The sequence below is a fragment of the Cibotium barometz genome, chromosome 57, assembly GCF_041138505.1.
Source record: "Cibotium barometz isolate CiBa-2024 chromosome 57, ASM4113850v1, whole genome shotgun sequence".
NCBI lineage: Eukaryota > Viridiplantae > Streptophyta > Polypodiopsida > Cyatheales > Cibotiaceae > Cibotium > Cibotium barometz.
Window position 1 is genome coordinate 29,350,329 of NC_141102.1, and position 144,179 is coordinate 29,494,507.

The 144,179-nt window shown below is 43.2% G+C and overlaps 2 protein-coding genes and 1 pseudogene across 2 annotated transcripts; 1 reads left to right on the top strand and 2 right to left on the bottom strand.

The window, feature by feature from the left end:
• Nucleotides 1-4,097: 4,097 nt before the first annotated feature.
• On the bottom strand, nt 4,098-4,891 carry LOC147606640 (uncharacterized; annotated as a pseudogene).
• A 14,690-nt stretch (nt 4,892-19,581) lies between these two features.
• POK (Vps52 / Sac2 family) lies at nt 19,582-84,124 on the bottom strand. The gene is made up of 20 exons (XM_086791666.1): nt 83,758-84,124; nt 82,979-83,073; nt 82,089-82,146; nt 81,897-81,992; nt 63,605-63,706; nt 42,726-42,809; nt 42,221-42,301; nt 41,879-42,022; nt 41,516-41,607; nt 23,240-23,321; nt 22,898-23,083; nt 22,704-22,819; nt 22,517-22,575; nt 21,499-21,599; nt 21,293-21,343; nt 21,024-21,203; nt 20,644-20,778; nt 20,291-20,365; nt 20,087-20,144; nt 19,582-19,999 (listed from the first exon to the last, which is right to left on the bottom strand). The coding sequence occupies exons 1-20, from the start codon at nt 83,992-83,994 to the stop codon at nt 19,695-19,697; spliced, it is 2,337 nt and encodes a 778-aa protein (XP_086647792.1). The 5' UTR covers nt 83,995-84,124; the 3' UTR covers nt 19,582-19,694.
• A 27,659-nt stretch (nt 84,125-111,783) lies between these two features.
• LOC147606642 (pentatricopeptide repeat-containing protein At2g39620-like) lies at nt 111,784-115,392 on the top strand. Its single transcript, XM_086792044.1, has one exon. It carries the CDS (start codon nt 112,176-112,178, stop codon nt 114,783-114,785), a length of 2,610 nt encoding a protein of 869 aa, XP_086648170.1. The 5' UTR covers nt 111,784-112,175; the 3' UTR covers nt 114,786-115,392.
• The last annotated feature ends 28,787 nt before the right edge of the window (nt 115,393-144,179 follow it).

Below are 144,179 nucleotides of genomic sequence, written 5' to 3' on the forward strand. Positions count from 1 at the left end.
TCTGTATGCCCATAAAGCCCTATCCAAATATAAGTCCCAATCATTCAGGTGGTCCTCCACCAATTTGAACAACAATTTTTTTAGGACGCCATTAAAACTTTCCACAAGCCCATTGCAGTAGAAAACCTATGATTTATATCCAACCTTTTGGAAAGATATTTTCCCACATTAGATCTAAGTTCTCTTCCTTGGTCTCACTAATAAGCTCCAAAGTAACACTAAAACGACAACAAATCATTTCAGAAATGAACTTACAAACCTGTTGTGTTGTGGCATTGCTTGTTGCTCTAGCTTATGGCCACCTAGTTAGGTAGTCTATTGCACTGATAATATAATGTTTCTTGCTTTGAGTTCCTGGAAGAGGCACAATAACATCTATTCCCCATTTATCAAAGGCTCCGTAGCTCAAAATATGATGCATAGGCTCTGGAACTAGTATTCTTTTTTGAAGGGCTTGGCACTCATGTGACAACTCTTGCACCAGTGATGATTGATATCCCTGTTCATGCTTGGCCACATAAGCTTTGATGTTAAGATTTTCCTTTTTGTGATGTCAGTTCCATAGTGACCTCCACATCCTTCTTAATGGCAAGTTCTCAAGAAATCTTGGATCTCATCTTGACACAAAACATTCCTCATAACACCATTAGTCCCTTTGTGATAAAGGAGATTGCCAATTAACATGTACCTCATGGCTTTCCTGACAATTTCTTTCCTCTTTGAGAAATCCAAATCTTTTCTTGTGAAACATGTAAGAAAAACATGCTCCCCCTCATCATAAAGAGACTCTCTACCTTGATACAAAGGTTTCTAAACTACCATAGCATGCACATCTTTGGTAAAAACTTCTTTTGCCAATTCATGTGCCCTTTTGTTGTCATCCCTGAAAAGCTTGAAAATACTTGAGAAGTTTTCTTACCTTAAAAAACTAGCCTTTCATTTCATCCTTATTGACCTTCCAAGTTCCTTGTACCTGTCTTATGATAAGCATACAATCACCTTTTATAATCAATGTCTTAACTTTTCTTTGTTTGCCCTCTTCAAGACCCAAACATAGGCTAAAATACTCATCCTCATTATTGCTTTTAACCTATATCTCTTGACTACCAAACCACAATTCTTGTCCCTATTTGTTAATAAAAACAAACCCAGCACCTCCTTTGCCAACACTTCTTTTAAAAGCTCCATCAAAAAACAAAGTTCCATCTATATCTTGCAACTCCTCATGCATGCTAGGATTAGGAACAATTTGCTTTTCAATGCCTTTAATGAGTTTGGGTTTAACTTTGACCTCCTTATAGGTGAGCATATCTGGAGCATATCTGCCATGTGAGCTCTCACAATATCCTCTGATGAAACTCATATCAAATTCTTGCAAATTCATAATCCACTTCCGCACCTTTGGGTTATCTCTTGGATATCTCATTATATGAGCTAACACATTACAAGAGGTAAGTACCACAAAAGATTTATAAATCAAATAAAATTTTAATCTCTTAGTGGCATACACAAGTGTCCATACTAGTAACTCAACCTCTCCAATGGCACTAAAATAGGATTACAACATGTCATACTATTCTTGGACAACATGGCCAAGCCATACTACCTCTAAAAACAAAATGCCATGAGGTGATCTCACAACCTCAATACCCAAGAAATACCATAGCTCATCCAAATCCTTCATCTCACCCATTGTCTTGCACTAATATCAGAGACAGGCCTCATGTATAATTATTTTGTACCTTTTTGCATAAGTATTGCTCCTACTGCATGCTTTCCAATGCTAAGGCTCAAATAGAATGGCTGGATCCAATCTGGGAGCATCATAATTGGAAGAGTAGAAAGCATATCTTTGAGATATTCAAAGGCATTCTCGTCCATTTGACTCCACATAAATGGATCTCATTGACTAGCCTTTTGCAAAGGATAAATACGTTCTGCAAGCATGCAAAAATACCTACACAAATACCTAAGCTTTTGAACAAAACTCATAAGCTCCTTGATTGATCTTGGGCTCTCCATTTGTAGTAAGCTTTCCACTTTTGGAGGATCTAGGGCTATGCTATTTTCACTTACTTCATGACCCAAGAGTACTACTCGAGCTCTTTCTATCTTACATTTAGCTGGATTGAGCTAGGCTCCATCTTCATTAAAGCATTTAAACATTGAGTCAAGCCTCTCCACATGTATCCACCTGTCATCACTGTAAACACAAAAGTCATCCATAAAAGTTCTAACAAAGGATTCAAGGTAAGGAGCAAGGATTTTGTCTACCCAGCTTTGAAAACTGGCATATGCATTGAGAAGCCCAAAAGGCATAATTCTATAACAAAATACTCCCCATGCAGTGATAAAATTGGTCTTTTTTGATCTTCTGGGGCTATTCTAATTTGAAAATAGCCATTAAACACATCACAGATTATCTCTCATGCCTTGCCACCTGGTCCAATATTTCATCTTGAAAAGGAACGACAAGGTATATGAAACCAACCTGCAATAACAAATTAGTGACTTCTGTCTCTAAGACTTGTTTTTGAATAGTTCTCAATTTCTGGGCTACTAGCTTTGCTCCCTCCTTCAATTTAATCTCATGAACCATACTAGAAGTACCTCTCATCTGAATGTAATCTTTGGAAAAACGTTTAGGTAAACGTTTAGGTAGCTGTCAAGCAACACTCCATATTGCTCTCTTTCCTCACTAGATAGATCACTAACAAGCATCTCCATTAGTTCAGCTTTTGAATGTTGGGCTTCTCACCTTGAGCAATGGCTTGTCCAGTTGTGTGACTAGCCATTTGCTTTCCACATATATCTGCTTCAAGTTCCAAAAGACTCTGATTCATTCGTGAATCTTCATCAATTCCATCTGAGGATCCTATAGAATGAGCATGATAACTATCAAAAGAGGTTGAATCAGCTTCCATTTCTGACTCCAGCTTATCTCCAACTTCTAGAATCTTGCTAGTCTTCAAATCATATCGTATCCTCTTTTCTTTAGGCTTGTCAACAAAAAAAACAATGTAGCCTCTATACCAATCCTGCCTAGATTTCATAGCAATTAGCCAGGGCCTTCCCAAAATGATGGGGTATGCCCCAACCCCTACTAGCATGATATACATATCAATGACCACTTTTTGTCCAAGAACATTTAACTCCATGCCTTCAATCACACCAAGACATTTCACGTTTGAACTGTTAGCCATCTTTACACTGAAGATAGACTTGCCTGTTACTTTGAACCCAAGACCATGTACAGCTTCTTCAATCATGACACATACCTGAGCTCCACCATCTACATAAACTTTACTCACTTTCCTGCCATGAATCCAAACATCAACGATAGGCAAAATGTCAGAAACCCTACTTAACTCGACCACATTAGCCTCAGGCATTTTAAACTTAACTCGTCTAACACTTGCAAGTTTGTGCCATTGTCTTCTTATACTGGAGTTCAATTGTAAAATATGCCCATGGGTGATATCATCCTTTTTGTGCTTCACATATGTCAAGAGACTATAAGAGGACTCCTCCTCACCCAACTAAAAATCATCCTTGCCAATTTTTCTTCTTCTAGCTCTAGCCTTTCCCTGCTTGTTGTTTTGCTAGATTCTGACCATATGTGATATCAGCCTTTATGTGCTTCACATTTGTCAAGAGACTATAAAGGGACTATCCCTCACCCAACTAAAAATCATCCATGCCAATTTTTCTTCTTCTAGCTCTAGCCTTTGCTAGATTCTGGTTGCTCCATGGTTGCCTTTCCCTTCTCTCTCTTTTTCTTGGCTCTTTCTTCTTTACTACTTGCATCTTCATATTCGGACTTCTGCACTCTTGTTCTCTTATTGGCTAACATATCAGCCATGTCCTCTTCTTCCTCAATGGTTTCGAGTACATGCCATTACCCAAATAACCTTGAGGTTGTGCTTTTCCTTGCATTGGTACATGGCTCCCATTACCTATATCTCTATTGCCAACACCTCTATTAGCTTCAAGCCTTTGATAATAGGATACACACCTCCTCGCTCTCTTCTTGGTTGAGGACATTGAGGAGCTATATGGCTCCTCTCTCCACAATTGTAACATTAGAAGTGCTCCATTCAATTCCTATGTGGCCTCTCTCCCTGTGGTCTCCTCACTTGGTTTCGAATAACCTGCATAGCAAGATTAAGATTTCCAATTTGCTCAATTAATCTTTGAATTTCTTGATGCAGACAATCTTGTCCTCTATTTGGCTCTACAATCCTTGGAGACTCCACACGATGCTCCCTTTCTACATGCATGTCCATAGGCAAAGTTTCTACCACATGCCCACATGTTCCATGATCGTATTTAACTTGCATTCTTGTTTCTCTTTCCTTTCAAGCTAGCTCTTGTTTTCTCACCTTTTTCCTCCATTGTTCTGTGGCCAACCTGACTGCTTCTGCATAAGTTTCAGGATCCTTAAGCTCCACCTTTTCCTTAATAACACCATGTAGCAGTCCTACAAATGTGTCTTTTTCAAGAAGTCTGGTGGTACTTGATTTTCTCCCAAAACCCCCTCAAAATTCTTCTCTATGCCCCTTCAAATCTACTTACAAAGGCTAAAATCTCTTCCTCTTCCCATTGATACAACCTACTAAGATCCCTCCAAAGGTCTTCTAGATTATTAGCCTTCCCATATTTCCTTCTCAAAGCATTTCTCAATGGCTCCCAATTACCCTTGTCCTCTTCTGCTAACACATCCTCATACCACTCCCTAGCTTCTCCTTACAAGAGTAACCCTACCATTCTTAACTTGTAGGCATCATCATCCCTATTGTTGCCTAAGAGTTGCTAACTCTCTCCTTCTTAGAAATCTATCCACATTCTCCCCTTTCTCTCCTTTGAACAACTCATACCCTGAACCAGCCATAGGTCTTGAGTTGACTTGTAAGTGGGTTCCAATTAGCTGATCAAAGATCTAGCATAAAGCTTCTTTTTCCTCAGTGGTGGGGACACCAAAACATGTGAGACTTGACCTTTAAACCAGAATGCCTCTATAGTTGGCCACGTTACGACATAAATCTTAAGTGAAATCACACTAAATAACCATCAACACACACCAGCACAAGTTCTCTCTCCTCAAACTGAAAAAACTTCCTTGGACACTAATTGATAAGTGAAACCTTGAGGTGATGAAAAGTAACAAGAAAGATTTCATTTACATTGAGTTCAACATTGACCACAAACTAGCTAAGCAGAGGTGACATTATTCATAGTGACACTAACTGACAAACCAAACTTGTGATTTACAACTTGGATCAGTTGAGATCTTCTTCTTCACAAACTTCAGCATGCGGGATCTCCTAGGGAAGATGTAGGGATAGGTGAAGGTTTCTCATCCATTCGACAAGTCTTAGAAGTAAAAACCATTCGTATTCCATTCTCAAAGAGCCAAGCACCTCCACAGTGAATCCAATACAAATGATATTTCTAACATGTGGCTTACGAACTAAAGATAAAATCATGGTTGTTGCAGACTTGATCTCCAGCACTAGGAACAAGATAAGTATGTGGTGTTTGTGGCGTATTTTGACGAACCCAAACCAAACAATCAAAGTAGAACTTTTTGAAATCACTCAAACTTGGGGGAACACAACAAACTTACACTCCCCTTGACTCGCTTACTCACAAGGGTATAAAGGTTTTACAAAGTGTTCAAAGGTTATACAACGATTATTATATATGGATTCTATACCTCACACATTCTCTCAAAGGAAACTCTGATGACAAGACAGTACCACAAAACATCCACAGCACAAGGATAACTAACATAAGTTTATGATCGGACTTGCTGGTTTGACCTTGTCAAGATTAGTAGACAACTTTCCTTCTAACCTGTCTTGGGTTCTATGAAGTGGTGGATTATAAACCAAAAAAGAAACCCCTCTCACATATAAGATGAAAAAGTTAAAGCCTTAGATCATTTCACCTTCCTTTGGAATTCCGAGCCTTTTTGAAGGAGATTTTAAACCTTTGGATATCTTGCCTTGAAAAAAAACTAAGGCATGAGTTTCAACCACCTTTACTATATTGAAGCTTGGGCACCATGAGCAGCACACCATCTTTACAAGATACTTCTCAGAGCCTCTCATCCTCTCCGTTTGCTTCTTGTAGATGCACAGGCGAGCTTCCTTCTTCTTTTTTCTGCTCTCACCTTCTCTTTCTTCCCTTTGCTCGATCGCTTCTCCTCCTTATATAGATTTTCCGGCCAGAGCCTTCTACACAGCTCGATTCCGTCTTCTTCAGCATTGCCTTCCCTGGCTCTGCATCCTGATGATTCTAGCGATGGCCACCTTCTCACCATCTCCCTTCCTTCCATCTTTAGACGGGTGCCACAGAGAATGCCGCTATGAGAGCCACACCAACAATCTCCTGGTGAATACATGATCAAAGCTTACATTCATGGGCTTCATCATCACCAACGTCGTCTAGTTTCCTGGGCCACAGAGGCTGTCGGTGCTTCCATGCCAATCCACCTATCGTGTATTGCCTTGACTCCCTCGAACTTATAAGAAGGTCTCAACCTTTAAGATTTTTTGTCAACTTAAGATGTTGTTCCCACGCTTGGGGTTTTGCCACCATAAAAGTATACCCTATGCCATAGGCTTAGCGAGACAAGCCAACATCTTTTGAACTTAGCGAGAGTACATGCATAAGGGCTTCGCCCACATCCATCATTTTTTACACACATTGTACAAGAGCCATTTCATAAACGATCAACTTCCTATATTTATCTCCACGGGGTTCACATGCCTCATTATTGGACTCGTTTCTATGCATCGAAAGACACCCAGTATTTGCCCAGTTCCCAAAGCTCCCACAACACATTATCAAGATGTTATTATGAACCTATCACAAGTGCCCATTAGCACGGCAAGTGCATCAACTGTTATTTTCATATTGCATCTTTGTGGGGTTGTACCTTCTTAACTCCGACTATTGTTACTTCCAAATAGCCAATCCAAGCAAGAGAAAAGAGATGAACTTTGTGTCATCATTCCCTGAGCTCACATCAATAGATTCAAACCATGACTAGCATACTCAAAATTATGCTGTATTTGTACATTGATATACAACAATAAAAAATGCAAATCCCTATCTCAAGTTAACAAAGCTACACCACACAACTCAATATGCAAGCACAACTCAATATGCAAGCACAACTCAAACTACATTAGATCACCTCTAGACTTTCACATATGCATTCCTATATTTTTTGTGTTGTCGAGAGATCACTTCTATGGAGCACAAAAAAATCTATCACATATTTCCCCAACCCCATTGTGAAACACTTTCAAGTGTTTCATCTTCTGTTGTCTGCCCTACATAATCCTCATGTGGTATGGCTTCAATCTTAAGCCATTGACTCTTCTTGAATGTAACTGACCCTCAAGATCCTGCAAGTGATACGTTCCATTAGAAAACATTTCATGCACAATGAAAGGGCCTTCCCACCTTAACTTGGTCTGCAATGTGGTGTCAAGAGCATTATTATATCATAACACAAGCATACCCTTCTTTAAGCCTTTATTACCTAGCTTCTCATTAAATACCTTGATTCTTTTTTGACTAGTCTCTTCATACGATTTGATGGCTTCTTCTCGATCCAAAAGAAGAGACTGTAGATTAGACCATCTCCTTTTTTCTTGTTCTTCCTGTGTCACATTATGCTGGAAAAGAAAAAAGGCCAAGTGAAGGAAGCATAATGTTTGCTGGCAACACACACTCTTTACCAAGTGATGAGGAGTAAATACTCTGTATGCCCATAAAGTCCTGTCCAAATATAAGTCCCAATCATTCAAGTGGTCCTCCACCAATTTGAACAACAATTTTTGTAGGACGCCATTAAAACTTTCTACAAGCCCATTACACTGGTGGGGGTGATAATACGGAGTGGCAAACCTATGCTTTATATCCAACTTTTTGGCAAGATATTTTACCACATTAGCTCTAAGTTCTCTTCCTTGGTCGCTAATAAACTCCAAAGTAACACCAAAACGACAACAAATCATTTCATAAATGAACTTACAAACCTATTGTGTTGTGGCATTGCTTGTTGCTCTAGCTTCTGGCCACCTAGTTAGGTAGTCTATTGCACTGATAATATAATGTTTCTTGCTTTGAGTTCCTGGAAGAGGTCCAATAACATCTATTCCCCATTATTAAAAGGCTCCAGAGCTCAAAATATGATGCATAGGCTTTGGACCTAGTATTCTTTTTTGAAAGGCTTGGCACTCATTACAACTCTTGCACCAGTGATTGATATCCCTGTTCATGCTTGGCCACATAAGCTTTGATGGTAAGATATTCCTTTTCGTGATGTCAATTCCATAGTGACCTCCACATCCTTCTTCATGGCAAGTTCTCAAGAAATCTTGGATCTCATCTTGACACAAAGCGTTCCTCATAACACCATTAGTCCCTTTGTGATAAAGGAGATTGCCAATTAACATGTACCTCATGGCTTTTCTGACAACTGCTTTCCTCTTTGAAGAATCCAAATCTTTTCTTGTGAAACCTATAAGAAAAACATGCTCCTCCTCATCATACTTTAGAGACTCTCTACCGCCGTGATACAAAAGTTTATGGACTACCACATCATCCATATCTTTGGTAATAACTTGTTCTTCCAATTCATGTCTCTTTTGTAGTTATCCTTGGATACATGCCAAACCTGAAAAGCTTGAAAACACTTGAGAAGTTTTCTTACCTTAAAAAACTAGCCTTTCATTTCATCCTTATTGACCTTCCAAGTGCCCTGTACCTGTCTTATGATAACCATACAATCACCTTTTATAATCAGTCTCTTAACTTTTCTCTGTTTGCACTCCTCAAGACCCAAACAGAGACTAAATAATCATCCTCATTATTGATTTTAACCTATATCTCTTGACTACTAAACCACAATTCTTGTCCCTATTTGTTAATAAAAACAAACCTAGCACCTCCTTTGCCAACACTTCTTTTAAAAGCTCCATCAAAAAACAAAGCTCCATCTATATCTTGCAATTCCTCATGCATGCTAGGATTAGGAACAATTTGCTTTTCAATGCCTTTAATGAGTTTAGGTTTAACTTTGACCTCCTTATAGGTGAGCATATCTGCCATGTCAGCTGTCATAGTATCCTCTTTGATGAAAATCATGTCAAATTCTTGCAAAGTCATAATCCACTTCCGCACCTTTGGGTTATCTCTTGGATATCTCATTATATGAGCTAACACATCACAAGAGGTAAGTACCACAAAAGATTTATAAATCAAATAAAATTTTAATCTCTTAGTGGCATACACGTGTCCATACTAGTAACTCAACCTCATGCCATGACTTCTCCATGTCACCCATTGTCTTTCTAATATGAGAGACAAGGCTCATGTACGATTGTTTTGTACCTTTCTGCATAAGCATTGCTCCTACTGCATGCTTTCCAATGCTAAAGCTCAAATAGAAGGGCTGGCTCGAAGAGCAGAAAGCATATCTTTGAGATTTTGAAAGGCATTGTCTTCCACTTGATTCCACATAAATGGATCTCGTTCACTAGCCTTTTACAAAGGATAAGCATTTTTTGCAAACATGCCAAAAAGACCCAAGATCAACCAGAATCTTTCCAATCTTCAAATCATATCTTATCCTCTTCTCTTTAGGCCTGTCAACAAACAAATCAATGCAAACAAAATCTTGCCAGTCTTAAAATCATATCTTATCCTCTTCTCTTTAGGCCAGTCTTCAAATCATTTCTTACCGTCTTTAGTCTTGTCAACAAAGAAATCAATCAACCATTGTACCAATCCTGTCGAGATTTCATAGCAAGGGGCTTCCCAAAATGATACGGTATGCCCCAACCCCTACTGTCATGACGCTTATCAACGACCACTTTTTGTCAAAGAGAATTTAACTCCATGCCCTTAATCACACCAAGACATTTCACCTTTGAACTATTGACCATCTTTACACTGAAGTTGGACCTACGTGTTATTTTTAACCCAAGATCATGTATAGCTTCTTCAGTCATGACACATACCTGAGCTCCACCATCTATGTAAACTTTACTCACTTTCCTGCCATGAATCCAAACATCAAAAATAGGCAAAATGTTAAAAACCCTACTTAACTGGACCACAGTAGCCTGTGGCATTTTAAACTTAACTCGTCTAACACTTGCAAGTTTGTGCCATTGTCTTCTTATACTAGAGTTCAATTGTAAAATCTGGCCATAGGTGTTATCAACCTTTTTGTGCTTCACATCTGTCAAGAGACTATAAGGGGACTCCCCTTCACCCAACTAAAAATCATCCATGCCAATTTTTCTTCTTCTAGCTCTAGCCTTTCCCTGCTTGCTAGATTTTGGTTGCTACATGGTTCCCTTTCCCTTCTCTCTCTTTTTTGTTGTGTTAGCATATTCATCCCCATATTCTACCCATGTATTGTGCCCATATTTGATCCCTTTTATGGCCCTTGGTTGTGGGTTGGCCACCCTTTTCTTCTGTTTTTTTCCCATTTTTCTGGTATTTTTCCAGTCGACCGTATTATTTTGTCCAGTGCCCACGTCTGTTGCTCCAGTCGGCCAGCTCCATATGACCTATATATAGGTGGGCTGGCCTCTCCCCTTTTCATTCATTCATTACTTGAGGTGTGGTTCATGTGTTGACACACTCTCACCTTTTGTACCGTTCACTTATGAGACTATATTATCTCTGGCTCGGGATTGCTTCTTTCATTGTAGTATATTCAGCTTATTAGCTTCATATCTCTCTCTCTCTTGCACATCTCAGATCAATACACTCTAGTGCTCATCTTGCTTCCGCTCTATGCACTCTTTCATGGTATCATCGCTCTAGGTTCAGAGTTCTCTGCTACCCCAGATTTTGCCCTATCTAGAGCCCTTTCACCTGTATGTTTTTCAGAATCACAGCCCTCTGGATTGTTGTGTTTTCTAGATGATTACTAATGATTGCTCTACCTTCTTCTAGGCTTCATCGTTTACAGCCTACAGGTATTTTCTTATCAGTGTTTTTCTCTACAAAAGTGTGGAGCTTGTTGGCCTGTATTTATAGTTGGAAAGATATGTTAGAAACTGTTAATATCTGAACAAAATAAAATTATTTAATAAGTTCAAAGGCATAGCATGAAATAGACATCAGTAGAGGGAACGACTTTCTACCTCTAAATCTATTGGCTCTATTGAATCCAAAAGATTGACATTAGGAGGACAGTGATCCAATGCATCTAGAAGCCTTCTAATACAACTGCAATACATATAATTCAGTTAGTGTGCATTAAATCCAAATAATGAAGTTTAAAGTTAAAAATAGCACACAAACCACTTACAATTTCACCTCTCTGTGTGTGTTTCTAAGAGAGTTGAATAAAAAGCATTGCTTCTGCTGGATGTCAATAGAAGCAAAGCTCCAGTGGTCACTGCATAAGGAAAAAAGCATTAAGAAATCAAAGACTACAAGAGTTCTCAATCTTGAAGAAAAATCCCAAAAGAAGCAGTCACCCACATACTTGTTATGGTATGGAAGTAGCAAAATATCGACATGATCAAAATCACAGTGTCTGAACCAATTGGAAATATCCATGGGAGTTTCCTTTGGATCTCTTAACTTGAAGGAAATTGCAAGATCAATAATATGAACTGTATGCTGTACAGCATGGTTCAGCCAGCTTCTCATTATGCTACATTGGACAAAACAATAATTAGGGTAAGGTGTAAAGGAGGAGGTACAATAAGGATTGTTTTGCAAGCAAATGTAAAATAAAAGACACTTACTAGAGCATTGCAAGAATGATAGTATCTGAGCAATACTCATTCTTATGAGCCAATGCTGCCAAGCATGGTTTTGTCAAGTCAAAATTATTCTCTGAGGTTTCATCTTCAATATGGACAACTATGTTAGGGCCCAGCTCCTGCAACCTTCTCTGTATCTGCAGCTCCATCTGTACAGTCTCCACATCTATAGCAGATTTGGATTCTTCTATTTGCTGCTTCAGTGACTCCTCATAAGCAGCTTTCCCTCTGGTGCTCTTTGAGTGGGTTACTTCAACAACCTTCACCTTATCTACCTTCAATTTCCTTGTAGGTGGAATTCATAATATGTCTCTCATTTTTATGTCCTGCCATTCCACAGGATGGACCAGCTTGTCATACCTCCATCTCACTCTGGACAAAGTGTTGAAGTCTTTGGCCATCAGAGTTACCCTATGAGCATGGGCTGCTACAAGCATTGCATCTTCAAAGTATTTCTCCAAGTAATCCTCTGCCATTTCCTGTAAGGAAAGAATGGCAGTCCTATTCCACCTGAAACCAAGGTGCCAACTATCACATATTTCTCTCACTAGTCTCTGAAAAGGTGCCTTGGGGATTGCAAAGCCTATAGCTTTTTGTTGCTTCCTGGTCTCCTTTAGCACACCTGCAGAATGTTTCAATCTCTTGGACTTTTGCTGGAGCATGCTCATTGGCTTCCCCTTCCTGCCATGTGCAACTCTTCCCTTTGGAGGCACACTGCTGCAAGTCCTGGTCCCTTGCCAGCCCTCCTTGCAGTTGCCTTGGTTCTTGCCATCACTCTGAAAAGCTGCATACAAAGCAATGGAAAAAGATTACAACCATGGAGAATATGGAATGGTACAAGAAGGCAATGACAAGGTGGGTAAAGCAACATTTAATAATTTGTAACAAAACGCGATTTTGATAATTTGAAATTCCAAATAGCTCACCATCACGTTTTCCTGCAAATACTTGAAACAACATGCTATTATATTCCTACAGTGAATTCTCTGTCTTTACAACTACAAACAATATGGATTGAGTTTATGCAAGGATTATACGACCTTGAATAGCCTAGAAAGACACAAAATCACAATGATAGGGGTGGATGAAGCAGCAGTTTCAAATTTGCAACAAAATGCGATTTGGACTGTTTGAGATTTCTAAAGCCCCCTCCTCGCGTTTTACTGCAAATTCTTGAGGCAGCATGCTGGAGCGTGCCTTCAGTCATTTCAGTGTGTTTCCAACTTGGTGCAAGATGGATTGTGTCTATAGAAGGCAAGAAGTGATCAAGCTCTCACTCAACAAGCCCAATTCAAAAGTCTTCCTGCTTCTCCTTACAGTGGAAAAAGCTAAGGAATGCATATAATATTTATCATAATATCTAAGCTACATCACATCAATCAATACCTTACCCTAATATACTATTAAACAAGAAGAAAAGGAAATAGAGTGTCTTACTGACTTGGAAGCTATCTGTAGGTGTGCTGTGCTGGTGATGAGTACCCTGTGCTGTGCTGGGGATGAACCTATGCTGCTGGTCAGGATGCTGATGGTGTAGAGTAGGGAGGTAGAGAGGCAAGAGAGCTGAGTTAGGAGAGATTAAACAGGAGTGAATAGATTATTGCAAAATACAAATAAAGTAGCTAATAAATACCACACGTGTGGAATGTAGTCGTTTTTTCACACGTGTGGGTCCCACCCAAATCTTTTGGAATTTGAAATTTGACACGTGTGAAAGTCACTTTTTGCCTTGGAAATTGTGCCAATCATGATTTCATAATCAGATCCATTAACACTCTTCCCTCCTCCCCGTCTTCCATCCCTGCCAGCACCCTCCCATCATCCTTTTCCTTCCCCCTCTGATCACTTCCTACCCAACACACTCCATCCACTCTGCAACCTGTCTGAAGACTACTACCACTGCCAAATCTCCAGGTTACATAGGCTGTAGCTCAAGTTTGGAAGAGAGCAAGAGAATCACCAGGGCAACTCCAACAGTATGGAAGAGGAAAAGAAAGGTCAGAGATCTATATTTTTTTCAATGTTTTCTGATATATATTTCTTCCATCTATAGAATTCTTGAATCTTACTGCCTAGGAATCTAGTACATCACCCTATGATTTGATTAGAGATGCATATGAATAGGACTTAGAAGTTTGCAACAAAATGCGAGGAGAGTGCTTTACATTTTCCAAATGGTCCAAATCGCGTTTTCCTACAAATTCTTATATTAGTTTTAGTTTTCATTTCTTCCTCTTTGTTTTGCTCTCTTTTGCCCTGGGGAATTCCTCCTAGTATCATTTACTGTCCAGAACATTGTAAGATGTTCCTAGCATTTGATTGGGGATGGATGTCAATAGAAATGGAGAATTTGCAACAAAATGCGAGGAGAGTACTTGACATTTTCCAAATGGCCCTGCATCGCGTTTTCTTGCAAATTCTTGTGTCCCTTTTGGTTTTCATTTCTTCCTCATTGTTTTTCTTTCTATGTCCCTGGGGATTTCTTTCTTGATGATGAGAAAAGTTTTTGCTTTGGAACAGTTGATTCTCAGGCCCCTCCTTTCAAGAGGAAGCTGGACTTTTCTGCTGCTATACTCAGACCACAGCAATCACCAGGTGATTCATGTGTGCTCATGAAGAGAGTTGTTTGGTGATATCCTATACATTCCCTGATTGCATATGTCAGCATCTAGAATTCATGATATATAAATTTTTGTTCAGGCAAAAGCAAGAGACTGGAGCAGAAAGGTGAGTCTTCTCTTTCAAAACAAAGGGAACCAGAAGAGGACAAATCTTCAAATTTGCTCCTATTTATTCACAAGTGTAAGGCTCAGAAGAACTTCCACATATACCACAGTATTTTCAACAGGGAGTTCACTATGAGCTTTGTATTGGAGCATCACAGAGATTTTCTTTCAAACCATTGGGATACCTTCAAACAACTGACAGAGGCAGGAAGAATTGTGGAAGGTGAAAAGGTTTTTGTGCATATAAATCATATTGTCTCCATTGACAGGCTGAGGTACCATGTGAATAGAAGATTTGACAGCCTGCGTGAGGAATATAAATTCAGCTATAACTTGCACACCAGAAAGTGCAGAGTGCTTGAGGAAACCATGGCATTCCTTATGTAGATTGTCTTCCATCAGCAATCTCTAGAAGAGCAAGGGCAGGAGGCTGAAGAAGAAGATATATATGTCTAGGGTTTTAGGTGGACATGATCTTCCATGGCAAAGGAAAAGATCATTTTAATAGAGAGGTTATCCGCCATAGATATATTTGGGGATTATGTGAATAAGCAGGCCTCTAGGGCCTCTTACTTTTTGTCTTACACTTCTTATGCATTAGCATGTGGTGTTAAGGAGCCCAAATGTCTGGAGGGCTATGGAAAACACAAGCTCATAAGGTTTCGAGAGCCACCCATGATTGCATCAGGCCACACAATCCAAGAAGAAGAACACGTGGAGATAGCTAAAGACAAGGATACCCCTCTCAGACAAGCAACAGAGGCAAGCATTGATAAACAGACAGTCGACATCAAGCCAACAAGGAAGAAAGAGAGTCCAATCAAGTTCAAAAAGAGAGTTTCGACTGGCAGGCCTTGGGAGTAATAGGATTTAGTCATCAAATATAGCACAAACATTATGTTGAAGTTGAACTGATTTGTACAAAGTCTTTGATCCTCATCAGTTCCTTGTCCGTACGGACGATCAGTACCCTTTTGCATTTGTCCCATCACCGTACGACACTTCAGTACTCTTCCCACACTCAATAGCTTCTAAAAGCATTTGACACTCAATACCTTATTGGTAAGGATCAATAGTGTGTCTAGCATAATTAAGTAGTATTGATTGAATTTTTTGTGTGTAGCTCATGGATGTATTGATGCTTGTTAATATAGATCACATGTTTCACAAAAGAAATACTTTTGATGGAGTCTCAAAACATATAGGCATAACACCAAGAGTCACTTGTTCCACAGAATAAAAATCTATTGATTGAGTTTGAAAACATGTGGACATAACACCAATAAGTTACAAAGTGCTATTCATGTTTACTTGTCCATTTATGGTTTCTAAATATCTTCGAATCCCTCCATTGTCTATGTCTCTCTGCTGCCATTGAATTGTCCAAAGTTTGTCTTCGTCTTTGCTTTTGGGCTAGAATAAAAGCAAGCTTGACTTTGGAACTAGCAACTTTTCTTTTAGCCTGCAGCCTTTGTAGAATGCCTCGGTAAAACCATTGGAAGACTTCCTTCAGACTATTTGCCTTTTGACTCCCTCCATAGTGTTGTGTGTGTCTGAAAAATGCATTACGTGCCATGTAGTGAGACTTCTCCATGCCTTGGGTAGACCAAATTGCTGGGATCCATACTTTTTGACAAAATAGGGAAGGTGGTTGTAGATGATATGCTGTTTTCACAGACATAAGAATGCATAGTAAGTTATAAAAGAAAAGAGGATCACACTTAAGTAAAAGAAGAAGACATCACTTTACCATGTAGTGAGTTATATTGCAGGCTGTCCACGCGTCTTTCATTGACTTCCCAAAATGTTTAATTGCCTCTTCAAAGTTCTTGTAATCACTCTTTGTCCATATTACATTGTCACAAAACATGAAGAGTTGATCAAGAGACCTCCACACCTCTGCCTTCACATTTCATGCTTCCCCATCTACCTCATGATCTTTCACGGCATTATGGACTTGCTTCCACAATCCATAACTAATCCTTGAAACTGTTCTACCTTGCCTTACTTGCTTACTACTGTGTTTGGGTCGAGACAAGAATCTTCTTGCCTTAACACCACCAATAGAGGGCTTGATTGGTACCTCCTTGCCATTGCTAGACTTTTTAAAATCCTTTGTGATATGAACATCACCTCCATGCAGACCTATATCGGGTAACACTTTTTTCAATGCATGAAGAGCATCCTTTCTATTTCTTTCGGGACGGAGTTTCCAAGCAAATCCAATATACAAAAATACCAATTTCTCAATAATTCGACATAGAGCATGCAATGTACATATGTGAACATTACATAGTGGAATGTCAAGAATGGCCTTGAAGTCAGGGTCAACTTTATCTCTATTAGGTGCTCTCTTCCACCATTTGGAATCCATTACTTGAGCTGATTCTTTGCAGTAAAGACAAGGAGACTTTGAGTTACCTCCTTTACTAACGTTATACATGCACTTAAGTGTTTTAAGATCCCCCGCCATGTGCCACTCTACTTGAAAATCACCTTTTCCTGCAACATGGAGATTCTCTCCTTGCACTTGTCTTTTAATTATTCTTGGTATTTCCGTGTGGTGAAACACCCAATCTAGTGTTTCATGGTCTTCTGTCTTCACCTGTGATTATACAAAACAAAAGTCTTACTATAAAAGATTTGAAAACATTGACTAAAATCAAGTACGAAACAAAAAATGATCATACCTGGAACGAGCCTAACCACTATATGTGTTTCTCCGACTGCACACTAAAATACTTCGAACTCGCTTCAGTCAATGATGTATCAAGTACTCCATTCATCAATGTAATAGTAATCCTTTCCATTTTCTTTTCCTTTACGACCTCACACTCATCCAGTTTGATAACAAATTTCAAAATGCCTTTGCACTCTTCAAATGTTATTCCATAAAACTCGACTATTCTTCTTTGAAGTTGTAGATCTACAAATATATTGTTCCAAGGGTCATACACAGTGGTTCCTTTACCACCATGAAATATTTCTTCAATATGGATATATTGTCCAATAAACTCATCTATACTTTCATTCAAATGACCTCTTATCTTCCACACGGTTGCTGGATTTGGTAGTAAAACTCGTTTAATCCTTTGATCTCTCAAAATTTAGGATATCGCATGGAAAATCGAACTATATCCCTTCCTACTAACTCCACTAACATCAAGAGCCTCTTGGATTGTAGTACCATCAACTTGATTATTGGATATAAAGTCCTCTACAACATTGCGTTTGATTGTTTTGTATTTTTTTTCTTCAATCAAACCTTTTTGCTACACCACAAGAAAGCAATCCTTTCATTTGTTTAACTGGAAGAAGGTTGGGATCCATATTTTCTTTTGCAGGCTCCAATAGTTTCCTATAGTAACAACACAATATGCCTATATTATTCAACACTTCCAATCCTGTTTTGCGTTAATGGACAAAATAGATATAGTCATTTGAGAGCATTTTTTAGTATAAAAAATGAAAAATTACAAACTAGCCTTGCTTCCTGAATTCTTCGCTTGCATCCACCAGTCCCAGCCTTCAAATTTGTAATGTTTTTAATCTTCCTGCTTCGTTGTCTGTCTCCAAGCACGGTTCTCTTCCTTCTTGATCTTGTCAACTCTTTTTTACTCTTTGAATGCTCCTCAATTTCATTCTGCAACTGCTGCTCCAATTTTGCACGAATAGCTCTCTCTTGAATTCTGGCCCCCTTTTCTTGTAGGTACATTGTTTTATATGTTTCTGCAAATGCAGACTGTGCTGAAATATAACCAAGAAGTCCATTTTGTCCATCGCCCGCAAACCTCAGTAGTGTGGTTGGATTGACAAATAGAGGTGTAGAGTTTTTTACTAGACATTTTGGATATATGCTTCCATCACACCATAAGTCAATATGTTGGAGCCCTTCTCTTCTCATATTTTTTCGTTGTTGAGCATTCAGCACCGTATCCTTTCGTCTTTTTTGTGCTGGAGCATATTGTTCTTCTAAGTCGATGTGAAGCTGGTGTAATCGCTTCTTCTGAGATTGTGACTCACTAGTATCGACCATTTTTTGTGTTTCTGAGGTTGCAAAGTTTGCTTGTCAATCTCAGTCTTTTTGTAACATGTATCGTGAAAGTGTGGCGATATCCATACAATCATTAAGTTCAGTGATGGATTCTTTATGAGAGGCCTGCACACGTCGTCAAAAGAGATGCGACATCTTCGGGAAACAAAAAAAAAAAACTAAGGAGATATTCAATGCAAAATCGTGTTTGTTAGACAAAAGATTATCTTATTCTTTTTTGAACTGACAGTTCGGTAGTCCTTACTGACAGTTATGAGCCACGTTTCCATATTTTATTATTTTTGAGATTTTTTAGGAGAGAAATAAATCGAAAAATAGTGAATTTCTTACAGGGCCCCAAAATGAGCTCCCTTTTTCCCTAATGTCTTTCTGGTGTTGTACAGAGATCATTTGTATGGAGCACAAAAAAATCTGTCACGTCTAGCTCTCAAAGGAGATCGTGCATGCTCAGTAGTGACACCGTGTATGGTGGTGCGAGAGGATCTCGTCTGTGAAGGCCATCATGGACATGGCTAAACATCTTTGATCTTCATACTGCATGATCCGTGGGGACTAAACCCATCCCAGAAGAGACCATGAACTCTCCCTCAAATCTCATACCAGGCTGGGCATCAAAACAAATAGTGCTCCTCGCCCTCCACCTCGCCAGTGTTTGGTGTATACTCTTCATATATGAGCATCTCGTGGAATGCCCTCAGCTCAGCCAGACCCGACCCTGAGGCGATGTGAAGATACCCTCAACTAGCCAATCAATTTCTGCATGGCATGCAGCGTGTGCATCTGTGTAAGTGTACCCTAAGCCCTCAATGAACTCACCCTCCAAAAGTCTTTAGAAATGCTCTATAAAACTGAGAGAGAAAACTGAGAGAGAGAGAGAGAGAGAACTGGTCTACATGTGTTTTAACAACACAATCTACATATCATGCAATATGGTTGCTAGGGCTTTTGTTGTCCCTAACCACGAGGCTCCACTCTTATTGGTTGTCATCAGAACAAGAACATTTCACACATATTACCAATTGAAAATTCACATTATTTGCCAAGCTTTACATTTCTCACGTGCATGCTACCAAGATCTTGTAATTGTAGATGCACCATTTCCAATCAGAATGTTCTCGAATAATTCTTTATCTCGTACATGATTGAGGTGATTGACACCAAGTCCTTATTGAGTGTTGCCCCCCCCTCAACTCGTTTGATGCAGTCTGAGAGTCGGGTGTAATACAAGAGCAGCTGAGTCAGTGCAGCCCTAAGGATCTCCATTCCGCACAGAAAGTTACTAAAAGATGTGATGACATCACTATGCATCAACTTGATCGCCCCTTTCCAGCGGTCAGCAAAATCTTTTACCAAGGGCTCAACCTCTTCAACCTTAATGGGTTGCCCACTACTCGAAACAGAGTCCTCACCTACATGTCAAAGAAGAAACCAAGCATACTTGAGAATGTTACAAGTGCACATTGTGTCCATGACCACATATTTGCTCCAGGTTGTACCTGCTCGTGTTTTGACAAATAAGATCAGCTGTTGGAAATGTTCCAAGAGGAGTGCCTCCTGTAGTCAAACAAGCAATGCACTGTTCATGGATAACCATCAATTTTGACTAAGACCACAGGACAAAAGTTGATGAGCCCCGAATGCATGCAGCTCCACCTCATGGAGGGTAGTCAACACATGGGCAAAACAGAAAGTAAGACTACCACAAACACTGTAGAGCTGCTTTTGAGTAACTCCTCAAACTGCTGCTGCGTCTTCCCCCCTTCGATTCCAGCTTCCTGAAATCCGCAAAAAAACAAAATTTAATCAACATATGACAATGGCCGTGCCCGTGCCTGTGGATTTAATCAACATATGACAATGGCCGTGCCCGTGCCTGTGGCTATAATGGCTCCAATACAAAGGGAATGGTCATGGGGAGGGCGAGGGCAATAAAAATGGCAGCCATGAAAACGGCTTGGAGCAAGGAGGGCAAGGGCTTGGGCAAGGGGGGATCACAATCTCACAAACCATAAATGGAAATCCATACAAAGAAAACAAAAAAGACGAGTGCAACCTTGAAGACAGCAAGCACCATATCGTAATTGTTAATCAGAAATATCGTTTGCTGTTTCTGGTGTTTGAAACATCTGGTTAGCTTAACTAGCAAGTCATCTATTGCCACCCGTAATCGTTCCAAGTTCAATTCAAGCTGCATGACAAGACGGGTTTGATTAGGGTGTTCACAAAGAAGGCATTGAATTTATGCCGAAGTACCCAGCAAACATGTACACATGCACAATAAAGAGAGAATCATCTAGCACCCTTGGGTATACCTTGACTGCACACGCATAGATTGTATGCACATGCATGAATGAATGAATGTACATATGTCTAGACCTACATATGTACGGAAAAATGTAGTATGTATGCATACACGTGGGAATAACTTCCAACCTGGCCATCACCATATTCTACATTAAGTTGCAGAAGAGAAGCTGCAAACTCTGCGTATCGCCGCATAACATAATGAGGATGCACATCATCCTCCCATAATGTCCGGACATTTGCTGTGCGAAGGCTAGTCAGATGCATGTCAAACACCATCTTGAACCTTGGCCACAACATGATATTGACCTGTCATCAAGTGCAACATCAGTGTTTGGTGCATGATCACACTTGAAACTTCCAACAGGCAAATCACAGGTACCCATGAACCAGCTCACCTTATCAAGGTAAGAATCCAAACAAGGCACCCGCCTCCTTGACATTATAAGCTGGAAAAACATGCATCATTGTCAGTAGGTATAGTGACTCCACAAGGTGCTGCCAGCATATCAAAAGGCAAAAAGGCCAATCATGTTATGTCACGTAAGGACAAGTTACAAACAAAGTATAGCTGGCATTTTAAAATAGAGAGTTCTTGCCATGCCTGATGTTGATGAGTAAGCCTGATCATGAGCATCAAACCGATCGCATCGAAATTATTCGGCAGAACTGAATTCAAGTGTTCATCTATAACTCCAAACGGCCCTGCAAAATCATATGCCAGCCAATCAGATTGGATCAAAACCAACAACCTTCTGACATATGCTCCCAAGTATCAGTTTTATATCTTGGACTGCTTTGAGTGGTGAACCGTGAACACCTGAATAATGTGGGTGAATGGCCTATAAATAGGGGATATTTCTCCTTGTTTAACTCGTCAGCGTGCTAACTACCAGCTGAAAGCAATTTTAATTGCTTTTTAAATGGCTGGTCATGGCTGAGTTGTGCACCCCATGTGGGTGGGTTTGCAGGCTTTTCTCTTTGAGACGGCTGCATTTGATTGGTTTGGCTGCTCCATTTGTTCTACTGTCATGGGCCAGTCTTTCCCATTTTCTCTCATAGCCAGTTCTCTTCATAAATGGAAACTCATTGGATACTCGTACATTATGTCCTAGTATGACAATTGCATCTATGGTCAAATCATGCAATAAAAAGCACACAAATAGCACTCTAGCACCAGTACTCGAAGTGGCCCAGAACAGCCTGCAAAATGAAGTGAACCTAGCATGTGGGAGGGATACCTAGAGAAACCCAAAGCTGCAATGGAATCTCCCACTCCCACATGCAAAGAGTTGGCCAAATATACAGCCAGGATGACAAGAATCCAGATGGAGGCAAAGGACAACAGGTGCGCTACCACAAGGCACACCGGAAATAGGGGGACAATCAGGAGAAAAACGTCGAGCCCTCGAACCAACAGGAGTGCTGATGGTGGAAGCACTGAAGGAGAAAACCATCCAGCCTCCAACCTACTAGGAACCAGCAACAGTGCTGATGGTGGGCCAGCTTGCATCAATAAGCCCTTTTTCCTGACAAAGGGCATCATCATAACTAGCTCCTCCTTGCACATTGCTTGCCCAGAGATTGCCCAGCGAACTGTGAAATGAAAAGATATTGAGTACCTGCAAAGATCTCATAGAAGATGGCATCCTCAGCAAAGAAGTTATAGCAGAACAAATACCTGCAAATAAACAAAACCACCATGTAATGCATATCTGCTACAACACAACAACTCCATGAAAGAGCCGCACACGAAAAACGTGATCCAATTAAGCAATCCTATGAAAATGAGGTTCAAGAATGAAGTACTCAGAGGTGGCAGTATCCATGAGGAGCTTGTGCAAGCTTCGAAACAAAACTTCATACGGGTATTTGGTTCCACTTGCTTCTACAATGTGTGGTATCAGTGCTGGCTGATCAACATCCTGGTAGAAACGCAAAAGATCAGATCACACTCCCACTGGTGCTATCATTCTGCATGGTCTTGATGACGCTGGACTCACTTGCAAAACTTTTGCTCTATCTCCCAAGGCAAAGACAGCTGAGCGATTCCTTAGAGGCTCCCTTGACCTGGAAAAAAGTCCTATGCTTCTTGTGTCTTCCACACCAATCAAGTCATTCCTTGTTGCTATATCGAGTTGAACTTTTTCCAACGCTTGTATATAGGTGCGGAAGTGTGCACTTAAAACCTGCAAAACACACGTTGCTGCATCAAAGGAACGAAGTGAAAGCAATTGAAGGCTCCACATGTTCTGATTGCATCAGAAAGGTAGGCAAAAAGATCCACAAAAATGATTCCCTTTTCTCCAAAATGCACTGGCATGCCACATGGATTAGAAGGGAACCTTGTTCAGTGTGTCCACATAAGCCATTCGAACTTCTGAGTAAACTTCTTTCCCATGTTCCCGCAAAAATGTGGCAATATACCTATTAGACAAAATTGAGAAACAAGCATAAATATATGTGATCGGTGTTATTGGGTGTTGTGCTCAGTCAGCTGTGATTAGCACACCATTTTTACCTCCCAACCTACTGCCACCCAAACCTACTCCCTTGCATCCAGAATTGGCCAACTTGCCCACATTCAAAACCTCCACTTGTAGTCCTACACCAATGCCCCTGGCAAGGGTTAAATCTACCAACCCATTACCACACAGGGATACAATACGTTGCCTGTGCAGACCAGATGGGAGGGTGGAGTCTGACCCAACTTGCGTCTGTGCCCTCGCCTCGGATCTTCTCACAGAAGATCCAGAGACCCCTCAAAGCGACAAGGCGTGCCAGCATATCTAGAAGCATACTGAGGCCGTTGTCCCCTAGCACTCATCTCCTCCAAGTCCCCCTTTTCCAACTGTAAGCTGAAGCGAGACCTCCCACGTAGCAAATGCCTGAGAGAGGATGGCCTGCCAGTTTTCCTGTTCCAGTGCCATTGGGACCACATAAAGGCCAGCATCTGGGCGGAAATCACAAGGTCATGACTTTAGGGATCTTACCCGAGCACCTAACCAAGGGCCGCATTCACGTGATCCCAAAGTAGGAATCTCCATTTGGCATTGACGATAACCCATCACCTTGCCCAGCACTGCTTATAAAACCCTCACCAAGCCATCAGCCATGTAGCATGCACCTTATGCGGAGGCATTTCAATAATAAGATTATGATGCAATCACGCTTGCTGATAACTGAAAACTGCATGTAAGGTTGAGAGAAGTACACAAAAGACACCAGATTGGGTTCTGATCCACCCTCTCAAGGGCCCCCACCCCTGGTCGGTGTATTTGCTTGAATTAATTGCAAGAAATTGAATGTACTGCTCAGTGTATTTGCTTCTATTTTGCTGCTGGTATGGCTGCCTTGCTGCAGGCTGCAATTAAGGCCTGCTGGATGCCCTGGAGCTGAGTATTAAACTCCTGAATGCGCTCGACATGATGGCTGACCTGGTTGCCCTTCCTTTATATGGTGTGCTTTGCCCCTTGCTTGCCTCTTGCCTCCCTTGCTTGCCTTGACTGAGAGATGGTGTCTCCTCAAGTGTTGGCTATGCCTTTCTTGTCCCAAATCTTCCCTATATATAGACACCTGCTTGGGCTAGGGCTGGCTAGAGTTTATCCCTTTTGATGGCCATGAAAGGGTGTGCCTATGGAACACATATTCATGCACTTTATGGTCCTTTCAGATAGGCGCCCCTTTGAACGGTGCCCACAGAACCCTTGACTAGACACATCCATGGCCCCTTTTTTGGGTTTGCAAACTAGGGTGCCCATAGGCTGTACCATGACCCCACTTAGCCATTGTTAGTGACCACACCACAATGTGGCTTTCACACATGGCAAGACACATTTGCCCGAGACTCAAACGAGCACTTGACCCTAGAGTTGGCTTTCCCTAACAGACCATAGGTCTAATAAGTGTCCACAGTACACTTGTATAACATTATATCTTGCAAAGAGGAATATAAAGAACTTGTGCCCCAGGCATGACCGGACCAAACCCTAATGACCTAGATGGTGCCTAGTGACCTTTCCCTTGGACTAGGGCTCACAACATGCTCAAGGCCAAATCCTGTCCTAGATAAAGGAAAATGTCCATGTAGCACCCTAGGACACATGGTGCACATGACATCCCCTCCTGCTTATCTTGATGACATGGCTCCCATTGATTCCGGGCAAGCCATCAACAATGTCGGATCTTTCTTGTAGAGCTTCCCGTCACCTCTTGGAGCATCTACAGTACTCGGATTTGGAACTGTCGCCTTCATGAACTTGTCCTTGACTTATTGGCAATGAACCCCTTGTCGTTGGCATCCATTGGTAGACGACCGACTCTTTCTTCTTCTTGATCCATTTTAAGGATGGACAAAATCCTGCCTTCCTGTGAGGGACAGACTGCAAAACATCCTAAGAACTCACTCCCATGGTTAGCTAATGGAGCCAGGGAACTAGAAGAAATACTACACTGCCATGACTGAATCAAATGCGTATGAAATGGAGGGAAACAGCTAGCACACTAGTGCAAATCTGCAAGGCAGGATCTTCAATAAATGGATCCTAAACAAAGTTATACACTACCAAAGCCTATTGCCTTTGACACTATTGATGATATGCTAAAGCACGATACAAGAAGGGAGCAGCAAAGCACCAGTATCCTGGTAGAGCCTCGTGGTGTGAACATAGATGCAGAAGCAGTGGAATGGCCACGACAACCGGAGGTAGTGCATCTAACTATGGGAAACTGAGCAATGCATACTAAAAATGAATGGAACCTGCGGGGCACCTGAGATGCCTATGATATAGAGCGCAGCCTCCAGTTAATGCGAGGCTGGTACTCACGAAACCACCTCGTATGCACATGTCACGGATATAACACTGCAATCATGAACGAAAGCCCTCCCTAGCACAGCGTGCTACTCAACTCTACAACGCATATTGGTGCCCAAACCGACTAGGCCCATTCAAACGGAGTCAACTCAGAGTGAGCTTGCTGGGCAACTCGCAAGGAGATAAAATCTTATGTTCTACCGCAATCAAACAAGACTAGGACCTGTTGGCCTTCTATAAGACCATGACACTGAGGAGTTCGGGCGACTCCTCATCTGGGACTGGATCACTAGGAGTTCATATCCTCAGGGATGGCAGGTAATATGGGGGGACCCCTGGCTTAATCAATCATACTACCACATGCTAGCACTTCTTTCTCAGTCAGCTCTCAGAACTACAACAAAATAGGGAATAAACTGATTATGCCATGAATGAACAACATTTCCATCATACTTATTGAACTGTATCTTCCTCAGAAGCGTCGGTGATCTCGATGGTTGAGGTGTCAGTTTAACTATGAGAAGCAAGTCTTCTGTCACGTGCACACCCGTCAGGTGCACACTGACATGGCATCATTCCCAGCATCAGAATCATCATCAAATATTTATCGGATATTTATGTATGATTTATCAGGCATTTTCCAGGCATTAAAAGCATTTAGTTCAGCTTGTACATCAATGTATGGGGCTGGCAAGGCACCTGCAGCAGTGTACACATCATCCACAGCATCTAGTTTATTTTATGCAATTTTCAGGCACATTTCTGGGGCAGCCGACATGCAGATAAAGGCATTTATGGCAGTCGTGGGCATTTGCATCTGGCTGACAGCAGGTAGGCTGGCTGACCAGTAGCCCTCACTCATATATAAACAGGCGCCTCTCCATTCAGCACCTTAGGCCCATTCTCAGCATATTGCTCTTCATCGTTTCTCTTCCCAGAAGCCTTGGGGACTGCAGTTCAGCATCTACATCAGTAATCAGCATATTCAGCCATCTTCCCAACTCCTACATAGAGGGATGCCAGCATACAAGTGGTGGAACTCAGCATTTGGAGTGAGGACAGCCATCCTTCATCATCCTTCAGCATGTCTCCCTCTCTTCCAAGGGTAGACATCATCTAGGACAGCATAGATCCATTTGGATCTCATTGTAACCGCATTCATCATCTAATATAGCTGCATTGCATTGCATTGATACTCATCTCTCGTGTCCATCTCAGTTAATCATCTCTTAAGTAAAGTGTAGCACTAATCCAAGGTTGCTTAACATCGATCAGTCCCCTCATGTCACATTGGTATCAGAGCATAGGGTAGGCAGCCTTAGCAGTCAGTGCATGTTCATTCTCTAAAGTCATTCAGTCATCATGTTTCACATTTCCGCACAGTTAAATCCAGTTCTCAAGATCCCGCAAGCCATCCCTAGGGTTCTTCCCTTAGGCATGCATCAGTAAGCCATCCATCTGCATTTTGCACAGCATATAGGCTTGCACAGGCTTGCATCAGCATTTTAGTCATCCTAGCAGTCATCCCTTGCATCATGCATTCTGCAAGGCTTACAGGTTTCACCCATGAGTTCTCTGGGGAAGAATGACATCCATCATCAAAGGAGTGAATGGAGTTTTGGACTTCAATTGGCAGCAGGGAGTTCTTCCACAGAAGAAGAGGGAAGTTTGCTCCAACATTCGCCTCAGGAGGTTCAGAGGTTCAAGAACGACGGAGATGGTGTGTGAAAGGACTCCACACGCAAGTCAGGGGTGACTCAAGTATTCCAGGTAGATTTGCAGGTTGCAGGTTTAGCAGCATTGTGCCATGAAGTTCCCGCAGTTCAGTAGTCTTTGGCTCAAAAAGGATCTTACTCCAGCATTGACATCAGTCCCGGCAGAAGAAGTCAAAAGGAAAAGGAGTCGGACAGGAGAAAGGTCAGCAGGGAGTCAAAAGGTTTGCCAGGCTACCACCTAGCAGCAAGTTTAGCGGAGGGGAATATCACGTGCACACCCATCAGGTGTACACTCACATGGAATCATTCCCAGCATCAGAATCATCATCAAATATTTATCGGATATTCATGTATGATTTATCAGGCATTTTCCAGGCATTAAAAGCATTTAGTTCAGCTTGTACATCAATGTATGGGGCTGGCAAGGCACCTGCAGCAGTGTACACATCATCCACAACATCTAGTTTATTTTATGCAATTTTTAGGCACATTTATGGGGCAGCCGGCATGCAAATAAAGGCATTTATGCCAGTCGTGGGCATTTGCATCTGGCCAGCAGCAGGTAGGCTGGCCGACCAGCAGCTGTCACCAATTGGCCGACCATTTGGTCCATTCCTAGTTTTTGCGTCTCGTTCACTTGAGGCCAGGCCGGTGTCTCATGTGAAGAGGCCAGTATTTTGCTGACATGGACGGGAGCCAGACTGGTGCCACCCGTGTGTTAGCAGGATGGTGTCGTATGGACGGGAGCCAGACCAGTGCCACCCGTGTATGACCTGGACTGTGTTCGATCCATGGGACTGTCACGCCATGGAAGAGCCAGTATCCGTGCCGTGTTTTACCTATGGGACTGTCACACCTAGGGAAACTCGTGCCTGGAACTGTGTCTTACCTATGGGACTGTCACTCCATAGGAAGACCAGGTTTTTATGTTTTATGTCGTGCCAGTTTTGTGCCGACAGATATTTTGTACATGTTCCATGAACGGGAGATATGTCCATGTTACTATTTGCACATGCACACATATTTTGCATGTTTGAAACTGTTTTCGCATGACATGTATTCGTGTGTTTGCCTGCTTGACGTGTTACTTACTGAGCGGGGACGCCTGCCAGTGAGTCGTGAAGTCTGCCCTGTATTCTGACAAGTTTCAGTGCATGTGAACAGGTGGTAAGTATATGGTACATGTTGTTTAATGTTATTATATTCTAACCCTTTGATTTATAAGGTTAGGGGTTCACACTTATTTAAAAGTGGGCACCCCCTTTGGGCACCCACTTTGGGGCCAAGGGGGGGAGCCCCACTTTTAAGTGAGTGTGGGAGTGGGCATGGTCACCAACCCCCACTAATCCCCCACATGCATGCGTGGGTAGCTCTAAGGTTATCTTCACTTCAATTTTTATTTAATATGGCTCTCCATCAAGCGTAAAGAAGATCGCATCTATCTGGCGTGGAATCATCAACCGGCGACTATCTATCCCTCTGGCGCATTCTCTTCATGAAGGCGATTGCATCAGTATCCTTTGTTGCTGGCTGCGCATACCTCTCTACAGGTGGCTGAGTATTGTTGCGGGTGGCTGCTTTCTCCACGTAACCATCTCCTACAGGCTGCTTCATCTTCCCTCTGTACTGTTGGCTGCGCCTGTTTTATTACAGGCGGCTGTGTTGCCAGCCCAGCACTAACTGCAGGCGGCTACTCTCCCCCACACGACAGTACACCAGCAGGCAGTTACTCCTTCTGGCGACAGTACGTGCAGGTTGTTCTTCTCTTCTGGCTGCGTTGAAAACCTGCAGGGGACTGCCTATGCTGCTGCTCTCCACAGGCGGCTGCCCATCTCTACAGGGTACCATAGGCTGACGGCTGCCCATCTACAGGCGGCTGTGTGTTCTATCTTTAGCCAGGCTACACTGCCTTTCCTTCTGCAGGCGGCTGTTACCTCCAGACTGCTGCGCCACCTTTTCATACTGACGGCTGTGCTCACTAATGCAACCAGTCGTCTTTCTCTTTTACAAGTTGGTGCTACATTAGGCGGCTGTGATTACTGGCGGCTGTCCCCACTTGAAGCAGCCAGGCAAGAGGCGGCTGTGTCCTTTGTGGCGGTACATCATCTCCACGGGTGTTCTACAAGGAAGACTTCGCATCACCTGAGTGGCTTCATCATTCCGCAAGTTTTGGTCTTTTATCAACCTACTACAAGTAAGTGATTTTCAGATTTGAGTAAAGCATTATATGTTTAAATCTGAGAAGGGATTCATCCCTCTACGGCCACACCCGTTCGGTGCCGGGTTGTCCAAGCTGTATTGGCAAACCTCGGTCCAAAGGTGCTGAGATCGGGAGAGCCAGGCGTTAGTACGAGAGCGCCTGTTTGTGCGTGGTCTCGGAACACCAGTGAGGCGCTCTCCGCGGAGTCCAGTGAAAGCACAGGACCGCAGAGATTGGGCCACAATAGTGGTCGTTCTGCTTCGAGTTTTCTTCATCGAAATCCGAGCCTACTTGTTTGGTACTGTTTTCATATGTACATGGACATTATCTGGTTCTCAGAACCCTTGGAGCATTGTATTCTTTAAATACTCCCAATAAATATATCATATATTGAGGGGGGGGTCGGCCCGTTCCGGCCCCAGTGCTGGTGTCCATCTTTCCATTTCTGTTCATTTAAATTCAAGTTGTTTTTAAGTTGTCCATTTCAAATTTGTGGTTTTAAAGTTGTGCTATTAAGCGTGTGGGTGTCCAACGGAGTCTTTCCCACTTGACGGGATCGGTTTCATTGGTATCAGAGCACGGTTGTTTCCCTCTTCCTAGTGGGGAAACGAACCTGTGTACTGGACATCCCGCTTTTAGCAAACTTTGAACACAATGGATAGCCAAGGCAACCCTTTGGAAGTACCAAATTCGAGGGGTCCCTCTAGTGCTTCTCGTGGGTCTGATGCCCTGCGTGGTAGACACAAGCCCCTTGAAAGGGTTCTTGATAGTGAATCCAAGGGTCAACTGTCTCCAGGAAAGACAGTTATGCTTGAACAAGAGCCTGATGCTATGAGGGCTGAAATGGAACATATGAGAAAACTTTTGCAGGCTCAAGAGCAAGAATTGAAGTTTTTGCATGAAGATCCCCATCTACAAAGTGCTATTGAAGCCAGGAAGGCTGATGCTATGGTTGATGTAACCTTTGAATCAATGGCTCGTGAAGTGGGCAAGAAACCAAGGGAGTTGGCACTTGCCTATCTCCTTCGCAAAGGTGATATCAAAGAGGGGGATGACGGAGAGCTAAAATTCAGAAATCCACCTCGTTTGAAGCATGGAGATCCCGCATCCCAGAGGCTGAAATCTTATATGCAAAAGAGCAAACTCTCACTCAAAAGTGGGACAGGCTGGAACAAAAAGACAATGAGAGTGTGCAACAATATGTTAACAAATTTTGGAAAGTGTTGCTGGAAGTGACTCCCTTCATGCTAATCACAGAGGATGAAAGAAAGAGGAAGTTTCGTTCTGGATTGCAACCTGCTTATAGATCGGGTATTGAATTGCACCCAAAACATACGTTGCAACAACTCACAGCTTCTGCCCTTGCTACAGAGCAATTGGTGCTCAAGATCAAGCAAGATCAAGGAGGTTCCAAGGGGAAGGACAAGGCTGTCCCAAATCAGCAAAAGGGTGGACAGCCACCTAAAAAGAACTTCCGGGAGCCTTACAAGGGTGGTAAAGCTGAAAATAACACATCTAAAGAACAGGGCCCAAGGAAAAACAAATTCGGTTTAACTCCGGAGCAAAGAGAGCAATATGCTAAGGATGGAAAATGCTTTTCTTGTGGTAGCAAAGACCACATGTTTCGGCAATGCCCAGATCGCAAACCAAAGCACGAGGACAAGCACACCAAAGCAAATGTTCATGCAGTTCCTGATGTGCAAGGTAATACAGGTCATGATGCAAAAGAGCGTATGGTTTGCAAGGCTTGGGGGCAAATCAAGGATCAGCCCGCACTTTTTATGTTTGATGATTGTGCAACTGACAATTTCATCTCTATGCAAATGGCAGCTGCATTGGGTATTGAGGTTGAAAACATGGGACCTCAGATTGAAGCTGAAGCTGCATTTATTGGCAAAGAGGTGCAGGTTACCCCTTTGATTGGGAAGTTGCGTATTCATATACAGGGCTATCTTGATAATGAGCATTTCTTAGTTGCTCCTCTGAATGGATGTGATGTATTGTTGGGCAAGCCGTGGCATCATAGGCTTGAGCCCCGCAAAGACTACAAATCTAATATGATTTCTTTTATGCATAAAGGCCGCATGCATTTTATTGATGCTGGCAAAGAAGGGGATTCCATCCCAGTTGTATCACACATCCAAATTAATAAAGCAATGAAAAAGAGTCTTTCAGCGTACTTGGTTTTTGTGCGTGATAATCTTGTGCCAAATCATCAAAATGTGGATGCTATGTCTAATGATAGGCTGAATTTTCTTAATGCATTCAACGACTGTTTTGCTGACTCGTTGCCAGGTCAATTACCTCCCCAAAGGCCCGAAGATCATCGTATAGATCTTGTGCCAGGTAGTTCTCCACCTAACAAACCCGCATACCGAGTGAGTGCCGCACAACAAGAAGAAATTATGAAGCAGGTAAACGAGCTTTTAGAGAAAGGTTTGGTTCAGCCCAGTTCCTCACCTTACTGCTCTCCTGTGCTTCTAGTTCAAAAGAAGGACGGATCTTTCCGTATGTGTGTGGACTATAGAGCTTTGAACAAGCTTACCATCAAGAACAGATTTCCTATTCCACGTATTGATGATATCTTGGATAAGCTTGATGGTTCAGCTTGCTTTAGCAGACTTGATTTGAAGAGTGGTTATCACCAGATACGCGTGGTGCCACAAGATGTCCATAAGACTGCATTCAGGACAGCATTCGGATTATATGAATTCTTGGTAATGCCTTTTGGTCTCACCAATGCTCCTGCTACCTTTAATCGTATGATGGATAGGATATTCTGACCCCATCGCAAGTTTACAGGAGTCTTCTTTGATGATATCTTGGTTTTCTCCAAGAATGAGCAGGAACACAGAACTCATTTGGTCACAGTGTTCGAAGAGTTGCGGAAGCATAAACTTTTCGTCAATGCCAAGAAAAGTGAGTTTTTCCTTTCAGAGATTCATTATTTGGGTCATATTGTATCCAAGGATGGAGTTACAATGGATCCTGCAAAGATAGAGACTATTCGAAATTGGCCCGAATTGCAAAACGTACATCAAGTACGTAGTTTTCTGGGATTATGTTCATATTACAGGCGTTTCATAAGGCATTTCGCCATGATTGCCACTCCTCTACATGATCTCACAAAGAAGAAAAGTGCTTTCAAATGGACTTCAAAGGAACAGGATGCTTTCTTGCAGCTCAAGCATGCGATCATATGTGGTCCAGTATTGATTGTTCCTGACTTGCACAAGTCATTCGTGGTTGAATGTGATGCTTGTGGCGATTGCATAGGAGCTGTCCTAAATCAAGAAGGGCATGCAGTTGCATACAAGAGCCGTCATTTGCATGATGCCGAGCTTCATATGGATATCTATGAGAAAGAGCTCTTGGCTGTAATTCACGCCTTAAAGATTTGGAAACACTACCTTCTTGGGGCTGAATTTGTAGTCAAGACAGATCATCAAAGCTTGAGATACTTTCTATCTCAAACCAAGCTTTCAGAAAAGCAGATGAGAATGGCAAATTTTCTTTCCATGTTTCATTTTCAGATTGTGCATACTCCAGGAAAGAAAAATGTGGTGGCCGATGCACTATCTAGGAGGCCTTATGTTGCTGCAGTCTCAGTGGCCTCTCATGGAGATCTATCTGCTATGAGAGATTTGTATCATTTGGATGCTGATTTTTTGCCATATATGGACTGATTTGATGGCTGGTCATTCACATGCCTCTTATGTTATCAACGAGGGTTATCTAATGAAGGATAATTGCCTATGTGTGGTGAAGGATTCGCGTCCAAAGGTTATGGACGAATGTCACGCTCCACCATATGCTGGTCATCGAGGTATTATGCCTACTACTCGCATGATTCAGAGGTATTTCTTTTGGCCAAGCATGCGTAAAGACATTGAGGCTTATGTGCGTGCATGTATCACTTGCCAAAAGGTGAAATTTGATAGGCAAAAGCCTCCAGGTTTGCTTCAGCCATTGCCTATTCCCTCGCAACCTTGGGAAAGTATCACGATGGATTTTATTATGGATTTGCCTAGATCCCAGCATGGGAATGATGCTATTTGGACTATTGTGGACAGGTTTAGCAAGCAAGCTCACTTCTTGCCCGTCAAGAAAACCATTAAAGCTGATCATATGGTAAAGCTTTTTCTTACTAACATTTTCAAGCATCATGGTATGCCTAAATCCATTGTTGGGGATAGAGATCCCAGGACTACAAGCCTATTTTGGAGGGCTTTGTTTGATAATATGGGTACTAAGCTTGAGTTTTCATCAGCTTATCATCCACAAACGGATGGCCAAAGTGAAGCTGCAAATTCAGCTGTGTTGGATTTATTGAAGTGTTATGTGGCAGATCAAAAGAGTGCATGGGAGAAGTATCTTCCACTTGTTGAGTTTGCCTACAACAATACAATCCATGCTTCCACAGGAAAGGCTCCGTTTGAGATTATTTATGGCAGAGTGGTCTTGCCACCCATCCTTCGTACAAAGGATGAAATATTTGCAGCTGATGAATATGTTCGTGACTTGGATGTTGCCTTTGGTCAGGTGCGGACAGCCATTGCAAGATCTCAGGATAAGCATAAAATGGCTGCTGACAAGCATAGAAGGGACATGGAAGTCAAAGAAGGTGATTGGGTATTGCTGAAATTTGAGAAGGCTAGGCTTCGGAAGAGGCTGGGACGAGAAGGCTCATATCCTAAGCTTTCTCCTCGCTATTATGGACCCTTCAAGGTGATTCACAAGATCAATGAAGTGTCCTACAGACTTGCTCTACCTAGTCATTGGAAGATTCACAATGCTTTTCATGTGAGTCTATTTCGGAAATATGTGGGGCCAGATCCTGATGAGCCTGTCACAGAAGATCCGCCAGAGATTGAAGAGCTTGAGGAGATCCTCCAGCCAGAACAGATTGTTTTTCACAAGGAGAGAAAGCTACCTGCAGGAAAGCTTTCCAGGAGATACCTTGTGAAGTTTAAAAATTATTTGCCTATTGATGCCAAATGGGTAAATGAGGATTATTTTGCAGATTATCCGCAATTGTTGCAGGCATATCTTGAGGCTTTTAAGTTGAGGTCAACTCTTTAGAAGCCCGGGGGGATGTCACCAATTGGCCGACCATTTGGTCCATTCCTAGTTTTTGCGTCTCGTTCACTTGAGGCCAGGCCGGTGTCTCATGTGAAGAGGCCAGTATTTTGCTGACATGGACGGGAGCCAGACTGGTGCCACCCGTGTGTTAGCAGGATGGTGTCGTATGGACGGGAGCCAGACCAGTGCCACCCGTGTATGACCTGGACTGTGTTCGATCCATGGGACTGTCACGCCATGGAAGAGCCAGTATTCGTGCCGTGTTTTACCTATGGGACTGTCACACCTAGGGAAACTCGTGCCTGGAACTGTGTCTTACCTATGGGACTGTCACTCCATAGGAAGACCAGGTTTTTATGTTTTATGTCGTGCCAGTTTTGTGCCGACAGATATTTTGTACATGTTCCATGAACGGGAGATATGTCCATGTTACTATTTGCACATGCACACATATTTTGCATGTTTGAAACTGTTTTCGCATGACATGTATTCGTGTGTTTGCCTGCTTGACGTGTTACTTACTGAGCGGGGACGCCTGCCAGTGAGTCGTGAAGTCTGCCCTGTATTCTGACAAGTTTCAGTGCATGTGAACAGGTGGTAAGTATATGGTACATGTTGTTTAATGTTATTATATTCTAACCCTTTGATTTATAAGGTTAGGGGTTCACACTTATTTAAAAGTGGGCACCCCCTTTGGGCACCCACTTTGGGGCCAAGGGGGGGAGCCCCACTTTTAAGTGAGTGTGGGAGTGGGCATGGTCACCAACCCCCACTAATCCCCCACATGCATGCGTGGGTAGCTCTAAGGTTATCTTCACTTCAATTTTTATTTAATATGGCTCTCCATCAAGCGTAAAGAAGATCGCATCTATCTGGCGTGGAATCATCAACCGGCGACTATCTATCCCTCTGGCGCATTCTCTTCATGAAGGCGATTGCATCAGTATCCTTTGTTGCTGGCTGCGCATACCTCTCTACAGGTGGCTGAGTATTGTTGCGGGTGGCTGCTTTCTCCACGTAACCATCTCCTACAGGCTGCTTCATCTTCCCTCTGTACTGTTGGCTGCGCCTGTTTTATTACAGGCGGCTGTGTTGCCAGCCCAGCACTAACTGCAGGCGGCTACTCTCCCCCACACGACAGTACACCAGCAGGCAGTTACTCCTTCTGGCGACAGTACGTGCAGGTTGTTCTTCTCTTCTGGCTGCGTTGAAAACCTGCAGGGGACTGCCTATGCTGCTGCTCTCCCCACAGGCGGCTGCCCATCTCTACAGGGTACCATAGGCTGACGGCTGCCCATCTACAGGCGGCTGTGTGTTCTATCTTTAGCCAGGCTACGCTGCCTTTCCTTCTGCAGGCGGCTGTTACCTCCAGACTGCTACGCCACCTTTTCATACTGACGGCTGTGCTCACTAATGCAACCAGTCGTCTTTCTCTTTTACAAGTTGGTGCTACATTAGGCGGCTGTGATTACTGGCGGCTGTCCCCACTTGAAGCAACCAGGCAAGAGGCGGCTGTGTCCTTTGTGGCGGTACATCATCTCCACGGGTGTTCTACAAGGAAGACTTCGCATCACCTGAGTGGCTTCATCATTCCGCAAGTTTTGGTCTTTTATCAACCTACTACAAGTAAGTGATTTTCAGATTTGAGTAAAGCATTATATGTTTAAATCTGAGAAGGGATTCATCCCTCTACGGCCACACCCGTTCGGTGCCGGGTTGTCCAAGCTGTATTGGCAAACCTCGGTCCAAAGGTGCTGAGATCGGGAGAGCCAGGCGTTAGTACGAGAGCGCCTGTTTGTGCGTGGTCTCGGAACACCAGTGAGGCGCTCTCCGCAGAGTCCAGTGAAAGCACAGGACCGCAGAGATTGGGCCACAATAGTGGTCGTTCTGCTTCGAGTTTTCTTCATCGAAATCCGAGCCTACTTGTTTGGTACTGTTTTCATATGTACATGGACATTATCTGGTTCTCAGAACCCTTGGAGCATTGTATTCTTTAAATACTCCCAATAAATATATCATATATTGAGGGGGGGGTCGGCCCGTTCCGGCCCCAGTGCTGGTGTCCATCTTTCCATTTCTGTTCATTTAAATTCAAGTTGTTTTTAAGTTGTCCATTTCAAATTTGTGGTTTTAAAGTTGTGCTATTAAGCGTGTGGGTGTCCAACGGAGTCTTTCCCACTTGACGGGATCGGTTTCAGCAGCCCTCACTCATATATAAACAGGCGCCTCTCCATTCAACACCTTAGGCCCATTCTCAACATATTGCTCTTCATCGTTTCTCTTCCCAATAGCCTTGGGGACTGCAGTTCAGCATCTACATCAGTAATCAGCATATTCAGCCATCTTCCCAACTCCTACATAGAGGGATGCCAGCATACAAGTGGTGGAACTCAGCATTGGAGTCAGGACAGCCATCCTTCATCATCCTTCAGCATGTCTCCCTCTCTTCCAAGGGTAGACATCATCTAGGACAGCATAGATCCATTTGGATCTCATTGTAACCGCATTCATCATCTAATATAGCTACATTGCATTGCATTGATACTCATCTCTCTTGTGTCCATCTCAGTTAATCATCTCTTAAGTAAAGTGTAGCACTAATCCAAGGTTGCTTAACATCGATCAGTCCCCTCATGTCACATTGGTATCAGAGCATAGGGTAGGCAGCCTTAGCAGTCAGTGCATGTTCATTCTCTAAAGTCATTCAGTCATCATGTTTCACATTTCCGCACAGTTAAATCCAGTTCTCAAGATCCTGCAAGCCATCCCTAGGGTTCTTCCCTTAGGCATGCATCAGTAAGCCATCCATCTGCATTTTGCACAACATATAGGCTTGCACAGGCTTGCATCAGCATTTTAGTCATCCTAGCAGTCATCCCTTGCATCATGCATTCTGCAAGGCTTACAGGTTTCACCCATGAGTTCTCTAGGGAAGAATGACATCCATCATCAAAGGAGTGAATGGAGTTTTGGACTTCAATTGGCAACAAGGAGTTCTTCCACAGAAGAAGAGGGAAGTTTGCTCCAACATTCGCCTCAGGAGGTTCAGAGGTTCAGGAACGACGGAGATGATGTGTGAAAGGACTCCACACGCAAGTCAGGGGTGACTCAGGTATTCCAGGTAGATTTGCAGGTTGCAGGTTTAGCAGCATTGTGCCATGAAGTTCCCGCAGTTCAGTAGTCTTTGGCTCGAAAGGATCTCACTCCAACATTGACATCAGTCCCGACAGAAGAAGTCAAAGGGGGCAGGAGTCGCAGAGGAGGAAGGTCAGCAGGGAGTCAAAAGGTTTGCAAGGCTACCACCTAACAAGAAGTTTAGCAAAGGGGAATGTCACGTGCACACCCATCAGGTGTACACTGACATGGCATCATTCCCAGCATCAGAATCATCATCAAATATTTATCAGATATTTATGTATGATTTATCAGGCATTAAAAGCATTTAGTTCAACTTGTACATCAATGTACGGGGCTGGCAAGGCACCTGCAGCAGTGTACACATCATCCACAGCATCTAGTTTATTTTATGCAATTTTTAGGCACATTTCTGGGGCAGCCAACATGCAAATAAAGGCATTTATGCTAGTCGTGGGCATTTGCATCTGGCCGACAGCAGGTAGGCTGGCCGACCAGCAGCCCTCACTCATATATAAACAGGCGCCTCTCCATTCAGCACCTTAGGCCCATTCTCAGCATATTGCTCTTCATCGTTTCTCTTCCCAGAAGCCTTGGGGACTGCAGTTCAGCATCTACATCAGTAATCAGCATATTCAGCCATCTTCCCAGACCCGGGTTTTAGATGGATTCCTCCTGGCAAAGCAGTGCGGTATCTGGGATGCCAGATTGGACTTGATTTGTCACCTGAGCAGCAGATCGCCCCGCTTCTTCTGAGCATTCGAAAGAAGCTTCTATATTGGAGTACAGCTCGGCTTTCCTTGGCTGGGAGGGTGGTGGTGACAAATCAGGTGCTTTTAGCGACTATGTGGTATATCACGTCTTGCTGGATTTTCTCGAGCTCTTGCATCAGCCAAGTACAGAGGCTGATCGGGAACTTTCTTTGGTCAGGGCGGGATGGTCAGCCGGCCCGAGCAAAGGTTGCTTGGGCAGTTATTACTCTTCCGCTGGCCCAAAGGGGCTTGGGCATTATAGATCCAGCTGATCAGAGTAGAGCCTTGTTGGGGAAGCTTATTGTTTGGGGGCTGCTTCCAGGCGCTGAGCCTTGGAAGGAGCTTCTCTTTCAGCGGCTGCAGGCTAGAGCTCCCCCAACAGGGGGCACTTGGGCACCAGAGATACGGTGGATCTTCATAGAGATGAGGACAGGCCTCAGTAGAGGATGGGAGGACAGATTTGCCTTGAGCATCATGCGAGCTTGGGAGTTGCTGAGACCGGGGCTCTCTCAGAGACCTCCCACTTGTGATGAGGAGCGGGCCAGACAACCGCTCATCTGGAGCCCCGCGGTACGCACAGAGCAGGGTCATATGCTGGGTTCTCGACCTCGTCTAGCCTGGGGACCATTGGCGGCAAGCCCAGCACGCAGTTTTGGAGATTGGCAGGCCTTTTGCAATCTCCCGGAGGAGATCCAGGCGGAGAGGCTGAGTCACTTCAGAGGGGGGCTAATTATGAGGGATGACATTCAGAAGGCACTGACTGAGGAGTGGTTCACGCCTTTCGAGCCAGCGGCCCCACCGTGGATGGGAGCCTTTACACACTTGGAGATCTTGATTGCTGTCAGAGCTTGCACTGAGGATGGTAGATGCCTCTACTATGAGATACAGGATGAGGGCAGACTTCAGAGAGTGGAGGCGGAGTCGCCTTTGGTTGCAGAGTGCATCTTTTAGAGGATACGGGTAGTGGCCGCCGCTTCTCAGAAGTGGCATATTGATCCAGACCCTGCAGATGTGGACTTTGATTGGCGCATATGGGCATATGCTGCGCGCCCCTTGGCCCGGCTCCAGTGGGACCCTGGCGAGTACGAGTGGCATGATCCTTATGCGTCCCCCGAGGCCACAGAGATCACCTTTTTCCAGTACACTGTTCGGTTGGGGAGGCATATTTTGACTGCTGCGATGAGGATGGTCTCTCCAGCTGCATCGGAGCATTGGCGGCTACAGGGACTCTCATAGGAGTTCCTGGAGGATTTTTGGACCAAGCTCTGGGCTGGCAGACAGGCACGCAGGATCTCGGCTTTCCAGTGTGGCTAGTTGCCCACAGGGGCTCTGCAATTGGCACCTCGCTTGTCTACAGTGGCCTTCCGCCGGCCTGCGTCCGATGCGGCCACCCATTGGAGACATAGCGACATTGCCTATGGGACTGTCCACAAGCGCAGCAGATTTGGCTGAGGATTCTGCCCATTTTGGCCCCCCTCTCTCCAGAGGGAATGTATACGTGGGGAGCCGCTGCTTGGTCGACTTCGTCAGGGCTAGTTATGGGATACGAGACGGAGCAGGCCAGCCAGGCCATCAGATTCATTGGGGGCCAGCCTCGCCTTGTTCCTTCACCGGATTTCTCGACAGCCAGCTAGACACAGGAGAGGGATTTACAATGGGAGCTCCTCAGCAACCTCACCATATGGTTCACCTGGAGAGCCCGTTGTTTCAGGGCTTTTGAGGGGAGACTGGAGCCACCAGCAGAGACTGTTCGGGCTATCTGGCAGGAGTTGATTCACACCCTGTGAGGACAGTATGACCACATCCGAGGCGACTCAGATCGAGCGATCTTGCGACGCCAGGCTTTCCACACCACTTGGCGCAGCGGCCCTTTCGATACTCTACACGCAGGTACCCCCGCTCGCACTGCAGGCCACCTGTTTGGATTTTCCCCCCTCCTATTGTATGATATAGCCTCTTAGTTTATTTGTACTTTTTTGCACCTAGGGAGAGTCTCCCTAGCTGCCTTGATTGGTCTCTGCTCTGCCTTCTTATGAGTAGGAGAGAGTTTGTAGTCCATTGGGCTTTTTTATAACTAATGAAAGGATCTTTTCATGGAAAAAAAAAAGTACAACCTACACAGAGAGATCCTACGTCCCCGAGCTGCTCCTATCCCACATGCTCCTCTCCAGACAAAGACCTCTTCTCCCCCTGGTAGCAGGTTAGCAAAACTGCCATGACCTAAAGATCTTAACCACCTTGTATTCCAGCACTATCATAAGATATTTTACCATGTTTCGAGCTGGTATCCCTCGGCCTCACTTGTACATGCTGTACAAGTACTTATCTTTAACACTTTCAAGGATTCAGGCATGGTTCCTCAGTGCCAGAGGAGGGTGTTTCCAAGCACAAGAAAGGCTGGCTGCCAAACCAAAGGAAGGCTGATGTACCTTTGCCTCTGTGAAATCCCATGTTGTGTTGCCACTCAACCCTTACACCAGATCTTTTACCAAACCTTTCAATGACTTGTCCCCAGGCTGACCCCTCACATTAGCTGAGCAAGGAGTTCCATGCTTTGCATATCCAGCAATGTTACCAAAAACATCTCCTATGTTTATCAGCCATAGTCCTTTCACCTGTATTTGGGTACCTGCAGTTGCTGGTCCCCCCGGCACTTTGGTGGACATTGGTTTTTGGGCTCCAATATTGTCTGCTACTTCTCAGTAACTTTGAGGTGCACAGCAAGTTACAATGACATACACAGGTGGACTCAGGAAAACCAAGGAACAGTAAGAAGACGGGAAGAGGGCAGAAGAGGGAGGGGAACAGATTTCCTACAAAAAGAGGAGAGAGAGTTTGGTCTAAGCACTTGCTTGCTATGTTCTTCCACATTCAATCACCTGAAAACCTGCCAGTATAGATTGCATTTAGGCAGATCACTTACTTGTACTTCAGCAAGACGTTCTGTTGTAGAATCTGTATGTTTGTCTTCGGCTTTCTCAGAGCATAAAGTTTCTGCATCATGAATTCACGTCCCTGCAAATTGGGATTGTTATCCAAAAGTCAAGTGGTAAAAGTGTCAACTGTGGACATGGACGACAAATTTAAGGATGTAGCCAACTCTCTATGTCTACCAAGGTTGGGTTAAACAATGCATACAATCATGGACAAAGACACGGACACGGACTCGGACACAGACACAGACAGCACAAATTTAAGGATGTAGCCAAATCTATAAGCCTACCAAGATTAGACTAACTAGCTTAGTGAGATTGCAGTAAATGTAACAAGCATGCAATGAGCTAACCTTATATATAGCCTTCAAACGTAGTTTTTCTACTTCAGGCTCAACATCTTTGTAGGCTGCCGATACTTTAGCCACGGGGTCTTCAGCTAAAAAGCGCAACTTCTTACTCAGCAGCTGAAGGTTTCTCACATACTCTTCAGTAACCTGCAAACAAGTCCAATCCATCACAACATGGCAAGAAATAAAAGTATGTTAAGTGACCACAATTGAATCATAACACATTAGTACCTAAAAAATTATTCCCCTAAACACAGGCTACCAACCAAGCAGCGGGAAAAATTAATATCCTTAAAACCCGCCAGGATAGTGATGTGTTGTTTGATGCCTATGTTCGATGCGTACCTCACCATCAACGATTGTATCTATCATGTTTGGAGGTACAACTATATCCTCCAGGAACCTAGATAGCTTTAGTTCAGCAACCTGAACAACACCACTTGATTCATGTACAACACCTTACATAGAAGGCATGAAGTTCTTAATGAAAGCTAGAAGAAAAAGATAGTCATTCATATCTTGCTTCCAACACCAAAACCCTTCAAAAATAAAAATAAAAATTTACAATTGGACAAAACCACTGGCCAAGAGGGCATACACATACATGGCCATGAGGGCATACACAAGCATAACCGTGAAGGCTTACACATATGTGGCCATCTGGGCATTGCACACATGACCAGGAGGGGCCAGGGATACACATGCATGGCCAAGAGGGCATACACACATGACCATGCAGGCCTATACATGGCCATGAGGGAATACTGAGAAAGAGAAATATACCAATGGAAAGTTCAGATTATTTCCCAAACTTAACAAGAACAAAAATACAATTTTGAAAAATACTTGCCTTTCTATTCTTCAATTTCAAACCCATGCTCATAGACTGCTCCTGAAGGCTCTTTATCTCCGAGCTTATTGACCCAAGATCAGCCTCCATGCATGAAACAAAAAAACAAGAGAATTTTGGAAAAAAGCATACACCAAATCAATCCAACATTATGCTTTATAAAGATTTCAAGTTAGAACAAACTATAACCCAACAAACAGAGGTATAAAGATTTAAGCTACAACACATTATACTGTCAAAGTCTGGCTTCTGTATGCCCCTAATGTGTCTCATACTTCTGTGATTACGTATAATGGGGATGTCTCGTTACGTGCACCTGCTGCACTTGTGTGGCACGTGGACATACCTATACTTTAATTATGTTCTGGAATAATCTTTTGGGCTGGAGATGTGCACAAAGTATTTTTGTGAGATCTAGGCCGAGGACAAGTCGCTAGTCACAATCAGGGTATGCCAGGGTAACATGTAGTTTCCATCCCCGAACTTTAACAAACACGGTTGAGCATGTCCAGAATATGGAAATGATGCATAGCAATGAAAAACCACGAACAACCCAATCCACCATGCCTGCACCACAACAGACCAATGACAAAAAAATGCAGTCCTAGACCCAATCGAGAGTTGCAAGAGCTTTTAGCGAGAGCAGTAAGGCCACCAGAGACCAAACCACGGCTTACGCCTGACAGAAAGGCCAAGCAATGCACGACAAGGGGTTTTCTTGTTTGTGTCCAAAAGGCAAGAAGACAAAGAGGACAAAAGATACCAAAGTCATCTTTCAGAAGCTTATGCCATCCCCTATTTCAGAAGATCAATGATGTCTCCCTGAAGCTCCATCTTCCACCAAGTTGGACAATGCACAACATGTTTCACATCAGTTGGTTGAAACAATTCCTAGAACCGCTTCCTACTACTGTTTCGGGTGACCCCCCAGCCAAAAGTCATCGACAAGCCCAACGTATTGATTCTATAACAAATCGACCTCCACTGCTTAAAGCATGCACTGCGAGCACCAATTTCTCATCAAGTTTCATGGCCAGGATGCATGTGGCTCGACAAGGATTTCCTCCTGGAGCACACATTATTCTTCACAAGCTACTTGGTGGCTATGCAACTCTCCTCAACAAGCTAAGCAAGAGGGTATGCCACATACACCCATTGAACTTGGGTGGCACATGGACATATACGTGAATTAAGTGCAAGTTTTGGGAGAATCTGTTGGGTTGAAGATGCCAGTCGCCATCACGATAGACAAGGATAGGTCATTCGGAGTAAAGTTCCGCACAGTTCTGTAACCCACCTATAATTGAAATTTGAAGTATGCACAATTGTCCAAGCAACTTATTAGACCAAGTGCCAAGTGCCAGACGTGTTTAGACAAGCTGCAGGCAAAACAGGCAGTCGCCAGTCAGGTTTGCACGTGTTGGGCAGGTCAGACAGCTGGTCACGCAAGTCAGGCCGCCAGTCGAGCAACAGCAGCAGGTCGTGCAGGCCAACCAGCATGCAAGGGACAAAAACCCCTATAAAAAGGGCTGCTTCTCTTCCCACATCATTCATCTAGTAATTCTGTATCCATCTGCAAACAAGAACCTGACATCACACGAGCAGCCCAACCAGGAGCCAAGCGTCCTGCAGCCAACCACTCATTGGCAGCCTTGAGTTTTGCTCAAATCCTTGCTTGTGCCACCGCCTGTGTTAGTCTTCCAGATCTCCACAGTTTGAAAGGCAGCTGCTCGTGCACAAATCCTGCTCGAATGTGCAAGTCGCAGCAGTACGAACAGTATCAAGGTCACACATGTGAACATTTAATGCTGAATTTATCAGGTCATGGACATATGAACAGGCCAACAGCCCCTACATCTGGCCAACCAGCACAAATCCTGCTCAAATGTGCAAGTCGCAGCAGTATGAACAGTATCAAGGTCACACATGTGAACATTTAATGCTGAATTTATCAGGTCATGGACATATGAACAGGCCAACAGCCCCTACATCTGGCCAACCAGCTCTAGCCAGGCCTATATAAGCGTTAGGCATCATTTGTAGGAATCATCTATTCCCTCTTTTGGGCTTAGGTCATCATGTAGGTAATAGAAGTGCATCAGCCACGTTTTGGGTGTGTGGGAGGATTAGAATTAGGGTTAGGTTAATTCATGTGGGAGACATACACAGAGAGAACAAGGGGGGGGGAGAGAGAGAGTTGTGGGGATAAGTCAACTCATCATGATATGAGTGTGGACTCCCCTATCACACATGTATATAGCACTAGTACACATAGTGCACTTAGTACATTAAAAGTACTAAGTGTACTATGTACTATAACTTATGGGCTTGTACACACTATAAGGGTGGGCATTATGCCTTTACCCCAACAACCTCCCACTTAAAGGCAAAGTGCCCTTAAGTGAAGGTAAAGAAAAAATCAGCATGTACATGATAATATACAAGGCCATATCAAGGCTGAAACTGGCCTCATCCAATGCCCATCAAGTGTCTGCAATGAGCAAACCGCTCCGAAGGCAAACTCTTTGTCAACAGATCAGCCGGGTTGTCATCCGTATGAATCTTAACAAGCTGAATTTGCTTGTTCTCTATCACCTCTCTGATGAAGTGATACTTCACATCCACATGCTTCGTCTTTGCATGAAAGACAGGGTTCTTTGCCAACTGGATGGCACTCTGACTGTCACAATGCAACAATGGAATATCCCCTGTATAGCCCAAATCAACCATTAACCGAGATAGCCATAATGCCTCCTTGCAAGCCTCTGTGGCTGCAATATACTCGGCCTCTGTAGTAGATAAGGCAGTGCACTTCTGCATCCTGGATATCCATGACACAGCACCTCCTGTGAATGTAAACACATAACCGGTAGTAGACTTCCGGTTATCTGGATGACCGGCATAATCCGAATCCGTGTAACCATGCACTAATGCATCCTGTTTGCCAAAGCAAATGCACATATCCTGTGTGCCCTTCAGGTATCTCATGACACCTTTCACTGCTTCCCAATGCTTCTTGCCAGGGTTGGCCATGTATCTAGAAACCACTCCCACTGCAAATGCAATGTCCGGCCTAGTAGCAACCATGGCATACATAAGACTGCCACAAGCTGAAGCATACGGAACCTTGGCCATATCAGCCCTGTCTCTATCCGACTGTGGGCTGTCCATAGCACTGAGTTTCACATATGGAGGCAAAGGAGTACTAGTCTTCTTCCCCCCGTCCATATTGAACCTCTGCAAAACTTTGCCAATGTATTCCTTCTGAGACAAATACAACACATGCTGATTTCTGTCCCGAAGTATCCGCATACCCAAGATGTGATTTGCATCACCCAAATCCTTCATATCAAAGGTTTGATGCAGCCTCTGCTTCAAGGTATCCATCTCCTTAGGAGATTTCCCGGCAATCAACATATCATCAACATACAAGATGAGGATCAATAGACTGCCATCCAAAGCTTTCTTAGTGTACAAGCAGTGATCTATGTCACTTCTCCTGAATTTCTGAGATTTCATGAATGTATCAAATTTATGATACCATTCTCTTGGTGCCTGTTTGAGCCCATAAAGACTCTTTTTCAGCTTGCATACAAGCTTCTCCTTTCCACTCACTGCATAACCCTCTGGCTGCTGCATATATATCTCCTCATGGAGATCACCGTGAAGAAAAGCAGTCTTCACATCCATCTGAATCAAGTCCACATCATCATGTGCAACCAAAGCTAACACAGCTCTAAGTGTGGTCATTTTGACCACTGGAGAGAAGATTTCCTCAAAGTCCACACCATATTCCTGCTTGAAGCCCTTAGCCACCAACCTGGCTTTGTATCTTGGCTTTGCATCTGGTGCAACTTTGAGCCTGTATACCCACTTGCATGGCAAAACCTTCTTGCCTGCAGGCAAATGCACCAACTTCCATGTTCCATTTTTGTGCAGAGAATCCATCTTTGACTTCATGGCACGCTCCCAAAGAGCCTTGTCTGCCCTCTGTAAAGCCTCCTTATAACATGAGGGCTCCCCACAGTCAGTGAGCATCAAGTAGTCAACCCCTGGAACAAACCTGTCAGGGGCTCTGGAGGGTCTTGTGGACCTCCGTACCCAATGACCATCATTTGCAGGTTGCTGTCCAGCCTGCATATCACCCATTGGTGGCTCCTGTTCCATGCCATAAGGCTGGAAAATCATGCCCGGTATTTCCTCTAACTATGGCATATCCATAGGGATATTTTCTGCCATCTCTGGCTGTCCATTTGGACCATTTTCAGCGCCATTTAAGGGCTGGTTTTGCTGCTGTAATGACTGATTTACAGCCCTTGGTTGTTGTCCATGATGTCCATCATCATCAAAGATGACTCTGCCAGGCTCCTGTTGCCTTGCAGGCTCCTTATACATGCATGTTTCATCAAAAATGACATCATTGCTGCGTATAATCTTTCTATTCACGGGATCCCAAAGTCTATACCCCATTTCACCTCTGTCACCATATCCTAGGAATATGCATTTGTGAGACTTAGGATCAAGTTGGTGCGCATTTCCCTGCGTATGTGCACGTACGCAACGCAACCAAACACTCTCAAGTGCTTGTATGACGGAGGCTTCCCTGTCCATACTTCTTCTGGCACTTTTCCACCAAGCCTCGTGTTAGGTGACCTGTTTATAAGGTGAACGGCTGTCATAACAGCTTCAGCCCAAAAACCATGAGGTAATGCAGCATGTGACAACATAGAACGGACCTTCTCCTGAATGATCCTGTTCATCCTCTCTACTATCCCGTTTTGTGGAGGATCATAAGGAGTAGAGAGCTCCCTCTTGATGCCTTTAGCATCACAAAAGTCCTGAAACTGTTTGGACATGTACTCTCCACCATTGTCGGAACGCAAAGCTTTCAGTGTTTTGCCAGTTTGATTCTCAACAAGAGCAACAAACTTCTCAAACACTGAGAATGTATCACTCTTCAAACGAAGAGGATAAACCCACACTTTGCGTGTGGCATCATCTATAAAAGACACAAAGTATTTTGCCCCTCCCAAAGAAAGCTGAGGCATCTCACATACATCTGTATGCACAAGCTCTAACTCAGCATCTTTCTGTCCAAGAGCTTTCTTGTGGGGGCACTGTAGTACAATGCTCACAAAACTGAAAACTTGAAAACTTTAGAGAAGGCAAGTAACCCAAACGAGACAATTGCTCCATTCCCTTGACACTCATGTGTCCCAACCGGCTATGCCACATAGAAATTTCCGGCAACTCGGTTGCATTTACATTAGCATGGTGACAAACACCTGCATGCATGAAGTAAAGAGTGTCCACCTTAGAGCCTCTGGCAACAACCAGTGAGCCCTTACTAATTTTCCACTTTCCACCACCAAATGTGGTAACATAATCAGCATCATCAAGCTGTCCAGTAGAAAGCAGGTTCTTCTTGATCTCAGGCACATGCCTGACATCATGGAGCATAAGCTGTGAGCCATCTGAAAACACAAGCCTCACATCACCTCTGCCAAGAATCTTGCATGCATGGTTATCACCCAAATAAACCACTCCTTCATTGCCAGCAGTATACCTGACAAACAAGTCTCTGCAACCTGTGACATGAAAGGAGGCACCTGAATCAATGATCCATGAGTGCATACCATGACCACCTGTAAGAAGTGAATGGGCATCAAGTGAAGACGTAAATAGGACCTCATCCTCACTGCCACCTGCATGTGACACATTGATTTCTTCAATCTTGACTCCACTTTTGCCCTTTGGCTTTACATCTTTGGCTTCATCCTTGTCTTTGTCTTTGCCTTTTCCCTTTTCTTTTTGATCATTTTTCCATTTGTAGCATTGCTTTTTAATGTGTCCCTTCTTGCCACAATAATGGCATTCCAAATCCTTTTTGGAGCGAGACTTGCTCCTTCCCCGTTCTTGGTTTTTTCCCCTTTGTTGGGATCTCCCACGTGCATTCATTGCATTGGACTTTCCAACAGAGTTGTTTTTCCTGTTCATCTCTTCTTGAAGAAGAGCACCCTCAACATCGGCATATGACAGCATAGCATGCGAATTGCTAGTGGCTGTCCTGAATGTGTCCCAACTCTCTGGCAAAGTGCATAACAGAAAAGTGGCTTTGAACTCATCGTCCATTGCCAACTTTTGATTAATGACCTGGCTGACAATACCATTAAACTCATTTAGATAGGCTGTCATAGACGCCCCTTCCTTCATCTGAAGACCTATGAGTTTCTTCAACCAATACACTTTGCTTGAGGCACTTTGTTGGGCATACAAGTCCTGCAATCTCTGCCACATTCCCCAAGCTGTCTTCTCTTCACGAATGCTAAAAAGTAATGAGTCTGACACAGACAACATGATAGTAGATCTTGCCAGCTCATCCATATCTTCCCACTCTTCAACAGTAAGAGAAGCGGGCATTACACCCCTTTCTTTGATAGGCTTGTGCTGCTTTTTCTGAAACAACACATTGTAGCACTGGGTTTGCCAAATATCATAATTATGCGAGCCTTCAAGCTTCTTGATGTGAAGCAATGAAGAGCTCTCACCTGTGGTTGCCATAGCAATATGCAACCTGTCAATGCCTGACTCCCTGCAAAATGTGCAAACACTGCATCAAAAGCACACAAAGTGCTCACAGTTTTTCTCCCAAGCTTTATCTCCCACTGCGGAAGCACAAATGCAACTTTTCTCCCACTTTATGTGATGAAATCACCAAAATCTAGTTGCTGCAGATTTTGGACAGCACCTTAAATGTGCTCTGTTGCCCTTCCAAAGTACTGTATAGCAGTACTAAGTGCTCACCAATAATGTACCAAACCTGTACCGGCAAGTACAGCAACTGAAATTGAACCTTTTCCTCACTCAAATCAGTGTACAGCCATGCCAAAACTTGCACAAAGCTATGCCAAATCTGTACCAGCAGGTACAATGGCAATAAAATGCTCTCCTGGCTGTCCAAATGAGTGAAAATCAGACTTTTACGGTCCCGAACACTGCATACAACAGTTCCGAACAGAAATTGGGCAAAAGCCCCTTGACTGCAAGCTGATTTCTGAGAATTCAAGGCATAAATGTCTTGCCTGCTGCTTTGCCAAGCTTAACAAGCATACAAACTTGAAAAGCCCCTTGATTTAAGATCAATTTCTGATCATACATGGTACATTGACGCACATGAAGGCATCCAGAGTGTTCACGATGTTTCCCCCTGGCCACATATGCATCCAATACATGAAAGCCCCTTGATTTACAGGCACATTGAGTGTTTGTAAGGCATCAGCACATTATTTACAGCATCAAATGCGATTGCCTGCATGCAAATCAACCAAATCGGCACAAAAGCCCCTTGATTTGCACTGCAATTTGCTGCAATTTTGCCCAAATGTGCGATTTCTCACATCATACAGCATGTATGAGTGCTTAATTGCACAATTACATCAAAAGCCCCAAATTTTGACATCCAATTTCCTGCAAATTGATCCTGATTGTGACCAATGTCACCCAATTTTGCCAATTTTGCTCAAAAATTGAGCAATTAGGCACCTGTACCTGCTCAATTGATTACTGTACTTGCTCAATTGCAAATCCCACAAAAAAATTGAAGTAGAATACCTTGTAATTTCTGATTTTTTTTCTGATTTGCAGGCGGGTTGATGAATTTGGTGCTGATGCTTCTGCAGTTGCTACTGCAATTGTACGATGCTGCATATTGAGAGAACTGATTACACTACTACAGCTTGTGGATCCATGCTCCAGGGTGTTGGCTCTTCTCTGCTGCTGCGTATTGGGCTGGAAGTGCTCACAGGACTTGATTGGCTGCGCACCAGGTTACGTTGGAGTCTTCGCCTGCTGTGCGCTGGAACTCCCGCTGGAACTCCACGTGCGTATGCTGCCTTCGCTAATGATTCAACGCCCGCTTGGTTTACGCCTTCACCTGTGTTTCCGCCTGCTTCGCCTAGCGCCAGTCTACACCCAGCACTACACGCATGTTCGCCTGGCTGTTGGCTACCTATAGCCCACGTAGGCGTGTCGAGCTTGCCTTCGCTCCACGTCACCCAACTTGAGCGCCGCCCGCCAGAGCTACACGGCTCACCGAAACTAGCGACTACGCTACGGGTCCTCGCTCACGCCCAACTGCCTTGCGTGTGATTCAGCGCAGAAGTGGCTGCCCGCCACCTTCTCCTTCCGCCCACCTGCCTGCGACTGCTATCTAGTGGTTCGCTTCTGGCCTCTTCACACACAGGCTGCTGAATGGGAGAGTCGAGCTGCTGCCTGCCTGCGTCAGAGATTCGAAGGGCACCGGCTCTGATACCAGTTGTGTGGGAGGATTAGAATTAGGGTTAGGTTAATTCATGTGGGAGACATACACAGAGAGAACAAGGGAGAGAGAGAGAGAGAGTTGTGGGGATAAGTCAACTCATCATGATATGAGTGTGTGACTCCCCTATCACACATGTATATAGCACTAGTACACATAGTGCACTTAGTACATTAAAAGTACTAAGTGTACTATGTACTATAACTTATGGGCTTGTACACACTATAAGGGTGGGCATTATGCCTTTACCCCAACATTGGGCAGGCCAAAGGCCTCATGAGGTTGTAAAGTCATACATCTTTTTGTAACATAGTAATATACTGAATACCTACAGCCAGCTCCCTCTCTCTCTTCTCTGTCTAATCATTTCCTTAAGCATCTACAGGTGCTCCATAATCAGGCTTAGGGCTGGATGACAGAAGAAGGCTTCCGTGCATGCAGCACGGGATCACAATGAAACCATCCTCGGACACTCTCAAGAAGTGGTCCCTGTCAAACTAGGTTTTCATGCCAAGCTCGAAGGAAGGAGACACCCATGTTTGATGTATGTAAAGGCGTAGTAGACCCAATCAATGATTCATTGATCTCCTGTCATGAGAGGTCCAAGAATGGAGAGTTCAGACTATACTAAAAAGGGGTAGATGATCCATCTCTAGGCCGTGTGCATCAAACCAAGCGACTACCTCCGAGTACCATGCTGGCAAGGATAATAATGGTGATGGTACTGATGAGGTGGAGGACAGTTCAGCCAACCTAATCCGCTCCCTCTCCCTCTCCTGATGTAACTACATAGATGACTCTAGTGTGTGATCATCGTCTCCTTGCAAAGGGGTTCCACTTCAGTATGGAGTGGTGGTCTAGACCGTTGAGTACCTTCAATGACTTGCATACCTAGCTTTCAAAATTAGGAACAGCCTTGGAAGGCGAACCCTCTCGAGAGAGTATACATGCTGGATGTAGGTGATGATATGAAAGAGGGCATCTATGGTAAGTGGGACCACCTCGAACTCAGCTAGACAACCGTATGTGACACCAACATCTTACTTTTGATCATGCATGACAACATCATAACCTATAGCCTCTCTATGGTCTTCCAAGTAGCCTCTCATAGCCCTAGTCCCCAAAAAGTTGCACCATACATGGCTGCTAGGTGTACCAAAGTGTCAAAAGCCAACATTTCGATGAGGCTCTTGGATGTGGGCCTGGAAACACTGCCTCTAGACGGACTAGGGAGACCTGGCCTCTCACTAGTCGATGGCTAGTCGATCAGTGGCCATGGTCATGCAAAAGCGAGGGCCCGTAAAGGTCACTCCAAGGTATACATACGTCTTGACAATCTCCACAAGGGCATCCCTGTACAAGAAGGATACCCGTAATGCAACATCATAGGATGTGTTAAAGACCATGACTTTGGTCTTGCCAATGATGACAGTAAGGTCTCTCCCCCTGTGAAACCTCCCCAATGCATCCAAGTGTCTCTGGAAAGCCTCAGCTGAATCTGAGATCAAGACAATGTCATCTGCATACAGCAATATGAGCACCACGACATGAGCGAGCAGGGAGCCTCTGCCTGACAAAGGCCTCTACCTCATCAATGCATTAGAGTGTAGGAGAGAGAGGGCAACCCTCGGCTGAATCTGAGATCAAGACAACGTCATCTGCATACAACAATATGGGCACACCACTACACGAGTGAGCAGTGAGCCTCTGACTCCAAAGCTGTCCAGAAAGGCCTCTGTCTCACCAATGCATAGAGTGTAGGAGAGAGAGAGCAATTGTCACGTGCATCCCGCACTTGGATGCAACGTAGACATTTCTGTACAGAAGGTGCAGGACCTGGGATGGTGAACTGGTCGCATGTGAGCCCAGTCCGGGACAAGTCAGCCAGGGATCCATCTCAGTCGTCCGAGGTCAGGTGTGCATTGTCCTGCACATGAGTCCAAGGTCAGGTGTGCACTGTCCTGCACATGAAACAGTGCCAGTCCGCGCTGTGAGTCTCCCTCTGGAATGATGTCAGTTGTTCTGTATGTTTGGTCTACCACCAGATGTCAGACAGCTGTGTAGATGTAGGTATGCATCAGGTTTGGACACGGGGAAGGCTATGGGCCACCCCAAGGGGGCCCGGCAACCCCAGGACTTACCCACCAGCCCAAGGAGGGGCTGGGCAGGCTGTCGGCCAGCCCAAGAGGGCTTGGCCAAGCAGCCGACTTGCTTTTGGGCCAGCCCAGCCAGTTGGCTAGCCCATAGGGCAGCCTGGACTGCAGTCGGCCAGTGCCCAGGTGCTGCCCAGCAGCCTGCGCTGGCCTGGACAGCAGCCCACAGAGGCAGCCAGGACAGTCCAGCAGTCCAGTGTGAACACGTGGGAATTTCCAGCATTAAATGCTATTAAAACAGATCGTGGAGGGAAAGTTAACCAGCCGACTGCTCCTGATGGGGTAGTATAAATAGTGGAGGCCACAATCCCATTCACCATCTCATTATTCACCAAGAGCTCAAGCAAATCAAGGGTTAGACAAGCCAAGGGAATTGCTAAGCAAAGGGGTGGAGAACTGAAGGTCAAGGGCAGGGTATTCCCAGCCAAGAAAAGGTCCAAGATTGTTATCTGATACGGACAAGAAAGGGCAGTTTTTGTTTGGCCTGGACACACAAATCCAATGGGAGGTGCGTATGTTTAGGGCCACCACCTTTGAAGACGCACTCTCGCTTGCGCAGAGTGCAGAAATGAAACACAATGGTGGCAAGCCCAAGACTTCCCAGCCGGCTTCTCCCAAGGCTAACGCCTCGGGGGGCAAAAGCCAGAACCAGATGGGGTCTTCCCCAAGACAGAGCCCGGGAGCCCCTCGCTCCAAGAACTCGAACAATGCGTCTAAGCTTACTCCAGACCAGAAAGCGGAGACAGGCAAGACAAGTGGCAAGTTGAGTGATGAGGAGCTTTCTCAATACAAGGAGGAGGATAGATGTTTCTTTTGTCATACAAAAGGACATACTTCTCGGGATTGTCCGAAGAAGCCTCCAAAGGCCGCCGCCGCCTCCACAGCTTCCGTGGTGAGCTTAGCTCCCACACAGACCCCAGCGGCTAACCCTAGTTCTTCAAACCCCGGTGCTTCAGTTGGAGCAATTATTAGCCGGGAGCTCAAAGATAAGCAGAAGGGCGCCCATGACCAGGAGTGTGAGCGCAACGAATTGCTCAAGTCCTTTGGCTACATAGGTGGCCAGAGAGTCGTTGTCTTGTTTGACAGCGGCAACACGGAGGATGTGGTCACGGAACAGGCCGCTAGGCGTGCCCGTTTCGAGCCGACTTCGGTGGACAAACAGGTTGAGGGTTTTAGCACAGGTATGACAACGAGCGTCAAGTATGAAGCTCTAGGTGCTAAGTTAGTGATTCAGGGCATAGAGTTTGTGCGTGACTTTATGGTTGCCAGCAGACATAATTTTGGGTATTCAGTGGTTTCACAAGTTTCTTCCTGATGTTAAGTGGGACAAGCACACGTTCCAGATCAATCAGAATGTGTCAAACACCCCGGTGACCATTAAGTGTGAGCCAGGAATTCCGAACTTTCCGCTCATAAGCCACTTGCAGGCTAAGCAAGCAGTCAGGAAAGGCGTACAGTGTGCGATGATTTACATCCAGACAGCCCAAACGGTGGCCAGTGCTTCCGAGAAGTACTCGGTTCTCCATGAAAAGTTCCAAAAGATTTTTCTTCGGGACAGCCTCCCTCCCCAGCTCCCCCCGTCCAGACCGGAAGATCACAGGATTGACCTCCTCCCAGGCTCGGAACCCCCGAGCAAGTTTCCGTATCGCCTTTCCAAGGCAATGGAATCGGAGTTGGACTGCCAACTCCAAGAATTGTTGCAAGCTGGCTTCATCCGCCCCAGCGTGTCTCCATTTGCAGCACCGATCTTATTTGTCAAGAAAAAGGATGGGTCTTCCCGTTTGTGTGTTGACTATCGTGCACTCAACAAGCTGACTATCAAGAGCAAATTCCCGATGCCTCGAATTGACTATATTCTCGAGAGGCTGAATGGAGCAAAGGTGTTCTCAAAACTGGATTTAAAGAGTGGGTACCACCAGGTGCGGATTGTGGAAGGGGACATCCCCAAGACAGCCTTACGTACAGAACGGGCCCACTATGAATTTGTGGTCATGCCATTTGGCTTGACGAAAGCCCCAGCTACATTTAACCGCATGATGATGCGTGTTTTCCGGGATTTGATTGGACAGTGTGAGTTCATATTTTTGGATGACATACTGGTATTTTCAGCTACGGTTGAACAGCATGACATTGATGTGGAGAAAGTCCTTAAGTTGCTGGAAAGCAACGAGCTCTACGTCAATGAAAAGAAGTCAAAATTTTATCTGTTCCAAGTGCATTACTTGGGATATATAATTAGTGCTGAAGGCATTCGACTTGATCCGGCTAAAGTGGCTGAGATTGTCAACTGGGAAGTACCTCATACGGCCTATGACATTAGATCATTTGTGGGTATATGCCAGGCATATTCCACCCACATCGACAAGTTTTCTGACCTCTCGGCAGATCTCACCGATCTGCTAAAGGGGGTGAAAACAAGAAGGCAAAAGATTCGAATGACTCTACGAGCGTTGGAGGCATTCCAGAACCTCAAGGTGGCTTTATCAGAAGCACCTTGTTTAGCACTTGCCTCGTGGGACGACCCATTTCAAGTGATCACCGATGCGAGTAACATCGCAATTGGAGGTGTATTGCAACAAAATGGTCATCCAGTAGCTTACATGTCTCGTAAGTTACTGCCTGTCGAGAAGAACTACTCAGTTTATGATCGTGAACTCCTAGCAGTGATACAGGCCTTGAAACATTGGAAACATTTCTTGTATGGCCGTGACTTCAAGGTTCGCACTGACCATCAGGCATTACGCTAGATTCAGACAATGCCAAGTGCACAGTGGAGTGATCGACAACACCGCTGGAGTCAGATATTCCAGCAGTTCGGTGGTATGATTGAGTACCTTCCAAGAAAGGTCAATCCAGTGGCCGATGCTTTGAGCAGGAAGAGACAAGTGTCTACGATTCAGACCACTAGACTTAACCTTGTTGGTACAAGACTAGAGGACATGAAGCACACGTACGCGGATTCCGAGGAATTCGGTACTCAGTGGGAACAAGCATTGGATGCCACAGGACCATGCCATTTTCTGATACGTGATGGTTGGCTTTTCTACAAAGGCCGACTATGTGTCATGATGTCATTCCGGGCAGCTCTTCTCCATGATGCCCATGACACCATTACAGGTGGTCATAGGGGCATGAATTCGACTCTGGAGAAATTGGAACGGCAATACTATTGGCAAAGATGAGGCGTGATGTGTTTACATATGTACAACGCTGTGACATTTGTCAAAAGGTGAAAGCTCCTCATAGAAAGAAGATAGGGTTGTTACAGCCCTTGCCAATTCCTGAGGGTCCTTTCCAAGACATTTCCATGAACTTTGTCACGAATCTACCTCCCAGTCCGAGTAAGCATAATACACAGTGCTTAACTATTGTTGATAGGTTTAGCAAATTTGTTATGCTTATTCCTTGCAGGGCCAATGTGACCGCCGAGGATGTTGCTCAATTGTTCATTCGGCATTGGTACCCAATTGGCGGGATTCCTAGAGCCATAGTGTCAGACCGAGATGCCAAGTTTACCAATCATTTTTGGAGGGCATTGTTTGATAATTTTGGTACTAAGTTGAATATTTCCAGTGCATTCCACCCACAGACAGATGACCAAACAGAGATATACAACCAATTGGCCTTTGATGTGCTGAAGTGTTATGTCCACGATCAGCAAGGTAAGTGGGAATCATATTTGCCTTTAGTTCAAGCTGTTTTGAATGATTCTTTTTCTTCAGCTATTGACAGGACTCCATATGAGGCAACGTTTGGAAGACCTTTCCAGTCGTTAACCAGGACTTCATCTTTAGTACCGAAGGCGAACAGAGTGACGGAGTCTTACCAAAAGATCTTAGAGTCAGTAAAAGACAGATTGGCTAAAGCGCAAGAGGCCTACACTCGACAGGCCAATAAAGACCGAAGGGATATGAAGTTTTCGGAAGGAGATTGGATTTATCTTCGAATAATGAAGCAAAGATTGAAGCAGGTGGGCAAGCGATGCCCAAAGTTGTCTTTCAGGAGCTTCGGACCTTTTCCCATCCGGAAAAAGATTAATGAGGTGTCTATGCAGTTAAAGCTACCTCCGAGTTGGACTATGCACGATGTATTTCATGTCAGTTGGTTAAAGCCATATGCCCCTTCAGAGGTCAAAGATGAAGCGGAACCAGACATTGTTGATGAAGCAGAAGTAATGGTTCCAGAACAGATCCTTCCACACCGTTTCAAGCATGGCTCAGCTGAAGACTACGACAATTCCTCATGAAGTTTTAGGACCGAGGAACCCACGAAGTGGTATAGCTTGACAAAGAGTTTTTCGAAGACTATCCGGCATTATTGACGGATTATTTGGAGGCTATGCAGCTTCCATCAAGTTAAGAAACACACTTTTTATTGGCCAAAGATGAAAGGGTATGTAGAAGATTATGTTCTTAAGTGTCAAGTTTGTCAAGCTAATAAAGCTGAACGCTTTAGACAGGCTGGGTTGTTGAATCCTTTGCAAAACCCAGGTAATAAATGGAAAAGTATTTCCATGGATTTCATTACCGGATTGCCAAGAACACATCAAGGCCACGATTCAATTTGGGTTGTGGTAGATCGCTTGACAAAAATGGCTAGATTTTTACCAACCCAGAAGACTATTACAGCTACGCAATTAGCAAGGCAGTTTATCGAGCAATTGTTTAGACTGTACGGGTTACCGCAGGACATAGTTAGTGATAGGGACTCTAAGTTTACGAGTGATTTTTGAAAACTTGTTTTTGAGAAGTTGGAAACAACTTTGAATTTGAGTTCCTCAGATCATCCTCCAACCAATTAGTTACTCCTCAAGAAATCATAGATGTCGAGGACATGACATTTGTTCCACACAAACCTGAAAAGATTCTTGGATTTCGTGAAAGAAGATTGCAAAATACGCTTATCACGGAACACAAGATCAAGTGAAAGGATCGTGTTGAGGAGGATGCTACATGGGAGACATTGACTACTATTCAGAGAGATTACCTTGGCTTTGTAGTGAGCTCAGGAGTGAGCTCAGGAGTGAGCTCTTAGAGAAAGGGGAGTATGTCATGTGCACAGTGTGTCTCTACCGTGTGCTACACGCACACAAGACTAGCTTCGAGGTTTGGGGAAGCTTGGAGCTAGGCAGGCTGATTGGCGAGCTGAGTTAGGGATAGACTAACGGGCGAGAACCCAAGTATGGACGGGCGGGCGCCCAAGTGTGGACGCCCAATAACCGGCCAAGAGGCTATAAAAGGGTGGCCAAGGTTAGTCATTAGTGATAGAGAGTCTCGTGTGATTTGTGAGAGCTCTATGGTCTGGAGCTTGGATCTAGTGCAAACATGCACCTGCTTCATGTAGCCGAGGCCGGCAACAGTCTCGAGGCCCACGAGGGTAGCTTCGTGGCGGTATGGGACGTCGTGAGGTAGGGATTGGTCGATACGTCCATCTAGTTAGCTCAACTCGTGGCTCGGTGGGGACAGCCAAGTCTATGGGTTTGCCCACGGCTCTCATGGTTGGGAGGTGAGTCAGGCCTGCACCCCCTTGTTTGTTTTGTTTGTTTGCAGGTTTCAAGTCTCGTACCAGGAGCGTTATACGAGGAGATCCTATGGGGATTTGACAATTGCTGTAATATTCGGAAGCTTCGGAGAAGAATCGGTAACTTCAAAACTCAGAATTCAATACTCTTTTCGCAATGGAGATTTTTGTCCAGCAAAAGGGGCGTCGTGACACTCCTTAAGAATCTTGGACCTAATGTCCGAGATCTGTGTGGTACACAAATTTTGTCATTATGGAATAGTAAACCATTCCGAATCATCCACTGGCCTCCTACAGCCTGAATGGTAGGCTGTTCAGTCATCGAGTCTTGGTCAATCAATGAGCTCCCGTCTCGTATCTTCTGCCAAAATGGACCAAAATAACTATCAATCCTGCAAAGCCCTCTCAATGACTAAAATAAGTCAGTAGAAATCTCGGTGAACGACAAAGTATTCACCTCTCTAATTCGACTAAGCGCATCTCCAACACTATTCATGGATCCTTTCCGATAACGAATCTCAAAATCAAAATCTTGCATTTACTCAGGCCAACGAGCTTTCCTTCCTCTCAAATCATCCGCATCACACACATACTTGATTGACTGATGATCAGTCAATACCACAACTTGGAGCCATATAAATAATGTCTCCAAACCTTGAGAGCATGAATCACAGCATAAAGCTCCTTCTCAAGGGTTGGCCAACGAGATTGAGTGTCGTCTAGCTTTTTACTTTCAAAAGCAACAGGTCTACCATCTTGAAATAAAGCAGCCCCGATGGCATAGTCACTGGCATCAGTTTCAAGAACATAAGGCCGACTAGGATCCAGTAATGCCAAGATAGGTGCTTCCTTGACTTTATCTTTCAAAAGTCTGAAGGCCATATCCAAATCGTTATTCCGGCTGATTTGACTTACGTCCACGACCTTTCAACAAGTCGGTCATCGGTAGTGTGAGCTGAGAGTACTCCCGCACAGATTTTTGAAGAAAAACAACAAAACCGAGAAAAGAACGAAGTTGTTTCACTGTTCGCGGTATAGGTCGGTCCAGAACGTTCTGAACTCGGTCATAGTCAATGCTCAACCCATCTCTAGTGATCTTGTGTCCCAAGTAAATGATGTCTGTCATGAAAAACTCACATTTACTTAATTTAGCATATAGTCGATTCTGTCTTAAAATAGTTAAGACAATCGTGAGGTGTGTAACGTGATCCTCAAGAGTACGACTATATATCAAAATATCATCGAGAGTCTGCATTCACAATGGGTGGTCTCTTTGATTCAGAAGAGCCTTCTTCTTATGAAGAAGCACATGAGAATGAGCATTGGTTGCAAGCTATGCAAGCTAAGATTTCTTCTATAATGAAGAACAATACATGGGATCTTGTGGAATTGCCTATCTGATGGTACTATTGACAGGTACAAAGCAAGACTTGTGGCTAAAGGCTACTCCCAGAAAAAGGGAATAGATTATGAAGAGACTTTTGCTCCTACTTCGAGAATGACCACAATAAGATCAGTAATTGCATTGGCTGCCCATAAAGGATGGAAAGTGAATCAACTGGACATCAAAACTGCATTCTTAAATGGGGATTTACAGGAGGAAGTATATGTAAATCAGCCCATTGGTTTTGTAGTTCCTGGTGAGGAACATAAAGTATGCAGGTTGCACAAAGCATTGTATGGGTTAAAGCAAGCTCCAAGAGCTTGGTATGATAAGATACATGCTCATCTAACCAGCCAAGGTTATGAGAATAGTCCAGCTGAAAGCACATTGTATGTGAAGAAAACCGATGCCGATATTCTCATAGTCATCTTGTATGTAGATGACATGCTCATTACAGGTACAAGCAAAGCACAAATTTCAGATTTCAAAGCTGATTTGAAAGCTGAATTTGATATGTCAGATTTGGGGCCTTTACACTACTATCTCGGCATACAGTTTATGCATACACATGATGGCATTGTTATGCAGCAAACTAAGTACATAAAAAGTTTGCTAAAAAGGTTTCACATGGATGAATGTAAGCCCATTCCTACTCCGGTAGAACCAGGTGTACGGCTTACTATGCATGATATTGGAGAGCCTTTTGAGGCCGGCATTTACAGCCAGGCAGTGGGATGCCTCATTTACTTGTGTAACACGAGGCCAGACATATCTTTTGGGGTGTCTTTGTTGAGCAAATTCATGCACAGCCCAGGCACAAAGCATTGGCAAGCAGTCAAACGCATTTTTCGTTATCTTAAGGGTACCCTGGATCTTGGTTTGTTCTATCCCAGGGGAGGCAGCTTGCAGCTTTATGCATATAGTGATTCAGATTGGGCTGGTGATTATGATACCAGGCAATCCACCAGTGGGAATTGTTTTTTTCTTGGCAGTTCATGCATATCTTGGTTGAGTAAAAAGCAACCCACTGTTGCTACATCTACTTGTGAGGCTGAGTAGAGGGCAGTCTTTACAGCTACAGTAGATTGTGTATGGTTGAGGAGACTATTGGCTGATCTTCGTGAGTGTCAGCAGACACCCACCACCATTCTCACTGATAGCCAGAGTGCTATGGCCGTGGTACGAAATCCAGTATTTCATGCACGTACCAAGCACATAGAAATTCATTATCACTATGTCAGAGAGAGGCTACATGCAGGGGAGATCAGTTTATCTTATTGCCCTACACAGGATAATGTTGCAGATCTATTCACAAAGGCTTTACCTCGAGAAAAGTTTGAAGCTTTCCGCAAAGCTTTGGGCTTACTCTCATACAGAGAGTGATCTGCTACCTTGTACAGGTTCACCCTTCCACTACAAGGGGATTTGTAGGCATATGCTCACTTATGGTAGTGCTATGTGTGAACAGGGCTTAACCAAGGGCACTTTTTCCCATGTGGTTTTTCCCCTTGGACATCAAGTGTGAAAGGACACTTAACATATAATATTTTGTACTTCTATATTATATGGATGTGGCACACATGCAAGGGTTGACTTGCATTTTATGGATACCACACTTTTGGCTCTCTCTCTCTCTCTCTCATTTCTGTGTGTGAGCTTCTCTACCCTGCACTAATGTGCAGGTTTGTGTGTGTGAGTGTGTGAGTCCAACACCCAACAATAGGATCTCCTTGTAGAACGCTCCTGGTACGAGACTCAAAACCTGCAAACAAACAAAACAAACAAGAAGGGGGTACAGGCCTGACTCACCTCCCAACCATGACAGCCGTGGGCAAGCCCACAGACTTGGCTGTCCCCACTGAGCCACGAGTTGAGCTAACTAGATGGACGTATCAACCAATCCCTGCCTCGCGATGTCCCATTTTTCCACGAAGCTACCCTCGCAGGCCTCAAGACTGCTGCCAGCCTCGGCTGCATGAAACAAGTGCACGTCTGCACTAGATCCAAGCTCCAAACCATAGAGCTCTCACAAATCACGCGAGACTCTATATCACTAATGACTAACCTTGGCCACCCTTTTATAGGCTCTTGGCCGGTCATCGGGCATCCACACTTGGGCGCCTGCCCGTTAGTCTATCCCTAACTCAGCTCGCCAATCAGCCTGCCTAGCTCCAAGCTTCCCCAAACCTCGAAGCTAGTCTTGTGTGCGTGTAGCACACGGTAGATACACACTATGCACATGACAGCAACCCTGTTTGACTTCAATAGTATTCCATATGTCCCTAGTATTCCATATGTCCCCAGAGAGTCCACCTCATGCAGAAACTCAGCCAATCACTGCCTCATATAGGGCCATCACACCCCGAATTATGTCATGTGGGAGTTGTAGCTCTTGCAAACATCCTAATAGGTACGATCGAGAGAGAAATCAAAAGCTTTCTGAAAATCCACAAAGCAAGCCTGCCTGCCTAAGCTGATGCTTTGTATCCAAGTCTCTCAGCCATAAAGCTAATCTCTACTTGACACTGCTCCATAGATCTTGGCCATTGTGTGGCCAATCATGATAGTCGTGGAGTTATTCAGATCCATGGAGCCTCTTGCTTTGTGGATGGGCGAATGGTGTTTGTGGTCCAGGATAGTGGAAAGCCTTCACAAAGAGCTCTATTGAAGAGATTTGCAAGGATGGGAACAAGCACATGTTGCCCATGGGCAGAGTGTTCTGCACGCAAATCTTCATGATCTTTTGCTCTCCTATTATGCAGCTTTTTTAGTGCTCAAGTGACATTGGTGGCATTGAAGAGAAAAGACGATGTGGGTCACCGGATGTGTGTCATGTGGGGATGGGCTGATCTGGCACATCCTAAATCTGTCATGCATGTGGGGTTTCTTTTTTTCCTCGAGAATGTGCCACGCGTCTAAGCAATCCTCATTCAAGAAGAGCTGGTATAAATCTTGTTCTCGTCTAGCAAGAAACGCTTCTTCCTGCAAGCAAGTCGATGGAAGACTTTTTGCATCATCTCACGTGCTGGGATCAATCCATGTTCTCTCTCGCGTAGGAAGCGAAGCCCTGTGGTTTTGCATTCCTCATCATATCACCCATTTTGAGGCTGAGAACCCATCGGTAAACTGGCAGAGGAGCATGTGGTGTACAAACATCTTCTGTCTAGCGTTTCCCTCAAGGGAGCACTTCAGATGGAGCTTCCCTAGACTTATCTCAGACACAATGATAGTTTCAACAATGTGTCGTTTATGGACAGTTAAATTATATCTAGACTTCTTTTTGAGCAAAGGCCACCAAGTGACAGAATCGTAGCACAAACAAGTCATTACCTAACAACTTGGCCAAGATAATTCATCAAGATTTGAAATCCAACTCATGTATAAAACCTTTAAGCTTGCTGGAGAAGAATGTTAACCACTTCAAAACATGCTTCGTCCTTTTGAAGAGAATGTAGGGAAGAAAGAAAAAGGAGAAAAGGTAAGTTAAAGCATTCAGGCAGTTTACCTGAAACCCACCTAGCAAAGCTTCCATTTTTGTGAGTATTGAATCACAGTCTTGGATCTGGGTGTGAAGGGAAACTAGATTGTCACTTTCTTTGATGTAATCCTGCAGAAAGAAAAAGTTGTGTCATCACATACCCCGGAAATACCTTCAGCTCTCTATCTCTCTCTCTCTCTCTCTCTCTCTCTCTCTCTCATACTTGAGAGAGGTGTGACCTCTACAGGAGGAGGATGTGCCTCTGGTGCTTCATATTCTCAGGCACTCCAGGATGAGATTCTCTTGTACTAATGCTTATATATCCCATGTACTCCCACATGATGATCATTGTATCAGCCTCTACTTTCAGAGAGCTATGTTAGTTGTACTTGTTTTGTTTTCCTTTTCCATCATGAGACATACCATGGATAGCATTGTATCACTTTGGTCTCATAGACCCAATGGGTCTTTAGAAGACGTTTAATAACTTTCTTTTTTCTTTCTTTCTCTCTCTCTGTTTTTTTCCAATTTTACCACTTGGAACTCTAGTACCATTTTTTGTCTCATAGACCCAGCTGATCATCACAAATGGACACCCGGCATGATAGTGTAGGGCCTATGAGACCAAAGATGCCTTGGAAATGGCAATTTGGAATTGTAATGGAACTCTTTGGTCAGATGTAGGGGGCTTTATAGAGAGATACACAAATAGAGATGTAGTCTTTTATTCAGAAACTCACAAAAACCCTGAAAGAGGGCTAGCTGATGTCATAGGATCATATGGGAATCAGCCTTCAAGAAACAAATACGCACCATCACTGGAGGGGTGCTCAGTTCATGGGGGTGACATGCCTCTTTAGACACTATATATGACAAATGCTCAAAGTGGTAAGATGGGATGACGAAGCTTATGGGCTGGAAAGAAGTGAAAGTTAAAGCAAATATTTTAGGGTGGATGAGAGGGTTGAGACAAAGCTTTCAGCTTTGGGGACCAAGAGCAAGTTGATGGTACATAGTGAAGGGCCAAGGCTAGGATAGAGCTCCATAGTGGAGAGTGCAGAAAAAAGAGAAGTAAATGCAATACTCAAATGATTGCACGACTCAATGCTTTAGTTATATAGGCCTTTTGACCTTATTTAATGCATGCTTATCCACTCCCTAAGAGGTGGTTCACACACAACTACACAAACAGTGTCAAACACACTAACAGCCTTTTACGGGGCTGTTCACACATGGTTTACACACATGCAAGCTCCGACTTACCCCCTTCGGAGTGAAGGTGGTGAGACGCGAACGCAAAAGAAAGAGCGGAAAAGTTCAACGAGTGAAGGGCGAAAAAAAGGCCTTCACCGGTAAGAGATGTGGGCGCCCAACTGAAGGGTTTGAGCTATTAGGGTTAGGGTTTGGAAGGCACTTCAACAGGAGGCGTGAGAGTCAGAGAGAGGAACACGACTGCTCATATATTGATTATTATAAAATGAAGTACAATAGCCACATAAAGGATGGACCTAATAGTGTGTTCACATGGTCCGGCCATAAATAGTGCCAGGTGGACCAAATCACTTATAAACCTTTATAAGTGAAACTAAGCTAGAACTGGGGAAAAAAATCTCCACTAGCTGAAGTAAAAAGTGCCCCAGTAACCTACTGATGATCACTAGCACTCCCCTGGGTGCATACACAGCATAAAACCCAACAAACCCCCCTGGAGTGATATGTGATCACTGTACATCATCCACCAAAAGGAAACAAATTCAAAGCAGTGCGGAATGCTTCGAATTTCGGACGTGGTAATGCCTTGGTGAAGATGTCTGCCACATTCTGATCTGTAGGGCAGTAGATCAGACTAATATCACCTGCCTGGAGTCTCTCCCGAACAAAATGATAGTGAATCTCAATGTGTTTCGTGCGAGCATGAAACACAGGATTCCTGGCCACGGCAATGGCACTTTGACTATCAGTATAGATAGGTGTCGGCTCCTCCACTGAAATATCCATATCAGTCATAAGACGACGCAGCCAGACACACTCAACGGTAGTAGTGTAAGCTGCTCTATACTCTGCCTCACAAGACGAAGTGGCCACTGTGGTCTGTTTCTTGCTTAGCCAAGAAATACATGAAGAGCCAAGAAAGAAACAATTTCCACTAGTGGAATGTCTGGTATCAAAATCACCAGCCCAATCTGAATCGCTGTAAGCATATAACTGCATGTCACCCCCCTCAGGATAAAGCAATCCAAGAGACAAGGTACCCTGCAAATACCGAAATACACGCTTCACAACTTGCCAATGTGACAATCGCGGGCTATGCATGAATCTGCTCAACTGAGATACGGCATACTGAATATCTGGCCGTGTAGTACACAAGTAAATAAGGCACCCAACAGCCTGAGCATATGTAGTGGCATCAAATAAAATACTGTCATCCTGTAGTGACAGTTTCATCCCAGGCTCCATAGGAGTGCTAATAGGCTTGCAATCTTGAAATTTAAACTTCTCCAGAAGTTTAGCAACATACCGAGATTGCAACAACCCAATGCCTCTGTTATCCTACACAAACTGTATGCCCAAACAGTAGTGTACGAGCCCCAAATCAGACATGTCAAATGTTTGTTGCAGTATCTATTTAAAAGCTGTAATTTTGTCATCATTTGATCCCATGAGCAAAAGATCATCTACATAAAGACTGATGACCAGCAGATCTTTCTCTTCTTTCTTTACATACAAAGTGGCTTCTGATCGACTGTTCACAAAACCTTGAGTGAGCAGGAAAGCATCTATCTTTGCATACCAAGCTCGTGGAGCTTGTTTCAAACCATACAAGGCCTTTTTCAGCCTGCATACTTTCCCTTCATGACCATGTTCTGCAAAACCTATGGGCTGATGTACATAAACTTCCTCCTCGAGGTCCCCATGTAGGAAAGCAGTCTTGATGTCCAACTGATGAACAACCCAACCACGATGTGCAGCCAATGCAACGACACTCCTAAGTGTCGACATATGGGATGTAGGAGCAAATGTCTCCTCATAATCAATGCCCTTCTTCTGTGCATAGCCCTTTGCAACTAGACGGACTTTGTACCTGTCAATGGATCCATCTGCATGTCTTTTCAACTTATAGACCCACTTAGTACCAATGGCTTTCTTGCCTTTGGGCAGATCAACCAAATCCCATGTTTGATTCTTTTTAATAGAATCAAGTTCATCTTGCATGGCTTTGTTCCAATGCACATTGTCTCGTGCATCCACAAATGAATCAGGCTCATCATCATCCTGTAAACTGGCTGCCATAACCATATTTAAATCCATGATGTGTGCATGCTCATTGGTCCGTGTCTCCCTACGAGTACGGCCAGCAAGAGGAGTCTCTAGATGGCTATCCTGTAATGTCCTCAAATACCATCTAGGTATGTGTCTGACCTATGGAGCCTGTTGCCCCATATTTGGCTCAACTTCTGGCTCAATTTCCTGCTGAATTTCTGCACCACCTTCATGATTAGCTGGCTGTCCTGCACCCTCATGGGTTGGATCACCAACTGTGGAATGAAACTCCATAGGGAGTAGACCTTCAAACACATCATTTTCAGCCTGATTTACATCATAACCAGCCATGGATATTTCTGATTTTTCATCAAAAATCACATCCCGACTAGTGAATATCTTCTTGGACAGTGGGTCATATAACCTTAAACCGATAGCCCTTGCTCTCACGGCTATACCCAACAAAAATACATTTTGTGGCTTTATCATCCAGCTTCCTCCTCAACTCTTTGGGTATGTGTGCATATGCAAGACACCCAAAAGTACGAAAATGTGATACCGAAGGCTTACGGCCATGCCAAGCCTCAAAAGGAGTAATGGAAACCAATGCCTTTGTGGGACATCGATTCAAAATATGACAAGCACACATAACAGCTTCCACCCAAAAGATATGTAGTAGCTTCTTTGCCTTTAACATACATCTGGCCATCTCCATGAGTGACCGATTCTTCCTTTCTGCAACCCCATTTTGCTGTGGAGTATAAGGAGTAGTATACTGATGCTTGATACCTCTACTCTCAAGAAAGGAATTCAACATGTGTGACACATATTCCCCCCTCGGTCAGAACGAAGAGTCTTAACCTTGCATCCTGACTCTGTTTCAGCAAGTGCTACAAACGCCAAAAATGCATCATATACCTGTGATTTCTGTGTCAACGGATAGACCCAGCATATACGAGAGAAGTCATCAATAAATGTAGCAAAATAGAAGCAACCTCCTAATGACTTCGTCTGCATGGGACCACAAAGATCACTGCGCACTCTGCACTCAGTGCATGGTGACAAGATGGCTCATCATCACAAGTGCAACAGTTGTACAGTATTAGAACCCAGTAGGATGATAATTGTCGTACGCCGTGACCCCATTGTACATCCTCAGTCCAGGATAAGTCAGGCACGAGCTACGTAAGTCATTCCTCAGCCTTAGCGGGTCAGTCAATCAGTCAAGTCCCTTAACCCACTTGGAGAGAATCATTCATGCATGTAGAGTCAGTAGAAGCCTTAGGGTTTGCATCAGAAAGCACTCTGCATCCTGCATAATATGCATTCATATGCCTGTGCATCATTTAGAACATCCTAGAAGCCTTAGGGAATTTACTAGGATTTATCTGGTATTTTTTCCATATTTTATAGTATTTATTTAGCATTTATTGTCATTTATAAATATAAACTTTATTAAATGACCAGCCAACTTGACCAACCTCTAGTTAGTACAAATAGGCTTGCATAGGGCTTAGTTTCTCATTCAGTCTTCAGTGTGCTAAGAGCTTTCCTCCTCAACCCTAGGAGTTCCCTTGCCTTCAGCACTAGACTAGTCTCATCCAACCCTTGGAGTACTTGAGTTTGCTTCAGCCAACCTTGGTTCTCCAACGCATGCATCTTCAGCAGCCCTACAGCCATAAGCGCATCAGATCAGCCCCAAATCAGCATAAGATACCTGCATTTTCTGCATGTGAACAATCGCCTGCTTTCAGCATCTATTTAGGCCAGAATTCAGTCTACAGCCCTGCGTTTTCTGTCCAGCATCAGCATTCAGCCTGCGTTTCAGTCCAACATCATCCCTACAGGTCTGCGTTTCAGTCTACAGCAGTTCTCAGCCCTGAATCATCAGTTTACATCAGTATCCAGCCTTCAGTACATCATCCAGTCATACACCAGCCCTCTGGTGAAGGTAACCAAGCATTCATAAGCATTTACAGCATTCTAACATAGCTTAGAATAGTCCACCATCTCCTTTTCTCAACCTCAGGTGTGCAGCCCTTCCTCATGCCCTTGGGAAGAGTGCATAGGCTCGAGATAAGTTCATCGAGGTGTTTCTACAGCCGTGTACAGTTCAGCCAATCTCCGATCCTCCGAGATCTTGCGTTTGGCTTATCTACAGTCCACAGTCATTCTCTCTAAAGAAATAAAGCAAATACTATCTCGTTATCGCGATAGGGGGCCCTTCAGTGGGTAATTCGGGACTCAATCTGGTGTACAGTTCTCATATCTCTCTCTCATAACTCTTTAAAGTTTGAAGTATTGAAATGGATTGCTAAACTCACGAAACTCAGGATACAGAAGACGGTGTAAGCATTTGTGTGACAGGATCTTCCAATACAAAGACTTCCGCTGCATATCACAGGGTGCCCAAGGCTTGGACAAGCCATACCTTGGTCCTTGGGCCCTGGGCACTAGCCAATGCCCAACTTAAAAGAATGTGAATTGCTAAGGTTATAAAGTCTTAGAAAAATAAACAAAGGTTTAAATGAATACTTACCACCCATTCACATGCCACAAACCATGTCAAAATACGAGGCATTCGCACGCACGGTTCACGTTCTTGGATGTTGCATGTACCGAGGTTGATCGTGATAACGCGCAACAGGGCCTTATTTATACCTTTATGTGGTGAGAATATGTAGAAAAACTTTAGAGAATAGGAAGAGAGTAGAGAATGTAGAAGATGACACCGGATTGGGTCCCAATACCCACTGAAGCGACCCCCCCCCCGGCAAGCAAGAGTATTTGCTTATATTATTCTTTGGAGAAATGCTGTACAATGCTGAGTACAAATGATATGAATGCCCAACACAAGGACGAGGAGGCCCAAACGTCGGCAGAGTATCCAACTATCCCAAGCCTCTACTGAAGGCTCTCCTTGGCCATTGATGCAAGTCCAGATGACTAAAGGACTACATATATGCTGGCTGAGATGTAAGGGAATCTTCCTTGTTGCCTGGAGATGAGGTAGAGACTTCGTGAACAGGTCCGCCGCATTGTCCTCTGTTGAACAATAAAGAAGCAAGATGTCACCAGCCAAGATCTTCTCACGAACAAAGTGATATTGTATCTCTATGTGCTTGGTCCGGACATGGAAGACCAGGTTCCTAGCAATAGCTATACAGCTCTGGTTATCACACTGGATGACTATGGGCTCCTTCTATGGAAACCCAATCTCGCCAAGCAACCTCCACAACCACACAACCTCACAAGCAGCACCACAAGCAGCCCGGTACTTTGCCTCTGTCTCGATGATAAGGTAATAGTTGACTGCCTCTTACTGCTCCATGAAACCGCTCTTGAGCCGAGGGAAAAATTGTAGCCTGATGTGGATCTCCTAGTATCTGGATCTCCTCCCTAATCTGAGTCACTCCGACCTTGGAGTCCGACTTCATCCATCAATCCCCCTCCTAAGATCCTTCGTACCTTGCAGATATCACAAGATCCGTAATCCTAGGTACCAATGAGACTTCAACGACGTCTGCACGAATGAGCTCAACAGCCCCACAGAAAAGCTCAAGTCCAATCTAGTGTTCAGCAACCAGATCAATGAACCGACCAGCTTCCAGTACAGAGAGGCATCAACTGGCTCACAAGGATCATTCACTGTCAACTTCGTGTTCGGGTCCATCGGCGACGTAATAGGCTTGCAGTTCGCCATCCCAAAGGCCTCAAGCAACTCATGAACATACTGCTGCTGAGAGACAAAGAACCCCCTTTGGGTCTACCAGATCTCCAATCCCAAGAAGAAGTGGAGGAAGCCTAAGTCGGTCATCTCAAACTTCTTTGACAAGGCAGCCTTTGTCACTCTAATGTGCTCCACATGACTGCCGGTGAGAATGAGATCATCCACATAAAGGATGATTAACGTGACCATGCCGCGTTCTCGAAAGAGATATAAGTTGGGATCTACAACCGATCTCTGAAGTCCAATCCGGAGAAAGAAGGAATCAATCTTCTCATTCCAAGTCCTGGGAACCTGTTTAAGACCATACAAGGCCTTCCTTAACCTGTAAACCATCCCTTCTGATCCTGTAACCACAAAGCCTGGAGGCTGCTCAACATACACCTCCTCCAGCAAGTCACCATTAAGGAACGCAGATTTGACATCCATCTGATACACGGGCCATCGCTGAGAAGAAGCAAGGGCAAAAACGGTCCGAATCGTGGTCATTCTCGTTGTCGGTGCAAAGGTATCCTCATAGTCTTCTCGGAAAAAAAGGTATCCTCATAGTCGATGCCTGGCTGCTAAGCATAACCCTTAGCCACAAGTCTAGCTTTGTGTTTGTCCACCGACCCATCTGACCGAACTTGGTCTTAAAGAACCACTTGACACCAGTGACTAACCGTTTCGACGGCCTCGGTACCAACTCCCAAGTGTTGTTCTTCTCAATGGCATCAAGTTCCACCTACATGGCTTTCCTCCAAGTATCCTGTAAACGGAAGGGGCAACTCAACACGGAAAATCTAATCAATCATGAAATCTGAAAATACACATATGCATACCAGATAAAACAAGATGACAAAGCTGCACAGTACACCACACTAGGGGCAAGAATATGGGCTAACCCCCCCCCCCCCCCCCCCCCCTTTATGGTTAGATTACCAAAAAGATGTCTGCTTCCAATACAACTTTGCCGATGCCCAGGGTTCACCACTGGCTGCACCTATTTCTTCCAATACCCTATGAAAACAAGAAAAACATCACAATATCTGAATTTGCTAACAATTTCAGCACAAGTGAGCATTCCCGGCATCCAGCACATGCAGGACAACTATGGACAGCCCATAGCACTCCCACATCAGCCCAGGACAACTCAACATCATCATCTTCCTCCTGTCTAGCTCATAAAGCAAGTCGACCAGCCCTCAAATGTTGTTTTCAGCAGTCGACCAGCCCTCGGTAGCCACAAAAGAAGGCGACCAGCAGTTGTGCACAAGCCTGCAAACCTCCGGTCGGTAGGAAAACTGTCTAGAAGCCCACGACCAGCTCTTCCTCCCTGTTTTTAACCTCTCTCCAGCCTCTATTCAAGCTGTAAATCCACCGGCCCTCAGTGGAGAACATGCAGAAGGAGTCGGCCAACTTCTCCCATGCATCCGGTGAACTTCAGTCTTGCGATGGATGGCTGTAGAAACTTGCCAACAGGCTGAAAACCAGCCGACCAGCCCTCATGCACTCCTGAAAAGCATGCGCCCCCCTCCAATCTGGAGTTTTGTCAATAATAGAGGCTTCCCCACTGAAAATAGCCCACACGTGTGCTTTTTTGGTCCAGCAAGGGGCGCCCTGAAGGGAGTCCAAATAATGTCCAGTGCCAAAATAAGTCCTGCTCAATGTGTACTCACTTATAAGTTGTCCGGTCACTTATAAGTGAGTGTGAACCTGCATCCATAATTATTAACATGTGAACTCATAAAGCTGTAAATTGAGTTTTTGGGAATACTTACCACCTGCAAAACACATGTAGACCACCTGTCAATCCCAAACAGGTGTGCACATACACGTCCACAGGGTGCCCAGGCGTCCCCGGCCCCATGGACAACACAGGCAGAAATCTCAAGCATTGTCCAAGCAAACAAGACAAGTCATCAAAAGATAAAATCAAAGTCATGCACACACAAGTGCAATTATATTGGAAGAAACACCCATCTACTCACTTGTATCCGATAACATGTCCAAGGCTCATGATCCTGCCGGAACATAGATACACAAGATCTCCAAGATAGCTAGTCCCAGAGACTTTCATCATGTCAGGCTCCATGGCCATACATGTACACCATGTCATACCCCACAAGCCACACATGTACTATCATGTCAGGCTACACCAGCCATACATGTACTGTCATGTCAGGGTCCATATGCCACACAGACACACCATGTCAGGCTACACCAGCCATACATGTATGTCATGTCAGGCTCCACATGCCACACATGAACAGTAGAAAAATAGAAGCTGTAAGGAATTTTGTGACATATCCTGTGCAAGGGCTTCCTTGACGGAAGTGGGCTCTTTGTCCCACATGATACGAGACATCAAAGCATAGTTTACCTGTAAAAGCTCCGCTGAATGACTTTTATCACGGACTCTGTGCGATCTTCGAGGTCGGTCCTCTATGGTCCATTCGGAGGGAAGCTTCGTGACACCTGACTCCCGAAGGATGTCCACTAACCACCTGGGTACTCGAACAAAACACGGAGCCTCCTGCTGCTGCTGCTGCTGCAGGGGCTCACCTCCAGCTGCAGGTTCAACCTCCTAAACTGACTGAGGTTGTCCAGCTGGAACAATAGACTAGGAATCATCATCAGAATCCTCTGGGTCTCCAAGAAGTGGCGGCTCATCAACAGTGGAAACCGGAACATGCTCATCAAAGACCACATCCCTGCTGACAACAACCTCGTTCCTCTCAAGATCATATAACCTGTATCCCTTGGAAAGAGAGTTATATCCCGCAAAGATAAGCTTTTGGGACTTTGAGTCGAGCTTCCCCCTCTGCTTCTTCGGAATGTGAACATACGCATCGCTCCCAAACACACGGAAATGGGAGACATCAAGTTTCCTGCCAAAATATGCCTCAAAGGGAGTCATATTCGGTACTGAAGTCGTCGGAGACCGGTTGAGGATATGGACAGTCGTAGCCACAACCTCTCCCCAAAGTGGACGAGGAAGATCACGATGCTCCAGCATCGTCCTCGCCATCTCCACCACAATCCTGTTCTTTCATTCTACTACTCCATTCTCTGACGGCGAACCTGTATTGGCCAGCTCCCTCTTGATGCCATGTTCCGCACAAAATCTCACGAAAGCATTAGAAGAAAATTCACCTCCTTTGTTAGCCCAAAGAGTCTTCACCTGCAGGCTAGACTCTTTCTCCACCATTACATGCCACTCCTTGGACCAAGCAAAAGCTTGGTCTGTCACGACTGTGACTTAATTACCCTTAAATACTCTTAATCATTGAAAGAACACCAGTGAAGAGTCACACCTTGTCACATGGGTCATCATCAGAGAACACGTCTCTTCAAAGGGACACATCTATTGATTAAAGGACACACCTCTACGTCCAAAAGACATAACTATTCATTCAAGAGTCACACCCGTTCGTCAAGGATATGCCTCTTCATTTGTACCTCTTCGGGCCCTATTTAACAAGGCCTTGTGTCTCAATGCAAACAACTCAGCTTTCCGCTCTCTAATTATCTTAAGTTCTTGTATTCAATTTTAATCATGTCTTAATAGACTAGGAAGTCCTCACAGTGGTATCTGAGCAAACAAGGTCCAACCTGTAGTATGCCCACATCCAAAAAACCCTAACCCTAACCCTAAAAATCAAAAACCCTAAATCAACAAATTAACCTTAGAATTAGGAATATCAAGAGTTGTATGGAAGAACAGGAGAGAATGCCCCATTTAATTTTGTCCAATTTTGCTTGATTAAGCATTTTTTCCCCAATTTCTCTCAAACAAAAAAAAAATGGTGGGAAGCGGAGACTCACACCAAGGTTCCATCCAAATGCTTGAAGGCCACCCTGCACTCTATTGGAGGTCTTGATAGCACTCCCTTCGAGCTCAATCCTTCCACGCAAGGGGCGCCACCCATTCGTTTTCTAAAAGCCACAACCTTTCATGTTTTTTTTTCTTTTATTTTTTATGTGATGTTTCACAATACACAAAGGTTCACCTAGCCTTATGAGTTAAGGCTTAACCCACGTGGCTTTACCCAACAACCTAAGCAACCGGCGGCCAACACATCAACGGCAGCCCGACCTGTGTAAAGACGCCCACAGCAACAACCAGCGCAACGCACAAGAAAGAAATAAAAAGAAGGAAGACGCCCACGACAGCGACCAGCGCTAACTCACCCCCCCAAAAAAAAAAAAACATAAGAGAGAACCCACGGCCAGCAACCAGCGCATTTTTTTTTTTAACAATTCTGTTCGCTCTAGCTCGGTTCATGGTCCTTCATTTGCTGATCATCATGGCCTCTGCAATTCTCAATGGCACTACTCTCCACACAGTTCTCAGGTGTGTCACATGGTCCTTCTGTGAAAGGAAATAGACCCATGTGAATTTGGATCAATCATCAAGCAGCATAAAATACAAAGAACCTCCCAAGGATGCTGTCTACATAGGTCCACACAAGTCACTGTGTACCAACCCCAATGGTTTCGAAGCCCACCTGGAAGCCTGCTTTGGAAAAGATTCCCTGTGCTACTTACCACATATGCAAGAACTGCAGCGTCCTTGCCTGCTACCAACATCTGGCAAGCCAACCACCATCTGGTCCCGGAAAGCTCACCATAGCGCATCCACATTTAAGTGGCCAAACCGAAAGTGCCACAAGTCACCAACCTGAGAACCTGTCAAAGAGGAGAGTGCGGAGAGTTTGTATATATCATTCTCCACGCCGCTTTCCCAAACAACCTGGCCAGTCTCGCGGTCCCGTACAGCAACAGAATGCTCCTCAAACTCCACCCGGAAGACAGTCTTGCATACCTCATGCACTGACAATAGATGAAAACCAAGTGCTAGGACGTAAAGAACACGAGAGGAATGCTTCCCCCCTCTGCCATCGGGAATGATCTCCATCCAGCCCTCACTGAGTATCGGAATTGTGGAATTGTCGCCAATGAAAATGTGACCTGACTGCCGTTTCAGATCCAGAAAGAAGTCACAGGAAGGAGTCATGTGCCTAGAAGCACCACTGTCGAGAATCCATTCCCGAGTATCCTTTGCGGTGAAGCCAACTGCCTCTCCTCGCTCGAAGAAGATGAAGCATCCGTGTCCATCATCTCTAAGTGCACAAGACTGGAGTCTTTGCAGCTGAAGCTGAAGAATCAGCACTCTTCCCAATCCGCTTGGGACACTTCCTCCAAACTGTAACCTGAAGTAGATCTCCTCGTGTCTGGATCTCCTCCCCAATCTGAGTCACTCCAACCTTGGAGTCTGACTCCATCCCCTCATGTGTAAAAGAGTCCTAGATCCTTCGTACTCTGCAGATACCGCAAGATCCGCAATCCTGCGTACCAATGAGATTTCAATGGCGTCTGCATAAAAGAGCTCTACAGTCCCACGGAGAAGCTCAAGTCCAATCTAGTGTTCAGCAACCAGATCAATGAACCAACCAACTTCCTATACTGCGAGGCATCAACTCGCTCACAAGGATCATTAACAGTTAACTTTGTTTTTGGGTCCATCGGCAAAGTAATAGGCTTGCAGTTCTCCATCCCAAAGGCCTCAAGCAACTCATGAAAATACTGCTGCTGAGAGAGAAAAAAACCCCTCTGGGTATGCCAGATCTCCAATCCCAAAAAGAAGTGGAGTAAGCCTAGGTCGGTCATCTCAAACTCCTTTGACAAGGCAGCCTTCGTCACGCCAATGTGCTCCACATGACCGCCGGTGAGAATAAGATCATCCACATAAAGGATGATAATCGTAACCATGCCGCGTTCCCGAAAGAGATACAGGTTGGGATCTGCAACCAATCTCTGAAAACCAATACGAACAAAGAAGGAATCAATCTTCTGATTCCAAGCCCTCGGAGCCTGCTTAAGACCATACAAGGCCTTACGTAACCTATAAATGATCCCTTCAGATCCTGGAACAACAAAGCCTGGAGGCTGCTCAACATACACCTCCTCTTGCAGGTTATCATTAAGGAACGCAGATTTTACATCCATTTGATACACTGGCCACCTCTGAGAAGAAGCAAGGGCAAGAACGGTCCGAATCGTGGTGCAAAGGTATCCTCGTGGTCGATGCCTAGCCGCTGAGCATAACCTTTAGCCACAAGTCTGGCTTTGTGTTTGTCCACCGACCCATCTGACGCATATTTGGTCTTAAAGACCCATTTGACACCAATGACTGACCGTTTTGACGGCCTCGGTACCTTCAACCAATTGGTTTCTAGATAACTCATAGAGTGTGTCGTAGGGTAGGTGATCATAGCGATAGTGCGATGTTTTGTTCTTCTCGATGGCATCAAGTTCCACCTGCATGGCTTTCCTCCAAGTATCTTGTGACAGGGCTTCCTTAACGGAAGTGGGCTCCTTGTCCCGCATAATACGAGACATCAAAGCATAGTTTACTTGAAGAAGCTCCGCTGTATTGCTTTTGTCGCGGACTCTGTGCGATCTAAGAGGGCCGTCCTCTGTGGTCCACTCGGAGGGTAGCTCCGTGACACCTGACTCCCGAAGGGTGTCCAACAACCAGCTGGGTACTCGAACACATCGTGGAGCCTCCTGCCGTTGCAGGGGCTCTACTCCAGCTGCGGGCTCAACCTCCGGTACTGATTGAGGTTGATCAACTGGAACAATGGTCTGGAAATCATCATCAGACTCTTCTAGATCTCCAAGAAGTGGCGGCTCCTCGACAGTGGATACTGGAACATGCTCATCAAAGACCACATCCCGGCTGACAACAATCTCATTCCTCTCTGGATCATACAATCTGTATCCCTTTGAAAGAGAATTATACCCCACAAATATAAGCTTGCGGGATTTGGAGTCAAGCTTCCCCCTCTGCTTCTTCGGAATATGTACATACGCATCACTCCCAAAAACACGGAAGTGCGAGACATTGGGTTCCTGCCAAAGTATGCCTCAAACGGAGTCATATTAGGTACTGAAGTCGTTGGAGACCGGTTGAGGGTATGGACAACCGTTGCCACAGCCTCTCTCCCCAAAGTGGACGAGGAAGACCACGATGCTCCAGCATGGTCCTCGCCATCTCCACCCCACAGTCCTGTTTTTGCGTTCTACAACTCCATTCTCAAAAGGCGATCCTGTATTGGTCAGTTCCCTCTTGATGCCATGATCTGCACAAAATCTGAGAAATACATTCGAGGAGAATTCGCCCCCTTTGTCAGCCCTGAGAGTCTTTACTTGCAATCCAGACTCTTTTTCGCCCATCACGTGCCAATCCTTGAACCGTGCAAAAGCTTGGTCCTTCTGTGAAAGAAAGTAGACCCATGTGAATCTGGTACAGTCATCAACAAGCAGCATAAAATAGAGAGATCCTCCCAATGATGGTGTCTGCTGAGGTCCACACAAGTCAGTGTGAATCAACTCCAATGGTTTTGAAGCCCGCCTGGAAGCCTGCTTTTCGGAAAGGATTCTCTGTGCTGCTTACCACGTATACAAGGACTGCAACATCCTTGCCTGCTGCCAACATCCGGCAAGCCAACCACCATCTGGTCTCGGAAAGCTCGCCGCAGTGCATCCACATTTAAGTGGCCAAAACGAAAGTGCCACAGATCTCCGACTTGAGAACCTTTCAATGAGGAGAGTGCAGAGAGCTTGTAGATACCATCCTCCACAGCGCCTTCCCAAACAACCTGGCTAGTCTCACGGTCCCGTAGAGCAACTGAATGCTCCTCAAATTCCACCCGAAAGCCAGTCTTGCATACTTCATGCACTGACAGAAGATGAAAACCAAGAGCAGGGACGTAAAGAACACGGAAGGCATGCTTGCCCCCCTTGCCGTCAGGAATAATCTCCATCCGGCCCTCACTGTGTATCGGAATGGTGGAGTTGTCGCCAATGAAAATGCGACCTGACTGCCGTTTCAGATCCAAAAAGAAGTCACGGGAGGAAGTCATATGCCTAGAAGCACCACTGTCAAGAATCCATTCCCGGGTATCCTTCGCGGTGAAGCCAACTGCCTCCTCGCTCGAAGACGATGAAGCATTGGAGTCCATCATCTCTAAGTGCACAAATGCAGGAGTCTTTGCAGCTAAGGCTGAAGAATCAGCACTCTTCCCAGTCCGCTTAGGACACTTTCTCCAATGGTGGCCTTTCTCGCCACAATCATTGCAGGACCGCTCGGCCTTCAGTTTCTGTCGTTCTGTCAGGCTTCTTCTCAGAAGACTTCTCCGGTGAAGCCTTCCCTTTTCCCTTGTTGTTATTCCGGATTTCAACCGTTGGCCACTTAAGGCCTCCGAACCTCCGCTGTGAGGAGGATTCATGAAGCATTCCTCCTGGTCCAAGACCATGGGCACAAGCTCCTCCCAGGTAATGGTGCTGAGCCTGCCACTAGTAATCAAAGAGGAGTAGAAAGCGGAATACTGAGCAGGCAAGTAGGACAGCACAGTAATGGCCATATCTTCTGATGATATCTCCTTCCCAGCCTGGAGGACTTCCTGCTGAAGAGCCTGCAGCTTGTTAATGTGCTCCCGCATCGTCGACGACTTTGCAGAGTTCATAACCCGCATCTCCACTTCCAAGGAAATCCTCTTCATGGGTGATACTCTATTATAAAGAGAAGCCAAGTGCTGCCATATGCCTCTGGCCAACGTCATATGCTTTACGTGGTTGATTACTTGTGTGCAGTTGAGGAAGATAAATGACCGGACCCTGGCGTTGACACGATCCCACATCTGTGCCTGTGCCTCGCGGTCCTTCTTCATAGACAGTAACTTCCCTTCCTTTGCTTTCGGCCGTGGAACCCGATAACGATGAAATCAGCAAGGTCATATGACTCCAGCACAGACTCCATCATAACCTTCCAGATGCCGTAATTGTTCCCGTCCAACTGACGGTCCACTGGGAATGTGGGGAGAGTTGGGATCTTCACATGCTTCTAAGCCAGCTCTAACAAATCTGCCATCACGGGGATGTAACTAAAAAGGGTGGGTGGGTGGGAAAAAAAAACTTTAAACCTACAAGTGGCTGTCCAACAACTTAGCCCGTCTTCCTCTTGCTACTTCTCTTCCCGTACAGTCCCTAACAGTCCACCAATCAGCAACGCAACAATCCCCCTCTTGCTCAGAAAACTCCCAAGATCTTTCAAGAGCCTAGGGCTCTGATACCATGTCAAAATACGCAGCGGAGATGATAATCAAATATGAGACCACAAGAGCAAGTAGAGTGCAGAAAATAGACAGCACAAGAGAAGGAGAGAGATAGGCGTGTAACTCTTCTCTATACACAAGATCCCGCAATGAAAAGATGATACAATGATGTGGGAGCAATGGGACCATTTTATATGGCCCCATAAATGCAGTTGGCCAGTGGAGAAACACGCCGCCAGCCTCACGACTGGGTCCCTCCAGTCGGCCAACCCAAAAATCCTCCACAACCCCAACAGAAAAAGTCGGTCAGCTCCATATGCATATGAGTGCAGTCGGCCAACTTCTGTGTGATCCTGCCAACATAGGGCAGCCATCCACACTATGGAAAAATGGGGAAACAATACGAGGAGTGAGGAAAAATGAGAAAACACCTATACAGGGCGGGCACACCCACAACAGAGGCCCTGGTGTCTGATAAAGACAGGAGATGACTTCTATAACAGACAGCCAGATATGGGCCGAGAGCACCAGAGAACAGGATATGTCAACTTTGTCACACAGAGGCTAAGACAGAGGCCCACTATGGATGCAGATGCCCAGTATACTATGAGATTAGGGGGAGGTTCCACTGCCTCTTCTCAGAGATTTGGACCACTTTCCAAGATCATGGATTTCCCAAACCAGAGATGCTTGGGACTTTTCCTCTTGGAGCTTTGCAGACACAGGGAGTCCCTTTTGCGGCCTAGACCGGCGGTACCCATCAAAGGACCAATAGAGAGAGCTTTCACCGACTTCTTCCAGACCAAAGTAACAAGGGCAGATTCACCCACTACACCCGACCTTCAGACTGATGCGGGAGCTCAGCCGAGAGGAGTGATACTAAACAGAGCCATTGAGCTATGTAGAGCCCGGCGCCCTTGACCTTGTGGTCGCCGCCCACGCCCGCGTCACTACAAGAGGATCACAGCCATCGTCTCCCACCACCACACGACTTTCTCCTGCCGGCCCAGCTTTACTACATTGGGTGCCATGTTCCAACATCCTATGCGGGGTATTTTAGGGTGACATGAGAGCCGTAGACACTTTTTGTTCTGGGATCAAATCTGACATTTCAGCTCTTATTACTTTCTTTGATTTTTATTTTTAGTACCTATGATGATGTATTTCATGGACATGATGTAACCTTTTGGTCTCATAGGTCATTTTGGCCTTTTGTAGACGTTAATACAACGTATCTCAGCGGATGGATTCATACACAGACCTGGATACATGGATGTGTACATGCCTCACAGTGCCCGAGTGGTGATTGGCCAGCTCAAAGTGTCATCACACCGGCTTGAGATTGAGGCAGGTAGGGCAGCACGGATCCCCAGAGCAAAGAGGATATGCGGACTATGCCAGGAGGAGGTTGAGAGTGAGGAACATTATGTATGCAGATGCAGAGCATATAGTGTCATTAGAGAGAGATACACCACCATCTTCAGTGGACATCCCTCACTCCGCCAGATCATGGAGTCCGCAGACCAACGCAGATTTGGCCAGTTCTTGCTAGAGAGACAACGCCATATAGAGACACTGCCACGGACTCATACTACAGGGAGAGGTGGGCGATAGCTCCAGCTCACTGATTTCTTCCAGAGATCTATCCCAGTGCCTATCCTGACACAGGAGGGGGTTACACTTCAGCGCACTACAGACCTCCGAGCCGGACGAAGACCAAGAGCACCAAGCTACCAGACTCCCAGACTACATCAAAGGGAGATCACAGAGATACGGGCTCGACATCAGCACCATATCCAAGAGCGGCTAGCTCACTTACACTCACCCGGAGATCATGCTCCGAGGTATTTTTGCCTCGCCATCACCTATGTATCACATATTACACCCCCATTATGGTACTGGTTGGAGCTAGACAGATCTGCATTGCATTCTTGTATACCCTGCGCATATAGGTTGCATACTGAGCCTCTGGCAGTAGTGCTCCATCCATCACACCCCCCCCCCCACTAGCTCAATACTTTCATAGTTTATTTCATGTTCATTTTGTCCTTTTTTTTTTTGGACATCCAGAAGACATTGACACTTGTACATTGATTTGTCTCATAGGTCGAGTTCGGCCTCTAGTAGACGTTAATACAGCTCTCTCTCTCTCTCTCTCTCTCACACACACACACACGCACATATTTTATATACTGCCATGTATAATTATTTTGGCTCATCAATAGAATACCTGAATTGATTCCAGCTCTACTTGCCGTAGCTTCTCTTCTACATCTCGTGCATACTCACGAAGTTCACTGCCTTTTCCCAATATGCTTGCAACCACCTACGATACATTCATAAGCAAACACGAGCTATTCAGTAGAACTAAAACCTTACTGTGACTAATGTATCACCAAAAAAACAAAAAAAAAACACCCACCTGCTGGCTTTGAAATCTCTCCAGCTCTTCTTGCAAGCCCTCCAACAAAATTTCATCACTGTTCAGCATACAAGAGATCGATAGTCATGTGAATGGTGTATCCATAACACACAGCCAAGTTCTTGATGGCATAAGACTTTGAAACAGTTTGAATATATGCTTTACTAAACACTCTTGAATCCTGAAAACAGCTAAGATACACAAACACCTCTCTGTATCATGCTCATGTAGAAAAACTATTGTTCCAACACTACAATGATCTTCTTGAGTTGACTCAACACTCACCTGCACGTTTTACCAAGGGGGTGACGACTCATAGGAAGATTCTCCCCCTTTACCTTCTATCCTCTACCATTCCTCTATATTATTTGACCTGCGACAAAAACAAGGGCCTCTAGGCACACACTGAAGCCCTTGTTTCCCTCTGATGGCAACCTCTCGCCCCCTCTCCAACACTGTGGTCACAAGTACGACGTTTGGCACTAGTTTTGAGTTTTGGCTCTAAGAACCATGCTATTGCCAAAATCCCTTCTTGTTTAGCAGTAAGGCCAGTGCTCTTCATCATGAGAACCTGTCTGTCAAGATACAAAATGCTGTGATTTTGCAGCTCATTAAGGAAGCCCAGCCCAAACTGGATCAACCTTTGTCTCAATGGCATACCTCTCTAGATACTGGGAAGAATGGAGTTCCATCAAGTGTAAAGAGATTGGTGCTCACCCCTTGGAAAAGCATACCATGTTTCTATTCATCTTTAAATGGTGAGCATCAATTGTCTAAATTCTGAAATAGTACGGAATTTTGAAATACTAGCTATTGACTGCAACTTAAGTGATTTGGCATTTTACACATGCTTGCCGGGTGTAAATGCTACCAGCGAATGTTTAACAAACCTGCCAACATCATCTCCAAATGTAAGGTCTCCTGCTGTGACGTGTAAATCAGCTGCTCTTTGCTCTGCTTCAGTCAGCCCTCCCCTACTGTCATTCTAAAAAAATAGAGACATCCCATGCAAAGGAGATGAAGGTTATGAGGAAATTTGCTCAAGATCGGAATGAGCACAACATGAAGCTGCCTTATCAATTTAAACATCACTATTACTACGTTAGGGTAAACATGTTCGGTTAGATCAGAGTGCAACCTGCTTTGTGAGATTCCATTGATTAAATGCATCACATCATCTAAATTACATACATACACACATACATGTGTACATACATTACATGTATATTCATTCATGTATTATATAAAAACATGATAGCCGAAATGCCATGGTATTGTAATTTTACATCATACAAACATTCACAACATGCATACATGCATGCCTACACGCATGATCATATGCATACATAAATATCTATCCATTCATCATTCAATACAGACATGGACGCATGCATACGTACATACATGGAATACGTATATACATGGATGAATGCATGAATATGTATTCATCCCTTCAATAATTCAATTATTTGTAGGTGTAGATGATATAGCCACATACATGCATTCATACATACATGAATATTCATCCATTTAATCATTCAATGACTCGTAAATATAAATGGCACAGACACAATAATTGATTAAGCATTAATCTGATTAAAAATACAGGAAGGAACAATGTAGGTGCAGATCTACAGAGATTCTTAAGAGTGCAAGATGTAGGTGTTACCGAGGAAGAGAAGAGAGGTGAAGCGAAGAGACGTTCAAGGGCGGCCTGTGCGTACTCTTCAGCGGAGAGCTGCCTGCCTTCTGCTGCAGAAGCAGCAGAGGTCGCATCGCCATCTCCATCGCCATAGATAACTCTGCTGCTTCTGGCGATCTCTGCAGAGTTGACAGGGATCGGCGATGGCGTCGACGAAGAGTGAAGAGGAGGTAACCGAAAAACAGCAGGGCTTGGAGACGCCATAGCTTCTTCGATCTTGTAACATGAACACTTCTGCTCTTTGTATGGGTGCTTGTATGGGTGCAGGAAACTAAAGTTCAGGTTATTTTATTTTCTTACTATTGTACATCTTAGAATTAATGTGTCTAGCTATGGTGAATAGGGGCACACAATGAGTAATAAATAAAAACCATTACATAAGTTCGGGGTTTAGGGTTAATGAACCCTTCTGGCTTCCTCCATACCACATCAGAATCATCTAACAGTCTAATTTTTTTAAACCTTTATTATGGTTTGAACCTGATCCTTGCTTTTGCCTATATAAAAGCTACCATTGTTTTCAAAAACAGGTGCTCCATGGCTTCCTCCATACCACATCAAAATCATCTACTAACAGTCTAATTTTTTTAACCTTTATTATGGTTTGAACCTGATCCTTGCTTTTGCCTATATAAAAGCTACCATTGTTTTCAAAAACAGGTGCTCCATTAGTGCTACGGCTTAACTCACAAAACCAAAAGCAGACCCTAAGGTCTTATGATGATTTGCTACTAAAAGAAAAGTGAGTTGTCAATGATCACCATCCCTTGGTGCTACAAAAACAATATCACTGATGCCCATGTTCAATGCCACCCCCATTGTTAACCACTTTAGTTAGCATCTCCATGATCATTCGGTAAGCTGGCACAACCCAAACTTTGTAGTCCACAGGTATCTTTTTGTAAGATGGTGCTATGAATAATAAAGTGGCCTAAACTTGAGCTTTATTAATAAATGGGAAAGTCTTTTAGCTTCGGAGGTAACATAGAAGGACCTAGTCTAAAAGGCCAAGGACTATTTTTAAGTCTTGGCCAAGCAAGTACTCCATGTAGAGAAATCAATCTTGTAAAGTTTTTGTTATTATGCAATACAATCACTCCCCATTTGGAATCAAGCTTTTGAGCTCTTCTCTTGCGTTCTCTTACTTGCTTTGATTCTAGGCATGTTTAATCTTGGTTAAAAGCTTATGTGTGTGTTGAGGGAGGTTATTCTCTTGTGCTTAGGTTGTTCTTCTCTTTCTTAAGTAGATAGATTAGCAATAGGTTAGATGATGTCTTCTTACATCGACCTAATGTGAGTACAAGCTCTCTTTAGATCCATTTCCACAAGGAGCTCTTTAGTGTGACAAAGGATAGATAACAATGAAGTGGAGCTAGCACATCATCATCATGGAAGTTGTAACCAAATAGCTCTTTGATGAAGTCCCTACAACATATGTTTATATGAAGTAATGTGCTAAAAACCCCCCAACATCTTTAAAGCTATTGCAAAAGAGATTAGACATGATTGTAACAAGCATGATTGGTTAATACAATATGGCTATTCAAATAGGAGTGGATCTTGAAGAAGATCATACTTCTTATTTTTTGTCATTTAATGAGTCTTTTCTATCACAAAGAAATTGTTATCTTGATGACCTCCAAACAATCTATGATTGGATTCACTTATGACTAATTGATCTCTTCCTCTAATCATGCCAACCCTTCATTACCTCCAAATAATCTATGATAGATTTACTCATGATGACAGATTGATCTCTACCTCTAATCGATGTGTGATCACCACTTCTAGCATGCCCTCTATGATTGGATTTATTTAGGACTCATTTACTTGTACCAATAACACTCAAATTAGTTCGCCGCCCTCTACCTCCGCTATATTCCTAGTCTTTGGATTTACCCAAATAGCTTGGTGAGAATAGTGGGTCTCACAAAAAACACGTTCAATTGTGGAGTCTTTTGTGTGTTGTTCATGTGTATTTTAGAGTCTTTTGGGTGTTATTCATATGTGTTTTATATGTTGTGTTCATGTGTGTTTTAGAGTCTTTTGTGTTTTATACGTTGTTATCAATTTATTCATAAATTCTTTTTTGTAATGCATACTCACAATTTTTTATGAGGACTCATTTACTTATACTAGTAACACTCAGATTAGTTCACTGCCCTCTACCTCTGCTATGTTCCTAGTCTTTGGATTTACCCAAATAGCTTGGTGAGAATAGTGGGTCTCACAAAAAACATGTTTGATTGTGGAGTCTTTTGTGTGCTATTCATGTGTATTTTAGAGTCTTTTGCGTGTTATTCATATGTGTTTTATATGTTATCAATTTATTCATAAATTCATTTCTTTTTTATGCATACTCACAATTTTTTATGAGTCATCTTCACTCACATGCTTGTAAGAAAACACAATAGCCAAGCAGAATCTTCACAATACAAACCATCGAATTACAAAAAGAAGTGGAAAGGAAACAATATTACTGCTTACAAAATTTGATTACAAATTGATGGTGGTAATCCACCCACTATGTGCTAAGAGTATAGAGATTTGATGGTGATGTAGACACATTGGATGGAGGAGGACGCATTGCTTATAAGAGGGCTTGAACACAATAAACTCGATGATTAACAAAGGCTACAAAACTAGTCTATATATAGTGCCTTAGGTCAGCATGAACGTAGGTCGCCCCATGGAAACTTGCGTAGTTCCCATGGCCATCTAATATTGTCTGGCATGAACGTAGGTCGGCCATGTCAGTCAACCCACAACTTAGTCTAAAATGACCAATCAACCATATCATTCAACTAGGACCATACCAGACTACAACATAGTCCCATAGGAAACTTGCGTAGATCCCATAGCCATCTAAGACGTTCTGGACCTTTAAACATGCTCTCCACAACCCAAGCACACTGTGTCCTTGGTTTGTTGTCCAAGCTCACGAACATGGTCATATAGTTCGCACGAGCATGCATCCTACTTGGCAAAGTGCCAAGTCCACATAAGTTGTCTCCTAACCATATGGCCACCATATCCAGTGTCTAAATTAGGAACTACCGAGTGCCCAAGTGCTCACCATAATGGTTACTCCTCATGCAAGGCATATAGGGGGCCTTACAAAATAGAGCATGTCCATCACCTGTAGTAATAACACAAGGGTTGAGCATTGAGCAAATGCTTTTCCAACACCCATCCTTAATGTCCACCCACAAGTAAACTCTCACTTCAGTCCAACACCAAGTTAATGAAGATGGCACTTTAGTAAATCTCTCCCAAGAGCCTTTGTGAAAATATTTGCATAATTCTCTGCCATTAGGCAATTGACAAGTCACTCCACCTCTCTATCCATGAGAAGCTCATGTACATAATGATAATGTATCTCAATGTGCTTCGTGCAAGCAGGTTCTTGTCATGTAACTCCGATTATCACACAACACTAATGCTCCATTTTTTTAGCAACACCCATATCTCTCAGAATTAGTTTTAGCCACCCATGTCTCTTATGGTTATTTTCAACATCAAGCAAAGCATGCTACCTTGTACTCATAAGAAAGCGCCACCATAGAATTATTTTTAACACCCATGTCTCCTATAGTTATTTTCAATATCAAGCAAAGCATGCTACCTTGTACTCACAAAAGAAAGTGCCACCATAGGATGCTTCTTGTTGTTGCTGATCTAATATGTAATTCTAGACCTAATAAGAAAATACTAACCAGAAACAAATTTTTTGCTATCACAATCTGAGTCACAAAATCCAATCAAGGCATTATTGCGCCATACCCAATGGTACCTTTGATGTACTTTAGCACCTATATCCTTGCTTTTTCCACCACCAGTGGTTCTCTTAAGGGTTGATTTAAGAACCTATTAGGGATACCAACTACAAAGCTGATGTCATACCATGTATTGCATAGAAAGATCAAACTCTCCACCAACTTCCAATCATATCTACAATGGTACCTTTGATGTACTTTAACACCTATATCCTTGCTTTTTCCACCACCAGTGGTTCTCTTAAGGGTTGATTTAAGAACCTATTAGGGATACCAACTACAAAGCTGATGTCATACCATGTATTGCATAGAAAGATCAAACTCTCCACCAACTTCCAAACATATCCACAAGTGGAAAAGCATCTTCCATTGTTAGCTTTACATCAACCTCCATGGTAGGTGCACTTGCACTAAGCCATACTTTTGCGGAGAAATGAAGATTCCATGTGACTCTTGTGCTTGACTTAATCCCCAACATAAATGTATAAGCCCAAGGTCTGTCATTTCAAACTCTTAAACTCAACATCTCTTGTATTGAATCTTATCTTCATGGTTCCCTATTGTATTGAGGTCGTCCATATATAGGATAATGATCATGTGTATGCCCTGCTTAGAGAAAATATATAAATTTGAATCTACGAGTGCCATTGAGACCACGATATAACCCATTGTTGATATAAAGGAAACATAACACCACAACCTATGCTCTCGACACTAAAGCAACCGCTAGCCCTATCACCCATACCAAATGCTGCTTAGCAGTATGTACCAGCAGCAGCAGAGCAGCTGGCACATATTCTATTTCCCATTGAGCATAACCTTGTATCTAGAGAAACGTACAGACTGCCCATACCAAATGCTCCTCAACTAACACATAATCAAGTTCCCATTTATTAGAACTCTACTCCACCTCTGGTATTACCACCCTGACCAGTTTCCTCTTGGAAATACACCAATACAACATTACTTGGTGACTTTGCCAATGGACTTCGAGAGTCCAGAACAAGAAAGCTACGAGTCATATTAGCAATATGATCATGTGGATATTGAGAAAAACCCCTAGCCACCGTTGACTATGCCTCCTTGTTCAAAGCCATGTGTAACAAAGAGCAAGAGTTTTTAATAGCATGTCACACATGCCACCTCTTCAATGTTTTCATTACAAGGGCTTGCACTACATTGTTGAGTATCCTTATAGAGTTGTCGTACATCAAGTGCAAGGCTTATATGACAAAAACCCTTTTCATTTGTGTCCCATCAACTTTTTAGGCCACACCTTAATCTCCAAAGTTAAAAAGAGTCGGGGGTCAACCTCAAACCTCAGTTTGAGCCTAGTGGCCAACTAGGTCTCAATGAAGATGTTACAAGCACAAGGCTTATAATCCCTGTATTTGGGTTCCAAAGTCAAGAAAACCCGCACCATAAGCTTCCTACAACCATGCTATCAAATGCTAAACCAAATATGGAATGGAGACCAACAGCCTAGAGAAGTTAAAGGATTCCATAGATAAGAGGCAATACCAACCGCATGTGCATTAGCCCCATATGACCCTATTTCCATCAAAGAAGATTCACCCATGATGCCAAACCCTAAAGAGAGTTGTACACACACTTCCGTGGTGGCACGACCGAGCAATCCCAGGGCTCAAAAGGATCACTAGACCCCACAACACTTGTGTATGCCATGCTGCAACACCAACTCATCAATTGAAACTGAGAAATACATCAAGTGCACCAACAAAGTTGACGATAATGGCATCAAGGCTTTCGTTGTAGATGGGCAAGCCACTCTCCATTTTCATTTAGTGAGACCATACGGTAAGCTGAAAACTTAACGCCTCGTTCTATATATGTAACATTGTACTTCCTATTAGTGAGACCATACGGTAAGCTAAAACCTTAAGCCTCGTTGCATATATGTAACATTGCACTTCCTATTAGTTGTACATACACGTATACCTGAAAATGATTTAAAAAACTTGAAGTCTAAAATAGAACAAAAAATGACACTAAAAAACACGCACATGCTCTTACATGCACATAACACATACACACCCATGCCCACATATGTGCACTCTCTCTACACACACATGTACCCACGATCACTCGTATGTGCACCCACACGTACCTATACCCCCTACATGCACATGCGTGCACACATCACATACGCGTACATACAGTAGCATATGCACATCCACGCATGAACACACAACCCTGTCCCTAATTTTTTGAAACACCCCTCCTAACTTTTTGACCCCCCCCCCCTTCAGCACTTTAAATCCCCCCCCCAACTTTTACCCTCGCTTTAAAAAAAAAACGGTTATGTTGCCACTTAGCAATGCAAACCACGTGTACCACGTCCCCAAAAAAAATCTTGAAAAAAAAAGGCTGTGATGCCACATGATAATGCGGCCATGTGTGCCACCTGTCAAAAAAAAAACTTGAAAATACAATTAGGGTTATGTCTCCATGTGGAAACACAAGCTACGCATGTACCACACGAATGCCATGTGGCACTAGAAAAAATAATACAAATTAGGGGCACTCCATATCTCCCTCCCCAGGGCACAAAACATGCCTACAACCATTCTACGTAGAGATACTTAAGAGGTTAATGCAAAGTTGCATGCCATGGTTATAGCATTGTCCATCAATCCAAAATTTTACCCCCAAACTATGCAAGCTTTATAATGCTTCCACTTCTTTCTGTTGACATCGCCATGCCTCAAGCAAGAGGCAAGAGGGCCAATCAGCCAACACTTCCAAAAAGAGGCTTGCCTGGATCCATTTGACCTTGCCTAGTAAGCCGTACATAACTCATGGTTTACCAACATACATGCCATACTTAAGAAGCTCTTCCTTCTGTAAGTTTCTTTGCTACAGTTGGAAAGAAGCTATGGGCCTAATCAACTAGAATGGGTGCACTAGGATCATTGGAAATTCTCTACTGAACCTGAATAGGTTTAAGCCCCCTCTAGCCTTGTTGGATACAAGGGTTTCCAAAAGACTGAATAATATGGGATTCAAGAGACTAGAAGACATGGGATTTCTCTCAAGCATGATGGAAAGGGCTTCGGCAGATTATGGGAGAGGTCATATTGCAAAGATTCAAGTCCTAAGTTCAATTCTTATTGAGAGGGGCAAAAGAATTGGTATTCTACTGCTTACAATGAGGACTCCTACCTTCAGGACTGGAGTTAGTTTAATGGGGCTAAACTAGACATAATCAAATCCAAAACATTGTATGAAGAAATGTGTAAAGGGGAAATGAATGTTAAATATTGCAATAAAGTTTGGAGAATTGGCTAGGATGGGAACATTTGGAAGAAAAGGTGGAATCTGATATGGGATGCTTTGATCCCAGTGAAAGACCAAGTTTTTTTGCGGAGAGTCTACCTTCTAGATCTACCTCTTGGGTTCAAGCTACTTTAGAAGAACTTTAATTCCGGAACATGCCCTAGATGCACAACAGCTATTGAAGATGGGAGACATGCTTTTTGGGAGTGCCCTACCTTAAAGTGGTTTTGGGGAAAAGTAGGTAGGTGGGTAGAGGCCAATCTAGGAGTGAGAGGGACTTGGTGGGACTGGCTATTCGTAAAGTTACACAAGATGACTGATGAGATTGTTCTGATCTTCTGCATCATCAGGTACCAGTATATGTGGGTGATTTGGGTCTCTAAAAGTGAGCTAATCTTTTGTAGGGGTTCATAGGGGACAAACAGGGAGAGTAGAGGCCACTGAAGTTATTTTTAGAAGTGTACATTTTTACTCGGCTATGTATCATATCAATAGGATGAATAATAGTAGATTTATTGTGGTTGTACAGGCATTACAATCTGGGATTGGTGATACAAACCAGGGGAGGTGAAATATTAATGCATATTGGGCTTGCCTAATGTGTTTGATCACTTGCAGGTAATGTTAGAGTGAAGTTTCCCAAATTTGGACCAAGATCTAGAAGGGGGTACCTCAAAGATAAGCAACCAAAAGAGATTGGTGGAAAACCCATTGGGAAAGAGGCTAACAGTGAAGATTTGGACTAAAGGAGAGGAGTTTGAACAGCAATCTCCCAAGGGTTTCACTTCTGATGTGCTTATTTCATGTATGCAGTTGGGATATCACTTTTCATGGGGGAATTCCTCTTTTTTATGGGAGGATGAAGTGTGGGACTTAGTATGCAACCTGTTGAATAGAAAGTGGGACTAAATCTAAAATTGGGCTGAGGCCTTCACACCACTGAGCTCCAAAACTCTTGCAACAAAAACCCTCCAGGTACATTGCATACATATGCTCATAAAGATCCTTTGTCATGCCAATGATAAAGAGCTTCCTTTGCCCATGTGTTGTGCCCAGCTTGTTTGTGCCTATTTTACATCGGCGGATCTCCCCTAGCCCCAACTTCTTTTAAAGAAACATAAATGAGAGACATCTGGTCGTCCGTTTCTTCCCTAGGCTCGCTATGGAGGAACCTTCAACTGCCCACTCATTGTTGAGTCTATCCCAATTGCCACAGTGAGGCCCCTATCTGCCTTTCCTTGGGTCTAGGACCACTTACCTCCACTTAGGTCTTGAAAATCCATTACTGGGCCCAAGGGGGTGATCACATAGTATAAGAACCCACATGGCACAAAATTCAAAACTCAAATAGCATTGATTTTTCATTCATTCTTGACATACAAGAGAATGCAGCAAGAGAATATAAGAAAATACAAGTAGGAAAAATCATACAAGAGAATCCCTCAAGTAGGAATTCATTCATTTATTCTTGACATATAAGAGAATACAACAAGTAGGAAAAATCATATAACAAAGCAAGTATGCTATAATTTGTACGATATGCTTATGGAATGTTCTTTCAAGTGCTTCATCATCATCACCAAAAAAATTGCAAAAAGGAAAGCATCGTGCTCATATGGCCCCCACACCCATACATAGGCTACAACATTGCCCACCACCATGCTCCCCTGGTTTCTCCTTTTAACTTCTCAATGCTTGGACTATGGGGTCAACCAAGCCATAGGGAGCATCGTCACCAAGGGTTGCTTTGCTTTGCGTGTTGTAAATTTTAGCTAGCCCCCACAACCATGGGCTATTAATCCTAACCTCACCCAAGCCAAACCAAAGGACTTGAGCCACGGCTGGTTAAGCCCTAGACTCGCCATTCTCCACTATGAATGTGAACTCTCTCACTACCCTCCTCTCCTTTATCAGGTGGCTCTGAAATTTTTAATCTATTATCAGCAATTATTTCATTTTTTTAATCATATAGGCATTGTATAATTAACATCATTGCAACACTTTGGAAGCTACTTAACCATTTTTATATTCTTCGTCATAGTGATTTGTATGCTCTTCCTATTTCCCTTAACACACCTACTCAACACTTTACTTTCAAAAGAGTAATTATAATACTTAAACAATATTCATAATTATCATTACTTGTAAATTAGTTGTAAATGACAATAACAGTAAGACTTAGGTTAAGAAAAGATAATCCTTTTTACTCACACACCGTGATTCTCTTTTCGTATTATGAAGAAATGAAATCTCTCTTTAATCTTCTCTTTAATCTTCTATACTCTCACAAAAACCTTGAGACCATAGCTTGTGCTATGCCCAATTGTACACAATTAATTCATCCTGTCCCATCCCCAAATTACAATTACAAATAACCCTTATCTACTTAAAAAGAGATGAAATCCTAACCCTAATTAACCATACAAATCTCCAAACGTAGCACAATAAAACAATAATCACAAAACAGAAGTTTCTCTACTCTAATTGAGAGATTAGGGAAGGTAGTTTGTCTCTAATTTTCTTAAAAAGCATAAAAGAGATGCTTAAACTAATTGAAAATTAAGAAAACATAAAGAAAAGGAAGAATTCCTATGAAAGAAATTCTCACAAACGATTTAACTCTAGTAGTAGGGAATGGATTAAAGAATAACCTAATCACACAATTCTACTTCTCTATTTGCTCTAAAGAACAATGCTTACAAAGAAAGCATCTATCAGATGGTACCATGCTTGAGGGACTTTTTTTCACCCCGTATAATGCCTTCTCCTGAGCTTGCACACTTTTTTTTGAACCGAGTATTTGAAGCTCGGGTGGCTACACCACATAAACCTCCTTCTTGAGATGGCCAAATGCAGACTTCACATCATCCCAATTTAACTCAAGAGCTTACCTTAGTCTCACCGAATCATGTGTCGTTGGGCCTTACCTTAATGCCGCAATTGCAACTCCTCAATATGGGTGCACTAGCTCATTCTTTGCGTCTTCACTCTCTTGTCATACCAGAATGCCCCTTGCCAACAAAGGTAGAGCTCTCTATGCCTAGATGGAGGCAAAAAAAGAATGTCCTTTGTAGTGGTTCTCTCTTAAAAGGGAAAAGCTAATGGAAGAAGAAGGAAACCTGCAATCAAGCCTATTCAAGCAAGCATCCATCTAACATGTAAGAATCTAATAGAGTATAAGAAAGCAAGAGCAGAGAAGAAGAGGAGCTCACAAGTATTCTATTGCTAGGGAATGATTGTGTATTGCTTAGTGTCAAAAATGACTTCTGTATAAGTAACTAGTTTTCACACTAGCCAACCAAACTAAAAAATGGTACGGTCTCTATTACTAGTCTTAAGCAAGTATCTACACGAACTCCTTAGACTTTCCCTATTTGACATTAAGTTCAAGGTTCTTACAAAAAGGGTAAGTGCTCATTCGAGTGAGTAAGATGGCAAAGCACCTTTCAGCAACCTTCGGTAGGTTGGGTGGGTGAAACCGCGTTAACCTACGGAGTGGTTAACATACCCCCTTTCCTAATGATGATGATCGCACCCTCGCATCACACCCAAGTCGGTAGTAAAGCTGATGTGGTATGCCCTTATGTGTGTAATCCTCCAGCTCAAAGATTGCTCCAACTTAACTATTTTCTTCGACTCTCTCTTTGCTACTTCCTTTGACATTTACACCACATCCCTTTTTGTAGCTAGTCAAGATCATTAGATTATTGAGGCACGGTAGTGAGCTTTGTCCATAGCTATAATGGGGTTGGGTGGCCTCTATGGCTCGAGGAATTTGGCATGGGAGAGCACTAGGAATAGTGAGAAGGTGGCTCAAGAGTTGATGTGGTCAAAGATGAGGTCACGGGAGGTCCCTGGTGCTGCTTTGATGATGATTTAGGCGATGGGTCGTACTATGGGCTAGGCTTACGTCGTTTTTATGGTCACCCCATCCATAAATTTACCTAGACTGCTATCGGCGGGATAAGGTTGAATGCAGGTGACATAGTGGTGGTGCCTATGTGTCTACTAAATATAGAGCCTGTGTGTACATGATAAATGTCATGCGCATGGGCATGGGACTAAAGGTATGCCCATGTAGAAGTTGTTTCCGATGAAAATGCCAACACATTGCTTTCTTCTATGCTTATTTGTATACTTTCTTCAACTCTTATACATGGTTTGGGAAAGGGAATTAAGTGTTTATGTGTAACGAGGATGGCCAATATAAGGTGGTTATGAATAAGGTTAGGCTATCTATGAGAATGGAAGAATCAGGACCCAATCCGTTCATCCTTAACATATGGTGCCGACAAGCCCGGCCCATGACTCAAAATATTTAAATTAATGACGTAAAACATAGTACGTCTCAATGTCCGTCTCATAGGTTAACATGCCCCTCTTCCTGATGTAGATTCCGTCCTCGGAAGCTATGGTATGGTAAGCTCGATAGGGTTGTTGTGGTGGACCGTCTGCAAAATAGGGAAGTAGAGTGAAAGTATGCTGGAATTCAAAAGATATAAAGTGTATAAATTCAAGCATGTTAGACCACAATGGATGTTGCTATGAGAACTTAGTTTAAGGGTCACATGAATGAGCTAGTGTAGCAAATTAACAGGAGTTTAAAATTATTGAAAGTAAATCAAGAGTTAGAAAGGTGTCAAAGGTTAATCATGGTTTATAACTGGCCTAAGTCAAGGAAAATAACCAAGCTTAATAAATAAACAGATGACCATACTCTGTCTACTCTAAGAACAAGTTAATACCACGAGCCTAGGGACACAAGAAACATCAGAGTTACAGGAGCCTTTTGCCTTTATTTCTTTATGCACGTGACAATTTTTATACACAATGGTGACCTTCCTAAGGCAAAACTAACATCGATCCTGGTACCATGTTTAACACAAGGCATTATCCAGGAATCTATTAGTTCACCTTAGGCAAGGCTACCCCCTACCAACCAAGGCATCGGTCTAGAGTAGAATACTCCTCGCCTACCAAGTATCAATAAGGCGATAGGCCAACATTAAAGCACATCATAGACTTGTATTGCCATTTATTGTAGGCCTTTTTAAAAAAAAATCTATTTCTTTTGATCTTCGCTCCTGAACTATAATTTGTCTTGCGTCCTTTCGACAAAGGGGTAATAGCTATGTCCTAGAGGTCAACACACACATGGCCAAGTGTCAAACATTAAGATGGTTTGACCCTAGACCTAAGACAATCGTATTCCAAGGTTAACTAAAGACGTCATGCTGCCTAGGAATATTTCCAATAAAGTTAAGCTCATTAATGATTTACACTAGCATGCAAGCAACTTCAAAAACTAAGTAGTACATTGACAATTTCCATGTGGTCATGCATTATAGTTTATGCAATTAATTGAACAGTAAAAATGAAAGAGAGTGGGTATGGAAGAATTACACCTGTATTTTGGAGATCTCCTTGATTCGATGAGAGAAATGCCCACAATTTGATGAGATATTTAGTATGAGCGTTGCGGCTATCTCAGGACTTGAAAGCGAACCCACCTCAAACTTTTCAACCTGTACAATCAACTAACAAGCACTATACCTTGAGAGGCACATTAGTGTGAAAAATTAAAGACTCGTTTAAGGAATCCAAACTAGAAAAAACTTGAAAACTCAAATCTACCTACCAGTCACCACACTATTACTGAGGATACGGTAAGAGGATGTTGTAGAGTCATGGCTCTAGCCCTAAGGCTAAGCCTCTATCCGCATCATCCAAATAAATAAAGTCAACCTCAATAGTGCCATGAGTTTCATCTGTCCATTCATCATTGTCAGATATTTCCTTTTCATTTTCCCATCCACATAAACTCATCAAGAATGTAACCATGCGAGGATAGTCATCTTGTGGAAAAGGAAAGCATTGGGCTATCGGGGATATTTCCTCTACGGAGTAGGGGTCAGTCATGGTCAATAGGCGAATTAGCCATTCTAATTCCTCGACATTTTCCTCTCTGGCTAGTACATCTATATGATCCCATTCAGTTTCAATTACAGGATAGCACATGTGAAATATCCGAGAAAGGTATAGATGATACCTCTTACCAAAGATGGGAGTGGATGAAGTGTATGATGATCGTGCATCTGCCATATCTGCAAACACAGATATAGCATCAGTAGGTTTATGACAGGTCAATCTAGTTCTTGATTGTATACGGATATTTATCCTCTTTTTGTGCTCTTGCTCTTTTTACTATTTTTTGTTTTTCTTTTCTTTGTTTTTTTTTTAAAAAATGTATGAAGCTATATATATACATCCCCTTGAATTTGGTAATTACATGGTTAGGGGAGAAGGTTAAGGAGGAAGCATTAGAATGTCGAGCATGAGTACATGCTCCCCCTTTCCTTGGGTAGATCATATTATTTGCAATGATGTTGCAGCCTCTTGGAACCAATTTGTCCAGCAGGTCATAGGTTGTGATGTGAGCAGATAGCTTTTTATGACCCTTGTGGCCACATCCAATTGTAGAGATGGTAGTGTACGCTCCCATTGACGAATGGAGGAAATGATTTCCGACGATACTATTACAAGGGGAGACGTAGACTCATCGATTTTTTGTTGGGTGTTGACAAGAGTAGGTGTAGAGCATGTAGAAACTTCTATATGAGTGTGTGCCTGGCATGAGGAGCTAGAAGCTTCATGTGGCTCCCCCCTTCTTGAGCTAGGTGGTAATGATCGATATCGTTTGGGAATCCAAACTAACTCTGGAAGAAGTGGTGCGGAGCACTCTGTTACCTTTTCCTTACCACGGTCTTGAATTGTCATTGGGGTGGCAACAATTGGTTTGCAAGTTTTTACGGGTGATGTAGAGGGATTCAGCTTATGTTTAGGGACCCAAATCTGGTCATTCCCCTCGTAGTACCCTTGGACTACTAATAATTTTTTAGGGATCCATCGCGATGTTACATTGCCCTTTCTCGGGTGGGTAGCTGCTTTCCTTTTACGAGGCTTCTCGGTGGTTGAACAAGATTGAGCAGGGGAAGTAGCTATTAACGAAGCTTTTGGGACCCATTTGTATGTGTTTTTTGGCATAGTAAGCGAAGCTTTAGAGACCACCCTGCATGTTTCCACTCTTGGCGTTGAAGCGTTAGAGGGGTGGCAAACAATCAAAGATGGTTTTGCCACTGGACTTTGTGATTTTTCATTATCTAGCATTTGAGTGGATGACTTAGGTGCGGGATTTTGAGCGGTCAGACCTAGTGTTGGTTCTTGCGTTGTGACTCGTCTAGTTGCCCAATCGATATTGCACTTGGTGGCCATCATCCATTTGCGCCCTAAGTTTACAGTCCCTTCCATGGTACCAGCAGGCATAACCGAAAAGCTTTGAATTATGGTCCCCTTGTCATAGGCAACCGGAGTGTGCAGAATTCCTGAGACAGGGGTTTTCTTTTTGTTGATACCTTGAACTTGGATAGCACTCTTGGATAAAGGTGGTTTTCCAAGTTGACACCACATGCCATATGATAGCAAATTGTGTTGAGCTCTTGTATCCAATAATGCATTATACAGCACCTCCCCATAAGGACTCTGTAACTCAATTGGGTATCTTAGAGGCAGGTCAGATTCCAGTGCATCCTCCTCTGCTTCCTCGAAAAATACTTGCGTAATTCCCAAGTTGGCTTCTCGTTGTCGCCTAGCACGCTGTTGACGTTCTTTGGCTTCGACTCTCACTTGTATCTTTTTTAAGCTCAGCTTGTTCTTTAGCTGCCTTCTTTTGATGGATTGCATGTAACTCCTCTTGGCTCAGGGGGTCATAGTACCTTACGATAGGCCCATAAAGCTGTTGTAAGCTTTAGATCCCAATCCGTGCGATGAGCTTCAACTGTCTTTGTCAAAACAGAGATTAAGGTCTTGTTGGTACTCTCGGCTTGGCCATTCGCTTAAGGAGTAGATTTATGATGGGATATCATGAAATTTGTTGTGAGCTCCTTAATCACTTCATTTATAAAATGCGTACCATTGTCGCTCACAAGTTCAAAAGGACAACTGAAGCGTGTGATTATATTTTCAAAGAGGAACTTGGCTGTTGTCCTCGCATCTGCCTTACGTGTCGCTTTCGCTTCAGCCCATTTGGTCATATAGTCAGTGTGGCCACAATAATATAGCAAGATTGTGTATTTCGGGCCGCTGGGCTAATTGGACCTACAAAGTCTAAACCCCACTTTTCAAATGGTTGGTTTACTTTGATTGGATGTAGGGGCATCTGATCTTTCCGTTGGGGTTTCTTGTATCGTTGGCATTCATCGCAACCCTTCACAAAGAGTGATGCATATTGGAACATAGTGGGCCACCAATACCCCGATTGTAAGATCTTTCGTGCAGTTAAGTCTCCTGAGAAGTGACCACCGGCTATGCCCATATGTGCCTCTTGCAAAATGTATAGATACTCATCCTCTCGGGCACAACGCCTAAGAACGTCATCCTTTCCTCTTTTATAAAGAGTCCCGGCTATCAGGCAATAGGGTTCGCATTCTTTGATCAGCTTTCGAGCTAGATCTTTACGAAGCTCCTTGGGTGGAAAGCCATTAACCAAAAAGTTAACAATCTTCTCACTCCATTCAGGCATTGTCTCTACCATGAACAGGGAAGTGTCAGGTAAGTCATCATCAACCCCTGTAGGAGCCTCACCATTAGGTATGCGAGACAAATGATCAGCCATAACATGTTTCTTGCCAGGTCTCACAACAACCGTGAAATCAAACTCAAGAAGAATCAATAGCCATCGTGTGATTCTTCCTGTGGAGCATGGTTTGTTTACCAGATACAACAATGCTTGATGATCCACATAGAAAACAAACTTGGTGGCAAGGAGGTAATAACAAAATTTCCTTACTGCATATATCATTGCCAACCCTTCTCGCTCCGTAGTGGTGTAGTTCATCTCAGCATCATTCAACTGGCGACGACTGGCAAAGCTAATGGGATAGTCTAGCTTGTGTTCTCCAGGTTGAGTTAACACACACCCAATAGCAAAGTTTGATGCATCAATATGCACATGGAAGAGTAAATCCTAGTTAGGCATTCTCAAGATTGGAGCACTCGCCAAGGCCTTCTTTAATAGCTCATAGGCACGATCACATTCTTCGGTCCAAATAAACTCGATGAGAAGCTTATACAATGGTCGAGCTGTCTCGGCGAAGAATAGAATAAATCTTCGATAATAACCAACGTGGCCCATAAAGCGTTGGACTCCCGTATAGTTGGTGGGTGGGGGTAATTCCAGAATGACCTTGATTTTACTCTCGTCAGTGGAAATCCCATTTTTGGACACTATATGCCCTAAGATAACTCCGTGTTTAACCCAGAATTGGCATTTGAAAGGATTCAATGAGATGCGATATAATCTACACCTTTCAAATATTTTTCGTAAACACATCAAATGCTCGTCCCAAGAGGAATGAACACAAAGATCATCTAAGAAAGCTTCACAAAAGTCCCTTAGATATTCCTTAAAGGCCGTGTTTATCAATCGTTGAAATGTTGCAGGTGCATTGGTCAAGCCAAAAGCCATGACGCGAAAGGCAAACACTCCAAACTCCGTGATAAATGCTGTTTTAGCTTGGTCCTCGACTGCAATTGTGATCTGATTGTAACCCGAGTACCCATCTAAAAAGCTATATGCCTCCTTGCCTGCCACTCTTTCAAGCACATGTTCAGAATATGGCAAGGGGTAATGATCCCTTTTGGTGGCTGCATTAACCTTTTTGAGATCAACGCACACTCTGAGTTTCCCATTCTTCTTTGGTACGATGACTATCGGAGAAACCCATTTTGAGTGCTCAATAGGGTATATGAATCCACATTTTACAAGCTTTTCAATTTCCTCTTGTACAATCTTTGCGTACTTAGGATTCATTGGGTAGGGATGTTGCTAGACTAGTTTAGCAGTGCTAATCATTGGAATCGTGTGTTGCACCACTGAGGGTGGAACACCCTTCATATCATGATATGTCCAAGCAAATATATCCTTGAATTCTTTAAGAAGCTTCATAAGTGCAGCTTCTTCTGCCTTGGTGAGGTCTTGAGCAATAAAAACTGGTTTAGACTCCTCACCCGGATCTGCTAAGTCTATCTCCTTAACTACCGCAGGGCCATCGTAGACACCGCTACTCCCATTGGTAGGCGTTCGTTGGGCTTTTGTGTAGACCACTTTACGTTCCCCTGTGGGGGTAAATGATTTGAAATGCTCGGGTGCGGGGTGTAAGTCTACTGGTTCTTGTTGTGCCAGGCTTTTTTTCTTTCAATTCCGCTTCCTTTTGTTGCTGAGCCAACTCTTGGTTTTGCCGCCTTCTTGATGACAGAGTCCTCGAATTGTAGATAGACATGGTTTTTCGACCAGTCATGCACCATTTGTGCTTCCCTTATGAAAGGACGTCCTAAGATCATTTGATATGACATAGGATGCTTGGAGAAATCCATTACAATGAAGGTATGTCGTACCTTGTATCCCAAAACCTTGATCTTAAGGTCCCTTAACATTCCAATAGGTTTAGCAATAGTTCCGTTTGCCATCTTAACCACTATATTTGTGACTTCGAGGTGAGGTCTCCCCATAGATTCCCAACAGTTTTTAGTCACAATGCTCACGCCAGCACCACCATCAAGGATTCCCTTTAGAGTTAATCCCTTGGTAGTAATGGGGAGGGTGGCATTAGATTCGTCCCCTTCAAAGTACTGTCCCAACTTGTTAACAGGTATTTCCACGACCGAGTTTTCATCTAGGTTGGGTTGTAGATCCCAATGTTCCTCCTCATCTTGAAGCGTGTCGGGTCTATCCATATTTGCAAATTATGGTAACCCCGCCTTTAGTTCTCCATTGAGAAATGCCCGAAGAGCTAAGAATAGCTCAGGATCTCCGTATAATTTGGATATGATCGTGGTTCTGATTTCAGAGGACATGAAATCCAGTAGCTTGGACACATTCAACGGTACTTTTCGAGATATCGCCCCTTGACTAGGGACTGGTGAAGATGGAATCACTTCCTCTTCGATGGGGTCAGGCATTCCCTCACTAAACATTCTTTCAAGCAAAAAGGGTGTTTGCCCACTTCCTGATGTCCTATCCTCACTTTCTTCCCGAATGATACTAGGAATAGCTAACGGTTTATGGTTCCTGTGAGGCTGAACTTGCGTAGGAAACACTATGTCTGGAATTTTGATTTTTCTCGGGTTTGGCTCCAGTTCTCTTTGTGTTTCTTCCACCAAACCCCTTAAGTGTTGCACTTGTTCAATCTCCTCAACTGGGTTTGGGTACGTTCCAATCTTTTTCTTAAGGGTTTTTGGCCCACAAGGCTTGTCTTGGGGAGTCTCAGTCAGTTTGGGTGGTCGAGAGGGCATTAACTGACTTGGTTGTGGGGCTGAGGAAGTTTCCTTCTGTTTTTCCTTATTTATGTACTCGCTTGATTCTCCTTCATTGAGCTCCCGAGTGGGTTCCTCCCTTAAGGTAGTGGCTTTCGTCCCCATGGTTTCTATTGAATCGGAATCATCTTCAGGATCATTCATATACACGGGGTCGTCTCCTGTCCCTATGTTAGTCTTTGAACTAGGCTTGGAGCTTGTGGCATTAAGTGATCTCTTCCGCCGTGTTTTCTTTTTCTTTGCCTGAGCGATTGATGCAGTATCCCTCTCTTCAAGAATGTAGTTTTGATTTTGAAGCATTGACCGTGTAACTACATTCGCGGGTACAACGGGTGTGGTTCCTCGTGCCTGGTTGGTGACCTCAACCAAATTCAATGGCGTAATCTTGGGTGCATTAGAATTATGTGGACATTGAGCAATCGAATGATCTATGCCACAACGATTACATGTAAGTACCGGCATTCCCGATGTGCTCCCTTGATTTGGTTGCATCTGAGTAGCGATCTTCTATAGCCTATTAGGGCACTCCGCTACACGATGCAGTCCGCCACACTCACAGCATTGAAGAGTGTCCTCAAAACAGTCCGTTTCCCTTGGGGGGAAGGGGCGAAAGCCTATTTGCTTGTGGAGGAAAGGGTGAGGGCTTTCTCCCACATGCTCACTTTACTCCTTGGGGGGTGGGCTACATATAGGGCACAACTTCCCATAAACTCTCACTTGAAAGAAAGCTATGGAAGCTCACTCTCCTATATATATATATCAATAGACCGAGACCGAGGTCGGGGGGTCAATTGGGGGTTTTTTCTTTTTAAATTTTTTTTCCAATTGAAAAATCTTTCCTCTTCACACGTTTGGTTTTTTGGGTTTTTTTTTTAAAATAAATTTTTATTTTTAATTTTTTTTAATTTTTTTGAAATTAATTTTTTCTTTTTTTTTGGGGGATAAGTTTTCTAGGGTTTCTTTCTAGGGTTCAGACTTTGCCACGGCGCAGTTCGCACACAGCGCAGTCCTGGGTGTTCAGAAACCCCCCCTCACACGCAGAAAACCAGAGGACAGAACGCACGCCCACGCGGAGCGAAAAAATAACAAAACAAACAGAAATGCAGAAGACAAATTGCAGGAACAGATTGCAAGACACGAAAACACCTCAACAACAAACACACAGTCGCCTTTCCTGGAGTGTGAATTAAACTTCACGCAGCAGCCCGAGCTGCAAACTGGAGCTTGGTGCAGGGCAGCTCCTTGGCAGCGGCGCCAAAAATGTGCGCTTTTGCCGCACAAGTCGTAGCTGGGGACTTGCCGAACACCGTATGTGCGAGCCACGAATGGCTGCAAGCATACAACCAGGGAAGCAAGCTCAAACAGAATGCAAAAGGTGTGTCACTCACCGCTCAACCGCCGCCTCGAAGGATTCCCGCGTCGTAGAGTGAAGAAGGAGCCGCCGTCGCCGCTCCACCGCCTCTCCACCTCTCCGCCGCCGTGCCGCTACACAGTGCTCGATCGCTCTCTCACTCTCTCTCTCTCTCTCTCACACACGCAGAAGAAGGAAACCAAGGAGATAGGGCAAGAGCACTCTTGTATTCACAACACATGAGAATGAGGATTTTGGGGTTACATTTGACTCTTATAGGTGACTTGGCCGTTCACACTTGGGCGTCCATACATGGTCGGCCGACCCTAACCCTTATCCTACTGATATTCAAGGTGCGCCTCTCATCGGCGATCACCCAATCCCTTCATCCTTAACATATGGTGCCGACAAGCCCGGCCCATGACTCAGAATATTTAAATTAATGACGTAAAACATAGTACGTCTCAATGTCCGTCACATAGGTTAACAGTGAGCACCTACTATTAGGGTGTATATGCATGTAGCCATCTTGTGAGACCAAAGCACATCTTCTCCATTGCTCTAGCTACAAATGACATATGTATTATGTCATATGCCTTCTCTAGGTCAAGTTGGAATATTACACATTCTTGTCCTATTTTTTGAGCTAGGTCCTTTCCCAATAGACTTGCAAATATGTTGTCATATATGGATCTACCTTTGATAAACCCATACTGTTTGCTGGAGATCATCTGTTGTGAAGAGCAAGGCCGATTCTTAGAGCTATAACCTTTGCCAAGATTTTGTATATCACAGTGAGAAGAGTGATAGGTCTCGAATGATTAAGTTGTGTGTAGGCAGGTTGTTTAGGGATTAACTTAATTAATCTTTCTCTCAAGTCATTATCAAGCTCTCCTTGAGGAGAAGGCCTTCTTGTATTCCATACCCAATCTTTCAGAGAGTCATAAAGAGGTCCCAAAATGCAAGGAAGCATTAAACTGATAGCCCATCCTAACCTGGAGATTTTTCCTTACCCAGATTCTTGAGTGCCTCACAGCGTTCATCCATCTTAATGTCTTTATCAAACTATCTGGCTCTATCTGGTTTAATGCTAGTGTTGACCAAGTTAAGTAGTTAGGATTTTGCTTGAAACCTCTCTATAGATGTATCTTCTTTAAGACTCAGAGTGATACCCAAGAAGTCCACCCACCTTAGGGAAATCTATTTTATGTCACCTAGCTCCTATCCATTCTCATCCCTAATTTGTCCTTGTAGCTCTCTGTTCCCTCTTTCCTTGATCAATCCAAACAAATACTTGGTAGGTTTTCTCTTATTGTTATACAATCTCCAGCTATCCCCTTTCTCTCTCTCACTATCTAATTTAGCATCTTCCTCCTTTAGATGAGTTTCACTTGGCATATTGATCCATTTGTATCATGGATAGGCTATTAAGTTGTCTCTTTTTTTGTAGGATGTCTAGAAGATTCCCCTAGTTTCCCTCTTTTGTCTCTTCTGATGAGCTCTCAGTTTCCTAACTCTTCTAATAATGCCTTGCATTTCTTTGGCAAATTTTCTCCAAGAACCTCTTGCCCCTTCATTACTCTTAAGCCTATTAATAACATCCTTAGTGAGAAATGTGAACAAATCATCTTGTAGTAGACTGTTATTAATCCTCAACTTTCTTACTGGGAAATCCCTAAGTTCACTTTCCCCACATTGAGTTGTTTGCCTACCCCACATTAAAGGCATGTAGTCAGACAGGATAGAAGAAGTTTCCACTCTGAGAGAAATTGTGTGGGGCACCCAAGATGCTTGTTGGCTAAAGAAAACTCTATCTATTCTAGAGGATGACCCCATGTATTGCAAGCTAAAATAAGTATGCCCAGGTCAGAGCTGCAAGGTCCTAATTTCCAACCATTAGTTAGGCCCAGTTTCCCTCTGAGACTATCCCATTTTTTCTCTCTTGTCCCATCATTACAGTGCTTCCCCCACATCTGTCTAGGTGTCTTTCACCACATTGAATTCTCCCATTAGAATGAAAGAGTGTTGGATGTCTAGTCTATTTGATCCATTCCCACATCCCCCCTTGTATAAATATTGGATGTCTAGTCTATTGGGCCCTATAAATATTAATCAACCATATCTTTTCTTCCTCTATCTGAACCTCTACAACTAGGATCATGCCATTAGGATGGTTGGCTACAATAGAAGGTTTTAAATCCTTCTTCATAATGCACATAACCCCACTATAACCTGCCATCACTCCCCCATACAAAATTGTCCAATCCATGAAGCTATCTCTCTTTTTCTCTTTGTTACCAGATTATGTTCCTGAATTGCCATTATGGACAAGTTCCAGATTTTTACCATCCCCCAAAAGGTTGATTTTTTGTTTTTATCTTTCAGGCCTTTAACATTCTAAGTACAACCCCTAACCCTATTTAGCTTGCTCATTCTAAGGCAGTTTGCAGAGGAACCATCTCCACCTCCAATCCCTCCTCTCTTTCTAGCTTTGTCCTTGTCTCTCTATCTCATGTTTGAATCTGCCTCCAAGCAGTATCCACCTGCCAGTTGTTGGACTTCCCCATGGATGAGGTTTCAGTGTCATCTCTCAAAGGGCTAAAGGGATTAGAATAGATAGGTGGACTAAGTCCTTTTGTAGATCTGCTTGCTTCAGCACCTTTCCCTCCCCCTTTTGACTGGATATTCCTGGTTTCACCTTTCACCTATCTAAGGGTGTTTTTCCCCTTAGATTTATCCCTAACCCCTGGTCCATTCCATATTCTCAGGGTCCCCTTCTTCCTTGTTCATTTTGTCTTTTCCTTTGTCCCCTTTATCAGCTTGTGTTTTTGAAGTTTCCCCTTTTTGTCCCCTCATTTGACCCTTCTTTCTTGTTCTCCTCATTGGTCTTTATGTTGTTGCTCACTCCACAATCTCTGGCTATGTGGCCAAAATTTCCACACCTAAAGCAGGCTCCTAGGAAGTTCCCAAACTTCAACTGAGTTCCATTTTCCCAAACTCTCGAGTCCATCTCAAGCATTTTCGAGGTTTCCACTATTGTGTTCCATGACACACATACTTTATTTGAATGTCGGCCATTGTCTTCTTCACTGTGGACAAAAAGCACCAGGCCCAATGCGTCTGCCAGCTCTTTCAAGGCTGTCCTCCACCAGCTCTTCTTCACTGTGGACAAAAAGCACCAGGCCCAATGCGTCCGCCAGCTCTTTCAAGGCTATTCTCAACCAAAGAGGAAAGCGTATTATATCCAGGGTTAGAAAAAAACTTTTTTTTGAACCAGTGAAAAACCAGTCTAAGTAAAATTATAGTCAGGATTTCAAGAATCCAACCAGTTGGTAAAGACCCTCCAGGGTATTAATCGCTTGGAGGGTCTTTACCAACCAGTTGGTAAAGACCCTCCAGGGTATTAATCGGTTGGAGGGTCTTTACCAACTGGTTGGTAAAGACCCTTCAGGGTATTAATCGGTTTTTTTACAAGGTAAGTGAGATACCAAATCCTTTTTTTCAGGAATACATGTTTCATGGCCTTGCAAAATACAACCAAAGGAAAAACGGGCTGTTGTATGGTGTCTATAATGAACTTATAAAGCATGTTGTTTCCCCATGACCAAGACTAAACCCCGATCCATCTTTAATATAACATATGGCATTGTTGCTAAACTATGAAACCATGATACTTAGTGCTCCTTTATCTCTGCAAAACCAAATAATGCTTAGTATTGTTCTCTCTCTCTCTCTCTCTCTCTCTCTCTCTCTCTCAACACACACACAAAAGTCTGTTGGTATGCCAACAATCCCTACATTCAATCATTTATACTGTTCAATTATCTTTAGGAGTAGACCTAAGATGAAACATGAACATCCTAAAGCTCACCATTTATGCAGACACAACATACAATCTAAAAAACTTGGGGTGCAAGGTGTACCAAATTGAGATCAACACCTAACACAAAAGAACCAATAAGTTAGGTGATCACAATCCAACAAAAATAACGAAACATAAAAATAAACTGTTCATGGTTCATGCACCAGCAAGAGCCCAACTTTGGGTGCTAAGTAAAGCACCAAGGGTTCCGATACTCCAATATTTGATGCCAATATTCAACCAAATTTCTCCTCCTGCCCACTTACATAGAGTATTGAAATTGCTAGCTATTTAACCACAAAAGTATACATAACAAATATATAAATAAGGAAACAACAAAACAAATCAATGCAAGTCAAACACATGCGCAACTCATAAAACCAAACCCTTGCAAAAGAAGTGATAGGTTGTGTGATATTTTTGGCCTCTGAGTTTTTCGGGGGCTCTTTTATACAACACAAATAAAACCATAAGAAAAGATAAAAATCAATAGTGAGAGCTAAAGCAAAGAAACAATAATTGTAAATGAATTGGTAAAAGAATAAAAGTCACAAACAAAAGTGAAATAAAAATGAAACAAACAAATAGATAGAGCGAGCTATATAGAAAGAGAGACGAGGCTGAAATTATAAAGGCATAGACCGGTATAAATAAATAAAAAATTACAACCAAAATAGCAGAGCTTAAGAGCTAAACTTACTCACGACTTAAATTTAAAAACAAACCTGAAACCAAAGGTAATAAACTAAAACTAAATATAAATTTTGATAGTGTGAGAGCTTTAAAAATTGAATTAAGAACGAAAGAAAGAAAAGATTGAGATGTAAAGTTGTAAGATAAGAATCTACCCAATCTCGACTTAGCTTCAATGAATCTGAGTGTGAGATATACTCATCATTGGCCACATAAAGAAGTTAATTTTAAGAGTGAGATATCTTTGCATGTGTACAAACAGACACATATGAAGGGAAAATAATATGAAACCAAAAGAGAAGAAAACTAGATGGAAAGATACACATACCTAATCTTCAAGAAAACCTTTAGAAAATAAAGACTAACGTTCGTAAAGAGAACAAAGGGAGAGCAAATCACCAACATTCATGCTTTATCTCCACTTGTTGAGAGCCTAAAAATAAAGTTAAAAATTAAAAATGTACTTATATTTTTAGTGACTAAGTAAAGATTACATAAGTGAAGTTCAAGCCTTACCTTGCACTCTCACCAAAAATTGTCAGCTTGCCTTTGCTCTCCTCTTCCACATGTCAATTACAACTTGGAAATTGAAGTGTAACACACTTGGGCCTTCAATTAATATGCGCATCAAAGCATCAACATTTCTAGTGCTCAAGTGATTCCTTAACTTAGTTTTAATGATGTTTTGGACACTAAATCCCCTCTCACATGAAGCAATGCTACAACACTGGATCATAGCAATTCTTGCTAGTCTTAATAGCATAGGATACTTATGTTTCATAGTGTCATTTCTTCCTATAGCAACCCATGTGTTTTTTAAACTCCACCCCTTCCACTCATTGGAAGCTTGGAGCTTAAAGTAATGATATTATCTCTTAATTTGATCCTTCCTTACTAGCGCATCTAAAACTTCACCATTAACTCTCATCTTCTCTTCTCCATAAAAGGATGCTAACACTTCAATCTCAGCATGGCCATAGTCTTTAAATGCTTTGCCTGCTTTGCTGGAAAGCTAGAAGGAGCTAATGCTCTAAAGCATTTCAAATCATGATTATCACAAAATCTTTCTTTTAAATTTTTTATAATGGAAGTAACAAAAGACTTTTGAAATAAAATTGATCGATCTAAGTTGGATCCATCTACCTCCCTATGAATTCTAATACTTCTATACATGTTACCTCGAATAGATGACTGTAATGCATGAAGTTGTCCCAGGGAGCCCGAAGTCTGGGATGATTTGGTAGCTATGATTGTCAAGAACTGAGGCATTTACATTAAATTCTTGATTCAATAAGAAATACAACTCTAAAGCCTGGATCTCCACCTCAACAAACCCAACAACAGAGGTTACATCAACAAAACTTTGTTGAAAGACCTTGCTCAATGTTGCTAACCTCTCTAAAATGTCTGCCATAAAGTGATTATTGTATATAAATTGGAACTTTGAAATCGACTCAAAGAGAGTAGTATTTTCTATTTTAGTAAACTCTAGCAAGCCTCAAACGATTCACAAACCTTATGAACTACCATGTGTTTGTTCAACCATCTTACCTTATGAATTTGACTCATGTGAAGCACTTCACATCCAAACTCCTTCTCCAAACTTTCTAGCATGGATGTTTTAACAGAGCTTTTTGAAAATAAAGAAGCAATAGAGTTCACACATGTATCCAAACCTTGTGCATCAGATATACATAAGCTAGCTCGATGGGCAACACAATGAATGTTAGTCACTCATGAAAGGATTATCTCTTTTCAATCATGCAGATAAGCCATTGTGGTGCCCAATCATAGCTGCCACTCTCAATCTCTAGCAATCCCAAAAAATTGTCACAGGCTCATGATCTTCTAAGAATGAAGCATAAATGATTAAGTGTTGCTTAAGCTGAATATCTGTAGATTCATCCATCATGATGCTAAAAAAAGGTGAGTTTCTTAGTCTTTTAAGATGGTCTCTCATGATAGACTCACTAATGTAGTGAACAAATGCAATGCAAGATTTGTCATTAATTATGATACATATCTACTGGAAGTGAGGGGCAACCACAAACCGAGAACAACTCTAAAACTAAAGTATACTTACTGAATGCAAGATCCTCCTTGGCCACATGATATGTGACATCAAAGAGATTAGATGTAGCAAGATCAGCTTTATCCTTTGCCTTGCTCAATGCATCTGTAATATTCAGCTTGTTTGCGCTCATAGCATCACGAATCCCTACTACCAGCCAGGAACGAACGAGAGAGAATCCACCAACCATGCACCCCCACCCCCCAAAGTTCAAACCCTTCAAAAAACAGAGGAGCATGGCAGATGCATCGACCCCTTGTGACAGAAACATCAAATTAGAAATACACCTCACAGATGCGTAAAGATCAAAAACATCAAATCACCTCACAGATGCGTAAAGAAACATACCTATCACCTGTGTGACCTCTTCACTTTTGTGGCCAAGATCGAAAAGCACAAGAACAATAGAGAGAAAACAACCCGTGCCCACCAGTAAAATCGTCTACAGTCTCGAGAGCTCAGGTAGGTTGCAGAAGAGAGCAAAAACAACAAAACACAAACATGCATGCAGCATCAAATCAGAAATACACCTCACAGATGTGTAAAGATCAAACATCAAATCATAAATACACCTCACAGATGGTATATACAATAGATCAAACATCAAATCACCTCACAGATGCGTAAAGAAACATACATATCACTTGTGTAACCTCTTCACTTTTGTGGCCAAGAATGAAAAGCACAAGAACAATAGAGAGAAAACAACTAGTGCCCACCAGTAAAATCGTCTACAGTCTTGAGAGCTCAGGAAGGTTGCAGAAGAGAGCAAAAATAACAAAACACAAACATGCATGCAGCATCGTGCGCTTCGTGCTCAGGACTTAGGAGTCAGGTCACATGCGCTGCATGCAAGATGGCCCGCTCCGTACTGCAAGAAGAGTCGGGAGCTTATTACGATGGGCCACAACTGAGGAAGAGCCTAGGATAGGCTTGGAATCTGAACTACTTCATGTGATTGGCCACTCAGCACTGTAGATAAGAGCCAGGTTACATTGTATGAACCCTAAAGTTTAAACTTTAAACCGCCCTTATAACTAATAAGTAATAACTATTATCATACAATGTATTAACTAAACCAGCGCCCCAGTATGAACAGACCCGGATCATACAAACAAGTACAGGGATATATTTTCTGGTTTATTTTCAAGGATATATTTTTTCTAGTCTTTTTCTTGCAGGGACATATTTTCTAGTCCCTTTTTGTAGGGATATATTTTTCCTCATCCTTATTTTCAAGAAATTAAAGAAATAACCCCGGTAAATAAAATCCCCTAACCCTTTTTTGAAAAATTCAACCTTAAAAATTACACCAAAGGTCGGTTTTTTTCTGACGGTGATTATATTACCCAAACAGGGCATGCTAACTTGTATAGTTTCTAAGGGGGCGCCATGAGTCATTTTGACCCATGAAGTAACTTCGTGTCCTGTTTAATCGTATGAACAGAGCTTAACTTTATCTATGCTTAAATTTAGTCGTATGAATAGAGCGTAAATTTATCTATGCTTAACATGCATTTCTACCTAGTTTAGGTGATTTAAAGATTTAAAACGAAAATTAGCTAAAATGCTGTCATCAAGAGGCGAGCATGAGGAGATCGAATAGCAGAAGAATGTTTGCCTGCAAGCAAAAATTGACCCACTTCTGATTGTGGATGTAGTGGGTGGTATCGCCCACGAGCGCTTATAGAAAGAATGCCTAATGGGTTCCTCTCAAGATAAGACTTGGAACAAACCCAGGAGCAGAGGAGGTGGTGCCATTCATTTCTGCACGATTGCTCCAGGTCCCCAGTTTTCCAGCATATCAAATAGAAAAACTTGTCATCATGGATGGAGGGCATGCCCAAGATACCAGGTCCAGAAGAGCTCCCAGAAGCCAAAACCCAAGAAGTGCTGCATCAGAACAGCAATGGTGGTTGGAAGATGCTCCCCTTAGAGGAGGCACTCCCTTCTTTAGAAGGGTAGATGCTGCCCCCTTCTGTGAAGACCTTGGCGTGCGTCTTGCACAAATGCAGAAAGGAGAGAAACCTAGCGCATGCCTTGCATTTGCATGCCTACATTCGACGTAGCGGTCTGATAGCGGATAGATTTCTGGGGAACTTACTTGTCTCTATGTTGGTGGAAGTTGGATGCATGAATGATGCTCAGCAGGTCTTTGATGGGTTAGCTTGTCTGAATGAATGCTCCTGTAACTCTCTCATCATAGGCTATGTCAAAAGTGGGGAATTGCAACATGCTCTCATCCTACACCAAAGAATGCAACAGGATTCTGTGCATCCTAGTGGGTATACTTTTGTAGCCTTACTGAAAGCTTGCACTAGACTGAAAGATGTGGAAAGAGGCTGTCAAATACATTCTGAGATTGCCAGAATGGGTTTGGAAAGAGACCTGTTTGTTGGCAGCACCCTTGTTGATATGTATGCCAAATTCGGCTTGCTTGCAAAAGCACAGGACGTGTTTGACAAGCTTTCGGTCCGAGATGCAGTCTCGTGGAGCGCACTAATAGCAGGTTATGCCAAGCATGGGTATAGCAAAGAAGCACTGAACCTTTTTGGACAGATGCAACTCCAAGGCATCTCTCCCAATACCGCTGCTTTTGTTTGCATCTTAAAAGCTTGTGGTGCCATAGGAGATGCACACAAGGGTGGAGAAATTCATGCTGAGATTGCCAGAAAAGGATTGATAGAAAGAGATTTTGGTGTTGGCAACATTGTGGTTGATATGTATGCTAAATGTGGCTTGCTTTCCAAAGCTCAAGATGCGTTTGACAAGCTTCCATTTCGAGATGTAGTCTCATGGACTGCACTCATGGCAGGATACGCCAAACATGGATGTGGTGAGGAAGCACTGAACTGTTTAGAACAAATGCAGCTAGAGGGAGTCTCTCCGGATATTGTCACATTTGTTTGCAGCTTAAATGCCTGCAGCAGCTTAGGAGACGCAGACAAGGGCCAAGAAATACATGCTGAGATTGCCAGAAAAGGGCTGTTGGAGAGAGATGTTGTTATTGGGAACGCATTGGTCGATATGTACGCCAATTGTGGCATGCTTGCAAAAGCACAGGAAGTGCTTGATAAGATTCCTGTTCGGGATGTAGTCTCATGGACTGCACTCATTGCAGGTTATGCCAAACACGGGCATGGCGAAGAAGCACTAAACAGTCTTGAACAGATGCAGTGTGAGGGCATTGCTCCTAACTCTGTCACATTTGTTTGCAGCTTGCAAGCTTGTGGCAGCATAGGAGCTGCAGACAAGGGCCGAGGAATACATGCTGAGATTGCCAGAAAAGGGTTGCTGGAAAGAGAGCTTGTTATCGGCAATGCATTGGTTGATATGTATGCCAACTGTGGGTTGCTTGCCAAAGCACAGGAAGTGTTTGACAAGCTTCCAGTTCGAGATGTAGTCTCATGGAATGTTCTACTTACAGGGTATGCGAAACACGGGTGCGGCGAGGAAGCATTGAACTGTTTTGAACAGATGCAGAGTGAGTGTATCCGTCCAAATGCTGTCACGTATGTTTGTATCTTGAAATCTTGTGGCAGCTTAGGAGCCACAGAAAAAGGCCGAGAAATACATGCTGAGATTGCCAGAGAAGGGTTGTTGGAAGGAGATCTTGGTGTTGGCAATGCATTGGTTGATATGTACGCCTATTGTGGCTTGCTTGCAAAAGCCTTGGAAGTGTTTGAAAAACTTCCAGTTCGAGATGTCGCCTCGTGGACTGCTCTAATTGCAGGATATGCCAAACATGGGTGTTGTGATGATGCTTTGAACAGTTTTGAACAGATGAAACGGGAGGGCTTCTCTCCAAATGCTGTCACGTTTGTTTGCATCTTGAAAGCTTGTAGCAGCATAGGAGCCGTAGACAAGGGTCAAACAATACATGTTGAGATTGCTAGAAAATGTTTGTCGGGAAGTGATCTAGTTGTTGGGAATACGTTGGTTGATATGTATGCTAAATGTGGCCTCCTTGCAAGAGCACAAGAAGTGTTTGATAGGCTTCCAGCTCAAGATGAAGTGGCATGGAATGCACTTATTGCAGGATATGCCCAAATGGGAGAAAGTGAAAATGTTTTTCAAATCTTTGACAGAATGAGACAAGAAGGGAAACAGCCAGATATCGTTACATTTGTCAGTGTTCTAAATGCATGCAGTCATGCAGGCCTAGTGGACAAGGGCTTGGCGTACTTTGAGGCCATGAGCAAAGACTGTGGCATCATTCCAAATCTTGAGCACTGCACTTGCATGGTTGATCTTTTTGGCCGTGTAGGCCAGTTAGACAAGGCAATAGGGATGATTAAGGAGATGCCATGTCATCCTAATCTTGTTGCATGGCATACTTTGTTGGGTGCTTGTCGAAACTGGGGAGATCTGGAGCTTGGAAGATTAGCCTTTGAACATGCAGTGCAGTTGGATCAAAAGGATGTTGCAGCTTATGTCAGTATGTTTAACATCTATGCAGATGCCGACATGGAGGAGGATGCAAAGAAGGTTGAGGCAATGAGAGTGACAAACACACATGGAATAAGCCAAGACATAGTTGGTGGATTTAAGTCAAAGGAATTGTTCAATCGGTGACAAACACACATGGAATAAGCCAGGACATAGTTGGTGGATTTAAGCCAATGAGTGACAAACACACATGGAATAAACCAGGACCTAGTTGGTGGATTTAAGTCAATGGAATCGCGCAATCAGTTTTGGTTGGGGATGAAAGATATTCCCAACATCATGCAAATCACAACATAAAGGTTGAGGCAATGAGAGTGACAAACACACATGGAATAAGCCAGGACATAGCTGCTGGATTTACGCCAAAGGAATTGTGCAATCAGTTTTGGTTGGGGATAAAAAACATTCCCAAAATCATGCAAATCAAGGTCTTTCCCTAATAAAGAAAGTGGAAGGGTTTATTTAAGTTTGGATTCAGGGTATGTATCCCCTGTTGCAATAAGATGTTTTTAAGATCCTTCTACTAGTACCAAGAAGGCACAAGACAAACGGGAATACGAACCTCAACTGAGGCAGGGACTAGGATGAGAGGGGGACTCTTTCCGTGGATGGCCGCTCTGTGAGGGGATTACATACCAGGGGAGGTGGATAGAACCGCACTAGCGTTGGTAACATGGTTGCCCGGCGTTTCTTAAAAGGTGTTTCAAAAACGTTTCATACAGTTTGGGGAAGTTTCGAAAAAGGTTTCATAGAAAGAAGAAAGAAGAAAGAAAGATTTATTAATGTCTTCCAAAAGACCGAACTCGGCCTATGAGACAAATCAGTGTACCTGTGTGGGGTATCCTCTGTCATCCCAACAAAATGAAAAAGTACTGAACTAAAAAAAAAAAAAAAGCTGAATCTGGGTGTGCAATAAGTACAATGAGTGGGGGGGAGGGGATGGAGCTCTACTACTAGGAGAATGCAAAGCTATATGCATGGAGTATACAATCATGATATGCAACCTAGCTAGCTCCATCCTGTACCATACTGGGGGTATAAAATGGTATACATCAATGAAGGGGGTGTCCACAGCTCCCTGAAGAACATGCCTTGATCTGCTCTGAAGCGAGCCAGTCGCTCCGCACCCTCTCTGTGAAACTGAGCTCTGATCTTTGTCATCCCTCTCTGGTATAGGCGTGGTGTCCAAAAGCCAGTTGTCCTTTGTCTCCTGTGGGCTCTGAGTGTCTCTGCTCTCTGGAGAGTAATTCCTTGCTGTGTAGGGGCTAGGAGTGGGATGGATCTCTGAAAAAATGTAGTAATCTCTGTCTGTCGTCCCCCCTTTGGAGCTGTCTGAGCCTGTAATGATGTCTCTCTGTGACGCTGTATGTCTAGAATGAATCTCCCCAGTATGCGCTGGTCTGCTGCCTCAAAGATCTGGCGTAGTGAATGTGGCTCTCTGAATAAAATGGGATATCTCTCTGATGGCTGTATATGCTTTGCATCTGCATACAGAATGCTCCTCACTCTCCACCTCCTCTCTGCACAATTTGCATACCCTCTCCTCTCGGGGGATCCGTGCTGCTTTGCCAGTCTCGATTTCCAATCGATGTGATGAAACTCTAAGCTGACCAATAGCCACTCGGGAGCTGTGTGGTAAAAAGCCCTCCATGTATCTAGGCCTCTCTATAAATCCATCATCAGTGATACTCATGAAGTGATCTCTGTAGTATAGCATCTTTGGTGGAAGAGGCTGTGTAGGCGATATCCATGTCTCTCGTGTATAGAGTTGCCATAGGTCCTGTCTCAATACTCTGTTCCTCTCACTATGAGAGAGACGGATATGTGGTGCATCCCTGTCATACTGGAATGGTGGTAGATGTTCCATATCTAGGCCATGCTGTGAGAACCAATGTGTGACATGTGCATACCATGATCCTCTGTCTCCTGCCTCAGCCAGTTGTCTAGGTGCCTCAAAAGCTTTGTATGACAATCTGTCCTGTGGCATCTCTCTGAATGTAATGCGCGGAAGCTCTGGGGAGTCTTCTTTCAGCCCTAAACACTCTTGGAAACCTTCTGATGCAAAAACGCACCATCTGATGCAAAAACGCAGGTAGAGAGAGAGTAGAGAGAGAGAGTGAGAAGTGCTGGAAATTCAGTATAATCTATGGTACAAAAAGGGTACATGTCTGCAGCCATGGGCTGCCTTCATAAAAAGGTGGTTAACACCAAAATCTGTCCCCTATGGGACCTCTAAGGATCCAAACCCCTAGTGGGATTGAATGACATAAATGATGAGCACTTGAGCCCTTATATATGGGTCTTGGACAATGTAGGAGCTCGCCGACTGCTGGTCGGCCAGTTCAGAATTCCTTTAATGCTCTTTTCAGCAAATCTGACCAGCTCTGCTCTTGGCTCCTGATGCGCATGCTGCTGCCCGACTGGACTCCAGTCCACACACTCTAGCGCCTGCAGCCGACTGATGCTTTTACCATCTTATGATGCGTTTCAGCCGCCTGGTTCTGTGAGCATCCTTTTGGTCCTTCTCAATCCTTGCTCCAAGTCTTGCTCCAGTTTACACTGCCATCAGTGCTCTGTGCTCTGTGCTCTGTCATCCTGGTTCTTCTACTGGGTTCATACTCTTTATCTGGTTGCCTTTTCTGGATCTAGCCCTGAGAATGTCCATGGCATCTATGATGCACATGACATCCCCCTCTGCTAAACTTGATGACGGGAATCCAACCTGCTCTTGGATGACTGTCATCATCCCAATCCTGTCCCGAAGTCCCTCTGTCATCATCCATGCCTGGCAAACCCTTTTCTCTGAAAATCCGGTCTATTCTCCAAACCACTCTGTCTCTGATGAAGATCTATGCATCTGGTCTTCCTCTAGTCCACAATCCATTTCGGCCCTGACTCTGAACACCGTCTTGGTCTTCGTTCCTGGAATTGAGTCTGGCACTCTCACATCACCCTTGGAGGATCAACCTCCCTTGGGACCGTTACCTGAGAACCTATTTGGCTCACGGAACTGCCATCCCCATCTGGCACTGTGGAACACCACCAACAAACCTCCTGGGAGTTCTTCCCGATCAGTGTTCTTGCCTTGGGCTTTGAATCCGTGTACTTTCCTGTACCTTGGACCTGTACACCATCATATGGGACTGAATCAGCATTTAGCCTGGCTGAGCCTGATGCTCTGATACCAATGTAACGCGCGGAAGCTCTGGGGAGTCTTCTTTCAGCCCTAAACACTCTTGGAAACCTTCTGATGCAAAAACGCACCATCTGATGCAAAAACGCAGGTAGAGAGAGAGTAGAGAGAGAGAGTGAGAAGTGCTGGAAATTCAGTATAATCTATGGTACAAAAAGGGTACATGTCTGCAGCCATGGGCTGCCTTCATAAAAAGGTGGTTAACACCAAAATCTGTCCCCTATGGGACCTCTAAGGATCCAAACCCCTAGTGGGATTGAATGAGATAAATGATAAGCACTTGAGCCCTTATATATGGGTCTTGGACAATGTAGGAGCTGGCCGACTGCTGGTCGGCTAGTTCAGAATTCCTTTAATGCTCTTTTCAGCAAATCCGACCAGCTCTGCTCCTGGCTCCTGATGCGCATGCTGCTGCCCGACTGGACTCCAGTCCACACACTCTAGCACCTGCAGCCGACTGATGCTTTTACCATCTTATGATGCGTTTCAGCCGCCTGGTTCTGTGAGCATCCTTTTGGTCCTTCTCAATCCTTGCTCCAAGTCCTGCTCCAGTTTACACTGCCATCAGTGCTCTGTGCTCTGTGCTCTGTCATCCTGGTTCTTCTACTGGGTTCATACTCTTTATCTGGTTGCCTTTTCTGGATCTAGCCCTAAGAATGTCCATGGCATCTATGATGCACATGACACTGAATCTGTCTAGCAGGCATATAGTCTGGAATATGGCCTCTACCATCTTTTGAGGCGCAGCAAACTCTGCTCGGATAATGTCATGAGGTACTGACGGTTTGCTGCGTATCATGCGTGCCATCATGAGGGCCTGTAGTCTCTCTATCTGTGTGCACCAATGGGTAGCAAGGCCTAGCGCCCTTTTCGCTGCTCCATACATCAGTGCCGGTGTGACTAATGTGTCAAATAGCCACCCCTTCGTCCGGGGCTCCTGAAAATGCGCCTGGTGGCACTGTCTCTCTAGCATAGACCATGGCTACTGAACCCATGGTGAAGTGCGTGGGTGCTGCAAAGAAGGTAACCCCTAGGTACACGTATGATGTCACCACCTCCACTTGGCGTCCTGCGAGAGTGAATGTCAGCTGACTCCTGCCCTGTCTTGATGTATGAAAGACCATAACCTTGGTTTTCCCAAGGTTCACAGTAAGACCCCTCTGTGTGCAGACATCATCAAGTGCATGTAGATGCTGCTGTAGACCTCCTGGAGACTCAGACACTAATACAATATCATCAGCATAAAGCATAATATGTACTGAGGTACCTGCTAGATCAACTCCATCTCCGCCTCCCCGTGTAATGAAGTCAGCCACCTCATCAATGTATAACCCAAATAGCGTGGGAGAAAGTGGGCATCCTTGCTTCACACCAATGGTGCTAGCCTCCTGGGCATCTGACTCACCCAAAAACCTGCTCATATAATGCATAGATGCCCCATGTCATATCTGCTGGTATGCCAAGAGACTGCAGGCGCTGAAAGAGCCCCTCTCGTGGTACTGTGTCAAATGCCTTGCGGAAATCCACAAAGCAGCAATAGAGCTTTCTCTTCCTCACTTTGGCCTGATCAATCATACATCTCAAAGTGAATACATGGTCAATGGTAGAGAAAGCTCTCTGAAGCCTGCCTGCCTTGATGAGCGTAAACCTGCTCGCTCAGCATATAAGCTAAGCTCTTGCTCCAACACTGCACCATAGAGTTGTGCATCGTCCACTCCGCAAGCAAACCGTCTGCTAGTGCCCTGTTAAACAGGTGTGCAAGAAAAGGAGCCAAAGAATCTATTGCATATATGAGATGCTCACCCTGTAGGCCCATATGGTCGGCGGCCCGTCCATGTTGTAGGTGGCGGATAGCTTCCTTTACCATCAAGTGGGTAAAGAAGCTAGCTGTGGTAGGTTGAGGCTCCTGTGGCTGAGGTATAGGTGGCTATTGTGGGGCGTGGTATAGGCCCTTTGCATATGTGTGCCATGTCTGTGGGTCTGCAATGGGTGTCGATGTCCGGGGCTCTTTGAAGTGCCGCCATGAGATAGGGCTATCTCTACTCATGAAGAAATGGAAGATCTCTAGCTCCTGTATCTCTGCAAAGGCCCGCCTTTTGCGGCGAGTAAGTCTCCTCATCTCTCTCCTCGACTCCTGCTCTGTGATGGCTCCCAAGGCTCTCTGTATGCGGAGCCGTGAGTATAGGGCTCTGTACTCGTCATCATACCATCTGTTCTGGGGCATAGTCCCAGATCTCGCAGGCTCTCCTGAGTGGACACGATGTGGGAAGCTCTGTAATGCAGCCGTGTGTAGGAGTGATGCCAGCTGGGCTGTAATGGTATCCATAGGTGCCAGGGGATCCATGAGTAGGAGCCCATCCTCTACTGTATATGTCTGCCATGTCATGTGTGAAGTAGATGGTAGTGTGTGGCGTCAGTATGTGGGGGGCTGGTGATACCGGTGATCCGACTAGTGAAAATGCCAAGTATGTATGATCTGCCCCAATAGGACGAGGTGGGATGGAGAATGAGGTGACAAGCTGTGATGCCTTCAAAGACCCCATAATGTAGTCTACCACGGTGTCTCCGGTCCGTGTTATGACCCCCATGTGGGAAGCATGTCAGCCCTCCTGATCCCGGCCACTGTAGCATCCCGTTATAAATTACGAGACGATGCCTGGCTCCCAACTCTAGTAAGTGGTCCACATTATGTCCTCTGTCTGGTCCAGTGTCCTCTGATGCCCGACTAGCCCCTATCTCCTCTGGATCCACAGGGTGGAGGATCTCCATGTCATCATAGTCATAAACCTCACACTGTCTGCTCTGTGTGTGGGCATTGAAGTCACCCGTAAGAAATACTTCCCCTAGTGTAGAATAATGCATAATCTCCTCTGACAGACAAGTGTATGGCGAGGCTCCTGTCTCCTCCTCCTGTGGCATGTCCTCTGAAATGAAACATGAGGATCCTGATGGAGGAAAGTAACATAGGGCTATGTATATAATCCTGTCCTGTGAGAGCTGTAAGTTGATCCACATGTATCTGGCCTCTGGATCCTGTGCTACCACTCTTAGTCTCCCCTGTAGCTCCCGTCTGAATAGAACTGCTACTCCCCCGACCCTCTCGAGGTACCCTGGCGTGTGGTCCTCCTGTATGCTGACTCCCACTCGAATCCCTCTACTCGAGGTAGCCCTCTCTCTGGGCTCTGATGTGTCTCTGTCAGAAGTATGATGTCTCTCCCCACCATAACATGCTCCAGTCGTCCAGGCTGCACCCATAGTGAACCATTACAGTTCCATACTACCATGTGTATCTTTGTCAGTGGCCTGGTCTGTGTCCCATAGGCCACAAACCGCTAATCCATGGGCCGGCCATCAATGATGACCCGACCATCTCGATAGAAGGCCTTCTTGCCTTCTCTCCTCGCGTGTAAGACTCGTGGCATGCAAGCTCTCCTATGCTCTATCTGCATCCTTGTGAGATCATTATCCAAGAAAATAGGAGCTCCCTCTAAGCCTCGTAGTATGACCCTCTTTCTCATGAAGGTGACCCTCTCCGTCTCTCCTGCAAACTGTAGGATGAGGGATCGCTTGCGTGTTGAGTCTTTCCCGGCTCTCCATGCTTTGGTGAAGGGGAGAGGGTCCTCTTCCCTGTAGCCTAGCTTCATGCATAGAAGCTGTCCATCTTTCTCGGGAGTGGAGTTGGGTGTCTCGGCTATACCTGTGACTCGAATGTTGAGGCGGCGGGCATGCCTCATCTTCTCCTCAATGGTGGTGTGAATGATTTGATGTTCTTCCCTTTGAGTCTCCTCCCTCACTTCTTTGCGGATGTTCTTCTTCACCACCTCAACCCATCCTGACTGCTTGGCTTCGAGTTTTCCCTCCATGTCCTTTGTGATCTCCTTGGAGATCTCTTCTTTGATGGCCGTGAGAGTGTTCTCATTGATCTCCCCTCTTCCTTCTCGGTGTTCTTGACGGCTACCAGTTCCACTTTCAATGCACTCACCTCCTCCTTGAGTGCTGTGTTCTCGTTGGCCTGTGACCCGTGCTTCGAGGGCCATGATGTGCCGGTGTAGTTTGTTCTCCATCTCATTGAGGTTGGAATCGGTTGTCTTCTTGTTCTCCTTGATTAGTGCCTTCATTGCCGTCTCGAGGGCCTCGAGTTTCTCTTGGAGACTCGGGGCCATTCCTCGAGATTACTCTGCAGCCCTTCCCACAGGCAGGGAGGAGAGAGAGAGAGAGAGTTATGTTGCTGCCTTGGGGGCATGAGCAAGGGTTGGTGGGGAAACGGCCTACCGGACAGGCAGGCGGGCCAGCATAGCACCAGCGAGGCGGAAGGGCTACTGGGCCGCAGTAGCAAACAGGGAACAGAAGCGGGCGGCAGTGGGCGGCTACGCACAGAGGCGCGAAGCGAACAGGGAGCAGGGAACAGAAGCGGCGAAGCGAGGGCGAAACAACGAACAGGGAGAGGGCAGCGGAAGCGAACAGAGAGAGGGCGGCGGAAGCGGGGAGAGAGAGAGAGAGAGAGAGAGAGAGAGAGAGAGAGAGAGAGTGTGTCAAAACAACATATACACAATACAGATATCTTTGGCCTCAAAAGCAATGAACATCCAAGAGTCCAGTTCAAGGCCATGGCATGTAAATAATCATAGAAACTGTGTGAACTTGTGGGGGCAGAAGCTACTCCAGAGGCACCTCGAGAGCTCTCCAAGGAACGGATGTTTCATGCTCTGTCAACCAACAAGATTGTTAAATTAGATGCTGCTAAAGCGGCATCTGAATATAACATCCCAACTTCGCCGTGTAGAGGTTGTTCTAACACCTTTCTTATGGGTGTCTACTGAAGCCACTGGTCTGTTCTCCCATAGCCAAAGTTGCCAGGAGATGGATTTACGTGCCAGGTTGCACCCATGGAATCCAAACACCTGGACAAATCCTTCTTAGTCAGCTAGGAAAGCAAGTGGGCCGTCCTGCCGTACCGAGAGGACTCCTTGTCAAAGACTGCAGCTGCACCTTTAAACCCATTTTCAGCAAAAATGAAAGGGATTCCTTTTTTCTCGAAAGAAGAAAATAGATTATTGGATATTCAATAGAAAGGTGGACATCGGAATATTAATTTGTACCAGTTTGGGAGGGGATGCACAGAATGACGGCGTACACAATGGGTCGGAGCATTGCAGACATCTGCAACAAGATGGCACAACCTATTCTGATCCCTTTAACTTATGGGTTGAGAACTAAAGAAAGACAAAAAAGACTTTATTAGAGAGCAAGCATGCCTGCTTGTTTTGTGCATGCTACTGCCTCTACTGTTACTACTCTCAACTTCATAGCTCGGACCAGGACAGCCCAAAAATGCTTGGGTCCGAGCGAGCGCCTCCCTCAGAGTCTCAGACCTCCCACCATTGCTACAATAATCACCTTTTCTTTGCAAGGACATTCAATGGATCTGGATGAAAGTGTTTGCTGTAATGACATGGCTGTACTGGCAAACACCAGATTTGCAGGTAGTTTGCAACAAGCTCACAGTGCACACACCATCCATGAACCTTAAATGCTACAGCCAGCAGGTATCAGTGAATCCAGTGGGTTAAGCAGTGTTGGGGAAAACTATATTTCTATAGCCTTTTCACTATAATTTGGAACAAGAATTTTCTTCATAATTTTACATCTATGTAACCAAAATTTGAAATTAAGGAGGAGGCATTTTTCCTTCTCCAGAAGGATTTCTCAAGATTTAAACAAGTAGGTGGATGTAGTTATGTGCTACATACCCAACACACCACATAAATGCCATCTCTCAAGATTTAAACAAGTAGGTGGATGCAGTTATGTGCTACATACCCAACACACCACATAAATGCCATCAACCCAACAGCATTGCATAGATATCAAGCTATGCTCATGTTGTTTTTGCAATGTTTGTTGAAAAAGTGAGCTAGTATCTACCTGCTTTGTGTCAGAAATTACAACACAAAAAGGAACACTTTTACAGATAACAAGATTCAATAAGATAGATGGATGGTGAATAAATAGATTACTTTTATAAAACCAAGATTGCTTTCAAACAATTGCTTCCATCCATGTGCTCTGATTAGGGAGCTTAGCCAAAACAAGGATGCACAATGGAGTGAGGGTGGATCTCAAAGTGATGATCTGAATATAATGAAAGTTGCCAAACATGTTTATATATATTACCAAGGGGTGGTCATATTGATAGGGCCAAGGTTATTAACACTGTGCTCGGTTACATCAAAGCAATCAAGGGGATGACTCCTTGATAGGCTTATTCTAGTAAGAAACCTTTAGTTGCATATTTTAATACTTTTGAAAGTGATTGGTTTATACATGTTTCAGTCTTGTGTTTAGTCTATTATAACAATCCGGTATGTGTTGATTGGGTCTAGTAAAACTCAATGCAGGGTGACAAACTACTAGCTTACCACCACTGCTTGTACATCTAAGCAAAATGGCATTGTAGAACATGCAAGAACCACACACTTGTGGATATGGCTTGAAGTATGCTCAGGGGGAAAGGATTACCTAATACCCTCTAGTGAACTCTCCATCTCGATTAGCTCTTTAGCTACTTTCCCATCTCATTCTCAACCATTAATGGCCATAATTTGAACTTTCAAAAGCCTTAGCTTTATCCTTCATAAAGTATATGCACATTTTCTTATTGTAGTCGTCAATTTAACAACATGAAACAGGAGGAGCTGTGGTTGGTATCTTTCCACAAAGTTCAATGTGGACAAGGTGAAAAGGACTTAGCTCTATAGTTGGCCTCTTGTAAACATAAATGTTGATGTTGCCTACCCATCATAGAAGCTTGGCATCTTTGAAAATAATTCTAGGTATGCCACAATCCCACTATTTTGCATTAAAAATCTTAGGTTGCCAAATCTCTCATGCCACAAATTCCTTGAGCCCACGTTGGCTCGAGTGATAAAAGCTGAAAGTTTATAGACGTTGGTATGCTTGGTTCCTTTCTCGAAATGACATTATCACTGGCATCCAAGTATCCAAGATGACTACACCATTCAGATCAAAGTGAAATCTCAAGAGTGCCACCATAGAGAGAAGGTTCCTCTTGATGTTTGGTACATATATAACATTTAAAAGCTTTTTAGTAACACCATTATTTGAAATAAAAGACATAGTACATATGTACTTGGCTTGACATTTAGCATTATTTGTGATCTCTATTACAGGATGGCATCTTCTACTGGTTGTAGCAATGTATACTAGTCCTTCTGACTAGTCATCTATCGAGATGCTTTGCTATTGATGATCTAAGATCCATCATTTGTTAAAGTTTGGTCCTTTTCTACTTTCTAATCAATTGGAATCATGCAAAAAGTTTAGGCAGAATTGACTCTAATCAATTGTATGGAGGATTGACTCTAATCAAATTTTAGGCGGAATTGACTCTAATCAATTGTATGGAGGATTATATAACTTAAATCTAGTTTAGAGAGTTATAGGGGAAATTAGAGCAATCAAGGGAGTGCTATCACGTCTTTGTGAGTTAATTTGGGTGTCTTGCATTGGTAGCTTTGCCACACTATCTTTCTTAGTGATAGTAAATCTTGCATTACCAAGAGCCTCTTCCTCTAATCCTCTATAGATGTCGATTTTCCTCATATAAAAGTGAATTAATGAGGTTATTTATCATGGATTAGCAAGTTCATTTTTTGAAGTTGCATCTTGATTTAAACTCCTTAAGTTGTTGCTAAAATGACCTCTACCTCTTCTAATTTTGCCTCTGAAGTTGGCTCTTCCTCCTCTTACAAATGGAAGTGTTAGTTCATGCTTGTTTGAGTTAGGTGTGTCTTCTCTTGTGAACTTTCTTCTTCCCAAACCAAGAGTGTTGTTAAATTATCAATTAATCATTAAGTGAAGGGAACCTTTTCCTTAGAGCAATACAAGTGACAAAGTACTTGTACTCTCTCTTGAATAAATGTTTGTATCTACATGCATGGCACATATACAACTAGAGCTTCATACCATATGACTTATCACTGTAGTTGGTTTAAGCTAGTTTATCCTATACAATAGTCACCAGGATGATTCTCAACATAGGAGGTCGAGGCATTGTTTCACTTCAAGCACCATCAAGACAAATAAAGGACTTCATAAATGTTCCTGTTGTTTTGTGCATGATTAAAAAATTGGTTTTTGTAAGTCAAATTGTTGAGCAAGGTATGCAAGTAAGTTTTAATTCAAATGGACCAAGTAGTTAGTTTGTTAAAGAGTTTCAACATAATGGAAAAATTGGTACTCAAGGAGAAAAAGTTGAAAGGCTATTTAAGCATATGCAATCCACATCATGCAAATTTCTCATCTCAAACTTCCTCAAGGCTACATACATTATGGCATAAGAAGAGATTAGGAAATATGAGTGAATCATGGCAATATCATGCATTTGTAACAAGAAGGTCTACCACCATTGTTACAGTTCAACAAAGGTGTGTGAACATCTTTCTTATTTAGAAAGCAACAAAAAACTAAGTTCAACAAAGGTACTTACAGAGAAAAGCAAAGGTTGGAGATCATATATGCAAATTTGTGGAGATCTTATCAAGCTATGTGAGGATTTCACTCCTTCATGACATTTGTGGATAAAATGGTAAGAAAGGTATGCATTTACTTTCTCAAGCAAAATATGATGCTTGAGAATAAAGATATGTGTTTACTTTCTTAAAGCAAAATATGGTAAGAGAAGAGCATTGTTAGAGAAGGAATGACGGGCTTGCAGAGGTCAAGGAAGTAGACTTGGCTGAACGAGGAGAAGGTCCTAAGCTTGTCTACATAGCCAAGGACTTAAATAAGGTTGAGGAAATTGAACTTAGCTCTCCTCAAGGAGCATAGGGATTGTTTTGTGTGGATATACCATGATATGAAGGGAGTTCCCGCAGAGGTGGTACAACACACCATCCCCATGGTACTCGATGCTAAAGTAGTCCAACAATGACCCTATCCACAATGAGTCCCAAACATGCAAGCAATGTTAAGGAAGAGATCGATAAACTCATTGAGTGTGGATTCATCTATGAGATTGAACACTCAGAATGGGTCTCACCCATTGTGGTTGTACCCAAGAAGAATGGAAAACTTAGAGTGTGTGTTGATCTCAAGAAAGGGAATGCTGCCATGCACAGGGTTCACTACCCCCCCTTGCCATATCTAGAACATGTGCTCGAATGAGTTGGGGGAAAGGAGGCTTATATGGATATTCAGGCTATAATCAAATTTTGATTGCACCTTAGGACCAAGCCAAAACAACTTTTGTCACCGAGCATGGTGTGTATGCTTACAGAGTTATGCCATTCAGTTTAACCAATGTACTAGCCACATTCCAAGACTTATGAATAGTGCTTTTAAGGACTTCTTAATTAAGAAAGTTTCTCAAAGATTTCTTGGATGATTTGTGCATTCATTTGTCTTGGAAAAAGCACCTAACGTGCCTAAAAAGGGTGTTTGAAAGATGTCAATTTTATCGCATATCCTTAAACCCTTACAAATACCAATTTTGGGTGAAACACAGAGTTATTTTTGGGCATATAGTGTCCAAAAATAGGATTTCTATTTATGAGAGAAAAATCAAGGTCATCTTGGAATTAACCCCACCAACAAACTACAAGGGAGTCTAGAGATTCATGGGCCATGTCGGCTACTATAGCCGGTTTATTCCTTTCTATGCAAAAATAGCTCCTCCTTTGTACAAGCTATTGATTGTATTTATATGGAATGAGAAGTGCCAACAAGCTTATGACGCACTGAAGCAAGCCTTGTCCAGTGCTCCAATCTTACAAACACCAAACTGGGATCTCATCTTTCATATACACATTGATGCCTCTAATTTTGCAAAGTAGGTGTTCCTAGCATAGCCAAAGGAACACAAATTGGACTTTCCTATTAGTTTTGCAAGTCGAAAACTAGCCGAGGTTGAAATCAATTACACAACCACTGAGCATGAAGGGTTATCAATGGTTTATGTTATAAAGAAGTTTCAGCATCACCTTCTTGCTAACAAATTTGTTTTCTATGTTGATCATCAAGCCTTGTTGTATATGGTAGACAAACCATGCTCCACTACTTGAAGGACCACAAGGTGGTTGTTGATTCTTCTTCTTGAGTTTGATTTTACAGTAGTTGTGTGAGGCCTGGCAAAAAACATATCACGGCGGATCATTTATCCCACATACCTAATGGTGAAGCACCAATTCGAGTTGATGACTATCGGATGTTACACTATTCAAGGTTAAGGCTATTCTAGAATGGAGTGAGAGAATCGTTAACTTTCTAGCTAATGGTTTTCCAGAGGAAAAAAAGTTAAGAAAAGATCTAGCTCGAAAGTTGCTTAAAGAAGTAGAACCCTACCAATTGATTGCTGGAACTCTTTATAGACGTGGTAAGGATGCCATATTAAGACACTGCCCCAGGGAGGATGAATACTTATACATCATCAAGCAAGCACACCAAGGGATAGCTGGTGGACACTTTGCATACGATGTTACGGTAAGAAAAATACTCCAATCTGGGTATTAGTGGCCCACGCTCTTTAAAGATTGTGCACTATTTGTCAAAGGATGTGACGAGTGTCAATGTTATGCAAAGCCACAGAAGAAGGACATCCTGTGAGAGTCAACCAACCTTTCAAAAAATGGGGCTTAGATTTCATTGGCCATATTAGTTTTGTTGCACGTGGCACACAAGCACGCTTCATCATTGTTGCCACAGATTATGTAACCAAATAAGTTGAAACAAGAGCTTCAAACGAAAGTGGATGCCATGGCGATTGCTAAGTTTCTCTATGAGAACATCATTACCCGCTTTGGTTGTTCTTTTGACCTGGTGAGTCACCAAGGGGAACACTTTATAAATGATGTAATCGAGCAGCTCACCACAATGTTCATAATCTTACACTGCAAGTCCACACCTTACTACCCGCAAGCAAATGGTCAAGCTGAAAGCATTAATGAAGTCCTCATTTCATATTAACAAAAATTGTTAAAGCTTGACACAATGATTGGGAATTTAAGCTCATAACAACAGCTTTATGGGCTTACCGAACCTCTTACAAAGTTGCAATTGGTTGCACACCATTTAAGATAATATATGGGGTTGAGGCGGTAATGCCCTCAGAACTCATGATACCCATATATCATTTAAGATGGTATATAGGATTGAGGCGGTAATGCCTTGGGAGTTCATGATACCTAGCTTAAGGGTGGCAATGGAAAGAAGAAACTAAAATATACCGATAACATACCATTTCGAGTCTGTGAAATAACACCTCAAGGTACTATGCGTGTTGAGACTCTCTTGAAATTGTTGGCTTCCTTAATGGTAGTAAATTCAAAAAGTATTATAGTCCTCTTATTATCGGGTAAGCCTTACAGGTCACACATGATAAGAAGGCAACCAAGGAGAAAGCAGAACTAAAGAAAGTTCAAGCTCCACAAGAGGCTAAAGAAAAGCAAATCCAATAGCAACAATGACGAGAAACTATTCTGGGATCCGCACAAGCCTTTGTGGGAGAGGTTGAAGGAGGCACAAAGGAGCACATAGCACCTCTACGAACATCCATTCAATTTTTTAAGACCTTATGGTAAAGTGCTTTATATAATGCATTACTTGATATAGGGGCTAGTCACAATCTAATTTCCTTCAATGCATGGAAAAACCCCAACTCGCAGATACCTCCTTAAAGGTGAAAGGTATCCATGGTAGAAATACCAAGGTTCTTAGACTATTACAAATAGAGATATATTGTGTGATGGTAGCAAGCACCTGGTAGGAGAATTCCTCGTTATGCCTAGTATAACATTACTTGAACTGGTAATACTTGGTCGTACATGGATAAAGGCTGTAGGATGTATGATTGATTGGTCGATAGGGTGTGTCTCTGTGGGTGCAACCACAGCTGAACAACCTTCTTATAAACCCCTACCATCTCTCACTATTATCGAGGGTTGCACAAGAAGGAAGCTTCAACATTAACAAAATCCAAGGAAACCCCCTCCACCCTAGCGTCCACTGTTCAAGAAACTCCCGATTCTTTTACCACACAAGGCAAACACCTACATGTCAAAAGGATGACCAGATACGACAAGCTAGAAAGAAAAAAACCCAAATCTACCTTAAAATGGGTTCCCAAAATTTCTCTATCTGTTACCACCTCAACCAACAAAGTAAAGAGGGCCTCAATATAATAATTGGCACAGAAAGTCCAAATTACAAGTTACCCCAAAATGGACACCCAAATGCTTATTGAAAGCTCAAGGCTACTGTGAGGGTAACCATTCTATTTGGATACCAAAACATAAATGTATACCACTACTCTCACTACCGCCACTCATAAATTCCCAAATCCTCTTATCAGGGGGATGAATAAAGGCTTCCATAGCTTAAATGCCAAAAAAGGAAAAACTATTGCAAAAGAACCTTCACCACTAATGCCCAAACAAGTTTGGATCCCAAAGAGAAACCCTATCACACGAGACACGATGATTGATGGTGGTGAAGCTTCTACATCACAAAATGTTATAAAACCATTGTTTGGCTATCCAATCCCCAACCCCATTGATTTCCCTAGAGCGACCCACTACGCAAGTACAAATTGCCTTGCCACAAGTCTCAACTCCATTGCTCATCTATAAGGGAGAACCCATAAGCTCTATCTGGCCTTATTATTATGAGAGCCCTTTACTACCATTAAAGCTAGAAATTGACATGCCACAATAAGTAACAAAGGGTGCTCCTAGCCAACAAACATTGATGGAGCATAGTTGGAAGGAATGGTTATCAAAAACCTACAATATCTTACATGAGGTCAAGATATGATAGAAAGCAGGAAGGGGGGGCTTATGTTAATATCATTACGTTTACCCTCCATATTTTTCTCCTCGATAAAGTTCATGTCTATATCAAGAGGGAGGCTGTTGGAAAAAGCTAACCCATGACAATATAGCTTGCACCAACAGTGTACAACAATATCGCAACTATACACATACTAAAAATTTGATTAACCATAAAAAATAAAATATAAAAAAAGATGATGAGAAAGAGCACATGTCAAATAAGAGAATAAAGTACGACTCTACTGTGACTACATGCCGTGAGAATGGACTTTTAATGGATCGATATGAGTGACCCTATCTTGGACTCGGATTGCCAAGAATGATACTATCAAAGGTAGCTAATTATTCCTTCTTTCCAAACCCACTCACGCTATTTTTATGCACCACTAGGGGAGCAACGTTGTGGAGCCACCTTTGTGAGCCTATTCTACCTACAATTTCATCCCCTCGTACCATGTTTTTAACTGTGAGCGTCACATGTTGTACGTAGCGCCCTACTTATGTTGGCATTGTAGAACCTATTTTTTAGGTGCTATGGGACATGAATATTGCAGTCCATGGTAGGAGAGACACCACAACGACATGATGACGTGTGTATACTTTACCCCCAGTGGGAGGACCCTATCAAGTAAGAAATGAACATGAAGAGCTTGTAGAGCAGGGGAGGAGGGCAAGAACTTATGGACTTACACCATCATTCTATGAAGCAATGTTACCGACTCCTTGTCCCTTCTGGAGCATGGTGGGTGATTTCCTAGACACCTTAGCTACTTAGCTCACTTACCTATAGTACCCATGCCATATCTTAGTGAGTATGCACTCAAACCATTGCCTAGTATACTAGAGGAGACATATATATTAGAAGAAAACCCAAGTGAGGGGGAAAATCAACTTAGTAATATCTAATTGGAGCATGCTTACAAGCTATGGTTATTTAATGATGAGCTTGCTATAGATGAGTTTGAATTACATGTTATTGAGGTGCAGTCTTGTAGACTAGATCCAAGGTGTATTCTAAACCCAACCTCGGCTATTGCTATTATTTTTAATTTTAATCTTTTTTATGATTCTCCATTTAGTGTTTATTTGAGTGCTTGCGTACATCATTATGTGACTAATCTATCACTTTTCAGTTATTACTTGGATAACCATTTAGGATTTGGTCTTGGTTCAAACCTTCCTGAGATTGACCTTAAAGTATGCCAAGTACTTCACCTTTCTTAGTGTGCCCTCTTTATCTAGAATAGAGCCTTCTAGGTGAATTGTAAAAGTGAAAACTAATTTAAACAAAAAATAAAAAATAAAAAATAAAGCAAAAATAAAAAAAACCCACAACAAGATAATCATTGCTATATGTGATCTAGGTAGGACTTTTGGCTCTTAGTGATGGAGCCTTGGGACCGTATAATTGATCTCCATGGGATGGAACCTTGTCGTTAAAAACCTATCAATAAAGGTTTTAAAAAAACCATCACTGTGTAGAGGTACTTCGCGTTTCTTAGATACTCTTGTATAAGGCCTTTGGACTATAGCTTGGGTCTCTGCAGGGTGGTGCCCTACTTTTATATTTTTCTCTTCTTATTAAATCAAAATAAAAATAAAAGAATCAAAGTGAACTCATGTAATAATCGCTTAGTAGTTTCATTTATGAGGCTAGATAATAGCTAGAGAGATGGTTTTACCAAAGTGATAGTGTGTAGAAACTAAGTTCATAACCCAAGGCATGCCTTTTGCTCCATCTTAGTTTAGATCAAATTTGAAGCCATCACTCCTAGGGTTCTAGCTTTGATACCATATAAGAATAGTGCATAAAGTTTAGTCTTTCATTGCATAAAACCCTAGGAGTGATGGCTTCTACCTCTGTTGTTGCTGCTACACCAGTCTTACACGCATTCGTCCACTTGCCTTCATGGAAGGCAAGCTTGATGGGACGAACTATACTCTTTGGAAATTCAAAATCAATGCCATTCTAGACTCTTATGAGCTCCTAGAAATTGTTCTGGGAATGGATGCAGAACTAGTGGGAAGTCTTGACCCCAACAACCTTGCAAACATGCTTCCGCCAGATGCTACACTTCTTCGGGCATGGAGAAGGCGCACTATTGACACACTTTATGCTATAGTCACTAACGTAAGTGATTCTGTTCTCACTCTAATTCAACATACTACCCAAGGCTATAAAATCTTGGATCATGCTGAGAAATCAGTATGAGACTCGTAATCAGACTAGGATTTTGAACTTAGAGAATCAGCTTGCTGAAGAAGAAGCTGCTGAAGCATTTATCTCACGGATCAAAAATCTGCAAGATCAAATGGCTATTGTAGGGATTACACATACTAGTGAGGAGTTGGCCCGGAGGTGCATCCGAATTCTTCCAAAGAAGTATGATAGCTTGGCTACATCACTAAACACTCAGGTTAGAGTACCATCTTTATCATTTGAAGAATTTAGTGCTATGCTACTTAAGGAGGAGATGCGGCTGAAGACCCGTGATGGTAGTGATGCTGCATTTTCGGCCAATGCTAAAGGCAAAGGCGCTAGAAGTTTCAAAGGAGCTGTTATTACTGTGCCAAGAAGGGTCACGCTGTCAAAGACTGTAGAAAGAAGTAGAGGCTGACGAGAAGAACGACACCTTGAAGTCTTCGTGGAAGGGAAAGGAGTCAGTCAACAATGTCGAGACCGATCTTGAACTTTGGGTCACCATTGAAGATGTATGTTCATCTGCTCAGGCTCCAGTTGATGATTCATGGATATTGGATAGTGGAGAATCCCAACACATGACCAGTAAGAAGGGCTAGTATAGTTCCTAGAAGCCTCTACAGGAACTCATCAGTGTTGTTGTTGTTGGGAATAATGCTAAATGTCCAATCAAAGGGTCTAGGCTCATATCTTTTGTTGCAGCTATAGGTGAAGAGAAGAAGCTATTAGATGTGCTCTATGTATCCTAGATAAAGAGAAATCTACTATCAGTTGTTGCTGCGATGACAGTCGTGGGCTTGAAGTACGCTTCAAGAAAACTGAAGCAGAAGTTCTAGATACTATTGGCAAGGTAGTCGAGAAAGAAGTAAACCGCAACAATCTCTATGAGCTGAGTGCCCTTACAGTGTATGCAGATAAGAGCACAAGCAAGCTTTGGCACGAGCGATTTGGTCACATTGGATTTGCCGTGCTAAAGGAGATGTAGAAAAAGGGTATGGTAGCTAATTTGCTTGCATTTTCATAATTGTAGGAACCATGTGAAGCTTGTATGATGGGCAAGCAACAACGCAAGGCATTTCCACAGGAAAGCAACAATTGGGCAAAGACTCCTCTAGAGCTGGTACATGCTAATCTTTGTGGTAAAATGTCTACTACTGCATTAGAGGGATCTTCTTACTTTATGCTATTAGTCGATGATTATAGTAGGAAGATGTGGGTTTATTTCCTTCGAGATAAAGATGAAGCTTTTGGCAAGTTCAAACACTGGCATAAGCGTTTTGAGATGCCCAGATTAGAAAACAAAGTTTGCAGGTTGAAGAAGGCATTGTACGGGTTGAAATAGGCCCCAAGGGCAAATCACATGATAGACCAATTTTTCAAAAAGATTGGGTTTATCAAAAGTGCTTCTAATGCTAACTTGTATTTTCTAAAAAGTCATGGCAAGATTGTTTTGGTTGACTTGTATGTAGATGACTTAAACATTTCTGGTGATAATGAAGAGATGATCTAGAAGACAATGGATATGTTGAGCCATGAGTTTGAGATAACAGGCTTGGATCTTATGCATTTCTGTTTGGAGATTGAGGTTTGGCAAGTCAGGTAAAAACTTCATTTCATAGTAAAAGTATGCTTGGGAGATTCTCAAAGCATTTAGGATGACAAACTGCAAACCTGTTGAGACAGGGTAAATTGAAATCCCCCATGCATTAATTTTTTCTCATAGGGCTTGGAAAAAATGCACAAAATCTTGTCCCCCATCTCCCTTCTACCTTTTCAAAATCCCTTAGGTACTATATCTATAACTACACTATAAGTATGCATATTTCTACCACCTACTATTTGCCATATTTTCTCTCTCATCTTTATATATATACTTGCACAAGTAAATAAATCCTAAGTCTATTTCCTCATATATATTAATGCCTAAGATATCTTTTTCCTAAAAGTCTCCTTTTGCACCCAACCTACTATGCCCTATCCTAGCTATGCTATGATACTACTATATATATTATTTACACCACCATATTGTATTTATTAGAGTTCACACCTAATAGATATAAAAGCCATGCTACACTATATATATATACTTATATATGCTATATAATATCATTTTTTCTCCCTCGTTTATCAATCTCTACTCTCCCACCCCTTGTTATGGCTCACCCTAACCCTCCTTGAAACACATCCAAAAAGAGATTACCTAGTGAACTGCAACTGTCATGAGGATCTTTCCAATGGCCGAGCTCGTAACCCTTGAGGTCTCCAAGCTTTACAACTCCTTGAGAAGTAATTCCACCGCGTCTCCCACGAACGTTGTCACACCGTCGCGTTGCACTACGGGTCCTTGTCCCTCCTCTCACCTCACTTCACTCACACACATTACTAGCATGCATTAGGGAGAGAGATTAGCAAGAGGATTAGGAAGAGCAAGACTCAATTGCACAATGGGAGAGTATATTGTATTATGAGAGAAATTCACTTATATACATGGCCATAAGTGTTCACACTCACTTAAACTGTGGGGCGACCGGACACTTTAGGCTCATAAGAGGCCTAATGCTATTACAATGACTACTCTCATAATATATCTATGAAGTACATCACTTAGGACTTCATCCTATCTTGCTGCCATACGCTCTTGAAGCGAGAATCAAATAAATACTCCGTGACACCATTACGGGCACTCGTCTAAGTTATAGCTTTGGACACTATTGCTTCATATCTTGAATGTATGACCCTTTGGTGTATCTACCATGACTCCTTGATGTAAGATAATGGCGGTAGCTCTTATTAATCCTAGAATTGGATTAACATCTCCCCCTTCCTGATGACGATCGCGTCTACATGATCGCGTTGAAGACCTTTGTGTGGGGAGAATGAATAAGCTTTGTTGATGGCTTTGATGTTGAATGACGTTCAATGATCTTTGTTCCTCCAGAGGAAATAAGAAAAGCTAGTTAATGAATGAAGAGGTTAGTGGTTTATTGGGAATTCCTAACCGGGGGGTGGGGTTTTTTGCAAATGATTGCATTTTTATATTTGTGTGAGCTCCTTTTTTTATTTTTTTTAAATGGCTCAATATGTTTTTGGCAATCATCGGCAAGGTTACACTTGATTTTTGTTAGTGGGGACACTAAGAGATGTTAATAATGGGTGAGAAGAGAGGGAAGAACCCGGAGGAACGTAGACTTAATCATCAGAACGAGATGGTGATTCTCTCAGTTCCTCATTTGATTAATTGAAGTGACATTCATCTTTTAAAGTAATTGGCTTTTGATGATGTCCCTTTGTGTGACAGGATTCTTATCAAATGTTGAGAAGGACTTGTTCCTATCTTCTTCTGCCCATGTGCTTTTTATGTTTTTATGTGCTCTTATGAAGCAAATTTACATGAAGTAAAAGAATTGAGTCATATAGACTCTTATTGGACTGCTCTATGTTGAAGTAGCTACTTGTTGGTGAGGATTGAAATAATTACGCCGACTTGCGAGGCTAATATAAATATCTTCACTAAAAGGATTGAAGATCATTGATTTGTGAAGATGGTGGCATCGTTTGGAGAGGTTTGTATTTTGAAGGAAAATTCTAGGTAATGGGTTGTACCATTGACCAGGCTTTCGCCCACTATGGCTCCCCCCATCCAGAGATGTATCTAGAAGTTGTCGATGGTGAGTTTATGGTGCAAATGTTCTCCAGTGATGAGTATGGATAGGCACTCATGGAGCAGTTGCTACATTAATTTAGCCAAAAGAATAGTAAGCAATAAGCTTAACAAATCTATAATGACTATTGAAGATCATTGGGAATGTGGTAATGCGTGATATGGCTTAATCCATGACGAGGCTTAAATCCTGCACATGCAGGTTCTTAAGCCATGAGACTATAATTCGTGAGAAACCTGCACTCGTGAGATTGTAGGATTTTCGGCTGTGAAGGGTTATTTTGTGAGATGGAATTCCATGAATTTGCAGGTTTTGACCTCGTGAAGTTGCAGGTTTTGACCTCGATATATATATATATATATATATATATATATATATATATATATATTGGGCCATCTAGGTCATGACTTGCAAGCAACTGCTTCTTATGCACTTATTTCTCACATCCAGAGGGGCGACAAGAGCATTGTGATTTTGTCCTTGATGCGCTCATAAGTCTCCGTTTTGCAGATGTGGGTATTGATTCTAGAATTTGTTGCTCAGATGTTGTCGAGGCAGTAGGGAAGACTGCTGATTGTTTGGCTCAACACACAAGCTCTTGTGTTGGTGCTGAATGCATGAGAGTTGTTGAGTGATTTGTTGGTCGTTGCTTGGGTCTCCATTCTTGTCGAACTTTAGGTGAAGTTGTTGGGGTTGAATTTGGTGGTGAGGTTTTCTTTATATTGTTCGGTTTTAGCAACCATATGATGGAATTACCATCATAGTATCCTTGTTGTTGAAGTACATGCACAGGCACCCATCTTTGATGAATACTGTAAATTGATGGCCGATGTGCTTGGTGTTGAGGCTTTCTTATTTGTGCAAGCTTAGGGGACTTTGTGATGCGATTAGGGACCCAAGCTTTGGTATTTCTTTGGTAGTACCCTTGTGCGTGCAGTAGTGTTTTTGGTACCCACACTTGTTGCATTGGTGGAGTTCTTTGAGGAACTCACATAGGCTTTTGTGGATTGTGTTGTGGAGTATTTTTCTTTTTCCTTGGCCTCATAGTGTTGCGTTGGGGAAGAGGCTTTGACTGTCGAGGCACCCAAATTTGATTGGCACCTTCATAGTAGCCTTGAGCTACAAGTAGCTGCTTTTCTACCCACATTTTGATACTATTAAGATACCTTGATTGTGGTTGTCGTGGTGGAGTTTTCTTTTGGGTTGATGTGGAAGGTGTTAGGCCCTCCTTGACTTTGGTTGGCGCGCTGAGGCTACAGGAGGTTTGAGACTCATGGGCATTGTTGATAATGATGAGGCTAGAGTCTCTTCTTGTGGAGTGGTTGTCGATGACGAGACCTTTGAGCATGTGGTTGTCTCCTTTGGTGAGGTTTGTCGATGAAGATGCATAGGCTCCGGGGTCTTTCCTTTGAGTTCCTTGTTACAGATAGATGGTTTGGCCATGGGAACTTCTTCAGGAATAGCTGTTGATTGTGAGGTCTTGGCATCGAACTTCGTAGGTGAGGGTGAGGTTGAAGGAGTAGATGCTTTATGTCAGTCGTTGACGCACATGGTAGGTCATTGTGTAGAGGGGCTTTTGTGGAAGAGGCTTGTATCCTTTTGCGTTCAGCATCATAGATATCCATTAAAGTTGGATCCTCTTCCTTCTTGCAGTATGGTACACTGACCATCATGATGACTCTATTGCTAGCAAAGCAAAGTGGTGCTTGGGCAGCAACAGTCCATTTATGCCCCAAGATCAAATCTGCTTCCAACACATACTCAACCATAAAAAACTTGCAAGTGAGGGGGTTAGTTTCAATATACATTGTATGTTTAAAGTATCCCAAACATGGCATGTTCAAGTCTTGTGTAAAGTTCATTCTTTCAGGATGTGCCATGAGTGTTGGTTGACCTAATAAATCCCATAGCTCGAGGGTCATGAGATTGTGTTCTCGTGTTGGATAAAGATGTGCTTGAGCTGTGGTGATTTGATTTGAAATTTCCAATCCCACCAAAATCCTAGGGATCTTTTTGGTAAGATATGTTGGAAGTTCCAGCTCTTTCAAGGTTTCTTCCTCTCCCGTAATAGCAATTGTACATTGCTTTGCAGGAGTGTTCAAGGCGCCTATTTGCATGGATTCATCTAGTGAATACAACGATTCACCTATCCAAGTTCCGCAAAGAACGACATCATACTCAAGGGAATCTAGGGTAACATGGAATAATGTAAATTCCATATCGCCATCAATTGTTTGAGTAGTGTATCTAAAGTAACCTGGAACTTCAATGTTTTGTCCACGATTGGCTCCTCTTGCAAGACTATTGCTTGTAGGGATGAGTTTAGGTTGTCCTAATGACACCCAAGTGTCTATTGTCACAATGTTATGAGTAGCTTGAGGGCTAATCAATGCACGTTTACGCTTAACATCATTGCATGTAGGGAAATCCAACCATACCATGATAGAATCTTCCAAAGGAACCATGGGTGTTTCGGTTATTGTTTCAGCTTTAGATCCTGTTTCTCTTTCATATTCCCACTCACTTTCATCCTCATTTTGGCTTTCAGTTTTGAGTACCCAATGCCTACACTGGCACACTTGGCACTCTGACAATTCTTAATGAGGTCTGTTTGGAAACTTGCGAATCCTCACGATCTTGTTTAATGGAGTTCTTTACATCTTGGTATAACTCAGGTTGAGCCCTTAGAGAGGTGCAAGTGCTGATGTGATGTTGGCTTTATCATGAGCGAAGAGCATTCCACCAAATGAGGTTTTGAGAGACTGTTTTAATCTTATAAGGGAATTATTGAATTCCTCACGTGCTTTCTCAAGCGTATAATTCGTACAATCTGTTTTAATTGACTCTTCTGTAGAGAGTATGTCTTCCTCGTAAAAGGGGAAACGGTACTCCTCTGGGCTTTGTATTTTGATTGCTGTTTTACGATTGGCATTATGAGGCTCAATCACACAACTGGTGACCTTGTAAGACATTCAACCAAGCTAAGCATGCTCTCCTGAGCTTGCTTTTTGCGTTCCGCATATGTCATGTGATCATTATTATCCATTTGGGGTGGTTGGGTGGGTTCTAGTTTCTTGATTGGTCTATGTGGTGCACTGAGCGAAGAGTAAGAACTTGTTTCATCCTCACTTAGTGATGTACTAGAAATTATTTCGACGAGATCAAATTTTCTTTTGGGTTTTTGTATCCTATGTCGCACACATGGGTGTTGAGGTTTGTGTGGTAGTTTTTGAGGTGGATACTTCTGCATCATGTATAGCTTTTGGCTCTTTTGTGTTTATGTCCCCTTTTGGGTTTATGTCCTCTAGAGTCTCCTTTTCCTTGTCTTTTAATTTGACCTTGGTTTCGACAGTTTGTTGTCCTTGTTTTTCTTGGTTTTATAAGGTTTTGCTCCTTCTTTTGGGTTATGTTTTGAAGCATTTTCTTCTACCCATGTTGAGGTATTGTCTTTTGTGTTTCTTTTGATTGTTTCTCATGCCTTGGCTTGTAATAAGCATGTAAGCACATTCAAGGGCACCGTGGACAATTGCCCGTTTTGTATACTTAAGATGTTAAGAGTTGTATTTTATAAGAAGTTGTATTATTGAAGTAACTCGTCTTGGGCAATCTTGGAACATGTGATCAATGCCACATCGTTCACACATGGGTCGCAAGGTGTCAGTGACTATGGGCATAAAAGTATTCCAAACTATGCAGTCTACCATCTTGTGAGGTCCACAAAATAGAAACACTAAAGTGTCCGATTAACTGCTTCCTGAGTAGTTTCTACTCTTTGGACTGTTTCTGTTTGGTGCACGGGAGATGGAGGTTTTGAGTCCATTGTGGATGAAGTGGGACATTTTTTAGTATCATGGTCAAAGGTTTTACAATATATGCAATATAGAAGAACAGGTACCTTGTATGCACAATGAGGATTGGGATGATCGTAGTGATTGCACTTAACACAAGGCATTTCATTCCTCACTTTTAGAGGCATTAAGGATGTCTGGTTTTAAAGGTTTTCATCCTCTCTTAGAGATGTTGGCTATAAGGTTTTAAGCAAGGCTGCATAAAATTCTGGGAATGTCAATTTCGAGATCGATCTTTCTTTTGCCATTACTTCACTGGGTTTATATTGGGAACACGTCGTAGCATGATCATCTTCTAGCATGTTGTCATCTAAACGTATTGCTTCTTTGCAACATTGATCGAATGTTTCCGGATTGGATACAATGATCAAGTTGTGTAAGTTGTTATTCTTCAAGCCCATCATGAAACATCTCTTCAATTGAATATCGTTTATTTTTTCCCATGATTTACAACGTGAGTCTAAGAGTTTTATCCTAAGGATGAAATCTCTAATGAATTCATTTGGTTGACGCTCAATTGAATAGAGATCTGTTACTACACTCCATTGATCACCTTGTACAAAGGCTGATTTTTCAAGGTTTTGAAGTTGGCCTTGATTGCTGGCATCAATGTGATCAACCATCGACTAGCTTTTCCCTCTAAGCATAAGTTCAACGCATGTATCTTAGTGGGGCAGTTGGGATTTCCAAAGGCTTCACATCTCTGTTCAAAAATTTGAATGAATTGAATAGGGTCTGTTGTTCCATCATATTTACCTATAATTTTGGAAATTCGTACGACCGTGTTTTTATACGAGTCACTGAGGCCATATGTGAGCGCTCTTGTTGGAAGAGACTCAGTGAGTCCTTGGGCCAACCCCCTTCCTAGACTAGTCAGTATGTCCAAGGTGTGGGCATCTAGGAAAGGGTTGGTACTTATAGGATTTACGGGGAATGTTAGGCAAGGGGCCAAAGCCCGGTGTGGGATGGAAGTGATAGGGGGTGTAAAACCTGTTGACATGCTTGTTATAGGCATGGCCAATGGCATTGGGAGGTGAATTTGTGGCATAGATCTCAATGGCTCGAAGATGTCAGCCATTGGGTTCATTCCTTGTGTGATCTCTGGCAATCCCTCTATCGGCCATGTCAGAATGCCTAAATGCTCTTTAATGAGCAATCACTTTTTTTTTTGGCTTTTTATACTTTTCCACAGCCCGTTACAGCCTCAAGAGGCTTGGCATACTCTTCGTTGGATCAAACGGGTGTCCGTTTGTCCTAATTAGCTTAGGCGCTTTACGCACGTGAACGACCTTGGAGATATTTTTCTGGAAAAAGCGTATGCTAGGAACTTCCCAGATGGAAGAGTAAGTCCTAAAACCTATTTTCTATCACTGTCTCAAGACAGAAAAAAAATTCCAAGATTTTTTTCTCTATTTCGCAGCACGTTTTTTAGGGTGTTTTAAAAGAAATTTTGAAAAACTCTGCATGAGGGAATTGCAGTATTTTTAGAGTACTACAACTTTGTTTCCCTGAGTCGTTCGTGATTTTATCATTTAGACCCTCAAAAAGTAGTACGAATATGGCTCGTCGTTGTTTTCGCGCTAATTTGTGCGATTTTTCATGGTTTGTTTTTTGCCTCGATTTCTGGGTCGAATTTTGAGGCTGCTGGTCGGAGGCCAAAATGGTCGATTTTGACTTCGGACGACTGAGTCAAAAGTCAAAGAGCTCGATGTCAGCTTTCCGATGAGCCCTAGAGCGCCTTCATCGGATATACGGTTTAGTAGATACGGGCCTCCAAACAGGAGAGTTTTTTTTTTGGCCGACAGACCCCTTTTCACGTCGACGGACTTCACTAGTTTTATAAATTTTGATTTTTTTTAAAAAAATTAAATTTATTTTTTCGTGAACTCTAGTTCGGTGAAATTGTAGAAAATGGTTCACGCCGTGAACCGGACTCAACGGAATATTAAATTCATTTTTTTCACATCTGACTTTTCATGGCCTGAACTTTCACGGTTCGCGGCCTGAACTTTCACGGCTAACGGCCTGAACTTTCACACAGTCGGAACTTTCATGGCCTGAATTTTCACGGTTCATGGCTTGAACTTTCACGGCTCATGGCTTGAACTTGCACAGCCGAAACTTTCACAGCTTGAATTTTCACGGTTCACGGCCTGAACTTTCATGGCTCACGGCCTGAACTTTCATGGCTCACGCCGGAACTTTCGTCGATTTTTTTTTGGAGTCTAGTGGAAAATACGAATTTTTCTTTTTAAGGGGGAATATTTTTTGAATTTAAAATGAAAGGGGTATAAGCATTTTTCCAAAAAGGTAAGTGGGAATAAAAAAAGTCAACCTTTTAATGACACCCCTTACACCCCTCATAAATGATCCCCAAAATGGATAATTTTGACAACTCATGAGTATCTACTCATTGAATGCTCATTAGCCTTAATGAGTTAGTAAAAAAGTGATTAAAGATTGATCCAAGATTAATCCTTTCACTAATCTTTCCCTTATTTACACTAATAAAGGACTCTAATTAACCACTAATCTCTAATTAATTCACACAATTAAGCACATCATTGGATAGAGCAAGGGAACGCTAATCTTTGTGCATCAACAATTATATAAATTAATCTAAAATAGGGGATTAATTAGACTCTTAATTAATATCTCCTCTTTCAAGGTAAAATTAAGCAAAGAGAGTCAAATTTCTTTAATTGATGAAAAATTGATGTGATTAGGTGTTCTGATGCATCTAGATGCTCTCAAAACACTCAAAAATCCTAATTTTGACTACTCATATAATCAATTTAGACCCCAATTAACACAATTTCTAAATTTTTAGCCTTTTGAACAAGAGTAATCACCCTTAATGACAAAAACCAGTACATTAAGAGAAATTAATCAAATTCAAGGGTTTTTTGATGGTTTTAAGAATTTTTTTGAAAGATTAAGCTACTCCTAATGCTTGCTAACACTCTAATCCAAACAATTTCAACAAAAAACACACAATTAAACTAAAATTAATGAGCTTAGTTCTATGTTTAAACTAAAGAGAGCTAACATTCACTAAAAATTGCATTCTATTGCATTGTTTGATGCAATGGATGCAAACTAAGCCTAATACAAACTATGTGTAAGTCCTAAGAACATGAAAAACCACCAAAACACCAATAAAAATAACAAATTAATCTAAAAATTAAGCAAAAATCATTCTTTTCAAAAACAAAAAAGAGAGCCATTCTACACCAAATCTCACACAAATCACCATCAAATCCATATCTTTTTCATGGGAAACCATTAATCAAGATAATGGGCAATGGGTTATGTGTAGATTAGAGGCAAAACGATGGAAAAAGCCAAGGGATGGCTCCCCGGCAGCGGCGCCAAAAATGTTATGGCTCACCCTAACCCTCCTTGAAACACATCCAAAAAGAGATTACTTGGTGAACCACAACTGTCAAGGATCTTTCCAATGGCCAAGCTCGTAACCCTTGAGGTCTCTAAGCTCTACAACTCCTTGAGAAGCAATTCCACCGCATCTCCCGCCCGCAAGCGTGGTCACACCACCGCGTTGCACTACAGGTCCTCGTCCCCTCTCACCCTCACTTCACTCACACACACTCACTAGCATGCAGCATTAGGGAGAGAGATTAGCAAGAGCAAGACTCAATTGCACAATGGGAGAGTATATTATATTATGAGAGAAATTCACTTATATACATGGCCATAATTTGTCACACTCACTTAAACTGTGGCCAGCTGGGCACTTTAGGCTCAAAAGAGG

Bases quoted from the DNA above. Each gene is read 5' to 3' on its own strand.
- LOC147606642 (XM_086792044.1), top strand. From the start codon at position 112,176: ATGCTGCCCCCTTCTGTGAAGACCTTGGCGTGCGTCTTGCACAAATGC.
- POK (XM_086791666.1), bottom strand. From the start codon at position 83,994: ATGGCGTCTCCAAGCCCTGCTGTTTTTCGGTTACCTCCTCTTCACTCT. The intron at 81,993-82,088 runs GTGGGTGTTTTT...AATGTATCGTAG, and splicing joins AGAGATTTCAAAGCCAGCAG to GTGGTTGCAAGCATATTGGG. The intron at 21,204-21,292 runs GTGAGCTGGTTC...ACTTGATGACAG, and splicing joins TGGATTCTTACCTTGATAAG to GTCAATATCATGTTGTGGCC.